This window comes from Oncorhynchus tshawytscha, linkage group LG27 (assembly GCF_018296145.1).
Source record: "Oncorhynchus tshawytscha isolate Ot180627B linkage group LG27, Otsh_v2.0, whole genome shotgun sequence".
Lineage (NCBI taxonomy): Eukaryota > Metazoa > Chordata > Actinopteri > Salmoniformes > Salmonidae > Oncorhynchus > Oncorhynchus tshawytscha.
Genome location: NC_056455.1, coordinates 16,382,213 through 16,513,421, shown reverse-complemented (window position 1 = coordinate 16,513,421; position 131,209 = coordinate 16,382,213). Strand labels below are relative to the sequence as shown.

Below are 131,209 nucleotides of genomic sequence, written 5' to 3'. Positions count from 1 at the left end.
GGGTGTGATGATTTACATTAAAGAACATATCCAATGTAAACAAATTGAGTGGGCATGTGATAATGAACTAGAATGTATTGGCCTGAACGTTACACTGTCTCCCCAAATGTCTTTTACCCTTATTGGAATGTATAGGCCACCTTCCACTAAAAGTGTGTTTTTTGATCAGTTTAATAACATGCTTAGGGAATGTGATTTTGGGAAAGGGGTCATCTTAATGGGAGATTTTAATATTAATTATGAAGACAAGTCTTGTAGGAAACCCTCAAACTGATCACTAATAACTTTGACCTTACACAGCTAGTTAAAAAGGGCCAACCAGGGTGACTTGTTTCTCTAAAACACAGATTGATTTGGTGTTCAGTAATAAACCAGAGAGTGACTAAATCATTCAATATGGTTACTGGGCTATCTGATTATAATCTGACACTTATAGCCAGAAAGCTGTCTAAGAGCAGGTTTAACCTCTCTACTGTTAGAAAGCCGGATCAACTAAGAATACCTAAGAGTGAATAAAACTATTTTGAAAATGTAATTAAGGGAATTAACTGGAATGTCACCAACACATCTATTTGTCTGGGGTTGTTTCCAAGGGTATGGAAGCCGGCCATAATAACGTCCATCTTTAAATCGGGCGACCCTGCTGACCTGAGTAACTACAGGCCCATTAGTATACTACCTGTGGTGTCAAAGGTTGTTGAAAAATGTGTAGCAGAACAACGGATTGCCCACCTCAACAACAGCCCCTTCACATTACACTCCATGCAGTTTGGCTTCAGAGCGAAACACTCCACAGGAACGGCCAACTGCTTTCTTCTGGAAAATGTGATGTCCAAGATGGATAATGGGGGCGTTGTTGGGGCTGTGTTTCTGGACCTAAGGAAGGCTTTTGATACTGTTAACCATGAGATTCTCATCACAAAATTGTCCAAGTTCAACTTTTCCCCTGATGCCTTGAGATGGATGAAATCATACCTTGGAGGCAGAACTTAGTGTGTCAGAGTGAGCAATGAGCTGTCGCCCACTCTTAGCTATGATGTGGGCATGCCCCAAGGGTCAATACTGGGGCCCCTCCTGTTCAGCCTGTACATTAATGATCTTCCTTCTGTCTGTACTGGGTCTGAAGTTCAAATGTATGCTGATGATACAATGATATATGTGCATGCAAAGAGCAAACAACAAGCTGCACAAGAACTCACTACTGTAATGGTCCAGGTTACAAAGTGGCTCAGTGACTCGTGTTTGCATCTCAATGTGAATATAACTGTGCATGTTCTTCACAAAGAGGGCAACAGATGCTACTGAGCCAGATGTCTGTGTGTCAGGGGAGAACCTCCAGGTGGTATCTGATTTTAAGTACCTTGGCATCATACTTGATTCCAACCTCTCTTTTAAAAAGCATGTGAAAAGAGTAATTCAGATAACCAAATTCAACCTAGCTAATTTCCGATTTATAGGAAATTGTTTGACTACAGAGGTAGCAAAACTGTACTTCAAATCTATGATACTCCCCCACTTAACATACTGCTTGGCTAGTTGGGCCCAAGCTTACTGTACAACATTAAAACCTATTCAGTCTGTCTACAAACAGGCTCTCAAAGTGCTTGATAGGAAGCCTAATAGCCATCATCACTGTTACATCCTCAGAAAGCATGAGCTCCTGAGTTGGGAAAATCTTGTGCAATACACCGACGCATGTCTTGTATTCAAGATCCTAAATGGCCTGGCTCCCCCGCCACTCAGTATTTTTGTTAAACAGAAAACCCATACATATGGCAGCAGATCCACCAGGTTTGCTGCCATATGTATGGGTGGGGTTATATCCATCCTGTTTGGCCCTGTCCGGGGGTGTCCTCGGGATGGGGCCACAGTGTCTCCTGACCCCTCCTGTCTCAGCCTCCAGTATTTATGCTGCAGTAGTTTGTGTCGGGGGGCTAGGGTCAGTTTGTTATATCTGGAATACCTCTCCTGTCCTATTCGGTGTCCTGTGTGAATCTAAGTGTGTGTTCTCTAATTCTCTCTTTCTCTCTCTCTCTCTCGGAGGACCTGAGCCCTAGGACCATGCCCCAGGACTACCTGACATGATGACTCCTTGCTGTCCCCAGTCCACCTGGCCGTGCTGCTGCTCCAGTTTCAACTGTTCTGCCTTATTATAATTCGACCATGCTGGTCATTTATGAACATTTGAACATCTTGGCCATGTTCTGTTATAATCTCCACCCGGCCCAGCCAGAAGAGGACTGGCCACCCCACATAGCCTGGTTCCTCTCTAGGTTTCTTCCTAGGTTTTGGCCTTTCTAGGGAGTTTTTCCTAGCCACCGTGCTTCTACACCTGCATTGCTTGCTGTTTGGGGTTTTAGGCTGGGTTTCTGTACAGCACTTTGAGATATCAGCTGATGTACGAAGGGCTATATAAATAAATTTGATTTGGTCTGCCATGAGGTGACTGTATAGTTCCCTTAAGGAAAAGCACCTTTAGTAAATCCGCTTTCTCTGAGAGCTTCCCATGTCTGGAATACATTGCCAGACGACACACATAAGTGCATCACATATCACACTTTCACAAAATGCATGAAGACATGGCTAAAGGTCAATCAGATTTGTGAACATAATCCCTAGCTGTGTATTGCCGCTTTCCATGTTGTCTGTAGCTTGTGAGGTGTGGAAACACTGTTGCTTTTATGAATTTTGTCTTGCTGCTTTTTGTTCTATGTTGCTCTGTCTGTATGCTACGTCTTGCTTGTCCTATGTTGCTCTGTCTGTATGCTATGTCTTGCTTGTCCTTTGTTGCTCTGTGTGTGCTCACTGCTCAATGATTGTCTATATTGTCATTGTTTTTAATAACCTGCCCAGGGACTGAGGTTGAAAATTAGCCGGCTGGCTAAAACTGTCACTTTTACTGAAACGTTGATTAATGTGCACTCTCCCTGTAAAAATAAAACAAACTGAAAGAACAGGGAGGTTTTCAAACACCTCCCAAAGAAGGGCACCTATTGGTAGATGGGTAGACATTTTTTTCAAAAGCAGAGATTGAATATCCCTTGAGCATGGTGAAGTTAATAATTAAAGTTTGGATTGTGTATTAATACACCCAGTCACTACAAAGATACAGGCGTCCTTTCTAACTCAATTGCCGGAGAGCAAGGAAACCGCTCAGGGATTTGCAACAAAGCACTAAAATAGAACTGCAAACCATGTGGCAAAGCAATTCACTTTTTGTCCTGAATACAAAGCGTTATGTTTGGGGCAAATCCAATACATTACTGAGTACCACTCTCCATATTTTCAAGCATAGCAGTGGCTGCATCATGTTATTGGTATGCTTGTAGTCATTAAAAACTGGGGAGTTTTTCAGGATGAAAAAATAAACAGAATGGAGCTAGGCACAAGCAAAATCCTGGAGGAAAATCTGGTTCAGTCAGCTTTCCACCAGACACTGGGAGATGAATTCACCTTTCAGCAGAACAATAACCTAAAACACAAGGCCAAGAAGACACTGGCTGAGTGGCTGAGTTACAGTTTTGACTGAAATCTACTTTAAAATCTATGGCAACACCTGAAAATGGTTGTCTAGCAATGGTCAACAACTCATTTGACAGAGCTTGAAAGATTTTGAAAATAATAAATTGGCTAATTTTGCACAATCCAGGCGTGGAAACCTCTTAGACTTACCAAGAAAGACTCACAGCTGTAATCGCTGCCAAAGGTGATTCTAAACTCAGGGGGTTGAATATGTATCTAACCAAGATATATTAGTGTTTTCTTTCTCAAAGTTTTTACCAATATTAGAATTGTTCTTCCACTGACAGAGTATTTTGTGTAGATTGTTGACAAAAAAAAATGACAAATCCATTTTAATTCCACTTTGTAACACAATAAAATGTAGAAAGTCAAGGGGTGTGAATACTTTCTGAAGGCACTGTATAGATTACGTAGTCATAATACATATATTACTGAAAAAAATGGAAATACTTCTCTCCTTATACACGCAGCATGTGTGTCTCCTGTAAGACAACTTATATGGATGATCCTCCAAGTGTTGCACCAAACATAGGTCTTGTTCCAGACCAACTACATTGCATCAACCAATGGTTGCCATTGGTCCAGTACACCACAGGCCGCAGACCTGTTGTACTTTCATTTTTCTGTGACAGACCCAAGTGTTCCTGAAGACGATGATAGGAACAGTCCACCATAGTGGAGACGCCACCTGCTTAGGAGAGTAAACCCTATCTTAGAATACAGAAGGCATGAATCACAACTGATACAAATGGTGGTACAGTGGATGGGTTATCCGTACGTGGTAGAATATGGGACTCATAAACAAGTTCCATTTTCAATAATGTGCCAAAAAAAATATTATTTTCTTAGAAGCCAAAGACAAACAAGGAGAAAGAGGAGCTGAGAGAAATCAAAAATGAGAACTCACCCACTAGAGCGAGTGAACACAGAAGCCACAGAGTGCTCATTGCTGTATGTTTACGCTCACAGGTCCAGCAGAATGGTGTCCAAGTGGGAGAGGGCTGTGTTTTATGTGTTGGAGAACATTGTGAGTGTGGCCCAATCACATGGCTAGTTGACTTTACTCAGGGCCATTGTCAGAGGTACAGAGTGTTCAAGCCAAAACCTTCTGGGTCATTCCATAAATTCAGTGCCATTTGAGAAGTTTAACTTAGTCAAATTATTTTGTTGATTTCACCTCCTTTTAGCAATCTGTCATAAAGAGCACATGTTCAACTTCATAAAACATGTTTTCTCATCTAAACAAGTTAAATAAATTACTAGAGTAAGTTCTTATTAAAGGCTAAATAAAGTAACAACGTGGACTGTAACCATACAGCCATAAATCCCCATGTGACGGGAATGGAAGTGTGTTTGGTGAAACAGGGAGTAGCAATTAAATGCAAGCTTCACAAAAATGAAATTGTAAAAAATTGTCTAGCCTGTCTATGGGTAACAGGGTTGACGTGTTATGTTCGACCCGCTCAGTTTTCCACCACAAAACACCAAAAGATGGCAACAACAACAAAACAACAAAAAAAAGAGTAGAACCAGCTCACCTGCTTTTACACTGATTTGACTATATGTTCAATGTTTCTTTTGAAAAATATTTAAAAAGGAATAGTTTAATAGTTTCACCATATTAAAAATGAGAGTTCAGTTCACACAACAGGGTTGACCTGTTATGTGAAATAAATCAGATGAAATAAATCATAATCTTCAGCAATGACTTCGTCAAAGCAACAAAATAACTAGGGCTTTAAAACGATGGTGGAAACAACAAAACAATTTGGGGATTAAAGTGGGTTAAAATCTTCCTAGAAGTAGCACAGGGTTGATGCTGAATTTTGGCACCTTAGCAAGCCTTTCTTCATATTAAATTAATTCTCCATGTGGTCTATATTAAGGGCACTTAATTTAATAGAACATGCTGTTAAAATGCAATATTGGTGCACAAGTTCTACTTAAAATATCAAAAGGATGCAAAAGGCACTTGGAAGGGTCCTTCTATTATGGATCAAATCTCCTCCTAACCTATTGACTTAGAGACAATGTGATCCTGAAGGGTGGAGATCCAATGTATTTATTGTACTGCACATCACAGAAGGACTGATGGACAGGGTTTGCTGGTAAGCTAGAGCTGAGAGGAGCAGGTTGTGGTCAGTAACCTCATCTCAATGTTTTAACACCACTGAGTTTATGGACTGATATAAGAGAGAAGAGTATGTGCTTTACATCTTCAGATTAGGCCACACAAAGGAAATGGAAAGAAAATGTTATTATACAGGCTTTACTAGTCCCATAGATTTCAGACAGAATGTCATAAAAGTAGAATAAAGGTTGTTTTCTTTATGTAATGGGCAGAAGTGTATGGTAGGCACTACTTGGGTTTGGGGGGATTGGTTTTGTTAGGAAGAACCATGAGAACAATGCAACAATAACTCAACCACAAAGACATAATGTGAAGATAAATGGTGGCCTGTATCTGTAGAGTTTACAAGCAATTTGAAACAAAAAACAAGAGAACAGGAGTCAGGTAACTTAAACATGTGAGGTTACAACAACAAAAGGTCAGTCAATAAAGCTGATTGGATCTAAAAATATGGGCAGATAGACAAAAATAAAGGGCTGAAATATACGTATGATCTACACATACCGCATCTATACCAAGTGCATACATAGTGAAGCCACTCGTGATACAGTATATGAATACCAGAAAACCAATGGTGGTGATGAGATAAAGGCAGAAGAAAACCGAGCCAATTTGGTTCAAAATTTTCAGAGGCGTTACAAAACCATGCTTGGTATAAGACATGGTGACATTGTTTGGAGACGTGACAATGTAGGTTACCTTCAATCAGATGCAGACGATCATATGCCACTAATAGAAGTCTGCAACACAGGAGGAAGGCATACTACAGCATCAAACAGTGTGAGGACTGCAGTTCATCAATTCACTAAGAGAATTACGTTTCGTTCATTTCTTTGGCATTAGTTCCAGTTGCAGAGTTTCAGATCCACCGCAGGCAGCCCTGGCATGGTGCAGTAGTTAAACCAGGGCGTGTGACTGTTTACTGTGGTCAGGCCCTCAGAAGGACACATCTGTGGGTATCTGGAAGTCCTTGAAGGAGTAGAAGGAGATGTCCCCGTGGTCCACCACTGCATAGGTGACCGGGACATCCCCACTCTGGAAAGCCAACAATTTCAGTGTCCACAAGTCAGGCACTGGACCATCGAAACTGGGAGAAGACAGCAGACATTATTCAGCGTGCAGTAGCATTTGATAATAGTGCATTTAGGATTACTTTTGATGGCAGGTGGTCTTGTGTCATCTCTTTTGAAAATTGTATTATTTTTTGATGTATTACTTTTTACTGATTATAAAGTATGCAAACACCCCCTGCCAGTTTTGGGATGTTTACCTGCACACACATGCGTGAATAGGGTTTTCCAGGAGCGCTCTTCTTGAATTCAGCGACCGTGTCGGATTGGTAAATGTTGAAACAGATTCTCCACTCCTCTGATCCTTTCAAACAGAAGACAAAGCCCAAAGTCAAACAAGGCAGGCAGCATAGAAATAGATGTAATATGTTTCTATGGCAGGCACCTCTACGTCATATTGTATATATCATCCTAGGACATAATGTTAATCATATTTAACAAACCCACAGTATAGGGTTTCACTCGTCTTATTATTTATACATTTTTACTCCATATACAAAAACTTAGATGCAAAAAATTAGTTTTACACTTAAGACATGACTCTGCCATTGAGCTGTAGAATTAGTGAATTTTGTCTCCTGTATAATAAATCCTATACATTAGTTTATAATGGATTAAGCGTACATTTTCGTTAACTGTAATTTCACTCATCTTAATAGATGGTATGATGAATGAGCAGGGAGATACAATTACCACTAACCGGGATGGAACACTCAGCTAGCATGTCCTATGTCCTAGCATGTCCTAGCATGTCCTAAATTCACTTCAGGGTTCGTGATAAGATCCTAAAGAGGAATACCTGGATGCACCCTCAAGCAGCCGTGTGGATTTGATCACACTGATTTTATCCAGCAGCTCACCTGCATCCAAGAAGGAAGAAAAGTCAAAACCATTTAGACATTTAACCATTCAAGATGCTGCTTATGAAAAATGTAATCCAACTTTGGTAAACCACATGGGATAATGAGTTCATGTAACAATGAATCACAGAGAGTGAACAGATATTGGAACTTATATGAACTTGTCATTGACAGCAATGAAGTCCAGATTAGTTTTACCAGTTGAAGTGACCTGTGCAGGGTCATGTAGGGGTGTGACCGGCCCCTCCCACAGGTGTGCTGGCCTATCTCTGCGGCTCCGTTGAATCCTTCTCTCCTGTAGCTCCTGGTACTCCGCCCAGTTCCTGCAACGTCGTACCTCTCTGTCCTGGTTGATGTCCCTCCGGTACCGGTCCCTATCCCGCTCTCTCTCCCACTCACGCCGGGACATCCTCACCTCCCGCAGGTTGAGCCTCTGCAGCCAGGGGGCCACATCGCAGGCCCCCACTGACCCCACAGCCCTGGGCAGCAGGCAGGGGTCTGGGGAGGTCAGGCTGCTGGGGAGCCAACATCTGGAGCCCAGGTCTGGGAAGGGGATGGAGCTGAAGTCCCAGCGAGGGGAGCTCTGGGGCTGACCTGGCAGCTCAGAGTCAGGGTCTGGGGAGCCTTCCTTTGACCACCAGCTCCTGCCCTGGCCACCCTCGGTTGAAGTGGTGGGGTCAACGTGTGATGCTGTCTGGATTTTGTCAATGTCTGGGGCTGAAAGAGAGTCAGAATTCTTGTCCTCTTCCTCTCTGTTGCAGTCTTTCTCCTCCTCCATTCTCTTAGAAGTGGGGCCCTCCTGTGTTCCTGTGTGCCTAGAGCGCATTAGAAGAGGCAGAAAGGCAGGGTTTCCCATTGGACAGTAATCGCTTTGAGGCGTGTGGGTTGACTGAGTGATTAAACCATGGAGGTGGAGCTGTGGCTGCGTTTCCTCTTCAGAAGTCTTCCTGATCTGTCTCGGGACTGGGGCAGGTTCAACTGTCTCTCATACTGCGATGGTACAGAACTACAGGGAACAACACCAATCCTCAGATCATAAATACAGTTGCTTGCATGCAACTAAGGAAAAGGTTCAGGTTAAAGTAAAGGAATGGCCTTAGAATCTAGACTAGTTCATGCCCATGAGGGAGACAATTACCTGGGATCAAATCTGTTCACCACATAACCAAGTCGCTTCAAATGGCCAAATACCTTTAGAGGAAATAAAATCATCACGTTAGGTCAAATCATAAGTTTAGACTTGCTGGAATTGTATTATATTGTCTTTTCTCATACCTGGTAATGCTGTATACTCATTGTCTTCGAGTATAGAAATCTCTCATAGCCCTCTTGGATGGACAGTGGCAGGTCTTGGTAGAACACTTGCAGGTTTCCCTATTCATTTTGAGGATCACAAGGGATAAAAATTCTAAGATAAAAATGACAAACTTTTTTTGTCTTATTTGGATCCACATGTATCAAACTAATGGAAATGTCTTTATTAGGTGAACAACAATCCAACCAGGGATAATTATAACCTGAATGGTGTGAGCGGTAAAAATTCCCTGATTAATATGTTTATTGGCAATGCTGAGCCCATGCACTTACAAACTCCATTAGATAGAGAGCCTCTTCTGGATGTAGACATTGCTTACCATGGGCAGAAAACCCCATAGTCTGCCAAAACTTCCCCTAAAGCAGAACAGAGAATGAATGTAATGTCAGTTTTCATGTGAAATCTTTAGACATTAGCCTATACTAAATGTTAATGAGAGGTGAGCTCTAGATGAGTTCGAATAGACATCAGCAGAGGCAGAGAGCTTGTCATGACAAGGTCCTTCGCTCTCTCTGATGGACCATTACTCACTGCTGGTGACTGCAGCTCCACTATCATGTCACTGGAAATCCACACTGCCTTCACCAGGTTCCCCCTGGGTACAAAAACATACAAGGAGTCAGTCACGCCACCAGCTGTAAAGCACAGTAATACCAATGTTTGTTTAGCTGCAAACACATATGGACTAGGTATAATCATCTAACCACACCAACAGTCTAATGTTGATGACACATACAGTATCTAATTCTACTAGTAGCCGTCACTCTAGTCGTCCTTGGTTCCTCCATCCATTACTCACAACCTCTCCACTCGCTCCTCAGATACTAGATTCCAGTGCTCGTCCAAACTCTGCTGAAGCCTATCCCTTTGCTGATCCCACCCAGTGGGAATGAAATCCTTCTGCCCGCGCACCGGGATCTTGTGGCTGCGCGTGCGGGCTTCGAACAGCTCAGATGGGCTGTCATTGAATCAGAAGCACAATAAGTTGCAAGAACTAACTCTGTCTTCTCCAATTGGTGTCAGCACTGGCTACACGTCTTTCGCACTATATATGGTAAGAAATCACCACCCAAAAATGCCGGTCTTACATTTAATTAGCTCGGTTAGAAAAACATAAAAATATTTGACCGCGCTGATAAAGACAAGACAACCACATTCAGATTGCCTAGCTAGCGTTGTCCGTAGCAGTTAACATTCGCGTCTATGAATGGGTTAGCTAGCTAGCTGCTAACACGTTTATAACAGCTCGAATTTCACAACAAAACTGTACTAAATTAGCTAACTTATTTGACAAAAACTATTATGTAAGAAACGATTAACCCGGTGCCTATTCGAAGACACGGCGTTTAAACTGTGCACTTACTTTAGTAATTCATTGCGGAATTCTACTTTAGCTGATGTTTTGTTTTGGTCAGCCATATTTGCTAGGTAGACTGCTGTCAAATCGCCCTAGGGTTTCCACAAGACAGCCACAAAGTTAAAACTGTCTGTATCGTAAAAAAAATATTTAAACTAACATTCTTTTTTGGTCTTAATTTAAGGTTAGCGTTAGGCATGGGGTTAGGTTTAAATCTGATTTTAACAAGAAAAATTGTCGAAATCGACGGGGGTTAGCCATAAAAGCCCCATATACTACCCACCATTGCGACCTGTACGCTCTCGTTGGCTGGCCCTCGCATCATACTCGTCGCCAAACCCACTGGCTCCATGTCATCTACAAGACCCTGCTAGGTAGAGTCCCCCCTTATCTCAGCTCGCTGGTCACCATAGCATCACCCACCTGTAGCACGCGCTCCAGCAGGTATATCTCTCTCTCTCACCCCCAAAACCAATTCTTTCTTTGGCCGCCTCTCCTTCCAGTTCTCTGCTGCCAATGACTGGAACGAACTACAAAAATCTCTCAAACTGGAAACACTTATCTCCCTCACTAGCTTTAAGCACCAACTGTCAGAGCAGCTCACAGATTACTGCACCTGTACATAGCCCACCTATAATTTAGCCCAAACAACTACCTCTTTCCCTACTGTATTTTATTTATTTATTTTGCTCCTTTGCACCCATTATTTTTATTTCTACTTTGCACATTCTTCCACTGCAAATCTACCATTCCCGTGTTTTACTTGCTATATTGTATTTACTTTGCCACCATGGCCTTTTTTTGCCTTTACCTCCCTTATCACACCTCATTTGCTCACATCGTATATAGACTTGTTTATACTGTATTATTGACTGTATGTTTGTTTTACTCCATGTGTAACTCTGTGTCGTTGTATGTGTCGAACTGCTTTGCTTTATCTTGGCCAGGTAGCAGTTGTAAATGAGAACTTGTTCTCAACTTGCCTACCTGGTTAAATAAAGGTGAAATAAAAATAATTCCTACTTTGTGGCTGTGTTAACTAGTGACGACCGGGTCCTGGTGCACGCAACTGTACATTTTTGAGAGACGTTCTCAAAGTACACAAGAGGGCAGCAAAGCACAACATTTTACATTTTTATTTCAGTAATGCCACAATACACTTATATCACTGATGCTAATGAAGTCTGGGAAATAAGGCTTTTTATCTGCTGTGGTGAGGCCACAGGGAAAACAGTCTCCCAGACCTGCAGCTTAGTTGATAAACAAAGCATGAGGATAAAAAAAAAACATTTGATATCACCTGGCTAAAAATGTATTGCAATTCTCTAAATAGACAAGTGTTAAACACAATCTTATTGCGCCATAGTACCACTGGAATGTTATTCATATGTGATAACCTTGTTTTTATTAATATTGATAAATGCCTTCTTTGCATTTTTATCATATCATATTTAGATTTTCTCACTTTGTAATGTAAATAGTTTACCAATGTTGTGAATGAAAGGGCTCTTGAAGGGTGCATGTATTATATGTGCAACCTCCTTACGACTTGCCCACGAGTCATCACACCTGACGTGAGAGGTGATAGTGATGCATTGACAATGAGAGAATGCCCCGCTGAGCAAACATCCATACTACCAGGAAGTAAGAGACCATGCTCCCCTCCCACCCCTCACCCCACAAGCAGGCCCCCTCCCCTTCCTTGAAAGTCAACAATAAACCACGTTTCCAGTAAGCCGGATAGCTCCCCAAGTCTAGCCCATCTCCATGGTGATCACTACCAGAGCTGACAATGCTGTGTCTTCTAGCCTAGCTAGACCACCCATGCGGAAAGACTTCTGATATAACAATATGTATCAGATTATTAAAGCTCCGTAATGCTGCTATCACATCTGTAGTCTGGAGTAAAATAAAAATCCTCAACAATGAGCTGCATGTATAGATATTTGTGGACATACTTCAAACATGTAATAAAAAGTTTCAGTCAACCGTGGCATAGCATGTTTTACACCTTGACCTATTCCCGTGCGAGACATGACGTCAACATTCCCGTCTCTGGTGTGAGTAACACAGTACCTTTGTGTGTGAGTCTCTACATGTTATTCATGGGTCCTTAACTCCTGGGTCTGGGGTTGCGCTGTGGCCTTTCAGTTGGCCTGACTCTTTAATCTGCTGTTTAACACACTGAATTGGGCCTTTGCATTCTCAATCAGCCAGAGCAGGGTATTTCTGCTTTGTGTGGATTGTTGACTTGCAAAACACGCCCTAAGGACCCCAGTAACTGTAACACTGAGGGACTGACTGCCAGAGGTCACACTAAAAGGTCATCCTTATTGCTTGCAAGGTTATAGCGCTCAGTGAAGAGAAGTAGATGTTTAGATTGAAGATTACAATTCTTTAGGATCAAAATCACTTCTATTCACCAAGTCCATTTAAACATACCCGGAATTTGACTTAGTGATGTGGTGCTGCCAGCAATAGACAAATGTAACGACAAAATACAGACAGAGGAATTTACACAAAGTCAACATCCAGTATTTACTATGGTATGGTACATTGGGCCTTTTACATTTCATTTACTTGAGTTACCAGTCCAATAAAATTGTGGAGATGTAACGAGTAAAATGTAGGAAATAATCCAGCCCCCTGCAATGAAATACTAAACCAAATGTACCAACCCCACTACCTTTGACAGGCCTGGCTACCTTTGTACCAACCCCACTACCGTCCACCAAAACATACGTTCACATTCAAACGAAAGAAAAGTTCAGGATGTCTGTTTATAGGCTACACATATCCAGCAATCAGGATGGTTTGCAAACAGATCTTGAGGGCAGTGGTAAAACTGACTGCCTAGCTCTAAACCATTAGCAAACAATGGCACACCACAGAGAGGGTCTAACACCTCACATCCTCAACATCACGCTCAGTCTCATCCAAGTGCTGTGGGTCCTCTGGCACTAATCTGTTAAATCTGTTGTCATTTGTCTTCAGTCTCAGTGTACTTGCATTGGCACCCTCTCAGTGTGACAAGGGGACGACCCATGGCCCTTCCTGCCTGCTCTACTCCCAAGCCACTTTCACAAGTTATAACATTGTGACTATAGGGATGTAGAGACAAAACAGGTGGCAATTCTCCCTCACACCTCTCACAACAGTCTACAGGGTACCTTGCAAGAGAACATACCTTCGTGGCCTTGTAAATGAAGTTGTGTCAGGTGATAACATATGAAACATGAATTCAATTATTAGATGCTTTTAACCTGAGTAACAGAAAAGAGTACAAATGCAACTTACTAAAACTATGTAAGAGCAACATGCTGTGTAATATGTTGTATTCTGTAACATATAAAAGGTCACAGTGTTCTAGGACCTACACCCCAGTGGAACTCCATTGTTCTAGAATGTTCTGGATGAATCCCTGTGTGAGGAGTTTACAAGATGGGGGCACCCCTCCTACTCCTCCATCCCATGTCTTGTCCTGTGTTCTAGCTCTCGCTTGTTTGCATTCCTCTCAGTTAATAAGTGTTTTTCTGATCCCTGACAGGAGGCTAAAGATCACTCACGCAACCACCCTGGCCCCTCCCATGGCCAAGCTGTAAAGACAGCAGCAAGAGGTGGCTGGCCAGATCTGATCTACCGCAGCCAGTCAGGTGTAGCAACGGCATTCTGACACACACGCAAACACACACAGTTTGAATGTTTGATGAACTCCTTTACACAGCTGACACATCAAGCCATCCACCGTTTGTCAACTGACTAATGACCTTAAAGCCAGCAGTTAAAAGTAAACGTAGGCCTATGTTATGCTTCATTTTGTATCCTCTGACCTGTTTTGAACAGTACACACACATTCTATAATTCTGCACAAAAAAAGAATGTGAAATCCTGACAAGCTCTGGCCGGTAAGGTAATAAAGCATTCCCATCGTCACACACAAATCAACCTAGTCCCATTAACACCCCACACTGCAAATGAGTAATAGCAGAGATGAGGAGAGAGAGAGAGAGTGAGGGTGGGAGATAGAGAGGGCGAGGGCGAGGAAGACAGGGGTGAAAGTAAGGCGGTACAGTCCAGTACTGCTTCCCAGCAAAATACATGACCCTATCACAATAATTAAAACAAAATGTAAAGAAAACTGTAAGCTATTCCACCATGATTTATCATTAGGCTACCACATGTCAGAGGCATGAAAAATGAGCGAATGGACTTCAAAACGGGTGGTATGGCCTATGCTCAAAAAAGTGATGTGGTTCAACAAGAATATTGACATTTTGCCAAGGCAGAGATGAATGGCCGACACTGAAACACGCAAGGACAGCAGTGGATGCATAAATTCTGGCCTAATGACAATCACCAAAATGTCATTACACTTTGTGGTGTTTTGTGGAACAGATGTCTCTTTCTATTCACAACTGTTTGGAGGCTGGAAATATTTTGCGAGAGAATGAACGTGCGCGGGTAGCCTAAAGGAGCCCTTTGATGCCATTTCGGTAAGAAATTACATCTACCCCTAGACAGAGAGAGGAGAACGGAGAGAGAGGAAAACGGAGAGGTAGAAAGTGAGAGACAGATGGGGGGGGTGGAGAGGGAGACCCAGACATTCACACTGGGAGCTGTAATGTGGTGTGGGAAATGACCAGGGAGGTCTCTGTTTCACTCCATCCCACGTCTCCTCCGATCAAATCATTTAGTGGATGCACCCGATGCAAACCGCCATGCTCTTTGCTGGGGGTGAGAGGCAGCACCAATGAATGGAGGGACAGGGTCGTGGAGGGGTGCTGAGAGAAAGCTCTGGCTGAGCCAAGCAGTGAGGGGGTCCTACGCTTCGACCAGGCCTGGGGGGCTTTTATGGCTTTTGTCGCCACGGCAGCTCACCTATTGAGTGGAGCCCCTAAGATATGTAAAACAGCAACGTTTCAAAGCCTCATCTCCACTGTGAAAAACAAAGAAATAAAGAAATCAAATTAAAGTCTGGAAAGGAGTGAGTAAGAGTAGAATAAGAGAAAAAGAAAGTATCCTCTGTAGTAAAAAGCAAAGGGGGGCAGTAGCCAAGCCGTTTGCTGGAATCCGATGAGTGTTGAGAAATAAATAAATAAAGGAATCAATAAAAAAGGGAGTGAGGTGGAAAGAGCTTACTATGCTCTTGTTTGCCCAGAGTGTTATTTTCTTTTCTCGTTGAGTCAGGCCAAGTCCTGCAAGCGGCTTGGTGCTTCTCCCACCCAGCATTGAGAGGCAGGTCTGGGCTTGCCCGGCCAAGGTCTGCCACGGCTGCCAGGAACGCATACGGCTCAACCTGCCCCCAGCTGCCATGGTCCTTGTTTATGTTTGTTTTTTGTTCCTCTCAGTAAATGTCCCTCCCCTCCACCCCCCAAGGGAGGGACAGTCTGAGGAGCTCTCTCTAGAGTACGGCATGATCAGGTGTCAGTTGACCTGGTCACTTCCTCCAGAGGTATGTGGCCAAGGTGTGCATCGCTGCTGTTGTATTGTCTGTCTCCACAATGGCTTCTCCGTCTCCCTGTGTCACCTGCTCAGGGCCGACAGGGTGTTTTAGTTTATCACTGCCGCAAGGCTTGCTGGGAAATCCATAGAATGCCCACACTCCAGCTTCCACTGCTACAACCAATTAATCAATTCCTCCAACATTACACTGTATATTCTTTGCCACATCGTGTCAGATGCATTTCTTCCTTGCTAAGGGGTAACAACGATGATGTGAGATGTTGAACACAGAGGTGTAAACTGAGACTGATTCTGCTTTAAGCGGCTTCAGAGGGACTAGATCTCTGGGACTATTGTTCTCTCTCTGGAGTGACTCACCTTGCTGGCTGTTACCTGGACAGCGTAACATACATGCTAATTAGGAAACACAGGAACCATGACACATAACACTTATGTCCAAGTAGGGAACACTTCTTGACAGGTGCACATTTATAAAATGATTAGTACAGCTAACCCTAATGCAGAACTTTAATTGCAATTTCATTTGTTTATTAACATTATTCATTTATACACTTTATAGTAGCCATACAGTATCTAGGAAAACCAAAGTTCTAAAGGCTGGGCCTAATATAGTGTATAAGAGGTCATACAATAAGTTTTATAGTTATTCCAATGTTGAAAATGTGGTTTGTAATGAGGAGCAACTAGGTGCTGCACTTGACACATTTATTAAATTGCTTATTCCAGATACTAATAAGCATGCACCCGTTTACTAATAAGCATGACTGTAAAAACTGTTAAATCCCTGTGGGTTGATGAGGAATTGAAACATTTGATGGTTGAGAGGGTTGAGGCAAAAGGAATGGCAAATAAGTCTGGCTGCACAGCCGATTGGCAAACGTACTGTAAATTGAGAAATTGTGTGACCTAAACTGAACCAAAGAAGAAGAAACTGTACTATGAAACAAAGATAAATTATATAAAGAATGATAGTAAAAAGCTATGGAGCACCTAAATGACATTTTGGGCAAAAAGGCAAACTCTGCTCCATCATTCCTTAAATCAAATGGCTCATTCATCACAAAACCCACTGATATTGCAAACTACCATATTGATTTGTCATTGGAAAGATTAGCAAACTTAGGCATGACATGGCAACAACAAATTCTGAACCTACACATCCATGCATTACTGACCAAATTATGAAAGACAGATGTAATTTTGAATTCCGTAAAGTAAGTGTGAAAGAGGTGAAAAAAATATTGTTGTCTATCAACAATGACAAACCACCTGGGTCTGACAACTTGGAAGGAAAATGATTGAGGATGATAGCGGACGATATTGCCACACCTATTTGCCATCTCTTCAATCTAAGCCTACAGGAAAGTGTGTGCCCTTAGGCCTGGAGGGAAGCAAAAATCATCAGCCAACCAATCAGCCTGTTACCAACCCTTAGTAAACTTTTGGGGAAAATGCTGTTTGACCAGATACAATGCTATTTCACAGTAAACAAATTAACAACAGATTTTCAGCACACTTATTGAGAAGGGCATTCAACATGTATGGAACTTACACAAATGACTTAGCTAATATACCATGTTTTGTGCTGCTACCATGTTGTGTTGCTAACATGTTGTTGTCATGTTATGTTGCTACTATGCTGTGTTGTCATGTGTTGCTGTTGTCTTAGGTCTCTCTAGTAAAGAATACATTGTGGGAGCTGTTTTGTTAGGCTTCAGTGCAGCTTTAGACATCATCAATCATAATATTCTGCTGAAAAATGTATGTGTGTCACTACTTCTGCCGAAGTCGTTGCCTCTCCTTGTTCGGGCGGTGCTCGGCGGTCGACGTCACCGGTCTTCTAGCCATCATTGATCCATTTTTCATTTTCCATTGGTTTTGTCTTGTCTTCCCACACACCTGTTTTCAATCCCATTCATTACCTGTTGAGTATTTAACCCTCTGTTTCCCCTCATGTCTTTGTCAGAGATTGTTTATTGTCCGTGTTGTGTTTATTGTATAGGTGCGCAACGGGTCCTCGTACCCATGTTTGTTTATATTCTATTCTTAATAGTGTTATGGAGCATGTTACGTGGACATTCATTAAAAGACTCCATTTTACACTCCGTTTGACTCTCCTGCGCCTGACTTCCCTGCCACCTATACACACGATTTTGACAATGTTATGGCTTTACATCCCCTACCATATTGTGGATCGAGAGTTACTTGTCTAACAGAACACAGAGGGTGTACTTTAACCTCTTGATTCTAGCCATCCCGGATCCGGGATCGTGAATACAGCCTCAAGCTCATTACCATAACGCAACGTTAACTATTCATGAAAATCGCGAATGAAATGAAATAAATATATTTGCTCTCAAGCTTAGCCTTTTGTTAACAACACTGTCATCTCAGATTTTCAAAATATGCTTTTGAACCATAGCTAAACAAGCATTTGTGTAAGAGTATTGATAGCCTAGCATAGCATTTAGCCTAGCATTCAGCATGCAACATTTTCACAAAAACAAGAAAAGCATTCAAATAAAATCATTTACCTTTGAGGAACTTCAGATGTTTTCAATGAGGAGACTCTCAGTTAGATAGCAAATGTTCAGTTTTTACAAAAAGATTATTTGTGTAGGACAAATCGCTCCGTTTTGTTCATCACGTTTGGCTACGAAAAAAACCTGTATCCAGGAGTGTAATTCTCTCCGCAAGCTCATTAGCATAACGCAACGTTAACTATTCATGAAAATAGCAAATGAAATGACCGGGCGGACACCTGGTAAATGTAGTCTCTTATGGTCAATCTTTCAATGATATGCCTACAAATACGTCACAATGCTGCAGACACCTTGGGGAAACGACAGAAAGGGCAGGCTCATTCCTGGCGCATTCACAGCCATATAAGGAGACATTGGAACACAGCGCCTTCAGAATCTGGTGCATTTCCTGTATGAAATTTCATCTTGGTTTCGCCTGTAGCATTAGTTCTGGGGCACTCACAGATAATATCTTTGCAGTTTTGGAAACGTCAGAGTTTTTTCTTTCCAAAGCTGTCAATTACATGCATAGTCGAGCATCTTTTCGTGACAAAATATCTTGTTTAAAACGGGAACGTTTTTTATCCAAAAATTAAAAGAGCGCCCCCTATCTCGAAGAAGTTAACTTCTTATGGCTGGGGGGCAGTATTGAGTAGCTTGAATAAGGTGCCCAAAGTAAATGGCCTGCTACTCAGTCTCAGTTGCTAATATATGCATAATATTAGTAGTATTGGATAGAAAACACTCTGAAGTTTCTAAAACTGTTTGAATGATGTCTGTGAGTATAACAGAACTCATATGGCAGGCAAAAACCTGAGGAGAAATCAAAACAGGAAGTGAGAAATCTGAGGCTGGTATGTACTCAACACAGTTCCCATTGAAATCCCCTTGAGATATTAATGATGTTGTACTTCCTAGGGCTTCCAATAGATGTCAACCGTCTATAGAAATTTGAATGAGGCTTCTACTGTGTTGTGGGACTGAATGACAGCAGAATGAAACAGGTGTCTGACAGTCAGCCATTTTCTGGTCACGCGCATTACACATAATAGCGACCTGCGTTCCATGGCTCCTGAAGACACAAAGGAATACTCCGGTTGGAACTTTATTGAAGATTAATGTTAAAAACATCCTAATGATTGATTCTGTACTTAGTTTGAAATGTTTCTTCGACCTGTAATATAACTTTTTGAAGTTTTTGTCCGACGTAACGCTGACCAGAACGAACGTTTGGATATGTATACCAAACGCGCTAACAAAAGTAGCTAATTGGACATAAATAACGGACATTATTGAACAAATCAAGCATTTATTGTGGACCTGGGATTCCTTGGAGTGCATTCTGATGAAGATGATCAAAGGTAAGGGAATATTTAGCATGTAATTTATGGTTTATGTTGAGTACAACATGGCGTCTATTTTGATACTTCTATACTTGATTGTTCTGAGCTACATCTCAGATTATTGCATGGTTTGCTTTTCTTTTTTTAAATCTGACACAGCGGTTGCATTAAGGACAGGTATATCTATAATTCCATGTGTATAACTTGTATTATCATCTACATTTATGATGAGTATTTCTGTTGAATCGATGTGGCTATGCAAAATCACTGGATGTTTTTGGAACTAGTGAATGTAACGCGCCAATGTAAACTCTGATTTTTTTTATATAAATATGAACTTTATCAAACAAAACATACATGTATTGTGTAACATGACGTCCTATGAGTGTCATCTGATGAAGATCATCAAAGGTTAGTGATTCATTTTATCTCTATTTGTGTTTTTGTGACTCCTCTCTTTGGCTGGGAAAATGGCTGTGTTTTTCTGTGGCTTGGTGGTGACCTAACATAATCGTTTGTGGTGCTTTCGCCGTAAATCCTATTTGAAATCGGACACTGGTGGGATTAACAACAAGAATACCTTTAAAACTGTATAAAATACATGTATGTTTGAGGAATTTTAATTATGAGATTTCTGTTGTTTTGAATTTGGCTCCCTGCACTTTCACTGGCTGTTGTCATATCATCCCGTTAATGGGATTGCAGCCCAAAATGAAAGCCTTTCCAACATAATCTAGGTAGTCAGGCATTCCCCAGGGCAGCTGCCTAGGCCCCTTTCTTTTTTCAATCTTTACTAATGACCTGCCACTGGCTCTGTGTAAAGCCTGTGTGTCTATGTATGCTGATGACTCAACACTATATACGTAGGCTACCACAGCAAGTGAAATCACTGCAACACTTAACAAAGCGCTGCAGTCAGTTTCAGAATGGGTGTCAAGAAATAAGCTAGTCCTAAATATTTCAAAAACGTAAAGCATTGTCTTTGGGACAAATCATTCACTAAACCCTAAATCTTAACTAAATATTGTAATGAATAATGTGGAAGTTGAGGAGACTAAACTGCTTGGAGTAATCCTGGATTGTAAACTGTCGTGGTCAAAACATATTGATGTAACAGTAGCTAAGATGGGTAGAGGTCTGTCCCAGTACTACATAGAGCCATGACTACATGGAACTCTATTCCACATCAATTAACTCATGCAAGCAGTAAAATCAGATTGGAAAAACTGATAAAAATACACCTTATGGAACAGAGGGGACTGTGAAGAGACACAGGCACAGACACACGCATACACACCCACATGATAACATACGCACTGTACACACGTACACATGGATTTTGTGTTGTAGATATGTGGTAGTAGAGTAGTGGCCTCAGGGCACACACTTAATATGTTGTGAAATGTAATGTTTTGGGCCACTGCCTTAATTTTTCTGGACTCCAGGAAGTGTAGCTGCTGCCATGGCACCAGCTAATGAGGATCCATAATAAATACAAATACACTTTGAGCCACCTATTGTTTCCCCCATATTCATTTTAGTACATCCGACTGGTTCCCTCTTCCTAACAGCAAAACGTGGCACCCTTAAACTGACTGGCTGGTTTTCTATCTCTAATAGTAACCTCTATGAAAGATAACTCCCTTAGGAACATCCTCTCTCAGCAGTAGGGGAAAAAGTTCAAGTTTACTGCAAAACCCCAGAAATGTCCTTGTCACTGCAATCATTTGCTGTCTCATTCTGTCTTCTTCAACACCTACAAAAGACCTTCCCCAGCCTTGTGTAATGAATGCTGGGCCCTCCCACTGTTTCCCTGGGTATTGTTTCCCTGTGGTTACACACTGCGTGTATTGCTCACTAAGCCACTGATGGATGTCAGATTACCCCTCTGCCTGTGTCTCACTGACAAAGAGACATCGACCCACACTGCTGCAGCAGAGGAAAATACAAACACACACTGTCACACCAAATATACACTCACCACCACACATCCCTCTCACAATGATCCACAGCGTTCGCCTGACCTCAACATATCAAACACATATGGCATCAGCCTAATATTGACTTTGATTCTATTTGAACTTTGACATATTCCTCTTTTACCAGTATTTTGTATCATTTCACAGCAGTGAACCTGTACTGAAACATGTGTTTCTAGAGGTTGTTTCAGAGCATAGTAAAATCAACACAAAAACACACCATAAAACTTAAGGGCTTTTCTGATGTGTTTTATGGTGTGTGGTAACCTTGTTGATTTTTCAGGCACCATAATGAAAATGTGATAAGGCACATTTTTACTTCCGCCTCCACACACCCACTGAACAGAGATGAAAAACAAGCAACAAACGGAACAAAATAAAGTGGTCTGTAGTGATCCACTTATCTTATCAGGGCTGTGTATGGCACAGTGTATCATTTCTACCCATATGATTGGCCATTCAGAGCACTATCTAGGACATTCACTTGACTGAACAACATAAGAGCCTTATTCCAATACATAGTATACCCTGGCAGGGTATAAAAGGGGGTTAACGAACAAGAGTGCAGTGTTTTAAGGCAGACCCTGTGAATCCACCCCCTCCCCACCCAGAAGGGGGGTGTGAGTAGAGGTTCACTTTAGTAAGGTAAGTGCACTTTTACAAAGATTTACACTGCCACTATAATAAATCTGAGCGGGCTGTCTACCTCCCTCTCTTTCCACGCCATCCGTCCACAACCCTAATCAACCCCTCCCTGGGCCTTGCAGGGACCAGTAACATACACTCTCCCATTCTCCCTCCAGTCTACATAACAATGGCACCAGCAGTTACCCCGGAGACCAGCCTTTCATTGGCCGTGTGATAAAAAAGATGTATTCCCCCTCTCTTCTTAACACTTTTCCCTTTTTCCCTCTTTTCTGGAGCCGATTGATAAGCTGAACTGACGAGTAGAGCTGCCCAAGCCATCAGCGGCTCGCTCCCTCCTTTGCAGTACACAGCCTGGTTGAATACCAATGGAGTTGTGGGGGCAACGGGGAGAAATTCATTGTGAAGGCATAGCCCTGGTGCCCTCGTTCTAGTGGCTGATATGTTCTTCAGTTTGTGACCTGGGTCAGGTCCTCTTGTTAAACTAGCTGGATGTTTCTTTTTTTATTTAAAAAAAAAAAAATATCTCCTCTTCCTACTTGTTTTTCACTACATTTTTGCTTATCACATAAAACAAATGGAAGCTTTGCACATGGGGCGGCAGGGTAGCCTAGTGGTTAGAGCGTTGGACTAGTAACCGGAAGGTTGCAAGTTCAAATCCCTGAGCTGACAAGGTACAAATCTGTCGTTCTGCCCCTGGGCCGTCATTGAAAATAGGAATTTGTTCTTAACTGACTTGCCTAGTAAAATAAAACTAAATCAAATAAAATCTCTACACCTCTAAGATACTTCTGACTTTGCTGTCCCTTGACAGAATAATGTATAACCGGGTATTCACATTTTCCTGTTGTTGCCTTTTTGCACTTTCAGTTTGGAGCGTTCCTGGGTTGGGACAAGCGAGCGAGTGGCAGGGAGGGTTAGCGTTTCACCAGGGAGCTCTCCTTACCTGCAGCCATCAGCAGGGTTGGGGAAGAATGGCTGCATCATGTTACCAACAGCCTCTCATCTAACCAGCCTGCCACATTATAATTATGAACCCTACACTCCACCTGGACAGACAACTGTACCATGTGATAACTGCTGTCCAGGGGGCCTCTGTGGAGCTGGGCTGGGGGAGAAGGCTAACTCAGACTGTCAGCTCTCCTTTCTCAAGCAGAGAGCACTACGGATGGAGATGGAGAACCGTACCCTTCCCGTGGAGGGTTGGGTGTCCAGTCCACCATACAGAGGTATAGGATTTCTCACCTGTGTGCTCCAACTTTTTCCTGATTACCTCATGAGGCATTCGTGTGGTAAAGACAGTCTCAGTCTTTGACACCATGACATGCTAGCTATACACTGGGCTTCATTTGAAAATGCCACAGGGAAATATTCATATAGTTCCTTGAACATGGTACTTAGCTAATCCTCGGAAGTAGAGAGAGACGGTGTGGTCCAGAACAGACAGGATAGTGATATATGGAGGCGTGGGACACTTGTTCCTGTTAGACCCCAAACTGACCCAGTGAGACGAGCACAGAGCAGAGCCCTGGGGGGGGAGTGTCTGACTGAGCACAGACAAAAGCCAGAGAAAGACCCCAATCCACTGCCTGAGCCCAGTCACCCCCGAAAAGAGATGAGCAGGAAAAGGCAAGCGTTAATCACACCAACACACACAGGAGACACACTAATGGGGTGGAATCAGGAATGTACAGAGAGAAAATAGAGACAGAGATAAAAAGACGGAAAGACAGATAGACATCTTCAAAAGCACCGCACCCAGATGTACGTAAACTCATTCAAGTTTGAAGGTTTTTTTATTGTCAAGGAAAAACAGAAAAATAAACAGAGTATGAATGCATATCTCCATAAAAAGAAATCTTGAGGTATGATGCCAATAGGGTCAACTTGGACGACCAGTGTTTTGGAAGAGCTAATACATAACTGACAAAATATTGTAGTAGTTCATTCACTTTTAAAGGAGGAGTTTCCTTCCATCAGAATGTATCCATACCGTACCACAATAAACCATGAACTGGGTCTGACGAAGTCCACTGCATTACTACCCTTCAATGTAATGTAAAATAGACCAAGTATCACTCACTGTACATTGATTGCACTTTCACACTTCATGGTGGATTTACAACACTAATAAACCAGGAGTAGTTATTCTGCAAGATAACGACTATTAGTACATTTTAATATACATGTTAAAGGTCGACTTTGGGTAAAAACACAAAAATAGCGGCTTTAAACTGTATAACTGATCAATGCACCATCATACTAGGTCATTTAATGCTTAAAAACACAACCACAATTTATGAATAAGATATTTGGTTACAGAAGGGCCATTTCTTACCGACCTCTACAGCTTCTTTCCAAACACAAATCCTGTGAAATGACGTCAACACACTGGAGGAGTTATTGGCTAGCTAAAGTGGGTATCTTAGCTAACAAACTGTCTACATCGGTTGCGGCATGCATGACAAGAATGACACTTCGACGAACCACCAAAGGTACACCCCATTTCTGTTTGAAAATTTACCGTTTTTTGTGCCATAAGTCGACCTTTAAGACTCACTCATGTCTTGAAACCGTGTGATTTGGTTTAGTAAGACCAGAGGAAAGACAGCAATTTCCTGGTAAATCTCATAACTCAACATTTGTTCATGTAATTCCTGCTTATTTATGTCATCTTTTTTGCATTGTGTCCTTCTATTGACCAATAGGCCTCCATCAGCTTTCCTTGGTGAAAACCCAGCCTCTAACACTGCTGGTCTTCTGGTCCCAAGTGTTGTTCTTTGCACATCTAACGTGAAGGTCGGGTATTCATTGACAAGCCACTGAAACCTTTGCAAAGGAGAAGCTTGCCTTGAGCTATTCTGCATTGGAATGAACTTGTCTTTATGACATCCAGATCTGTCCTCTACTGCTCTCTGTAACTGGTTAACTCACTGAAATGTGTTGAATTAATGATTATTAAATATAAATTTACACTCTGCTGATAATATGACAATCCTAAGCTTGCTAAAAACAACCTGTTTTAAATTGTTCTGCATACATTTAAAGTGAAAAGCTCATTATTCAAAGAATGCATTCAGAAAGTAGTCATTATAGAAAACCCCACACATAAAACTATTTTAAGTCTAAAAACTCTTCTAATTAGTAGTAATTTGGCAAATATCTCTTCATTGATCATCATAGTATTCCTTTCACTTCAGTTACAGATATTGTATATTGATATTAAATAGACACTATTTTCAGAATTGCATCCACAGAGCGTTAAAAGTCAGATCATTCAGCATTTCAGTAGAAAATTCAGTACAGGACCGAAATTCCTGAAGTCTGATGCATACATTCCAGAGATCTTCACAACAAATAATAGTATTCCCTGTGAGGTGGATTCATCTAAACCTTTATGAAATATTCAGCATGCTAAACCAACTATTCTTAAGCAGCTAAAACGTTGCATCACTGTCAGGTACAACACCTCAACTCATAATTTGCTCTTGCCTTGCATCTCGAAACTGTCCATAACTTTCAAAGAGTACAGTCACTGTAAAGTCTGACTTTGTAATTTCATCTAATGCAAAATAAATGTACATTTCTAAAATGTCGATTCCAATGTTCTGTTGCTCGCCTTGTGCCTGGATGACAATTCCTCTATCCATGTCAACCTGCAATCCATTCAATACCACATATATATTCAGAATGTAAACAAAGACATATTGGTGGTTTTCCTGTCCTCAGACAGGAATATTTTGTTTCTCTTTGTGAGCGAAGTCTTATTGATAATGTCTATTATCCAATGTCATGGTCCCAACAGTAGGTTTGATATAGTTTTTGTCCAGTAATCATTTAGAATACTGCAGTTCATTGTGGCATTTTTGCTCTGTAGGTATTAATGATGTCATCCATTATTGTACCAATTTCAAAAAACATAATCTAGAAATCTTAAAAACGTGTATGTGTAAAAGGTCCATTTAGTTCATGTGGTGCCTCTCTTTTTAAACAATAATCTAGTAGTGTCATCATCACAGTATAGTCAACAAGTCTTGAAGGCCAAAGAATTGGAGAACATGTCTTTAGAGAAGATACTCTATCTTACTGCTGAGGTCACCACCGAGGGAGTCTCCCAGGTCAAAGAGCTGCTCCAGGTTGACTGTGGAGCTGCACAGGAAGTTGGTAGATCCCTGCTCCTCTTCCTCTGGCCAGGGGCTCTGCAGGAATGCTGTGGCCAGGAACGTCTCCTCAAAGTCTGCTCCGCTGCTCCTCTGGGTCTCCGCCAGCACGTGGCTGCTGCCTGCTGTCCCCGTGGGGGCCTCCAGGGGGCAGATGTGGGTCCCCCGCACCATCAGGTCCTCCTCCTGGGGGATGGGGCTCAGTGGACCCCCTCCGTCCAGACTCAGCTCCCCGCTCAGCGCAGAATCCAGGAGGGCGTCCCAGTCAAAATTCCCCTTCAGGGAGCCCAGTTCCCTATACTCCTCCACAGACAGCAAAGGAGAGCTGGAGCGCCAGGGGACTTTGACCATGGCAGTCCTGGAGCCCAGTGTGTGTTTCCTCTTGTGTCCAGGGCCTCCCTTTCTCATGGGCCATGCCCCCAGCATGGTGCCTTCGGCCAGACAGGGGTCCCAGTTCTGGTCGGCTCCAGTGGCCTCTTCAAACTCTCTGAGGAGCTGCTGAGCCTCTGGATTGACACACAGCCCACTTTGGCTGCCTGTGGGATTGCAGAGGCCCCTGGGCAGGGGTTGGGGATTTGCCCTAAGCCTGTTCTGCAGGGCAGGGTTGATCTGGACAGGGGGCATCCCCCTCTTCTTGTAAGCCCCGTTGAGGAGCCGCTCTGCGTACTGGGGATCGATCTTCCAGAAGCCCCCCTTCCCTGGTTCATCCTTCTGCCGCGGAACCTTGATGAAACACTTGTTCAGAGACAGGTTGTGCCGGATGGAGTTCTGAAATAGCGCATGAGGGGGACAGGATTGACATGGCAGTACACATTCAGTCCTGGTCCATCAAATATATTAGCTTGTGTACTCTTGCATTCAGTCTTATCAGGAGCTCAACACTGCCCCCCCCCCTCCCCCCAGCAGACGAGTGACCTGCTGACCTTTGTTAAATATTATCTGCCCCATGCACTGGCTTACAATAACAGAATGCTCAGGAAATTAGTATAACTTCTAGAACCGGGGATTACGGCTAACGACTTAATTAATCATTTATCCAGAAACTTTTTCCAGAGAATTTCTTCCCTTTGATGGGGAATCTGCACTTTTGATGCCATACTGCCCCTCCCCATACTCCCCCATTGCCTCTCCTTGCTCAAGCAGAAAACCTGGGAGCTATTTCTGAAAAATAATGTAATGGGTTTAAAAACACACACACACTAAAATGTGTGTTGTGGGGGGATGAAGTCTTCTTATGCAAGATGCCCACTGCCAAGTAAGGGGACATCCAAGGCAGTATTTGCTACAATCTTTGTAAGTTACGGGAGTATTTGCTGCCATCTTTGTACCATGAGAGCCCTTAATTCTCATAAACCATAGCAGCTAATGCTTGATCAGAGTGTGGCAGACAGCCCAGAGCTCTCAATATACAGACTTTGAAAAGAACTGTGCTCTTACTCGTTCCTGTTAAAGAAAAACTGCCCAGCTGCATCTTGGCCCCACTCCAAAACACACAGAGCCCTCTGTGGCAGATGCTGAAGAGGACTCTCTCTCTCTGTCTCTCACTCTCTGGCTGCTCGAGACATAGTCAAGTTACGAACGTGACTGAGAGCCTCTCACAGGACCTAGTCTAAAGCATACCATTAGAGCCATTTTCAAGTGTGTGTGTGGGTGTGACTTTAGCAACATTTACCTGCCAGGTGGGGTCAGCATGGCGGAAGTAGCAGAAGTTGTCAGTGATCCACTTGTAGATGCAGGAGAGGGTGATCTTGGTCTTCTTGCTGGCCTGCATGGCCATACAGATGAGTGTGGCGTAGGAGTAAGGTGGTTTGATATGAGGGTTTGTCTTGTAGTCCACCTCATCAGGGCAGTGACCATGGGACACCAGGCTAGGGAGGGCTGACAGGGACTGCATCCTACAATAGGCTGCTGCTGTGGGCTTGCCTGGGGTGAGGGGCATCCCTATGGATGCAGGGTCACCAGCCAGAGGGGAAGCGGGAGCCTCGGAGCCCAGCTGCTGATGGCCGAAGAAGTGAGGCTGGTGGTGAGTGGAGAGAGGAGCCTGTTGAGGCCCATTGGCATTGACAATAGAGAACTCCTGCAGCCACTGCAGGCTGGTCAGGCTGTCATCCAGGTTGTCAGAGCCCCCAGTGCTGCTGGAGCCTGCTGAGGCTGAGCTGTCGTCCAGGTCCAGCTCCTCAGAATGAGCAGCGGCAGTCACCACTTCCTCCTCCAGCCCCACCGAGCCCTCGGGCCAGGGGTCTGCACAGCTTAGAGACAGCATGGTCCTCCCTCTGCTCCGATGGCTAAAGCTCCCCCCTATACCACCAGACAACAGCCTGACAAGGAGAAAATATACCCCCGACATGAACAAAGCTGAAAAGGACAATGATAGCCCTATTTGAAAACAGAGCCCTTTGAGGCATGTCAGGGGGTAAATTGAAATAGTTTCTCTCTGTGGTAATGGCATGTTCTATTCAGTGAATTGTAGGGAAACAAATTGTAGGAACAATAGCTGCATGTAGTTGAGATCTTTCAAATGTTGATATTTGATTAGAAACTGCTTAACAAAAGGAGTGCATGGGTTTGTAATCCCAGAATAAAGACTGTTATTAATGGCATTATGTGCGAAAGACCTGCAATGTTTATTCTTACTGGTTCCGATGTTGACTGTCTGGAGGTCATAGAACTTGTGTGAAAAGTGATTGGAGCGCAGTCTAGCCTAACTATCTACACGTAATAGCTTATAGCCATAAAACGGGACTCTCCACACAAATGCTGAGACAAAGGCACTGTTATAAACTTATATATGTCGAGTGAATTTATGATAAACGACTCAAAACGTGATCAAATAGAGTAGGCTATTGACAAATGAATGAATTGTGCCAAATCAGATATTTGAGATGATTTAATTTAAGTGTTTCAATTATTTGAAAAAATATGAAGATGCTTATAGCTAGCTAGTAATTTCACTTTACAACAAAACCTTACAACAGTTACAATTAACAACTTTGTATATTTATGGCAAGATATCAATAATAATTTGCTACAATTTAATGATAACCTACTTAATTATAATATGTTTTAATTTTTAAAATTAAAATAATGTAAAAACATGACAAACTTACCTTGATCTGATATAATGCTGAGAAAATACCTTACAATCCAAATGGCCAATTGATAAATTATTAATCTCGTTTTAGCCTTGAGGATTTGCACCTGTTGAAAATGTATGAAAAAATACCTCAAGATGTCTTTGGCGCTCTGATGCGCGCTTGTTCAATTCAACGTCTCAAAAACAAGTCTTTATAACAGTGGCAGCGGCTAAGGATCTCTCCGGGGGCAGTTTAATACCTGGTGCAGGAGGTTTGTCCGGCAACCATAGAAACGGTACACCCATTGTAAACAGCTTCCCGTACTTCTATTGGCTTGGTTGTTGCTATAGTGCTTCATTTTTAATCAGTCTCACTCAGGTTTGTTCGTCACGCAAGTAAATCCAGTCTTGTGTCCCAAAAGGGAGTTGGAAGGACATAGGATTTTTGTATTTTATTTATTTTTTAAAAATCAGATTGATCTTTATCCCATCAGATGAGTTTAAATGGAAATTGACTAAATGTGTTGAATGGAACGGTTTTGACATACAGCATAAATAGACATTATCTAAATGTTCAAGCAGATTGAGTTGGTATAATAATACAATATATATTTATATTAATTTGAGTAGGGTATTTAACCCAATACCTTGCAGACAATGCGGCTTTGCGACAACCTTTGGAAGTGAATTCTGGAAATAAAAAAAATCTGGGGGTTTTTGTCCCCAAAAATTGTACATGAATTGTTCATCCTAAACTTTGCAGAGAAAGGCAATGAGGAGCAGAGAGTAAACTCTAAGTGGCATTGAAGATAAGACATTTTGGAGTGTTTGACCCAGTTCTGAGAAAGAGTTGTCAAAAAAAATGATAAACAAAAAAGCAGACATCCAGCTCTGGAGTGGGGACAGAACTCAAGAGATGAGGAAGCCTTTTTTTTGCTTTACAGTTGCTTTTGTCAAGAGTCTCAGGAAACCACTCAGCCACACTAATAGAGCGTCCAAACAAAGGGGCCAAACTTTTTGTTTCTCTTTTTTTTCCTTTTCTGTCTTATTAACAGAAGTACATTCCTTCACAGACGCACACCCTCCTGGATGTCCAAAGGGTACATCCAAGTTCCAAGACCCTATCGCAGGGGCGCTAATTCATTCAATCATAACCAGTTACGATTTTATAATCCTCCATCGTAATAACTTGTTGTCGTCATATGGTAAAAATTACTACATGACTACTACTAAATGAATCAATCACAGATTATAAATTTTACCATACATGTAGCCTACACCAAGGGAGAAACTCTTGTGTACCTAGCACTCTCTACCAAGTTTGGCGAGGGCAGACAAGGAAAAAAACAACAGACCAATCAGCGAGATCAGTCTGACAAAGAGAGTGAGAGTGATGGAGGATAGGATCAGGGCCAGTTCTCTGAGTACTTTCTGCTTAGTATCAGTCGGCCCTTTTTGCCACTCAACCGCGAAATCCACAGCCCATTGTTGGACCCTGTAGGGCTGGTGTTCTGACCAGACCTGATTGTTCATGTCAGACTCTGAACCAGCCCCCGGCCCTCCTCCTCTGCCCACCATGAGGAGAAGTCAGAGGTCAGAAAAGCGAGCAGCCAATCACAGTAATGCTGACAGGGAGATGAGTTGAGGGCTGTCTGGGAAATAGGGAAGGGACAGAGATTAGACACCAATGACATTGGCAGGGTCACAGCTGGACAAAGCTGGGGAATACCCAACAGACCTCAGCACAACTACAGTCTTTATTGCTATCATCAATCATCAACTCAAACAAGATAAACTGTAACAAAAAGTGAATTATTGGGAAACTAAACCTGATGCATATGAGTTTAGTAAACAGCCACCTATGGACAAAGACACACAAAATAAATATGCATAGGTCACAGATTTTTTGAATTCATACAGGTTTTAGACATTTTCATTACTCAAACATGATCAACATCTGAGATATTGAATGTTTAATCCCCCTGTATAAGAATGACTTGCAGCACATCACAAAATAAACTTCTCTCGAACTTTGACTCAGGCAAAAGTTAGGGTTTGTGACAATGCGTTTCCATTGACAGGAGATGGCGCTAAATCATAGCAAATTACAGTGTATCTCTTTTCTCCAAGGAGAACAACTGCCCAATGGAGATTTTTGAACAAATATGAAATTTCACAATTATTAAATAGTTTGATGTACTTTCTTTAAATCCTCAAAATATGTATTTGTGTAGTGTAATAATTTGTGTTCTGAAAAAAAATATTCTAAACAAAATCAAAAAAACAAAATATTATACATCAAATGCAGTGCCCTTGGAAAGTATTCAGAACCCTTGACTTTCCCCCCAAACAAAAACTTGTTACAGCCGTTTTCTAAAATGGATTAAAACATTTTTTTTAAACATCAGCAATCTACACCCAATACCCCATAATGACCAAATGAAAACAGGTTTTTAGAAATGTTTGCAAATCTATTAAATCTAAAAAACAGAAATACCTTATTTACATAAGTATTCAGAACTTTTTCTATGAGAATCGTAATTGAGCTCAGGTGCATCCTGTTTCCATTGATCATCCTTGAGATGTTTCTACAACTTGATTAGAGCCCACCTTTGGTAAATTCAATTGATTGGACATGATTTGGAATGGCACACGCCTGTCTATACAAGGTCCCACAGTTGACAGTGCATGTCAGAGCAAAAACCAAGACATGAGGTCGAAGGAATTGTCCGTAGAGCTCCGAGACAGGATTGTGTCGAGGCACAGATCTGGGGAAGGGTACCAAAAAATGTCTGCAGCATTGAAGGTCCCCAAGAACACATTGGCCTCCATTATTCTTAAATGGAAGAAGTTTGGAACCACCAAGACTTTTCCTAGAGTTGGCTGCCTGGCCAAACTGAGACATCGGTGGAGAAGGGCCTTGGTCAGGGAGGTGACCAAGAACCCAAAGCTAACTCTAACAGCGCTCTATTGTTCCTTTGTGCAGATGGGAGAACCTTTTAGAAGGACAAGCATCACTGCAGCACTCCACCAATCAGGCCTTTATCGTAGAGTGGCCAGATGGAAGCCACTCCTCAGTAAAAGACAGATATCAGCCCACTTGGAGTTTGCCAAAAGGCACCTAAAGACTCTCAGACAATGAGAAACAAGATTATCTGGTCTGATGAAACCAAGATTGAACTCTTTGGCCTGAATGCCAAGCGCCATGTCTGGAGGAAACCTGGCACCATTCCTACGGTGAAGCATGGTGGTGTCAGCATCATGCTGTGGGGTTGTTTGTCAGCGACAGGGACTGGGAGACTAGTCAGGATCAAGGCAAAGATGAATGGAGCAAAGTACAGAGAGATCCTTGATGAAAACCTACTCCAGAGAGCTCAGGACCACAGACTGGGGCGAAGGTTCACCTTCCAACAGGACAACAACCCTAAGCACACAGCCAAGACAATGCAGGAGTGGCTTCAGGACAAATCTCTGAATGTCCTTGAGTGGCCCAGCCAAAGCCCGGACTTGAACCCGATCGAACATCTCTGGAGAGACCTGAAGAGAGACCTCCCGATCCAACCTGACGGAGCTTGACAGGATCTTCAGAGAAGAATGGGAGAAACTCCCCAAATACAGATGTGCCAAGCTTGTAGCATTTAACCTAAGAAGACTCGATGCTGTAATCGTTGCCAAAAGTGCTTCAACAAAGTACTGAGTAACGGGTAGAATACTTATGTAAATGTGATATTTCCATATTTAAAAATAATAATAATTGGCAAACAGTTCTGGAACCTTTTTTTGTTGATCATTTTGGGGTATTGTGTGTAGATTGATGAGGGGGGAAAAAACAATTTAATACATTTTAGAATAAGGCCATAACATAACACAATGTGGAAAAAGTAAAGGGGTCTGTTACTTTCCGAAGTCAATCTACTATAGTAGATTGACATGCTCTACCAAAAGTTTGGACACACCTACTCATTCAAGGGTTTTTCTTTATTTTTACTATTTTCTACATTGTAGAATAATAGTGGACATCAAAACTATGAAATTACACATATAGAATAATGTAGTAACCTAAAAAGTGTTAAACAAATCAAAATATATTTTATATCTGAGATTCTTCAAAGTAGCCACCCTTTGCCTTGATGACAGCTTTGCACACTCTTGGCATTTTCAACAAGCTTCATGAGGTAGTCACCTGGAATGCATTTAAATTAACAGGTGTGCCAAAGTTAATTTGTGGAATTTCTTTCCTTCTTAATGCGTTTGAGCCAATCAGTTGTGTTATGACAAGGTAGGGGTGGTATACAGAAGATAGCCCTATTTGGTAAAAGACCAAGTCCAAATTATGGCAAGAACAGCTCAAATAAGAAAAGTGAAATGACAGTTATGGCAAGAACAGCTCAAATAAGAAAGTGAAATGACAGTCCATCATTACTTTAAGACATGAAGGCCATTCAATCCAGAAAATGTCTAGAACTTTGAAAGTTTCTTCAAGTGCAGTCGCAAAAACCATCAAGCGTTATGATGAAACTGGCTAGCATGAGGACCGCCACATGAAAGGAAGATCCAGAGTTACCTCTGCTGCAGAGGATAAGTTCATTACAGTTACCAACCTCAGAAATTGCAGCCCAAATAAATGCTAGTAACAGACACATCTCAACATCAGCTGTTCAGTGGAGACTGCATGAATCAGGCCAGGTGAACAGACGATCTCCACATGTGTTGTTCCCAAGGAGTTGTGATGGTGTGGGGGTGCTTTGGTGGTGACACTGTGATTTATTTAGAATGTTAGAATTCAAGGCACACTTAACCAGCATGGCTACCACAGCATTCTGCAGCAATACGCCATCCCATCTGGTTTGCTCTTAGTGGGACTATCATTTGTTTTCAACAGGACAATGACCCAACACACCTCCAGGATGTGTAAGGACTATTTGAACAAGAAGAAGAGTGATGGAGTGCTGCATCAGATGACCTGGCCTCCACAATCACCCGACCTCATCCCAATTGAGATTGTTTAGGATGAGTTGGACCGCAGAGTGAAGGAAAAGCAGCCAATAAGTGCTCAGCATATGTGGGAACTCCTTCAAGACTGTTAGATAAGCATTCCAGGTGAAGCTGGTTGAGATAATTGGGCTCCTGAATGGCGCAGTGGTCTAAGATACTGCATCTCAGTGCAAGAGGCAGTACCTGGTTTGAATCCAGGCTGCATCTGGCCATGATTGGGAGTAGGGCGGCACACAATTGGCCCAGTTTTGTCCTGACACTGGGTAGGCCGTCATTGTATATAAGAAATGGTTCATAACTGACTTAACTAGTTAAATAAAGGTTACACATAATGTCAAGAGTGTGCAAAGCTGTCATCAGTGGCTGCTTTGAAGAATATAAAATATGAAGAATATAAAATATATGTTTTGGTTACTACATGTGTTATTTCATATTTTTGATGTCTTCCCTATTATTCTACAATGTAGAAAATAGTAGAAATAAAGAAAAACCCTTGAATGAGTAGGTGTGGCCAAACTTTTGACTGGTACTGTATATATATTTATCAAAACCCCTGCCTGTTATACACAGAGTTTATTCAGTGTTTCCAGTGGGCCCTAAAGCTATAGTGAAGGGGCTTTTCCAGGAAACCCTGGCAGTGTGCTACTTACACACTGAACCAGCATTCATAGCTCTGACAGAGACCCAAAAGGAAGATGGTGACTGACTCGTGAGTCACAGACTCAGGTTGGTGGGGGAACCAAGATGGAGGTCAACACGTGGGCAAGAAAACAAGCAAGTATCCCTGAGTATCTCTGAAAACAAAGTCCACTCTGTCAAGATCATGTTAATCATTGACCAATGAAAGTATGGCTCCACCCCCTTTACTCTGTGTTTTGGGAGAACCTACGGTCCTGGTATCTGAAAGCAGATGGTGATCTGCATGAGACAATAACAATTTAGGTTATGTCTCCCTGCAGTGTGAGTAATACAGTTATACAGAATATACAGTGCCTTGCGAAAGTATTCGGCCCTTGAACTTTGCGACCTTTTGCCACATTTCAGGCTTCAAACATAAAGATATAAAACTGTATTTTTTGTGAAGAATCAACAACAAGTGGGACACAATCATGAAGTGGAACGACATTTATTGGATATTTCAAACTTTTTAACAAATCAAAAACTGAAAAATTGGGCATGCAAAATTATTCAGCCCCTTAAGTTAATACTTTGTAGCGCCACCTTTTGCTGCGATTACAGCTGTAAGTCGCTTGGGCTATGTCTCTATCAGTTTTGCACATCGAGAGACTGACATTCATCCATCTTCCCATCAATTTTAACCATCTTCCCTGTCCCTGCTCAAGAAAAGCAGGCCCAAACCATGATGCTGCCACCACCATGTTTGACAGTGGGGATGGTGTGTTCAGGGTGATGAGCTGTAAGTTGCTTTTACGCCAAACATAACGATTTTGCATTGTTGCCAGAAAGTTCTTTTTGGTTTCATCTGACCAGAGCACCTTCTTCCACATGTTTGGTGTGTCTCCCAGGTGGCTTGTGGCAAACTTTAAATGACACTTTTTATGGATATCTTTAAGAAATGGCTTTCTTCTTGCCACTCTTCCATAAAGACCAGATTTGTGCAATATACGACTGATTGTTGTCCTATGGACAGAGTCTCCCACCTCAGCTGTAGATCTCTGCAGTTCATCCAGAGTGATCATGGGCCTCTTGGCTGCATCTCTGATCAGTCTTTCCTTGTATGAGCTGAAAGTTTAGAGGGACAGCCAGGTCTTGGTAGATTTGCAGTGGTCTGATACTCCTTCCATTTCAATATTATTTCTTGCACAGTGCTCCTTGGGATGTTTAAAGCTTGGGAAATATTTGTTGAAAGTCATCACGATAAACACCCAACAGATGCTCATAACTGACCAACAAAATCTCATAAATTATTTCCTTGAATAGTTCATTAGACCATTCTGGAAGATGAGGTCACTATTCCCAGAGCTATCTTTCCATCGGAAAGAACATGTTTCCAAAGCCTTATTCCAAATGCTATTATTTGGAATGAAAACATCTCCAATAATTAGTAAAGTGAATTTACTCATCAGTTTCAAAATAAATGGGCCAAAATGCATGTAATTTGTAATTTGCTATGCAGAAGAAAAGTCAGAAAGAATAGAGGAAAGGTGGGATTTCAGATCCTCTGGGAACCTTTTGGGGACCCCTATAAATTAACATATTGTCATAATTGACTGTTTGAAGAGTTGTGTGTGTAGTCTCCAATCCATTATTAATAGACACCATCAAATTCACATTATCCAGGTAACACCCACCTACAATACATAATAGATAGTCTTCTCTGTCACGCTTTCACCTTTAATATACTGTATACCTACACCTCAGCTGAATTATTCAGTCTTGCAGGGAGGGAGTTTGACGTCCCACTGCCTAGTGGATAGTACTCAGAGATAATCACAGAGAATAACACACGGAACGTGTTTGGGCACCAATGCAGACAGAAATGAATACACTTTTCTTCTGTATATGCTGTCTCACAACATAGTATCAGCTATTCAGAGACTCGCCGAAAGCACAGCACATTTATTATTGACGATGTATTTTCTGTTTGGGGGAAAAAAGTATGAACAGTAGGCTTTGCTCAGCGTCCATAAACTGTTATATTATCGACTACTGTTATTATGATCAAATGTACAGCATTTGAAACGTGCCTATATTGTAACCAGTACAATATGTCTCTGACTGTTTGGTGTGGCACAAAGACAACCATCATAACGTTGCTGTAAATATTTACAATAGAAATACCAATCCTGGATCTTTTCAATACGTTATCTCTAAATTGACCAATTATTGAACGACCCTCATATACCTTCTTATAGAAATAAGCCAATAGGTGTGATTTACTCATCCTCTGGTATCCAATCCATGAATATATGTACCCTGCAATTACCTTACTCCAACGGCTTACTGGCTCGTGTGATAGCCAATGGTGTACCAGCCCGTACAATCTTGCTGACTTGTTTATCCAATCAGCTGTTGTGCTTGGCTTTGTTGTTGGTGATGACATGGACATATTTGTTGTTACTGGAAGGCGAGGGTAGAGCGTGGTAAGGAGGGTCAGGTTTGAGCGATTGAATTCGAAATTTTGAAGAAAAAAGGGGCTTTGTTTTCCTAGGTTTCAACGATAAAATAACTGAGGTGGGGGGTGAAGAGCGGTTATGTCGGTGAATATGGACGAACTCAGGCATCAAGTGATGATCAACCAGTTTGTTTTGACTGCTGGTTGTGCTGCTGATCAAGCGAAGCCGCTTCTTCAAGCGGCTCACTGGCAATTCGAGGTATGCGATGTGTGTGTTTATATGTTGGTTTCATAGCGATGCAGCTAACTAGCCACTGTAGCTAGCTAACAAAGGCAAATAATGAGAAGCTCTCCGAAATTAGAGAATGGCGATTTTTTTTTATTTTACAACCATGTAAATAAACCCAGTCATACGACGGATAATCCGGAAGACCTGGTCTAACATTAGGAAATGCGGTGTTTGCCATCGAATTTCTACTTTGACTGTTCACGCTAATTAACGTTAACTAGATGGGAAATTGATGCTGCTAACGTTATTGTTTTGATATATGTATTGGTTACGTTGGTTATTTTATGGTAGGTTTTTCATTTTGACCCTATTCAATATTACATTTGCATTATCTAACTAGCCATGGTTGCAGTTGATAGTAGTGTGATCAGATTTCTTTCAATGCCATATGAACATAATCCATCTCGAATGTCTAATTTGGCTAGATACAGTAATAGTGCAACCGGCTTTTGATAACTAACTAACTGGCCATCCAGCGAGCGAAGAAAATACCAGGTTGAGGTTTTTGAATCCATAAGGTTAACTTTGTTTACATTCTTGACCTGACACCACCAAACACGCAGAGGCTCTTCCTGTCAAGACCCCATTGTTGTAGTAAGTAAAAGGTGTCTCAAACGTTGCCTTTGTTTTTGTAATATTGCCGCTGCTCTGAAAATGTGTAGGCTATTTAGTGTAATAGCATGTATGTTACACAGCTAGCACACACAGCAATTCATACCTCATTCCCAACTGGTATGATTTATGGCCAGTCAATACACACTTCCAATTTTGGAACAAGCTGCTACTAGTTATTACTTTCCATATTTGGCTGCGTAAGATTAGTGCACCAATAAACACACTCACAACACACATTTAAAGACATTGTGTTTATGATTGCTTGTTGAACAAGGTTAGGGAAAGTTGACACAGCGGACCTCCTGGATTGACCGTACTCTTGTCCAGGAGTATTCATAGGGGATATCTATCTTTAGGCAGATTACGGTGCCTTATCCTTCCAGTTGTTCATATCCAGTACTCATAGTCCTGGCTCAGAGATGCACACTGTATGAACAGGCGTTTCTTCTAAGCTGACACACAGCGTGACCCTTTTCAATCATGGTTTCAGCCAGAGCAGCAAGGTGGAATTGTAATTTGAATGAGCGTAATAGTAACATACCTTTTAGTGAATACATAATTCACTACATGATATGAAAGAAAAATCCAGGTTCATGTTGAAGCACACCCTAGAGTAATGTATAATGAAAAGTATGCAAGGCCACTGGTTTGAAATATTCAACAGGGCCCTAAGTATGGACAACAGAGAGATGCTGAGAAGATCTGAGGCTTCAGGCCTCTGCTTCCAGATGGTTTCCCAAACACACCTCCGCTCTGTCTAATGGCCAAGCTTTTGTTAGTGCTTACGCACAGGCAGAAGTGTCAGGGCCAGGTGGTTTGAAGGGGCTGAGGAGGCTGCTCAGCTCCTCCCAAGCGTCTGAGAGCAGAGTCAGCCTGTAGCTTGATTGGAGCAGATGCATTGCAGAGACAACTTAGCCTCCTCTGTGCAACCTGTCCGGCTCAAGGTCAAAGGGCTAGTTGCCGATGGCTGGGCTGAGCTCTCCCAGATGCTGTTGGCTAAGGAGTGGAGGTCAAAACATTAGGAACACCTGCTCTTTCCATGACATAGACTGACCAGGTAAAAGCTATGATCCCTTATTAATGTTACTTGTTAAATCCACTCCAATCAGTGTAGATGGAGTGGAGGATACAGGTTAAAGAATGATTTTTTAAGCCTTGAGACAATTGAGACATTGTGCAAGTGTGCCATTCAGAGGGTGAATGGGCCAGACAAAATATTTAAGTGCCTTTGAATGGGGTATGGTAGTAGGTGCCAGGCGCACCGGTTTGAGTGTGTCACAAACTGCAATGCTGCTGGGTTTTTCATCCTCAACAGTTTTCCGTGTGTATCAAGAATGGTCCACCATCCAAAGGACTTCCAGCTAACTTGACACAACTGTAGGAAGCATTGAGTCAACATGGACCAGCATCCCTGTGGAATGCTTTCGACACCTTGTAGAGTCCACGCCCCAATGAATTGAGGCTATTCTGAGGGAAAAGGGGTGCAACTCAGTATTAGGAAGATGTTCCTAATGTTTAGTGCTCTCTGTGTATATATTGTGTATACATATTGTATATAGTGTATATGTAGAGTCTCTCTATATAACATATTTATGTATAATACAATCTCAAAATATTAGCCTTTATTGGTTAATTGATTGTCTTTGTGGCTAGTCATCTTTCTATGATGTCAGTATAATGTCCCTCTCATTGGGCTGCTCCTGGCTACAGAGCAGGCTGTGTCGTCGTGTCTGCTCATGGCTCCTGGCTGCAGAGCAGGCTGTGTCATCATGTCTACTCATGGCTCCTGGCTACAGAGCAGGCTGTGTCGTCGTGTCTACTCATGGCTCCTGGCTGCAGAGCAGGCTGTGTCGTCGTGTCTACTCATGGCTCCTGGCTGCAGAGCAGGCTGTGTCGTCGTGTCTACTCATGGCTCCTGGCTGCAGAGCAGGCTGTGTCGTCGTGTTCACTCATGGCTCCTGGCTGCAGAGCAGGCTGTGTCTGCTCCTGGCTGTAGAGCAGGCTGTGTCGTCGTGTCTGCTCATGGCTCCTGGCTGCAGAGCAGGCTGTGTCGTCATGTCTACTCATGGCTCCTGGCTACAGAGCAGGCTGTGTCGTCGTGTCTGCTCATGGCTCCTGGCTGCAGAGCAGGCTGTGTCATCATGTCTACTCATGGCTCCTGGCTACAGAGCAGGCTGTGTCGTCGTGTCTGCTCATGGCTCCTGGCTACAGAGCAGGCTGTGTCGTCGTGTCTGCTCATGGCTCCTGGCTACAGAGCAGGCTGTGCCCGTCGTGTCTGCTCATGGCTCCTGGCTACAGAGCAGGCTGTGTCGTCGTGTCTGCTCATGGCTCCTGGCTACAGAGCAGGCTGTGTCGTCGTGTCTGCTCATGGCTCCTGGCTGCAGAGCAGGCTGTGTCGTCATGTCTACTCATGGCTCCTGGCTCCAGGGCAGGCTGTGTCCATGGGCATGTTCGGTACTCTGTCACTCCCTCAGGGCACAGCCCCTAACTCAGCCTCATTATCCCTGTTACTACACCATTATTAATGCACTTCTTTCTTCTGCACTCTTCCATATCACCCGAAGTATTATTTTTGTGTTCACCTATATTTATTTATCCTATTTCTATTTCAGGCTGTTTTTTTGAATTTGTTATTGTTTGCTGTGCCCTCAATTAGACGCCTGTTCAAGTCTTCTGCTTTTATATAGGCCTAGTGCTGGGCTTCATTGCAGTGTTCTGTCAGTCATGTTACATAAGAAACACTGTCATGACTCTTCTCTGCTCCATTGCTAGGTTCTCTGCTCCATTGCTAGGTTTTCTGCTCCATTGCTAGGTTCTCTGCTCCGTAAGGTAATGCATGCTCTCACTTAAAGCCCATGAGAAGTACTGAAACCTTTATGCCGATGCTCTTAGATATGGTGTTGCACTGTGTGTTTGTAACCTACATTATTTGTGTGTGAAACGGAACCGTTGTTGATGTTCTTGGATGTACACAGAAACACACTTAACATTAAAAAACATAAATAGACAAAGAACAGTGTGATCCCAGCAGCCTGGTAGACAATGGCAGTGCAGCACATTCATGTTGATATGTGTGTCACGTTGAGCAGCAGACATTCCTGCACTACTGCTGCTGTTGTCAAACAACCACAGAGCATGGTTTGTGGGGGAGGGGCCGGCTTCAGCCGTGAGGGGAAACCACACATTCATTGAAGTGTTCGCAAAGAGAGATTCTAGTGAAAGGAAATGGAGGCTAAGCAAGGGACTAAGGACTAAGGTTTAGCTAGACATGCTGTCATTTTAGTAGTAGGCTGCATGCAATTATTTTAATCCAGTCACTAAGACACGTTCATATTTGAGGCGATTTGTATACAAAGGAATGACACCGCATTTGTCAATTTTCCACCTCTTAAAAAGAACATGAATCATGAGCCAGTCAGACTACGTGAATCATAAAACCGGTATCTTGCAATAAAATCTGATAAACTACTAAAGATATGTTTTGGTATCAGTGTATTTTTTGTTTCCGGACCATGGTGTCCTTACTAGGCTGGCCTTTGTGTTCACAACAGAGTGAAACAATAGAAGTAGCCTATGGACTTCCTTGTTTGTGTTTAAGGGCAGCAACTGAAAGTAGGACTACTTGTTTACATTGTGTTTCCTCATAGCCCGTCAGAGGAAGGCTGTCACAAACTAGGTTTTATTGTGGCCTATGTGAATTGTCCCTGAGAATATAGCACATACCCTATTCACGGTGGTTTATATAAGCCTAAACTGTTTACATGTCACTGAGTTGTAACACTAGTTTTAAGTAAAGGAACAGTACTAGGCTACTAGCGATTTTCTTTTCCATGCTAATTATCATTTTAAACAAGCTTGTGTATTGTGTACATTCTCACTGAGCCATTAGTCTGTCTGCCACTGCCTCTCTCTCTGCATCATTTACAAACCCTGTTTTAGAAAGTGGAGGATAATAGTTTTAACCCCAGAGTCATGTGATCTACTCGTACCAACTGACCCATAGGCCGATGCTAGCAGAGGGGGATGGGGTCAGACTCTCCACAGTGAGCGGATTGGAAGGTGAAATGTGTTACTACTGTTTTGTGGTCCGCAAACTAAGGATGTGCATGAGTACTGGAACGGACGTCAAAACTCAATCTTTAACCAGAGATTATAATTTTTTTATACTGTAAAACTATTTGGTCCAATTTTTTTTATTGAAGACAATGTTCATTTGCTTTGACTCTAATGTTCAATTTGTACATGTGCATTTACGTAACACAAAAAAAGAAACCAAGCCAAGCATCACACAGTTCTGCTCCCTAAATTCCTTTTACCCTCCTTGTCTCACTCACTCAGTTGTGTTCTGACCGCTCCCTCTACACACGCGTGTTGAGTGCTCACACAAGCTCCCGTTAGGCCTACAGAAATAAATGCCTATAAAAACAGATCTAACTGATGGGATACACAAGCTACATTCCTTGCCAAATGTAGTGTTTTATCACAAATTCAGTTTTATCACAAATTCAAAATGGACTGGTTGGCGGAAGTAGGGAAATATGTGTTCCAACAATGTCCTGCAATTTTGTGTAATTTGCCGCTTTAATATGATACTTTGCAGTTGTCACTAGTTACCACAAAGTCAAAATTGGCTATACGGAACAATTCATGAAAACAAAACAAATAGAAGACACATTGTAAAAACAAGCAGAGTTTATTTTTATTTAATTAACAAGGGAAGTCAGTTAATAACAAATTCTTATTTACAATGATGGCCTAACCCGGACGACGCTGGGCCAATTGTGCACCGCCCTATGGGACTCCAAATCCAAATCACAGCCGGTTGTGATACAGCCTGGAATCAAACCAGGGTCTGTAGTGACGCCTCTAGCACTGAGATGCAGTGCCTTAAACCGCTGCGCCACTCGGGAGCTTGACCTTTTGGCTGTGACAACCCCACTTTGTGAACTGCTAGTGCCATTTTAGAATTGGTTAGCCTTGGCTATATATAACCCCCGTAAACATAGACGGGTTCTATTCTGAAATATGCTATAACATTAGTTTGATAAAGACAGAGCGTAGTTTCATCAGAATCATTAAGCCTAAGCCTACTCACCAAAGATGTCATGGTCATCATTCATCCCCTTGCAGTGTTCAAAGTGAAATTGGTATTCCATTTAGAAAATTACAAAGAACAGGCGGAATAAACTAGACAACTGTGTATATCCGAAAAAAATAAATACATATTTTGGTTTGTATCCCAGTTTCAAATGCTCAGATGTGCATCACTTTGCACTATTCGGTTCTATTTTATTCTGGTATGTTACATTTTTAAAAATTTTGTCATTTAGCAGATGCTCTTATCCAGAGCAATTAGGGTTAAGTGTCTTGCTCATGGGCACATCGACATATTTTTTTTCACCAAGTCAGCTCGGGATTTGAACCAGCCACCTTTCGGTTACTGGCCCAACACTCTTAACTGCTACTATAAAATAGATGTGTCTTGACTGTGGTAAGGGCTCGGGAAATAAGAGTCTTGTCTGCTAAATTAACAAAACAAGGCTATGCCATTGCACAGTTTATAGGCTTCTACAAGAAGTGCCACACTGCTTTGGTTACTATCTTTTTGAAGATTGATTTCCAATATATAATAATACAACGAGTTGATATTACAGGTTCAGTAAATGTATCTTAAATGGCACTTGTTTTTTAATTGATTGAATATACACTGAGTGTACAAAACAGTATGAACACCTACCTGCTCTGACCAGATGAATCCAGGTGACCACTATGATCCCTAATTGATATCACCTTTTAAATCCACTTCAATCAGTGTAGATGAAGGGGGGGGGGCATGTTAAATAAGTTTTTTTAAGCCCGGAGACAATTGAGGCGGTTTGTGTCAAGAACTGCTACGCTGGTGGGTTTTTACATGTTCAACAGTTTTCTGTGTATCAAGAATGTTCTACCACCCAAAGGACATCCAGCCAACTTGACACAACTGTGGGAAGCATTGGAATCAACATGGGCCAGCATCCCTGCGGAACACTTTCGACACCTAGTAGTGCCCCGATGAATTGAGGCTGTTCTGAGGGCAAAGGGGGTGGGGGGTCATTCGCATCTCAATATTAGAAAAGTGTTCTTAATGTTTTTGTACACTCAGTGTATATATGAGGTATTTTAGCAATTAGGATTCGTTATCTTTTCTGGTTATGATAAATTACGCTTTGTTGCGCACTGTTGGCATAGCTAACTGCACACATTTTTTCCATTGTGGGCCCTGTGTTCTAAAAGTATTTTTTTCCCTGAATATTCAGAAAAAAATTGTGCGAGTACTTGAACAGTCAAAGGTCAAATGCCCATCTTACCGCAAATGGCAGTTCAAGTGCCCACAATGTTCTCACACACAACTTCCTCTCTTCCCCTCGTTCTGTCTCTCTCTCTCCCTCCACAGACAGCCTTAAGCTCCTTTTTCCAGGAGGCCAACATCCCTAGTCACCACCACCAGATGGTAAGTGCATTTTGTTCCCCTTAAAAAATAAAAAAAGGGCTTAAGGCATGTATTACATTCTGTCAGTGTGTTCAGGGAGCTAATTTACGGCATGGCTGCAGCGTCAGTGACCAGGCCAGTCTGCTCCTCCTCTTCAGTCAGACAGACAGAGGGACAGATTCACCAACAGGACAGGACTAGAGCCATGGGCATAGTAGTACAGCTGTGTCTGGCAGAGTGACATCACTGGAGTTATTGCTCCTGAGTAGTAAAGTCTACATCCTGCTGTACTACTCCACGGTGCTTATTGGTTTTCAACACTGCCCAAGCCTTTTAGGGTAAGCTTACTTAAGATATACTGCCACATGGACTGGCACTATGCTTTTTAGTGCAACACACATTTCATATCATGAATTCTTAAACCTTACACAATATTTGGAAACCTTTTCCTTCAACATGTATTGCATGACAACTCCGTATGTCAGGCACAGAGAAGTAGCTGGGTCGAAATAGCTTTAACCACGATGAAAGCAATGGCACAAGGCTGGGTCCTGTCCCTGGCCCAAGCCAATTTACGCAATGCTATTCCCTAACGACTATAGTGATCATGTGGTCCGTGCATGAAACCATTTCTGCTTCAACTGACCAGTAAAAGCCCTGGAGCGGCGAGCTGGAAATGTAATGTTTACCACATGGAGGCTGTGCTGTGAGCATGCAGTGTTGACGTGCATACTGAACCCAGCCATCTCCTCTGATCATCTGTTTGTTGCTGCTCTGCTGCTACAACACTGTTTTGGTTTTCTCTCTCTTTTTCCCTTCCTCTTGGGTGGGAGGAGCATGTTCGAGCTTGAGAGAGAGGAAGTGTGTGAGTGGCGGGGGCCAGGGTTTGTTACCGCTAGGGTTTTCGTGTGCAGCATGTTACAGTGTGTTTGTGTGTGAGGCGGGGGCATGCTGGGAGGAGGAGTGATGTAAGAGAGCTATCTGCTACAGAGGAGGAGGAAGGGCTGTTAAAGGATAGAGAGAGTGTGGAGAGGCAGTCATCAGCAGCTGCAAGTCATCTCCATGTATTGCGGGTGTTAGTCCTTCGCCCTCTCTCTTTAGGCTGCCCTGCACTCTCCTTAGGGCCTGGGCGAGCCACAGGGGAAACAGTGGGTGTGGGGAAGAAAGAGCTCCGTGTAGCAACAATAATGTACACAACACTGCCCTCAATCAAACACTATTGACTATACAGGAGAACAAATAGTGTACATGTAAAGGACTCTTATAGCCTTAAACCTAAAAGAGAAGGGTCACATTTCCACAACCACTTGACATCCAGGGTTGCATTGCTTGTTGTAAACATGGGGCTGGGTTTTTATTTATTTAATTAGACCTAGTACTTGACCTGAGAAAACAAGTCATAATAAGTAAGTCCTAGAGAGAATTACATTCCTTTATCAATTTAATATGTACTCAATCTGATGAATTGAAGCCACAACCAGTTGAATGACATTGTTTCTTTTCATTACTCTGTACATAATGTAATTCATGGAAAGTGGTTAATGCACTCTAGTGGTGGTGGTGGTAGTAGTGGTGGTTGAGTGGTGGTGGTTGTCATGGTGGTGGTTGTCGTAGTGGTGGTTTGTGGTGGTGGTTGTCGTAGTAGATAGTGGTGGTAGTAGTCAAGTAGTGGTGGTGGTAGTCGTGGTGGTGGTAGTCACGGGCGGTGGTTAGTGGTAGTCACAGTCGTGGTGGTGGTGGTGGTAGTAGTACCACATGGCATTTGTCATCTCACCTGTTTCCCCTCTGGTGTGTGAGCCCATGATGAATGTAACTGTTTGTGTTGCTGTGGGACTGCACAAGCTCTACCCTGCACCTTCTGATGACAAAACAAGACCATAAATACTGTAGGAGAGGTTCTGGTTTGAGCCCATAGCCTGGCCAAATATAATGATTTACTCCTTTACTAGGACCTTCCTGTAAACTAATTAAACTGTTATCACAACTATTACCACCACTACTATTATCACACTACTACTATTACCACCACTACTATTATCACTACTACTACTATTACCACCACTACTATTATCACTACTATTACTATTACCACCACTACTATTATCACCACCACTACTATTACCACCACTACTACTACTATTACTACCACTACTATTATCACTACTACTACTATTATCCCTACTACTACTATTATCACTACTACTACTATTATCACTACCACTACTATTATCACGACCACTACTATTACCACCACTACTATTATCACTACTACTACTATTACCACCACTACTATTATCACTACTACTACTATTATACTACCACTACTATTATCACTACACTACTATTACCACCACTACTATTACCACTACTACTACTATTACCACCACTACTCTACTATTACCACCACTACTATTATCACTACCACGACTATTATCACCACCACTATTATTACCACTACTATTATTACTACTATTATCACCACCACTACTACTATTACCACTACTATTATTACTACCACTACTATTACCACCACTACTGTTATCCCTACTATTACTACTATAATCACCACCACTACTACTACTATCACCACCACTACTACTACTATTACCACTACTATTATTACTACCACTACTATTACCACCACTGCTATTATCCTCTACTACCACTACTATTATCCCCACCACTACTATTATCCCTACCACTACTATTATCACCACCACTACTATTACTACCACTACTATTATCCCTACTACTATTATCACTACCACTACTATTATCACAACAATCACTACTATTATCCCTACTACTACTATTATCCCTACTACTACTATTATCCCTACACTACTATTATCACTCCTGCTACTATTATCCCTACTACTACTATTATCACTCCTGCTACTATTATCCCTACTGCTACTATTATCCCTACTACTACTATTATCACTACTACTACTATTATCCCTACTACTACTATTATCACTACTACTACTATTATCCCTACTACTACTATTATCACTACTACTACTATTATCACTACCACTACTATTATCACCTACTACTACAATCACTACTATTATCCCTACTACTACTATTATCCCTACTACTACTATTATCCCTACTACTACTATTATCCCTACCACTACTATTATCACTACTACTACTATTATCACTACCACTACTATTATCACGACTACTACAATCACTACTATTATCCCTACTACTACTATTATCCCTACTACTACTATTATCCCTACTACTACTATTATCACTCCTGCTACTATTATCCCTACACTACTATTATCACTGCCTGCTACTATTATCCCTACTGCTACTATTATCCCTACTACTACTATTATCCTACTACTACTATTATCACTACTACTACTATTATCCCTACTACTACTATTATCACTACTACTACTATTATCACTACCACTACTATTATCACGACTACTACAATCATTACTATTATCCCTACTACTACTATTATCCCAACACTACTATTATCCCTACTACTACTACTATTATCACTACCACTACTATTATCACTACACTACAATCACTACTATTATCCCTACTACTACTATTATCCCTACTACTACTATTATCCCTACTACTACTATTATCACTACCTACTACTATTATCACTACCACTACTATTATCCCTACTACTACTATTATCACTACACTACTATTATCACTACCACTACTATTATCACTACAATCACTACTATTATCCCTACTACTACTATTATCCCTACCACTACTATTATCACTACCATTACTATTATCACTACCACTACTATTATCACCAACACTACAATTACCCTTACTACTACTACTATTATCACTACCACTACTATTATCACTACTACTACTACTACTATTATCACTACCACTACTATCATCACTACCATTACTATTATCACTACCACTACTATTATCACCAACACAACTATTACCCTTACTACTACTACTATTATCACTACCACTACTATCATCACTACCATTACTATTATCACTACCACTACTATTATCACTACTACTACTACTACTATTATCACTACCACTACTATTATCCCTACTACTACTATTATCACTACCACTACTATTACCATCACTACTATTATCACTACCACTACTATTATCCATCACTACTATTATCCCTACTACTACTACTACTATTATCACTACCACTACTATTATCACATACTACTATTATCACTATCACTACTACCACTACTATTACCATCACTACTATTATCACTACCACTACTATTATCACTATTATCTCTACTACAACTACTATTATCACTACCACTACTATTATCACTACCACTACTATTATCACTGCAATTATCCCTACTACTACTATTATCACTACCACTACTATTATCACTACCACTATTACCATCACCACTATTATCACTACCACTACTATTATCACTACTACAACTACTATTATCACTACCACTACTATTATCACTACTACTACAATCACTACTATTATCCCTACTACTACTATTATCACCTACACTACTATTATCACTCCTGCTACTATTATCCCTACTACTACTACTACAATCACTACTATTATCCTTACTACCACTACTATTATCATACCACTACTATTATCCCTCACTACTACTACTATTATCACTACCACTACTATTATCCCTACTACTACTATTATCACTACTACTACTATTATCACTACCACTACTATTATCACGACTACTACAATCACTACTATTATCCCTACTACTACTATTATCCCTACTACTACTATTATCCCTACTACTACTATTATCCTCCTGCTACTATTATCCCTACTACTACTATTATCCCTACTACTACTATTATCCCTACTACTACTATTATCACTACTACTACTATTATCACTACCACTACTATTATCACGACTACTACAATCACTACTATTATCCCTACTACTACTATTATCCCTACTACTACTATTATCCCTACTACTACTATTATCACTCCTGCTACTATTATCCCTACTACTACTATTATCACTCCTGCTACTATTATCCCTACTACTACTATTATCACTACTACTACTATTATCCCTACTACTACTATTATCCCTACTACTACTATTATCACTACTACTACTATTATCACTACCACTACTATTATCACGACTACTACAATCACTACTATTATCCCTAGTACTACTATTATCCCTACTACTACTATTATCACTCCTGCTACTATTATCACTACTGCTACTATTATCCCTACTACTACTATTATCACTACTACTACTATTATCACTACCACTACTATTATCACTACTACAATCACTACTATTATCCCTACCACTACTATTATCCCTACTACTACTATTATCACTACTACTACTATTATCACTACCACTACTATTATCACACTACTATCAATCACTACTATTATCCCTACTACTACTATTATCCCTACTAACTACTATTATCACTACTACTACTATCACTCACTACTATTATCACTCCTGCTACTATTATCCCTACTACTACTATTATCACTACTACTACTATTATCACTACCACTACTATTATCATGACTACTACAATCACTACTATTATCCCTACTACTACTATTATCACTACTACTACTATTATCACTACCACTACTATTATCCCTACTACCACTACTATTATCACTACTATTATCCTTACTACCACTACTATTATCAATACCACTACTATTATCCCTACCACTACTACTACTACTATTATCACTACTACTACTATTATCACTACCACTACTATTATCCGACTACTACAACACTACTATTATCCTACTACTACTACTATTATCCCTACTACTACTATTATCACTCCACTACTATTATCCCTACTACTACTACTACTACAATATATCCTTACTACCACTACTATTATCACTACCACTACTATTATCCCTACTACTACTACTACTATTATCACTACCACTACTATTATCCCTACTACTACTATTATCACTACCACTACTATTACCATCACTACTATTATCACTACCACTACTATTACCATCACTACTATTATCCTACTACTACTACTACTATTATCACTACCACTACTATTATCCATACTACTATTATCACTATCTACTACCACTACTATTACCATCACTACTATTATCACTACCACTACTATTATCACTACTATTATCTCTACTACTACTATTATCACTACCACTACTATTATCACTACCACTACTATTACCATCACTACAACTACTACTACAACTACTATTATCACTCCACTACTATTATCACTACCACTATTATCATCACCACTATTATCCCTACTATTACCACCACTACTATTATCCCTACTACCAACTACTATTATCACTACCACTATTACCATCACTACTATTATCCCTACTATTACTACCACTACTATTATCCCTACTACTACTATTATTATCACTACCACTACTATTATCACGACTACTACAATCACTACTATTATCACTACCACTACTATTATCCCTACTACTACTATTATCACTCCTGCTACTATTATCCCTACTACTACTACTACAATCACTACTATTATCCTTACTACCACTACTATTATCACTACCACTACTATTATCCCACTACTACTACTACTATTATCACTACCACTACTATTATCCCTACTACTACTATTATCACTACCACTACTATTACCATCACTACTATTATCACTACCACTACTATTACCATCACTACTATTATCCCTACTACTACTACTATTATCCCTACTACTACTATTATCCCTACTACTACTATTATCACTACTACTACTATTATCACTACCACTACTATTATCTACTACAATCACTACTATTATCCCTACTACTACTATTATCCCTACTACTACTATTATCACTACTACTACTATTATCACTACTACTATTATCCCTACTACTACTATTATCACTACTACTACTATTATCACTACCACTACTATTATTACTACTACAATCACTACTATTATCCCTACTACTACTATTATCCCTACTACTACTATTATCACTCCTGCTACTATTATCCCTACTACTACTACTACAATCACTACTATTATCCTTACTACCACTACTATTATCAATACCACTACTATTATCCCTACCACTACTACTACTACTATTATCACTACTACTACTATTATCACTACCACTACTATTATCACGACTACTACAATCACTACTATTATCCCTACTACTACTATTATCCCTACTACTACTATTATCACTCCTGCTACTATTATCCCTACTACTACTACTACAATCACTACTATTATCCTTACTACCACTACTATTATCAATACCACTACTATTATCCCTACCACTACTACTACTATTATCACTACCACTACTATTATCCCTACTACTACTATTATCACTACCACTACTATTACCATCACTACTATTATCACTACCACTACTATTACCATCACTACTATTATCCCTACTACTACTACTACTATTATCACTACCACTACTATTATCCATACTACTATTATCACTATCACTACTACCACTACTATTACCATCACTACTATTATCACTACCACTACTATTGCCATCACTACTATTATCTCTACTACAACTACTATTATCACTACCACTACTATTATCACTATTACCACTACTATTACCATCACTGCAATTATCCCTACTACAACTACTATTATCACTTCCACTACTATTATCACTACCACTATTACCATCACCACTATTATCCCTACTATTACCACCACTACTATTATCCCTACTACAACTACTATTATCACTACCACTATTACCATCACTACTATTATCCCTACTATTACCACCACTACTATTATCCCTACTACAACTACTATTATCACTACCACTACTATTATCACGACTACTACAATCACTACTATTATCCCTACTACTACTATTATCCCTACTACTACTATTATCACTCCTGCTACTATTATCCCTACTACTACTACTACAATCACTACTATTATCCTTACTACCACTACTATTATCAATACCACTACTATTATCCCTACCACTACTACTACTATTATCACTACCACTACTATTATCCCTACTACTACTATTATCACTACCACTACTATTACCATCACTACTATTATCACTACCACTACTATTACCATCACTACTATTATCCCTACTACTACTACTACTATTATCCCTACTACTACTATTATCCCTACTACTACTATTATCACTACTACTACTATTATCACTACCACTACTATTATCACGACTACTTATCACTACTATTATCCCTACTACTACTATTATCCCACTACTACTATTATCACTCCTACTACTATTATCACTCCACTACTATTATCCCTACTACTACTATTATCACTACTACTACTATTATCACTACCACTACTATTATCACGACTACTACAATCACTACTATTATCCCTACTACTACTATTATCCCTACTACTACTATTATCACTCCTGCTACTATTATCCCTACTACTACTACTACTACAATCACTACTATTATCCTTACTACCACTACTATTATCAATACCACTACTATTATCCCTACCACTACTACTACTACTATTATCACTACTACTACTATTATCACTACCACTACTATTATCCCTACTCCACTACTATTATCACTACTACTACTATTATCACTACCACTACTATTATCACACTACTACAATCACTACTATTATCCCTACTACTACTATTATACTACTATTATCCCTACTACTACTATTATCACCACTACTATTATCCCTACTACTACTATTATCCCTACTACTACTATTATCCCTACTACTACTATTATCACTACTACTACTATTATCACTACCACTACTATTATCACGACTACTACAATCACTACTATTATCCCTACTACTACTATTATCCCTACTACTACTATTATCCCTACTACTACTATTATCCCTACTACTACTATTATCACTCCTGCTACTATTATCCCTACTACTACTATTATCACTCCTGCTACTATTATCCCTACTACTACTATTATCCCTACTACTACTATTATCACTACTACTACTATTATCCCTACTACTACTATTATCACTACTACTACTATTATCCCTACTACTACTATTATCCCTACTACTACTATTATCACTACTACTACTATTATCACTACCACTACTATTATCGACTACTACAATCACTACTATTATCCCTACTACTACTATTATCCCTACTACTACTATTATCCCTACTACTACTATTATCACTCCTGCTACTATTATCCCTACTACTACTATTATCACTACCACTACTATTATCACTACTACTACAATCACTACTATTATCCCTACTACTACTATTATCCCTACTACTACTATTATCACTCCTGCTACTATTATCCCTACTACTACTACTACAATCACTACTATTATCCTTACTACCACTACTATTATCAATACCACTACTATTATCCCTACTACTACTACTATTATCACTACCACTACTATTATCCCTACTACTACTATTATCACTACCACTACTATTACCATCACTACTATTATCACTACCACTACTATTACCATCACTACTATTATCCCTACTACTACTACTACTATTATCACTACCACTACTATTATCCATACTACTATTATCACTATCACCACTACCACTACTATTGCCATCACTACTATTATCTCTACTACAACTACTATTATCACTACCACTACTATTATCACTATTACCACTACTATTACCATCACTGAAATTATCCCTACTACAACTACTATTATCACTTCCACTACTATTATCACTACCACTATTACCATCACCACTATTATCCCTACTATTACCACCACTACTATTATCCCTACTACAACTACTATTATCACTACCACTATTACCATCACTACTATTATCCCTACTATTACCACCACTACTATTATCCCTACTACAACTACTATTATCACTACCACTACTATTATCACGACTACTACAATCACTACTATTATCCCTACTACTACTATTATCCCTACTACTACTATTATCACTCCTGCTACTATTATCCCTACTACTACTACTACAATCACTACTATTATCCTTACTACCACTACTATTATCAATACCACTACTATTATCCCTACCACTACTACTACTACTATTATCACTACCACTACTATTATCCATACTACTATTATCACTATCACTACTACCACTACTATTACCATCACTACTATTATCACTACCACTACTATTGCCATCACTACTATTATCTCTACTACAACTACTATTATCACTACCACTACTATTATCACTATTACCACTACTATTACCATCACTAATTATCCCTACTACAACTACTATTATCACTTCCACTACTATTATCACTACCACTATTACCATCACCACTATTATCCCTACTATTACCACCACTACTATTATCCCTACTACAACTACTATTATCACTACCACTATTACCATCACTACTATTATCCCTACTATTACCACCACTACTATTATCCCTACTACAACTACTATTATCACTACCACTACTATTATCCATACTACAACTACTATTATCACTATCACTACTACCACTACTATTATCCCTACTACAACTACTATTATCACTTCCACTACTATTATCACTACCACTATTACCATCACCACTATTATCCCTACTATTACCACCACTACTATTATCCCTACTACAACTACTATTATCACTACCACCATTACCATCACTACTATTATCCCTACTATTATTACCACCACTACTATTATCCCTACTACAACTACTATTATCACTACCACTACTATTATCCCTACTACAACTACTATTATCACTATTACCACTACCATTACCATCACTACTATTATCCCTACTACAACTACTATTATCACTACCACTATTACCATCACTACTATTATCCACTACTACAACTACTATTATCACTACCACTATTACCATCACTACTATTATCCCTACTACTACTACTACTACTATTATTATCACTACCACTACTATTATCCCTACTACTAATACCACTACTATTACCATCACCACTATTATCCCGACTATTACCACCACTACTATTATCCCTACTACAACTACTATTATCACTACCACTATTACCATCACTACTATTATCACTACCACTATTACCATCACTACTATTATCACTACTACTACTACTACTACTATTATCACTACCACTACTATTATCACTATTACCATCACTACTATTATCCCTACTATTACCACCACTACTATTATCCCTACTACAACTACTATTATAACTATCACTACTACCACTACTATTACCATCCCTATTATCCCTACTACAACTACTATTATCACTACCACTATTACCACCACTACTGTTATCCCTACTACAACTACTATTACCATCACTATTATCCCTACTACAACTACTATTATCACTACTACTATTACCATCACTACTATTATCCCTACTATTACCACCACTACTATTCTCCCTACTACAACTAATATTATCACTACCACTACTATTATCCCTACTACAACTACTATTATCACTACCACTATTACCATCACTACTATTATCCCTACTACTACTACTACTACTATTATTATCACTACCACTACTATTATCCCTACTACTAATACCACTACTATTACCATCACCACTATTATCCCTACTACAACTACTATTATCACTACTAACACTACTATTATCCCTACTACAACTACTATTATCACTACTACCACTACTATTACCATCACTACTATTATCCCTACTACAACTACTATTATCACTACCACTATTACCATCACTACTATTATCCCTACTACTACTACTACTATTATCACTACCACTACTATTATCCCTACTACTACTACTATTACCATCACCACTATTATCACTACTATTACCACACCACTACTATTATCAGTACCACTACTATTATCACTATCACTACTTTTATCCCTACAACCACTATTACTATTATCACTACTATTATCACTACCCCTACTACTATTATCACTATCACTATTACTATTATCACTACTATTATCACACCCCTACTACTATTATCACTATCACTACTATTATCACTACCACTACTACTATTATCACTACTACTACTTCTATTATCACTACCCCTACTACTATTATTATCACTACCACTACTACTATTATCCCTACTACTATTATCACTACCACTACTACTATTATCACTACCCCTACTACTATTATCACTACCCCTACTACTATTATCACTACCCCTACTACTATTATCACTACCCCTACTACTATTATCACTACCACTATTACTATTACTACTACTATTATCCCTACCACTACTATTATTACCACTACTATTATCCCTACCACTACTATTATTACTACTACTATTATCCCTACCACTACTACTATTATTATCCCTACCACTACTACTATTATCATCCCTACCACTACTATTATTATCATCCCTACCACTACTATTATCCCTCTACTACTATTATCCCTACCACTACTACTATTATCCCTACCACTACTACTATTATCCCTACCACTACTACTATTATCCCTACCACTACTACTACTATTATCCCTACCACTACTACTATTATTATCCCTACCACTACTACTATTATTATCCCTACCACACTACTATTATTATCCCTACCACTACTACTATTATCATCCCTACCACTACTACTATTATCATCCCTACCACTACTACTATTATCATCCCTACCACTACTACTATTATCATCCCTACCACTACTATTATCATCCACTACCACTACTATTATCATCCCTACCACTACTATTATCATCCCTACCACTACTACTATTATCCCCTACTACTACTATTATTACTACTACTACTATTATCCCACCACTACTATTATCCCTACTACTACTATTATCCCCACTACTACTACTACTATTATCCCCACTACTACTACTATTATCCCCACTACTACTACTACTACTATTATCCCCACTACTACTGCTACTATTATCCCCACTACTACTGCTACTATTATCCCCACTACTACTGCTACTATTATCCCTACTACTACTACTATTATCCCTACTACTACTACTATTATCCCCACTACTATTATCCCTACTACTACTATCTACTACTATTATCCCTACACTACTATTATCCCTACTACTATTATCCCCACTACTATTATCCCCTACTACTATTATCCCCACTACTATTATCCCTACTACTACTATTATCCCCACTACTACTATCCCCACTACTACTACTACTACTATTATCCCCACTACTACTATTATCCCTACTACTACTACTATTATCACTACCACTATTATCCCTACCATTACTACTGTTATCACTACTAATTTAACCCTACTACTACTACTGTTATCACTACCACTATTATTATCACTACTACTATTATACCTACTACTATCCCTACTACTACTATCCCTACCACTACTACTTTACTATCCCTACCACTACTATTATTATCCCTACTACTACTATTATTATCCCTACTACTACTATTATTATCACTACTACTATTATCACTACTACTATTATCCCTAACACTAATACTATTACTAGCTGTACCACTATTGTAAACATCAAGGATGATATCGCAACAGTTGTTTGAAAGTATGTAGTGTTCAAACTCCTTGTGAATGTGTGTATGTGTTTGTGTTTTGTGCGGCAGATGGGGTCCAGTCCAGACCTGCCTTCCTCTCAGCCAAACATGCTAGACAAGGCCCCAGCCCCACCCTCTCCCAGCACAGCACTGTAGCTAAACACAGCCCAGCATATGGTTCTTATTGTTATTGTTCTGTCTACCTACTCACTGCTTCACTAGGACCAAGCCTTAGTTAGCCTTACAGCTGCATCTGGACAGTCTAAGCAGCTGTAGTGCTTCTCAGTCGACTTCATTGCTTTATAGCTAAATTTGATCACTTGACTAGATAAGTAATATTTGAATATCTCCTTTACTATTAATTTCCATAACAAACAAGATGAATAATTCACAGCTTAAAGAAAACTCTGTCAATCTCTCCCAAGAAAAACAGGAAACCCCCTGTATGGATCACCATCTTGGGTCCTGCAGGAGGGGCAGTTTCAGTGTGGTCAACCATCACAGACCCAGACAGACTGAAACCATGCTTGTCCATCTCCTAACTGGAGCAGCTGCTGCTCACTCTGACAGACCTGTCACCTCACATCAACACTAAGACTGTGCCTCACACGATACTCAATACTATACTGTATGCTGCACTACACTCTTCTCCCTCCACTTTCAAAATGTCTAGTATCTTAGCTAGCTATGACCATGCCTGTCCCAGGCTCTAATCTGGTTTGGTGACCTAATCAATTTACCTTTTCAACTTTAGACACCTTTTTCATACTATTAGATCCACATTTCGGGTGCTTGCGTGACCCTCATGTCAGCGGGGCCGTGGCTGTGTTGAAATAAAACAGCCCTGACCTCCTGCTGCATTGCTAAGAAGTCCTCCGTCCTGTAATGGCTGTAGCCTGCTACCTGATCCCTGTTGGTGGTGGGGGTGTTTCTATCCTGAGGCACCACACTCAGTCTTACAAATTATAAAGTCATTCATGGCCTCAGTGGGGACATCTGACATTTTGTGCAACTGCACAGCATGTTAAGCTGCCATGTTTACTACAGTGAATGGATGTAGGTGGCTGCAGGGTTTAGAAACCTTGTCGTCACAATGTTCAGCAGTTGTACTGCACACAATGCCCAAGTTTACAAGTGAACTGCCTCCCACAACAGTAACTAACACGTCTAGGCTATTTTGTTTTATGAACTCACCAATCATGCCTTCTATTGGTACATAGAGTTCACAGCAGGCAGCAGCAATGGGAGCACCCCATGGGGACCAAATCATTGGGACAGAATGTTAAAATGAAGTGTTAGCATTCAACTCAATGTAAGTCACTCATTTTAAACCCCACGTGTCTTCTGTTTTCCAGATGTGCACTCCAAGGAACACCCCAGCCACGCCGCCTAACTTCCCCGACACCATCACCATGTTCTCCAAGCTGAGGGCGTCAGACTGCTCGGGGAGCTCCGGAGGCGGAGTTCCCACCCAGGTGTCCATGGCCTGCTCCCCCCCCTCCTCCACAGCTGGCTTCGGATCCTTCTGGGCCTCATCACCCCCCAACCACCAGCCCGTCTGGCTGCCCCCTCCTCGCCCACAGGCCACCACATGCACCACCACCACTACCAGCACCACCACCACATGCACCAGACCCCCATGTGGCCCCCTGTGTCCCAGCCCGGCAGCGCCCAGCAGACCCCTGTTGTATCGGTCCTGCATGGCCAGAGATGAGACTCTACCCAGGTGTGGGAAGGAGGGGGCTGGGGAGGATAGGGTGGGGCTGGGCTGGGCTGGGCTGGGCTGGGCTATGTGCAGCCTAATGAATCTACTAGGGGTTTGGGTGTCAGGATTAAAGGGTCTTGTTGGCCAAGGGGAAAAGACACGCTACTGTTGTTTTCCTTCCTTTCTTTCTGTTTTTCTAAAATGACTATGAACAATGTCTTCTTTGGAGTACACGTTTCTCTCTCTCTCTCTCTCTCTTCATCATAACTCATCAAAGCCTGGGAAGAACCGGGACAGAACCACTAATAACAATATGAGGAAGTGGAATATAACAAAGGGGTGGAGTCTCTAACCCCCTCCCAAAGGACTCTGGGAAATGCTGTTTTCTTTGTCAATGCAAGTCGAGCCCTGGACCCAGCAGAGCACTTACTTAGGATAGGAGCCATGTGATCTGCTAAAGTGCTTGATCATTGGTTGTTTTTCAAAACTCTACTCTCCCTTGGGGTTCAATAACGCTCCAGTGATGTGACCAGATTTCACAATAACCAGCAGACAAAATCAAAATGGGACTGCAACACAAATGATGATGGTTTTGTGTTCTCGGCTGATCTTATGGCCCAGAAAAAAATGTTTTCAATATTGTTTGTGGTATGGATATCTGTATAGTACAGATCATGGACAAACACTGTAGCCATTTTGTCAAGTTTCATGTAGCCATGTATCCTTTTTAAAATGTCTATTTTGTAAGTACTATGTAGCTTAGTGAAACCTGACTCAGTGGCTCCACTGCATGCTGTTGTGTTTGAGAAGTGGGCTCTTCAGTATGTGTGGACTCGAAGCTTTGGTTTTAAAGTGTCTGAAAGCTGACCTTCACATCAGAAGTGTTTTAAGGAGACATGTAAAGAAATGTTAATACTGTAATTCAGTTTGTGTTGAGTCACAGAAAAGTATGCAATCATTTAATGGAAGCCTGAAGCCAGTTTAAAGGCTGATGCATTTTTATCATTGTATTTGGGAACATTTTCTACCTATGGATGTCAAAGGCACTGCATCTCAGTGCATCTCAGAGGCGTCACTACAGACCCTGTTTGATTCCAGGCTGTATCACAACCGGCCGTGATTGGGAGTCCCATAGGGTGGCGCACAATTGGCCCAGCATCGTCCGGGGGGTTTGGCCAGGGTATGCCGTCATTGTAAATAAGAATTTGTTCTTAACTGACTTGCCTAATAAACTTTCTTTTGACTGATAATGTAAACTGGTTTTCAGTGACAATTATGGAAACATCTTCTGAACTCCATTGTAAATAAAGGCTCAGCAGAAACAAAGTGCAAAAACATTGAACTCTGTAACCTGGCTGGGGACGAGATTGAGATCTCAGTTATCTGTCAACACTGAACTTAATCTGGTTTGCAAATGTTTTGACTAACATAGATGGGTGTGAGCCATCAGTAGGCTACCTCTTCAGGTTTCTATGGGGAGTAGAGGCCAACTCAGTGATTTACTACACAACCTCTAGCAGAAGATCAACTGGTCCTACCTCTGGTTAAATGGGAGAGGCTGAATGTATTCCCTGCAGAAACAGTCGGTTTCAATGGGTCAGATTAGCAGAATCTCTCCTAGTGCTCAAAACGTGTGTAATTCCCTCTGTTAGAATAGTGGCTGATTGACTGATGATGAATTGAGTGTCTTGTCAACTAGAGAATTATGAATTTAGTACGGGTTGCAAATATTTACTAAATGATTGTTCAGGCAATGTTTACATATGAGATTCAGTGTACTGATGAACAATGCTTCATAACCCAGAGTCTTACTTATAGGTGAGCTCTTCATACAACAGCCCATGTCAGAACATTTGCAAATCTATCAATGGTGACAGATGGAAAGGTAGCCATTTTCACCATCATTCTCATAATTATCACAATAAAGAGGGAATAGGGAGGTCTGAACAGGTTGCAGTTGTATACAGAGGGTACTTTATCTGAAATAATGTCACATTCACATTCATTCCCTCACTAAATGATGCTTTAATATTATGCCTGCCTGCCACGTCTTCACTCAGACAATCATATTCACACAATCCCTCTGGTTGAATACATGTCAAATCACATTTGTCAAGCTGTGACCTTTGTGAGGATGATTTTATAATGTACAATATGGACAGTCATGTAGCGTTGGACAGATGCCACCTGGCCAATGTGGACCCTTGTCAATGTCACCAGAAAGAAGGGACACTGCTCCACTGTGCTGCCATGTGGTCTGTTCTGGTTCTAAATCCATGGATCTTTTCAGATGGACATTAGAACATCAACGGTGGTTCCTCTTGGGGTGTCCATAGCACCACCTCATTCATTAACTTGTGTTCTATTAAGGGGAACGTTTGTTGTCAACTGCATGAGTTTTGGTTGGTGATTTTCCAGTTTTGTGTTTTTAACAAGGTGGGAATGGAGGGTGGTCCCATAATGAGTGTTTCCTGCTGTGTGGATTACTGGCTCCTCCTCCTCAGTATTGTTGTGGTAACTAACACACCCAGACACAGTAGTGTTGGGTGATTATGGTTCCTGTGGTGATGTGACCCGGTCTCCTGCCACAGCTTTGGAATTCAACATATTTTATCTCCTCATGAATCTCGGTCAACAGTAGACCATTTGGTCCCCCATGATATCTGTACAAACGGGGTGTTATGAAATGTTTGATCGTCATGTTCACCCATACAAGATGTGCAGAATGCCTGATGGAAATCCGAGAACAAGTCAAACAAACAAGTCAAGTAATTCAAGAACTTCTCATGGACCCTCATTTACATCTCTCTAATCTGTCTTTTTCTATAGATATTTCTCTCCTGTACTGTTTATTTCCCCTGTTGAAATGTGTATTTATATGTTTAATAAAATAAGGTATGATCTGCTAAGTGTTGGAGTTGTTCTGGGGTCTTGTTTTAGCTGAGAATAATTGTTGTGCTTTTATGAAATATGGTTGCTAAGGCACATTTGAACACATAGCAGTAACTTTGCTTTTTGAGATATTTTCTGGAAGAGAACCCCTTCAGTAATGATATGACACTGCATAATACTATAGGAATCTATATATCCCTATAAGTAGTGTCTCTGTAGTACAAAGGAACAAGTAGGCATACGAGAGACAATAAACACACAGCGTGGCAGTTAATTGAGGAAGGATGTGGGTAAAACTGTATCCAGCCCAGTTAACGTGTTAAATGTCTGAAACTGATGTGTGTCATAACAGCGTGGCTCATAAAATGTGCCTTCACAGTCAAATTATATGCATGTGATGGTGGGGTTGTGTAGAACAGTACAGATATATTTACGTACCACAAGTAAAATTAATTGCAGACAGTCAATGAGTCAACATATGTTCACATAACATGACACATACATCACATATTCCATGAAGGCCCATTTATCTTTGAAAACAAAGATACATCTACCAATGGAAATCTTACATTCAGATTAACTGCCTGTCTTAAATACTCTCCTGAAATACCTTTCAGTAGCATCATTACTCCTGAATACCTCCAAATGCTATGAAAGGGATCACTTATACTCAGTTTATTAGGTACACCACCTCGTTCACGAGTCAGGAGGCCGTGGCTTGCTATATAAAACAGGCAGACAGGAATCCAGGACTTCAGTTAATGTTCGGATGAACATTAGAAGGGGAAAAACGAGTGACCTAAGCGACTGAATGCACAACTCATTGATCCTTGTCACGGATGGGCTATTGCAGCAGCCGACCACACCAGGATCTACTCCTATCAGCTTAAAACAAGCAGCTCCAGTTATCACGCGATCACCAACACTGGACTATTGATGAGCTGAAAAACGTTGCCTGGTTCGACAAATCCCGGTTCCTGTTGCATCATGCTGATGACAGAGTCAAGATTTAGCGTAACCACATGAGTCCCATGGCCCCATCCTGTCTGCTGTCAACGGTACAGGCTGGTGGCGGTGGTATAATGGTGTGGGGAATGTGTTCCTGGCAAAGTTAGATCCCTTGATACCAATTGAGCAATGTTTCCATGCCCTGAAGAATTCAGGCTGTTCTAGAGGCAAAGGGAGGTCCGACCCGGTACTAGATGGGTGTACCTAATAAACTGGCCACTGAGTGTGTGGTTAAAAATTATACACTATGCCGCACCGAACCCCCTTGTTTAAAACACACAGACAAGGCATGGATAGAGATAGATATACATCATATTTCTCATTGACACAAAATGTGTGTAAGCAAAGCCCCTCCTTCTGATGGAAACTGTCTCAGAGAATTGGGTCTGTGAGAGGGAAGACATTTCAAGCCCTTAATGATACCGCTCTATAAGACCCTATATGTCAAATGAATTGCTCCATGGTGGTATTGTTCTGCACAGTCTGGTATTTGAGGTCACCTGCCTGAAAGCTTCTCTATGAAGGTCATTGAAAATCAGGCATCATAAACCAAAATCGTAATGTAGCCACCCGTAAGGTATCTGACCTGTAAAGCTACACTTTGAAAATGTGACTCAGCTATTTTGTTGCATGGAAACAGTGTTCATAGGTCCCAGAATTGTGTTCTTCCATTACAATCCATAAATAACCTAACTGACTAATATCAGAATTGATTTTCACAACGTCTGTATGCATCCGTTACAAAATGGAGACCAGGATACCCTCCTGGTGCTGCTGTAAATGGTTTATTAAAATAAGGTGTGTGGGGCTCTCCATTGCCCCCTACAGGATGATGACGGGCTCTTCCTCCGACTGGCTCAGGTCCACGTGAAGCTCCAGATCTTGCTGCAGCAGCTCGCTGGTGGTGTCAGCATGGGACGAGCTCTGGGGAAGGGTAGCCTGGGACAGGCAGCCTAAAGAAGACATGGGCCGGTCCCGCACAGAGCTGCCTGAGGCTGGGGGAGATAAAGGGAGGAAGGGGAAAGGTCAGGGTTTAGGGTTCAGGTGTCTGCTACAACCAACCTTAACAGCTGCACAGCAGCAATCGCAAAGAAGAATGCTGTTTCCATATGAGTGTTATTTCAGTACCATTCCATAGTAATCACTATTCCAGTTAGTGAAATTGGTTTATATGTTGCAAATGGGTAATGACACTGGTGTTTACCTACCTGAGCGGCTGCGCTGGGTCTTGGCACTCTGGGGTCGCACAGGGGTCACACAGCCCGGCTCTGGGCAGCCAGGCTTCTGGAACTGGGAGCACATGATCTTGTCTTTGCTCTTGCACATGCCTGCTGTCATTAAAACAGCAATGTCACATCGCGACCTTGACATGGCTATGGGTGTGGTGGGGTCCTGTCATTCCCATATTGTACCTACACACCCATACCAGACATACACCTTCTTCCAAGTCTTGAGAAAAATACTATTTCAATACTATTTTAACTCATTCAATGGCCTCATAAATTACTGGGAATCACAACACCAAATCCCAGGCATAAAACAGGACAGCAAATCTCCCTCTTTCTTCCTTCAGGGCTTGATTTGTATGAACAGATGAAAAGGATATTAAGATAGAAATGATGGAATGCAAGCAGTGTTACCCCAGGTTATATTTAGTCTGTTACAGACACCAGGCCTGATCTTCTATAACATAGTAACATTGGGTTCTTTCCAGTGTGGAACACTATACCAACCAGAGCCCCTCCCCCAACCCCAGTGCAGCCCATTCTTATTGCTAACTCACTTCCTTAAACCCTCCTAAAATACTCCCTCCCATAAACTAAGCTCCTCTCTCCTTCCCTAAATCTCCTCACCCTCGTCCTTCTCCAGACTCTCGTTCCTAATCCTTCTCCAGACCCTCGTCCCATTCTCATTCCCAAACAGCCCACTTTCTTTCTCAACCCACCCCAACTTTTCAGTCTCCTCCCCATTCTCTCCTGACCCTTCACCTCCCACTTCCCCATGATGTCCCCCTCACTCTTCCTCCCCACTTTACTCTTTACCTCTGCATCCCTGCACTGCGAGCCCAACTCTGGACACATGGTCCAGGGAGCGAGAGAGAGGAAACAGGCTAAGGGCAGTTGGGGCCTGGACAGACGGCACGGTGTGATCATCATCTTAAGACACGATGTGTAACTGGACCCAGGGGTGACAGTGAATCCTCGGAAGTGTGCTTCACTGTCAATGAGGAGTCCATATGGGCTGTCAGAACTGGAGTCTGGACATCACCTCTCTCCCAGGCCCGGACCATGACAGCTGCCCACAGCATGCAGACATGTCACACTTAACATTAGGTGACTTTTTTGGAGCGATGGCATAAAAATACAAAATGGACCAGTGGGAATAGTTTTACTGCACTGCAGTTGCTTGAATTGAGTAACATGAATTAAGTAGTCTAGCTTTTGTTCACAATTGTCCAGATTCCATTTTCTTTTCAATACATGTAATTCTACTCTAAAAATAAAGGACAAGGTCAAATACCGTCTTTTGGCATGGCATCCACAACATCTGGTTTTCACTGTCAAGGATCCACACCTAGACACAAGGACAAGGTCAAAATATACTAACAACTGTCAAATACTCAACATGATAACTTGTATAAATGGCTCAATAAATGTGATTGACCAGGTGTATTCCTATGGGCTGGCAGTGGTCTAGTTGTCTGTCAGTACAGTAACCCACAGTAGGTGAGGTTGGTCTCACTCACCTGAATGCGCAGTGGGGAGCTGGAGATGGGCGGTGTCTCCTCCTCAGCCTGGATGAAGTGGCTGAAGTGCTGCAGGCGGGTGTAGCGGCAGTTGGGGTAGGTCACGGTGTGGCTGCCTCCACAGCTCTGGGACATGGCCAGGTAACTGTAGTCCGCCATCTCAGGGATGCGCTCGCTAGGATGGACACAGGAGCGGAGGTTGAAGGTCGGAAGATGAACACTTCTAGAGGTTTTAAACAGACCTGACAGTACAATATTTATAGTTAAATTTGGTCACCCTGCCTCCCTGACACTTCTCTAAACCATAACAAAGCAATATGGACAACTTTTTGGTCCTTCCCATTTCAATACATGTGCTCCCGGCTTCCCTGCCTGACCCTGGCCTGACTGACTGACTCACTGCTTGGGCAGACTCTGGCTGGTCCTCTGCAGTGGGCTCAGGATGTGTGGATAGCGGGAGCTCCCGATCTCCCTCAGAGCGCCCCTGGCTGTAGGTGCGCTCTGGGCCAGATAGGTGCAGAGCCACCTATCTGCCTACACATCATGGTGTGGATCGCTGCACCTGCATCATGGCCCTTTCGGAGCTGGCCATCTCAAAGTGTCCGTGGTTGGTCCCTGGCCTCAGGCTGAGATGGAGGGAGAGCTGGCCATCTCAAAGTGGCCGTGGTTGGTCCCTGGCCTCAGGCTGAGATGGAGAGAGAGCTGGCCATCTCAAAGTGGCTGTGGTTGGTCCCTGGCCTCAGGCTGAGATGGAGGGGAGCTGGCCATCTCAAAGTGGCCGTGGTTGGTCCCTGGCCTCAGGCTGAGATGGAGGGAGAGCTGGCTATGTCAGACACTTGTAACTATGCAACACTTCTGACTGATCTAGTGTGGGTGTTAGGTCTTTGGGAGTAAGATAAAGTTGACTACACTGTATATTGGGACACTGGCACCCCCTGCTGGTTAAAATGGGGCCAAGTAAGAGTTTCAGTTGTGATGTTTGACTGTCTGCTCTCACCTTCTGCAGTGCTGGCGAACCTGCTCAAGCTCATAGATGGTGTACGGTCGGTTGGACTTGTGGGAGGGTAGGCCAGGAGTGGAGGGCAGGGTGACCAAGTGTCTGTTGTTCAGTGGAGAGAGAAAGAAGAAAGAGAGGTAGGTGAATAAGCAGCACCACAATTCCTATTATTTCAATTTCCACAATGTCTGTGTGTACTGTATAAAAATAGGACATTATTATAATTTACTTACGGTCCTGGGGTAAGCATATCGACTGGGCGGTCGCAGGAGATGCAGTGGAACCTTGCCACTAGTTGTCTATGAAAGGGACGTAACAAAGACAAATCAAAACCAAAGTTTATTGGTTGCATACACAGATTTGCAGGTGTTATAACAGGTGCAGCAAAATGCTTTTGTTTCTAGCTCCAACAGCGCAGTAGAATGTCTAGCAAATACAATACAAATACACAAATAATCAAGAAACAAACAAAAATGACAGAACAAGTCCAATTAACAATCCAAGTAGATATATATCAGTGATATATATGTCAGAATCCAGAATATAAATACGTGGTGTGTATAGACAGTATATCATTTGGAAGGAAAATAGTGTGTACAGTAGTAGGTATATTAGGAACAGAATACAGTATATACTGTACATACACAGTGAGTAAACAACAGCATACAAACAGAACATAGACATATAGACAGAATATAGACAGAGATAAAATGAACGCTAAACACAGGAAGACAATGAACGCATGATTATGTAGAACTCCATAGAGGAACCTGGACTTATCCAGCCATCATCCCTCCTGGGCCTGGCTGTGACCAGTGACATGTGACTTACTTCCTGATGCCTGCAGCGTCGTCCTCCTTCGGGGCAGGCTGGGCCTGCAGCTGCTTACGGATGCTCTTCCAGCGGTCCTCCAGCTGCTTCTTCACAGGATCCAGCTCAATCCGGTCCAGATACACAGATAGACAACAAATGTACTACAGGGATGCCAAAGATATAAACTACCACCAGACACACCAGACAGACATTCCATGAGATTTTTACAAACAATGCTATCTGTCACTATAAACACATTCATAAAATAGACACTTAAAAACGTGTGACATACAGACTTGTAAGATATATGTATTGGTGATAGCATAGTAATAACATGTGTGGGCATATCAATGGACATGTAGGCCTATTATATAAACATCCATTTAGCAGGGTAACTTCCTGCTCAGTCCCACCTTGCACTCCATCTCGGTGGAGATTTTGTCAATGATTTTGTGCCAGTCCTGCTCCTGGCCGGTGATCTTGCTGAGCAGCTCCTGGAACATGGTGTTGAGCTCCTCTGTCATGGAGTCAAACTGCATGCGGCTCACCTTGGTCTCCAGGGCACGCTTGTCTGCTTTCTACAGGAAGAGAGGAGATGCCATCAGGGCAATGGCAGTACTAGTGTGGGCTTGTAAGGATTAGGTGAAACCTGTATTAACTTATGGGTTAGGTGAAACCTGTATTAACTTATAAGGGTTAGGTGAAACCTGTATGGACTTGTAAGGATTAGGTGAAACCTGTATTAACTTATAAGGATTAGGTGAAACCTGTATTAACTTGTAGGGGTTAGTTGAAACCTGTATTAACTTGTAAGGATTAGGTGAAACCTGTATTAACTTGTAAGGATTAGGTGAAACCTGTATTAACTTGTAAGGATTAGTGAAACCTGTATTAACTTGTAAGGTTAGGTGAAACCTGTATTAACTTGTAAGGATTAGGTGAAACCTGTATTAACTTGTAAGGATTAGGTGAAACCTGTATTAACTTGTAAGGGTTAGGTGAAACCTGTATTAACTTGTATGGGTTAGGTGAAACCTGTATTAACTTGTAAGGATTAGGTGAAACCTGTATTAACTTGTAAGGATTAGGTGAAACCTGTATGAACTTGTAAGGATTAGGTGAAACCTGTATGAACTTGTAAGGATTAGGTGAAACCTGTATTAACTTGTAAGGATTAGGTGAAACCTGTATGGATTTGTAAGGATTAGGTGAAACCTGTATGGATTTATAAGGATTAGGTGAAACCTGTATTAACTTGTAAGGGTTAGGTGAAACCTGTATGTATTTATAAGGATTAGGTGAAACCTGTATGTATTTATAAGGATTAGGTGAAACCTGTATGGATTTATAAGGATTAGGTGAAACCTGTATGGACTTATAAGGATTAGGTGAAACCTGTATGTATTTATAAGGATTAGGTGAAACCTGTATGGATTTATAAGGATTAGGTGAAACCTGTATGGACTTATAAGGATTAGTTGAAACCTGTATGGACTTGTAAGGATTAGTTGAAACCTGTATGGACTTGTAAGGGTTAGTTGAAACCTGTATTAACTTGTAAGGATTAGGTGAAACCTGTATTAACTTGTAAGGATTAGGTGAAACCTGTATTAACTTGTAAGGGTTAGGTGAAACCTGTATGGACTTGTAAGGGTTAGGTGAAACCTGTATTAACTTGTAAGGATTAGGTGAAACCTGTATTAATTTATAAGGATTAGGTGAAACCTGTATGGATTTATAAGGATTAGGTGAAACCTGTATGGATTTATAAGGATTAGGTGAGACCTGTATGGATTTATAGGGATTAGGTGAGACCTGTATGGTTTATAACTTGTTATGGACCTGTATGGGCTTGATTGGTGACCTGTATGATTTATGGCCTTGGTGAGAGGGATTTTAGCATTAGGTGAAACCTGTATGGTATAAGGTTACTTGAGACATGTGGGATTTGATTAGGTGAGACCTGTATGGTTTATATGGACTTAGGGAACCTGTATGGATTTATAAGATTAGGTGAAACCTGTATGGATTTATAAGGATTAGGTGAGTTCACCTGAGTTGATTAGGTGACACACTGAGGATTTAAAGATAAGACTATGCCATTTTGATTGGTGAGACCTGTGGATTTATAAATTAGGTGAAACCTGTATTCCATGGACTTGTAAGGATTAGGTGAAAGACCTGTATGGATTTAGAACAGAAGTACAGCAGGCATTAGGTGAAACCTGTATGGACCTTATGGATTACGTGAAACCTGTATCATTTGTAAGGATTAGGTGAAACCTGTATGGATTTGTAAGGATTAGGTGAAACCTGTATGGATTTATAAGGATTAGGCTGAAACCTGTATGTATTTATAAGGATTAGGTGAAACCTGTATTAACTTGGCAGATTAGGTGAAACCTGATGATTTATAAGGGTTAGTCTGAAACCTGTATGGACCACTGCCAGGGTTAGGTGAAACCTGTATTAACTTCAACACATTGCTGAAACCTGATAACTTGTAAGGATTAGGTGAAACCTGTATTAATTTGTAAGGATTAGGTGAAACCTGTATTAACTTAAAAGGATTAGGTGAAGCCTGTATTTATTAGGTGAAACCTGTATTAACCTGTCCAGGATTAGGTGAAGCCTGTATTAACTTGTAAGGATTAGTTGAAACCTGTGTGAGCTTGTAGGGATAAATACATATGTGTATGAACTTGTGTATGGACACGTATGGGCTTGTGGTGAATTGTATGGCCTTGGTAGGGTTTAGCATGGGCTGGTACAGGTGAACTTGAGCATGTTGGGATTTGTAGGTACCCCTATGGTCTTGAATGGACTTGGGAAGCTCGTCTAGACTAACATCAACATGTGAGAACTTATGAGAGTTCACCTGAGTTGAGTATAACACACTGCGGGAAAGGGCAACTATGCCATGTTGTGGTGAGAGACCACGATTTCAATCTCCATCTCCACAAGCTCTTTGTCAGCTTTCTTCTCGTCCAGTTCTTCCATGGACTTGTACAGATGCTGTGACAGAAAGACATTATTCTGTGGTTTAGAACAGAAGTACAGCATGGAGCATCTCCTATTCCCCTATGGCCCTCCCTCCCAGACTCACGTCGATGTGGACCTGTTTCTGGACGTGCTCCTCAATCAGGTGGTTGGCTGTGCCGTGGAGCTTCTCACACTCAGCCTGCAGCTGCATGATGGCTCCCTGAACGTCATTCATCAGCTCTGAGCTCTGGCAGAAACAACACAGAGAGACAGGGTTCTATGTCTGTAATACACAGCCATGGCCCCACTGCCATGGAGAGCCTGGCACTGAAACACTCCTTTCCCTCAACACACTGCTGCCCTGATAGAGCTTCCCTTACATATCATCTCTAAACGTATCCCTCCCTCAGGGTTCAACATAACAGACCCATTATTTAATTAAAACCCTTTGCTACTCTGTTTCAACCTCTATCCTGCCCTGCCTATAGTACCTCTGCTCCAGGTCTGCCTCCTCCCTGCTGATTCATGAATCTGCTAACCAGGCCCTGCAGATTCTCATAGCGCTGGAACAGCTGGCTGACCTTCCTGCTCACGTCTACAGAGCAGGAGGGGCACGTGGAGCCTTGCTGCCCGCCTGCCTGACCACTGCCCTGGCCCTGCTCTGACCCCTGGGGCTCCTGCTGGAGGCTCTGGGAGAGCAGCGAGGAGGAGGACGCCATCATGTCCTCCAGCATGCCTCGCAGGTTATCCATCTGCGGTGAGAGGGCAGTATGAGGGCCATGTTGGGGCCACTTGCTGCTACATTATGGATGATGCTGTCTCAGCTATATTCTACAGTTGAAGGTCTGTCTGTCTGTCTGTCTGTCTGTCTGTCTGTCTGTCTGTCTGTCTGTCAGTACTGTCTGTCTGTCTGTCTGTCCACCTGTCTGTCTGTCTGTCTGTCTGTCTGCCTGTCCTGTCTGTCTGTCTGTCTGTCTGTCTGTCTGTCTGTCTGTCTGTCTGTCTGTCTGTCTGTCTGTCTGTCTGTCTGTCTAACCTGATCCTGTAGCTGTCTGTCTTTCCTGGTCTTCTGCTCAGCCTTGGCTGATGTGTTCTCAGTCTTCAGCAGTAGCACCTCTTCCTCCACTTTCTGCACTGCGTTCCTGAACACAGAGTGGTGGAACAGGTGCACCAGGCCATGAGGAGCAGGCCACCACCTCTCTTCCAATGGAAAACTACCACATCTCAACTGGCCATAAAACTGCTGAGGGAAGAACGGCTCGTAATAATGGCGGGAACAGAGCAAATGGAATGGCATCATACACCTGGAAACCATGTGTTTGATGTATTTCATACCATTCCACTACCGCTCCAGTAGTTACCAGGAGCCCGTTCTTCCCAATGAAGGTACCGCCAACCTCCTGTGTTACAAATTACTTAGACTACCAAATGATGTCAAATGTAGTTTCCATAATAAACGATCTATAATTTCTATTTAGCCTTCCTGTGTGCTCCTGTGTCATTGTTTACCTGAGGTATAATATCTGCAGTCTGAGCTGTCCTTGCTTAGGAGAGTCAGAGGAGTCCTCACCGTCTGACCCTTTGGCTGTTTCTGAGCCTCCTCTGAGCCCTGAACTGTTCCTATGTTCAGAATCAGCTGCTCCAGTTCTCCCAGCTATGACAGGGACATGGGGCCATCAACAATGTGTTGTGTGATCTGTGCATGCGTGCGTACATCTTCCTAGCTCACCTTGGCTCTGTCACCCATCAGGCTGTCGACCAGAACTCTCAGATGAGTCAGTTGATCCAACAGATTGTCAGGCACATCCCTGTCCCCTACACATTCAGGACAAAAATGGTCAGCCCACACAAAATACATAATTCAGTAAAAGAAAACATAGAATAGCCATACACTATCCAATCTCCACATTGTTATCTTACCCATGTCAGGGAGTGAGCTGGGAGCTTGCCCTTCCAGCAGCTCTGCTGGTCTCCAGGTGGGCCTGCCCACGTCCTCAGGGCCTCCACTGCCTCTGCCTGCTTCCAGCAGCTCTACTCTGAGGGACTGCTGGGGCAGTGCCCCCATGCTGGCTGGCAGGTGCCAGGAGTGGAGTCTCTGGGGCAGCCCCCCCATGCTGGCCTGACCCAGGCAGGAGCTCCATCAGAGGGACTGCTGGGGGCGCCCCCATGCTGGCTGGCAGTGACAGTGCCAGGGTGAAGGCAGCAGCTCCATCAGAGAAGGACTGCTGGGGCAGCCCCGCTGGCCACACGAGTGAAGGCAGCAGGGACTGCTGGGGCAGCGCCCCCATGCTGGCTGGCAGTGACAGTGCCAGGAGTGAAGGCAGCAGCTCCATCAGAGACTGCTGGGGCAGGCTCCCCCCATGCTGGCTGGCAGTGGTGCAGTGAAGGCAGCAGCTCCATCAGAGAGGGACTGCTGGGGCAGCCCCCATGCTGGCTGGCAGTGACAGTGCCAGGAGTGAAGGCAGCAGCTGCCAGAGAGGGAGTATGCTGGCTGGCATTGAGGCAGCAGCTCCGCTGAAAGGAGTCATGGTGGTCATGACAACTGATGTGGGGACAGGGACTGAGTGCTTGATTTCCTATTGGAGAAATAGCTACCATCAACACAAAGCTAATGTCTATTCCTATGTCTTGTATATGATTGATTGATAAAGGAATCTCGCTCTTTCAAGCAAGACATAAAAGACATGCCTTTTGCAGATTCTGTTGCTCGCTAACCAAGGTGGTCTGCATGATGTCCCAGGTCACACACTGGATGAGCTCGTCTGGGTCTGGGTAACGCCCAACTCTGTCCTGCAGCTCTTTCTGTGATAGAGAGAAGACAAGAAAGAGGAAGTCATGATTAACCTCTTTTTACTAGAGTTAGCTACTACAGTACTATACTATTGTTTGTCTCCTCTTAACAATGTAGTATATAATTTCTGAGCTTGGAAAGTAGTCTCCTCAGTTCCAACTCACGGTGGCAGAGTCCAGGTTGTCCAGTCGGTGGCAGTACTGTTCCACTTCGTTGATTCTGTCAACCAGCTCACTCATATTCAGCTGGAACCCAAAAATACCCAGAGCAACGTCATGCTACCAGATGGAAACAGACATGTAGGATGATCCCTATTATCCTCACTCTATTGTTGGGGTGAGTGACAGGCCAGGTTGCCAGAGATAAGCTGTGGCTCTTTGATGCTGTTGCCCTCTGTATGACTCCATGTCCCCTACAAAGAGGGATGGAGGGAGGGGACCAGGGCCAGGGTGGATCGGGCTCTACATGACTCTATATTTCACCACTGTGTGGGGTGGTGAGATGGAGAAGGATCCCCTAGGGATGAGCACTGGGTATATCCCCTACTGTAGATTAATGAGGGAGATGCCAAATGTTATCTATCTGCAATCCCTCCTCACTATGAGGGTTTGCCAGTATGGATGTGTGTCTGACCTGGTTGAGTTGGTTCTGGAGGCTCTTGACCTCTTTCTTCAGGTCGTCTCTGGACTCCTTCAGGTCCTGGATCTCCTTCAGCAGATCCTGGATCAGCGACATAGACTGGAAACACAACAGAGTGTGTTCGAAGGACTCAAAGCTCAAAGAACCTCACATCACTGGTCAGATCACTTAACACAATCATTACCTTTTGACAGTTTCTGTTATGATGACTGAATGGTAGGCTATAGAAATATAGAGGGTCGCACACGCGATATATAAGCTCCCAGTAATGTATTGGGTAAACCTCCAACATTTCTAAATCACTGTGCCATATTCAGGATGAATCAACACACATGGTGATCTCTTAGCATTAGGTCTAAAGCTTTTTCACAGCCTCTTCATGCCCAAAACACTTGAAACTGACTTAGCCCAGTTCTCTAATCTCCCAAAGTAAGAGTCTGTGAAACTTTGAAGCGGTCAGGGGACTCAGTAAGGTAGAAATCCCCCGGACCAAAGCCATATCTGTGACTATTCCCCTGGCTTCTTCCTTTGAAGATCAGTAGGAAGATCCTAAACCCCTTCATTTAGGAGGGATCCCAAAACCCCTCTCCATGGCTCCATCCAGTTGACATTTCACCCCAAGGGAGGTTACTAGGACACCACCATCCATATGCAGTAGATGAGATACACAAGCTGTTACAAAGCAGCGGTAGGACCTGTCTGTCTCCAGATAATCCATGTTTTTCAGAGTACATAACCCCTGCCCATATGGAACCACTCCACTCTCTAACACAGCTGAGGCCTTGTTGACAGAGTAAACCCACACATGTGCTCTGGGTGTTGCAAATTAGAAATAGGTTGTGTTAACTAAGCAAAGTTGAAACAGGTGGCTCTGAATGTATTGATCAGAGTTCCAGTGGGTTTGTCTAATGCACCCAGACATGAAACGACGCATAGCGACTCCACTGAGCTGCACAGGCCGTCAAAAAAATCATCTGAATAACTAATAGGTTGTTCAGTGAGCTGTAAACGTGGAAGGGATATATGACCTGCGTGTATGGAATTTCTGGAGGAGACCACCTTTTCATTGATCGCCTCAAGCATCTCAGAGACATGAGATTAGGCAAAACATTATCAAATCTTGTAAACAGGAATAGAATATTCTAACCTGGCAACCAACCCAACCCCTAATGACAAACAAAGAGACAATCAACTGTATTTTGGTAACGGACATGACAACCTAAATACAAGCCCCTTCTGACAACAAGCAAAACTCTAGTAAAAGGGGTAGGAAATGAGTAACTAACATAATGTAAGTACACTGACTTTTACTGTCCCAACGATAAGGAAGTTATTTGCGATTGGGAAGAAAGCCATCCACTCTACCTCCCGGTTACTCTTTAGTCAGCCATTAACTGGCTCTGACTAAGATGGCCGGTGGCCTGGAATCCTTCCACGCCACTGTGAACACAGAGCGCCACTCAGGCAGACTTTTCGCAACCCTCTCAGATCCAGGACATGTACCCTGTGGGGTCACAGCAGGAGCGACACCTTTATCAACCACAACAATCCCCTGATAACCTCTGCCATGGGGTAAGAAGAAAGAGACCCTGGCTAAGGGCCTGTATGCTATGAGTTGGGAAATACAATATGCTGCTATGAGTTGGGCCCAGAAAAGGCCAGAGGCAGAAACTGATGGACATTGTGTCCAGTGGGGGTCTTAAGGATATAGCAGACAGGGCCAGAGAAGGCCAGACGGGGCCAGAGAATGCCAGACAGGGGGCCAGACAGGGCCAGACGGGGCCAGAAAGCCAGACGGGGCCAGGGAGGGCCAGAGGGCCAGGGAGGGCCATTGCCAGACAGGGCCAGAGAATGCCAGACAGGGCCAGAATGCCAGACAGGGCCAGAGAGAGAAGGCCAGACAGGGCCAGAGAAGGCCAGACAGGGCCAGCGAGGGCCAGAGGTCCAGACAGGGCCAGTGGATACTGGTATTGACCCACAGTAGTATACCCACAGGATACATTAATGATTCAGAGGATTTTCAGAGGCACCTTCGCCTGTACCCACTGGATGTCCCTCCCTCATATCACCTGAGTGTTAACTGGGCAGGTCTGGGCAACATCAGTGAAGATAGCGAAGTCCTGTGCAATCTTTCATCTTCCTACTTGCTTTATTTACACAGACTGTCATGTCTCTATCAGTGTCCATATTTCAAACTCAGACATTTCAGATACCAGCAGAGATACAGTTCAGAGTGTGGTATGAAGTACTGGACCGATACTGATTCTAAATCATGTACACCCCAGGAGTTTGGTGGCACCTTAATTGGGGAGGACGGGCTTATGGTAATGGCTGGAGCTGAATAGGTGGAATGGTTTCAAACACATCAAACATATGGAAACCACGTTTGACTCCGTTCCATTAATTCCGTTCCAGCCATTACAATGAGCCGTCCCCTCTCAGCAGCCTCCCCTAGTGATCTGTACTACTCAGCTATTCAATTTTGTTCCACAGCATACACAGGGAACACAGGAGTGGTGCCTATCTTTGGGGAGTGGCCTTTCCTTTGGAAACTGGAACAGAGACACAGCGAGGTCATTTGAGAAGACAGTGTGGTGCCCATCACCTATTGTGCTGTGCTCTGTCATCAATATCCTTATCCAGTGTTGAGAGTTCTGAAATGCTCACCATTCACCACACAGACAGGCCCCCAGCTGCGGGACAGGGCTTTGATGAGCAAGCACTCAAGGACTTAATACAGATAAGAGGGCTGAATCACTTGCCAGCAGCATATCCCCCTGCATTCCACTGCTGGCTTGCCTCAGAAACTAGGTAGTTGGTCCTGGTCGGTACCTGGATGGGAGACAGAACGCTGCTGGAAGGCCAATAGGTGGTACTCTTCCCTCTGGTCTAAGGAGATTCAGTGTCCCAGGGCTGTCTTTCAGTGTCCTGACTCTGTGGTCACTAAAGATCCCATGGCACTTATCATATGAGTAGGGGTGTTAACCCGGTGTTGTGACTAAATTCCCAATCTGGCCCTCATGCCATCTAATCATCCATAGCTTCCAATTGGCTCATTCATCCCCTCTCCTCCCAACTTTAACTCTTCCCCTTGTCATTGCTGTAAATAAACCTCAGACTCTAACATCTGTCACAAGATGGATGTCTAGTCTAGAATACCCAGTGGAACTGTAATATAATCCTATTTCTTGACCATTGTGGCCATTTTTCTTTTATCACAAAATTGTTTGACAGATTCCTAAAAACTGATTTGGCCCCTATTTTATGACAAGCAAAATTGTGCACCACGGACAAATCAGTTTCAACACAGTTTTGACTGTTGATCAGGGGAGGCAGCACTGCCACAGCAGCAATGTTCAACTTTCACCTGTCCTCGCATGACATTATTTAAATTTAGAATAAAATTATGACTCAGCGATGACAGTGTGATATTAATAATTACATTTTGAGGAAGAGCCTGTCTCACCTTGGACACGCCGTCCTCACTCGCCTGAGCCTTGCGGCGGAGCTGCATCAGCTGCCACAAGTCGTTGACCGGTGTTGTGGTTGAGGCAGTGCGGCTCAGAAGATCGGTACCGCTAGGAAGCTTCTCCAGCGCGGCCATCTGTCTCTCGATCTGCCGAAGTTTGTCTTCCATGTGATGGTACGGGCTAGAGGACTTGGTCAGATGCGGGCCATGGGGCTCTTGTGGCGGGGCATCCTGCTCTCTCCAGCCGGTGGTCACATTTGGATTTTCAGGTGTCCCAGGATAGCGTGGAGGAGGGTATGCAACGCATTGAAGTTGACAGCTCCAACTTCAGGTGTCCCGATCGACAGGTTCACCAAATCGAACAAACTAATGTCAGCTGACATTTTGTCTCACACTACTTCGGAGTTAGTTATTAAACAGTATTTACGAGGGATATGAAAGATATATCTTCTTCCAATATTGCCATCTTATTTTGTAAAAATTCAACGCCAGAATGATTCAATTAAATAACTTTTTTTTTTTATCGACAGGATCGAACGCAAAAAAAAAATGAAATGTAAAATTATAGAAAAAAAATACTTTGATTCTTCTGTACTAAATAAAAAAGTGTCTGTAAATTAGAATTAAATATTCCCCAAACAGTTACTTTTCAACACTTGTTCGTTGCTACTCAATCTCGGTTGTTTCTTATTCCAATGCCATTTCTAACCTTGTTTTAGAAATGGTTTCAATTTGGTTCTAATCTCTCACGCCTACCATAGAACCGTATTGGACGTAACAATGAGAGTGAGTACAGTTCTCTTTTGTGATTGGATGTAGCCTCCTTCCATTACACAATAATTGCATCCCACATTGTGACTCACAGCGTCCCTGGTTGCTGAGCAACAAGGCAGCGACGGGCATCAAATCCTCATCAGGTAGGACAAGGGTTGTGTTGTTGAGAAAGTATGCAAAGCATCACCTGTTCTCACCCCAGGTATGCAAAAAGGACCATACAGGCACGAAAAAGGCTCAAAATAACAATTTTATAATAAAAAAAAGTTTAAAAAACAAGCATGCATCTCCTGGAGCCTTTCTAAGTAACTACATTCAAGTATAAAAAAAATCTAGTTCATAATCCAAAACACATAGTTTATTCCCTCAAAATCCTATTTATTGCCTCACATCCAATAGCTCTGGCTCTGAACAATCTTCAAACTCAGTTTTCATGTGCCACAGAACTGAACTCTACATTAAGCAATCCACACAGTGAATGAAATGATTAATGAATTAGACTTCACATTTTTGGCAAGGAGGAGCACAAACACTGTAAACAGTTTGTGACCTCAATCGAAATTGCATGATGAAAATATAGAACAAAAAATAAATGCTTGATGTTTACAGAGTGCAGAGGCCATTGGTTCAATGTGAGTTCTAAATAAAACCATAGCCTTATAAACTCATAAGCTCAAGAGTTATTCAATGTGACATTTAACAGAGCAATATAACCTAGAGGAGTTTAGACATAAAAAATTCTAGTCTACATTTTGTAATTCACCATTCATCCATGCCATCATCCTCAATACACTATCTATGGCCTTTTGGATCCCACTTTTGACAAAACCTATGGAATACTACAGATACTCTGAAAGTGTGATGCAAATATTGACAAAGAAATAACATTTAGAGCATTGTTCAACAATTTCGTACAGATATATCACTATAACAAAAATAATTTAAATTGCAATAAGCTAGTATATATGCGTCTTGATAATTTCTCCCTTTATGACAAATGCCATCTTACAAGACATCTAGATGCAGTGGAGTCCTGATAAATGCAATGGCTTGGGAGTATTCTAAATGTGTATTCTAAATCTGAGCATGCAGAAGTGAAAAGTGTATTTGCACTGATAAACTGTACTGCATGTAAACAGAGTTTGTACATATCCAATGTGCGCTTATCAAGAATCGACTGTACTACGTTTTCTTCTTCTATCACATTTAAGTAGTATAATAAGATTCATGTTGAGACTGGAAACCTTGGTATGAATAGCAGTCTAGCCGAACCTTAGTCAATGACTAGTGCACATTGAAACCAACCAGCTGAACATCTACATGAAGACAGAAGCACAGTGAATGACATTGAACATGAAAATAAAGGCTCCTCTGTGCACAACTGATTCACTCCAAGTAAATATACACTATTTAAGTGTATCTTCCCTTGAAAGGCAAAAATCAAAAGAGCTGTGAATGACTGTGCTAAAACAGTGTTACTAGTCTCTGCTTATTTGAATCAATAGAGCTGTGAATGACTGTGCTAAAACAGCATTACTACAGTCTCTGCTTATTGGGAGCTGAGGTGGGCCAGTCAAACTGTCAGTTGAAGGATTCCAAAGGATAGCTAGGTTGATGGGAAGAGTCGGTGTAACACCTTCCTCGGATGGCCCATCCAGCTGTGAATAGATCCTCACCGTGACCCCCCTCCTCCCTAGGTTGTCATATGCTGTCATAGTCAGTGTCCCGTCGGCTAGAGACCACCACCCACTCAGCCACGAGGAACGATAGCGTGCCCAGGAAGCCCACCACAACCATGATGAGCAGCTGCCAGTGCAGCAGGAGATAGTTACTGTAGAAGAAGGCCAGGGCAGCAGTGATGGACTGCAGAGGACAAGAGCACCAAGTTACACCACTGTAATACAGCAACTGTGGTTAGCAAGTATGGGGAATCATCAAGGGATATACCAAGCAAATAGCTCAATGTGATATTTCTTCAAATCATTCAGAGTAATACATTATCGCCATAGATAGCAAACCATATTGTGTGTGTAGGCCTAACAGATATCAATGTACCTGGACAAACTTGAAAAAACGGCAAAGGCAGGAGCGCTGTCCTCCCGGAACATGAATCCCACAATGCTCAGCTTGGTGGGTGTTGAAGCAGCTGTCCCCCAGGCCCAGCAGGAAGCTGCACAGCAGAGCCAACTCAACACTGAACAAACAACACAACAGGTTAAGCAATTAAGGCAACGCCACACCACCTCAACATCCCAGGTTAATACAGACATGGAAACTTTACACAATCTGCAGTAACCTGATAGCAGTAGTGCATATTGCATTTGAACTCTACACTTAACATAATGCTCATGTCCTGACCTGCTGTATTCTTATGCAAAGTACATAGAATTGTTGTAATAGTAATCCATGGTCATTGTTTTATGGGCCAACTGAGTAAGCCTTGCTGTGGCCTGGGGGTGATGTATGCCTGCAGGTGTGCCCTCTTCTGGGGCAATAGGGGCATCACTGGCAATGTTCAAGAAGATCAGGTAAAAGGCCACGAAGTGAGTGATCAACCCCAGCAGCACCACCGGGTTCCTCCCAAACCGGTTGCACTTGTTCAGCATCCCAAACACGCCCCCCCCTGGACAAACAGAGGCACAGCAGAAACAGAATCATTGACTTCCTCGAATCATCAGTCCCTTCCTGTCAACCACTTTATCTGCTTTCCAAACCTCACGTATCATGTGATCTGAAACAGCACTAAAGATAAAAAATGACTGACTCACCCAGGATCTCTCCCAGGCCAATGAAAATACCAGAGAGCCCGATCAGACTCTTAGCATCCTCCCCCAAATTGAGTCATGGCTCCTATACATGTCCCGTATACCCCACTGTAAAATGTCAACTCTAGGCCTGAAGGTGGAGAAGGAGCAAGAGTTACACACATAGAACCTATGGTTACGCATTCAAACATAGTCAATGTCAATTGAATATGCATCCGTTTATATTTCTATACTAGCATCCACTGAAAGAAGTTCCTCATATTGGAAATAGTCCAAACCATTTTTCCTGAATTAATTGGAATGAATTTGCCCACCTGTGTATGCTATGGAGATACTCAGCAGTAGCATCTCTTTAGTGACAGACAACTGCAACGCTTTCTCTGTAAGAAGAGGGCACATATCAGTCAGCTGAGCTCTGGGCCTTTGTTGCTGACATGACAGATTGAAGTAAGAAGCAACCAATGAACTCTGACTCACTGAAAGCATCCAGAGCCTGGGAACCGAGACCTGGAGTCGCTCTGCAAGGAAGAGAAATCCATAAATAAACCTAAGTACAGCCTTTCCAGACATAAAGGAATACAGGATTATCCAGATTCAACCCAGGCCTATGGAGAATACAAAGTACCTTACATACAACAGCAGGTGCAGAATGCACAAACACTATTTGTATGGCATATCTATTAGTATATCAATATTTTAGATGTGTATGTATGCATGACAACATGCGTGATTCTGGTCAATAAAAGGGTAGATAAGGACATTTTTCTCATGCTAGTTTACTCTAACGTTAGACCTAGACCATGTTTTCCATCCCAGCCTGTCTGCAGACTGCACTCACACGACGATAGAGGCACTCTCCGTGGACTCAGTCTGCAGCAGTGACTCAGACACCTCGGAGGGTGTGGCCTCAGGATCCGGCTTCTGGATCAGGAAGAACAGAAAGCTGCCCACCAGGCTGATGACCGTGAGTGAGATGAAAACTGTCTGGCGATCCTCATCTAGACACACACACAGCACGTGTCAGCAACTTATGGCCAAAAAGAGATTTCCTCATTGTGTCAAGGGAACTTAGGGAATGCTAGATACTATACAAAGGGAAAGGGAAGGGACTCATGAATCTAAGTAGAATACATTCAAAAGATATCTACATTGTTATAGTAAAAAGTTAACCAAAACTGATGACATACCTGATATGTGAACATGGCCATGCCAGGCAAAATAAATATACATGTTTCCAAAGAATAAGCTGCAAAATGGGATAGATACATGTTAGGCAGTCCAACACCATGGATTCAGTACCAGAGTAAAAAATCTGTGGTAAACAGTGATGCAATCAATACAGTTATGCTGATAAGAAGAAGTACCTGAACTGTAGCAAGGCCCAGAAAATGCCACTGTTCCTGCCGATGGTGGCATCTGTAGAGTTGATGGTGAGTAGGTTCCCCTGAGCTGTCCACAATACTAGGCCACAGATGGAAAGATATTGAAAGAGAAAAGAAAGAGGGTTACGTGGTGATAGGAAATACAAGTCGTTAATTCTCAAGTAAGAATACCACAGTCTTCTTACTTGCAGCTGCTATTCCAACAACTACAGACTGCTGTGTAGAAGCTCCAGGTGTAGGGGTGGATGAACATGGCAATGTATCCACTGATGGAAATAAAACATTGGACAGTATTAAGATCACGAATAAGCTAATGAAAACAAGTACTTTATGCACACTCAGAGAGAATAGATAAATAAACAGTTCTGTAAACAGGTATTGGCTACAGTGGGTTGATTTAAAGACAGGTCAAAATAGTGTACTCACCTGTATACTAGTCCACTAAAGAACATGGACAACTGGGGTCCTATAACAGCCACTACTGAGGGAGCAATCAGGTTGGATGCAGAGAAGACTCCATAGATGATGGCCATGCTACATGTAAAGACACGTGTAAAAACTAATAGATGATATTGCGCCAATGTAATACCACTATTCAGAAAAATGTTAGCAACATGGCTAAAATTGCAGGAATTGTATTCAATAAGGATGTGTTTGAACAACAAACAGCCTGGTGTTTGCCTGCCACGGGTGGTGTCATTAAGATGTCCATAAAGGCCAACAGCAGCAATTAAATCACAGACGAGGCCCACAGTCATATGCATGTTATTTACAAAATACTTCAGGAAACTGGGATATTGTAGAGAACTGAAAGTCAACTTTGTTGCCAAAACTGGGCAGGTTCAATTACTTACCTTACCTCTCTTTGAGAGAGAGAGACAGGATTACAATTTTCCAACAGTTCTAATCTATATCATAGGAGCCACATAGGTCAAAGTCACTGTATTTCAGCATCACAATGAATTACCTTGTGTATCCACTCCCATGGAATTCAGTACTGTTGAAACTCTTGATCACAGTTTGCTGAAATGAGACAAACAATTGACACCATCAATATCAACGCCCCCTGTAGGTACCCTACAGTTGTGTGGCTTGAATTTGTATGTATAATTTGTCAGTTCAACCATACCTCTATATTGCCGCATGTTTGGAAAGCAGTAAACATGAACATAAATCCAAAACCCAGGATTATGATGTTCAAGAGTGTCTTTCCCTCTGGACCCATGATTGCTGCAGGGTGTCACTGTAATATTACTTGACGAAATGGGTTAGTTAAAAAAAAATCCTGAAGGGGTCCACAGCTCATCTGAAAAAGAACAGAATCAAAACATCCCTTGTGGCATATCTGTAGAGAAAGGATGCTAATGCTATGAATATTAATATTGTCAAGACAATACATATGTCTAGGTAGATATGCTACCAAATAATCACTATAGTAAGTATTTCCTTTTGCTTTTGTCTGTTTAGCCACTTGAGATGAAAACAATTTTACCAGGTCGGGTGCTGCACTGTATAGTCCTTGTTTGTGCAAGCTAGGGCTTGTGGAGATACCATACGGACTCCAAATCCTAGAACGATCTACGATACTACAATTCTAGTATACGATACTTTTCTCCCGTCTAGTATAAAAATGGTCTTTTGAATATTTTTCACAGTGAGTGACCAAAACTGTTCGTCATGTGAGATAGTCAGCTGACATTTCAAGGCGTACAGCCCAAACATTAGGAAAATGAGTTTATTTGCTGTAGTCTGACGGCAATCTCGTTTCAGGTCAAAAATACAAAAACATTATTAAATTGAAAGTATTTTCCATTTGTGTCCCCTCGAGTTATGTGTATATAATATAATATATTTTGGTGCATTGAATTATGATTTTTAAAATTTTAATTTGAAGATGTGTTACTTTTCCCTCCAAATAAATACGCAGCAGCGTTACACTTCAACCTCATTCAACGAGGAGGGCAAGGGATAACATCTCGCTCTAACAAATGGTCGGTGCTAAGAAATCGTTATAAATTTGGAAAGCTATATTGCATTTTTAAAGAAAAACTCGACATATTGCGAGCAGGTTGATTAAGTACAACAATTGTAATCAAAAACTTTAAGCGGGTGTTGACCTTTCACCCACATTTTCTGGTAGTACTGTTGCGTGTTTGTTAGCTAGGCTAACTAAGGCCCTATCTGCAACATGAGCTATGGTAGGCCCCCGCCCGATGTTGAGGGCATGACTTCTCTTAAAGTGGATAATCTGACGTACCGAACCTCACCTGAGACCCTTCGCCGTGTCTTTGAAAAGTATGGTAGGGTAGGAGATGTTTACATCCCCCGAGATCGTTATACGAAAGAGAGCAGAGGGTTCTCCTTTGTGCGATTCCATGACAAGCGGGACGCAGAGGATGCGATGGACGCAATGGATGGTGCCGTGCTGGACGGACGCGAGCTAAGAGTCCAGATGGCCCGTTACGGACGTCCCCCAGATTCTCATCATGGAGGCGGTGGTGACCGTGGAGATCGTGGTGACCGTCGGCGTGGAGGTGCACCCCGGAGGTACGGGGGGTGATGGCCGACGAAGTAGGAGGTAAGAGCTGAGCACATGGTTAAGTAGTTGCTCTAGCTCTCCTTCGATTGGGTCGTTTTTCATTGTTAGCTATGTGGTGATTTTTTAAAAACAAATTTACGTTAGCTATAATGTCTAGTGTTTGTTTAGGAACTTGAATGTTGCAACGGTACCTTATGGCCCTTGTTTCGATTATGTAGCGTCAATCAGCCACCATTACAAGTGTGGTTCATGGTTCATTGACCTGGTAACTTGGCAGCGTTTTGAGGGTGTTGTGGCCTTACGTTTACAGTTTTTAGATGGGCGATAACTCGACATAACGAACTTACTCTCGTTTCTCCTCACCAGTCCAAGGCGTCGGAGACGCAGCAGATCCCGGAGCAGAAGCCGATCTCGTTCCCGCAGCCGCTCCCGCAACAGCCGATCAAGGTCTCGTTCCTACTCTCGCTCCAAGTCTCGCTCCCCTAAGAGAGACAAGGCCAAGTCCCCGTCCAGGTCCCGCTCCAGATCCAAGTCTCCCAAGTCAAAGTCCCGTTCCAGGAGCCACCTGGAAGAGCCTCAAGATCAAGATCCCAGAGCCAGCCCAAGTCACCTGGGGAGAATGGAGCTGAAACCCCATAGATGACTGACAAAATGGTAAGGTGTTGGGCAAGAGATGGGACCTTAACACTACGTCTTTGAGGCAGAAGTCTGGCAACCACACTAGTTTGTATGAATAGCATAGGGAGGAGGGTGATGTGGGGATATTATGTGTGGGATGGTTGCTGTCTCCCTTTTCCATGGTTATCTGTGGTTGAATAGAAGGGGTTGGTTGTGGGATGTTTTGACAATGTGAACTGCTTTAAGTCTTTCCACCTCAGTGGTCATGCATATTACTGTAACACTGGGCATAGCAAGAGAATGGAAACTCCCATGTGGTGGTTGCCTTAAACTACATTTGATGGATTTGAGGACTATTCCTTGGTCACACTTTTTCTGTCCTGCCCAATGTTCCAGTTCATTATCAGTGTAGAGGAAATTTAGGTCCATTCTTGCATTGTACATATGTGGCATTTGAGAATACATTTTTACCGTAAAAATAAAATGTTCATAAAAAAATCTGGAATTCTCTCCTCAAACACAAGGAATCCTGTTTGCAAAGGAGTTTGAGGCAGTATGAGCAGTTAGTGAGCTGGGTGTGTGAGCTGTCCGGGCACCTGCTGCTGTGGGGGGTTGCTATGGAGCAGGCCGGTTGCAGTCAGTGTTGATGTTGGGGTGGTGTTGAGGTACGTCTGCAGGACAATGGACAGAAGCCTTGCATTGTCCTCCAGGTCATGCTCTGCTTTTTGGGGCAAAGACTTGTGCTCAGGAGGGAACCAAGGTTTTGTCTGACTGGTTTCTCATGACAAGATTTTCATGTTTTGTGAAGCCCGGGCGTCTCTTGACGTTTGGTTCCTTCCTTGAACCAAAAAAATTCAACCATCAGAAATGGGTTTGCAATAGCTTTTGATTTGGCTCTTTCAAATGTAGACTAGTTTCCTACTAATATGGAAATGTGCTATGCACATGAAGTTGGCATTACATTGCCAGCTGATTACCCCATACATATGGCCTGGAGGTGTCTCCATGTCTATCTGAAGGGAGGGGTGGTAAAATTAACAAGTCATCGCTACTTTTTTTACTAGAGGTTGAAAACAAAATTGAGGTTTTTTCCAACACCTGTTTCTTACATCCTTGTCTTTCAAACATTTTTCAGATGAGATGCCAATGAGGACATCACACTTCAGACTGAGGACCCTGTCCATACAATGATTTCTGTGTAAAGGTTATTGTTGTATCTTGATCTGAAGGCTTTGTGTATTTTTTTTTTTTCGTTTGCTCAGACTGCTTGTCTTTCATTGTGCAATGTTTAAAAAAAAGAACTATGCTTACTGTGCTTTTGAGGTAAATGGGCTAAAACTGCTGGGATTTCAATTTGTTGGACTGCATGGCTATTTTAGTTATCTAAAACTGTCAGTGAAGATTTGATGGCCTAGCTTTTACAACTGTTATTTTGGGTTTCATGAAGAAGGTTATAGGGTTGGTATAAGGCTATTAGAAGTTCAAATGGATAGGGCTTTTAGAATAAGTATGCAAAGAACCAGGCACGGATTTACTTGCAGGTCAACTTGCTATGTAGCTTTGTTTCATTTCATTGTGACTCTAATCTTCTCTCCTGTATTTTTGTGCACTAGGCGCAGTTGTGTAGCAGTTGAGTATTGCTGGTTAGCTGTTAAGGTGGCGTGTTGCAGTGCTTGGCTGTTTCCAGTGTTCTCCGGAATGCCCCTGTGGCTACAATGCTGTGATGGTGGCCAACTTAAATGATTGCTACAAATTCACCATCGGTAGAATGCCTGTCTTTCAACAAGTTTAAATGTTCTCTTATTCAGAGCACTAATTATGGTGTGCTAATTTTGTTTAATGCATTCTGTCTTGCCCTTTGTGCATTCCTTTTCCCCCTTGCAAGAGTCTGTATAGGTGTCCAATGTGAAAGCTAATAAAATTTGTCTTCAAAAACATTTGGGTTATCATTTTATTTTAAAACTTTAACAGAACACTACAACTTAAACTATTTTATAATTCATTGAGTTTTGAACCATTGATCTTGTATTGCGTCTTGACTATTTGACTTTGACTGTGCCTTGCTGGTAGTAACTGAAGGATAAATTGACAAGTCTTTCATTCAGCTTTCCTTGTCCTCAGTTATAATCATTTGTACGGTATGGCTTCCAGGAAGTGTTGACCCAGCTAGTTGATCTTTGTTGGCATGGAATTTCTCCAGTGGAATGTTGAGACACTTCAAGTTCCATTTGTGCAGCAATGCCTCTATGGACCAGTCGGCACTGAACATGCATGAAGACAAAATAGAAAAATGAGTAATGTTTACTTGACATTACCTGACAGCCATGGACTGGTCCTGAAAGGCATACCTTCTCTCTTGGTAAGTTGTCCAAAATTGGGCCTCAGGGTTTTTCTCAAGAGGAAGGAGATGGTCACCAGGACATTTTCAAAATCTGAAAGTTGTAAATTCACAGTTGAGTTACAGATCTTGAATGATCTGTTCAAAATGTTCTATACTAACCGGTCAGTCTGAACTCACCTTGAGGCTCATAGAAAATGTCTGATCCCAAGATGATGTCTAATGGAGAGGAGCAGAATGTCTGGGGAGACTTCTCCCCAGGTAATACCCACCACAAGCACATTGGGCAGTTCATTCACTTCACAGGTGCGCCTACAGTTCTCAGACACAGTGGAAGTTCTGCACTGTCTGACAAGATCACTTGTGCCCCACACTTTGCTGCCACCACACCAGGTAAGCTCACGCCAGCCCCAAGCTGTGAACAAACAGCAGTGCATTCTGATTCGATTTGTTTTAGAAACAAGTTACACATTTACATGGTAAATCCGTGAATTGGAGTAGACTATGAATTCGTTTGGTTCAGTAAGTTACCTCTAGCACTGTTTTGTGCATCAGCTCTTCCCTGTGTGTCCACACATATTGTGCTAATACCACTGCACAGGGCCATACATGCATCCCATATTGTGGGTCAAGGACCTAGTACAGAGGGGAGAAAACATGATTACAGTTCACATGATGAATGTCAACTTCCATTGATTCAGAAAAGTCGGCCTGGTAGGATATATTATGTACATCTCTCCAAGGAACTCGGCAGGCTTCAGGGCCAATTACCACAATGCAGTTGTAGGCGAACAATATTATTTACAGAACATCGCTGGTTCCAAATGGCAAAAGTGTGGAAAGTGCGCAAAAACCTCAGGGATGGAAACATTCAGTGATTGCTTCGGGTCTTCGTATTCTTCGAATGTGAACGATTTCTGCACGATGTTGGACATCTCAGTTGCTCTGTTTTCCATTTACCATCGCAATTGTGAAAGTGAGAGTTAGTAAATCAATTCAGTGGTAAAACGTTACGTTTACTATCATAAAACCCTTCTCTTCTAAAAAACAGACAAGCTTGCGACTGTCTGCTGGAGGAGGGAAACGTAGAACGTATACAGCCAATGACATGTGCTAATCACTGGTGGGAAGGCGTATTTGACATTTTATCCAATCGGTTTTCTCGGTTTTATGGCTCGCTCTTATATGTGACCAACGAGCTTCCTACGGCTCACTGGGTGGGCGGGCTTCAAATTGTAGGGACCCGGGTTTGGTTGCAGGAGCGTTGTTGTAGTTAGCCCCTTAGCTAATTTCATCCGGGCAGCTTCATCCTCGCTATTGAAAGTGCGCTTAGAGCAACATTTTATTTTAAGGCCAACGTGTCGTGTTTCAGTAACACCAACACAGTACTCGTATGGAGTTGCTTACCGTTTAACGTTAACTAAAGACTAGCCACTCAACTAACGTTCGCTTCAATATAGTTACTAGCAAGTTAAGCTAGCAAATGTGTTTGTCTATGCACCCCAGTCTAGTTAGCTAGCTCAAGTGCCTAAATTCGCAGGAATGAACCATAAAAGTAAGAAAAGGATCAAAGAGGCGAAGCGGAGCGCCAGACCTGAGCTGAAGGACTCTTCAGACTGGACGAAACATGACTATTGCGAGACTTTCGATGTGTCACACCGCTCAGTGAAGGTAAACTGTCGGTAGCAAGCTATCCATGCTAGGCTAGCCAGCCAGCCATGTTAGCTCTTTCAACACGTTTCACCTTACAAAACCAGTGCGGTTGGTCACGTAGGCTGCTGCTGCACTTTCAGCGCGCAGCGGTCTTCATTGGCGCAACTGTCAAATCGGTCAGGCTGGACTCGAACGCTGTGCCACATCCCATTCCGTTAATTATTGACACATTAGTTTGACGGTGTATAGTTATTTGTTTGTGAAATAGTGAAATTGTTACATTTGTATTTCATTGAGGCTTACATGTGAATATTATATTAGCCTGTCACCACTAACAGGTAGCCAGCCTACTGACCCATATTCTCAGACCCAATAGACAGCTGAAGGTATTTTGTCCACCTCGATCCATTGTTTTATTTTATAAGACGACTGTAATTGTATTATGCCTGTAGGAATTATTGCCCTTGTCCTCAGAGATAAACAACTACCATGGTTAGGAAAGCCCATAACTTTTCCATAGTGCGTCCTGATAAAACACTGTTATATTGACAAAATCACTACAACAATGTATGATTGATAATGCATTGATCTTACAACCAACTTCATTGTTAACTGTATGTATGAAATAAGCCCAATTGAGGGCATTTTCTTTGCTCCATGTGGGACACTGGGTTATTGCCAAGTGGTTCAGCAGGAGATTTGTTTTCATCACAAGAGTTAAGAAGGGCTGCTCTGGGTTGCTAAGAATACCCATGACACTCAAAGCTTAGGTAGTTTCAAGAGTTGTCCTATATGTTAACAACTCATCTCAGCATTTCATTCCTTCTCTTTTGGGGTTGAGTTTCTGAACTCAACCTGGGGCCCTGAGTAGCCTAGTGGTTAGAGCATTGGACTATTAACCGAAAGGTTGCAAGATCGAATCCCTGAGTTGACAAGGTAAAAATTTCATTCTGCCCCTGAACCAGGCAGTTAACCCACTGTCATTGAAAATAAGAATTGACTTCCCTAGTTAAATAAAAGTTAAATAAATAAAGTTGACTTTCAGACCCCGTCATTTCATGTAAAAGCAGAACAAAAATGCCCATGACCCTTTGTATTCCCTTTGCCCCAGATCAAATGGTCTTCCTCCGAGTCTACTCCTTAATGTTCCAGTTGGTTGCATTACATTAAAAAACAATTGATCTTTATTGTGATGCAGTTTTGTAAAACACTCAACCTCAATCCGTTAGACCAATACTAAGCTAAATGACTGGGAAGCCTTAAATCAGAAATGACTAGTGTTCCCTTGAATTCAGTACAAAGTAATTTATATTGGTAGAAAGGTTATTGATTAAAGTAGTCGTACATTCATGAAATATAGCCATCAACCCTCTCTCTTTCACCCACACACAACTGACATGACATATGCGTCTCACAGGACAATGTTGAGCGTGTGGACACCCTGCGTCTCAGCGCAGAGGAGTTCATCCAGCGCTTCGAGAGGCCCTACAAACCTGTGGTGCTGCTCAACTGTCAGGACACCTGGCCCGCCCGTGAGAAGTGGACCATGGAGCGCCTCAAACGTAAGTACCGCAACCAGAAGTTCAAGTGTGGTGAGGACAACGATGGTTACTCTGTGAAGATGAAGATGAAGTACTACGTGGAGTACCTGGAGTCCACACAGGACGACAGCCCACTCTATATTTTCGACAGCAGCTACGGCGAGCACGCCAAGCGCCGTAAGCTGCTGGAGGACTACCAGGTGCCAGTTTACTTTAGGGACGACCTCTTCCAGTTCGCTGGGGAGAAGCGCCGGCCTCCTTACAGGTAAGAGCTATTCTCAGTAACATTAACTAAAATAGCTGCAATGTTATTGTATGTTCTGTGAAGTTGAACTAACTCTAGTAACACCTGTCCCTTTATTTTTCTGTCTTTTTTTCTCAGATGGTTTGTAATGGGTCCTGCCCGCTCTGGCACTGGCATCCACATTGACCCGCTGGGTACGAGTGCCTGGAATGCCCTGGTGCAGGGGCACAAGCGCTGGTGCTTGTTCCCCACCCACACGCCCGGGAGCTGATCAAGGTGACCCGGGATGAGGGGGCAACCAGCAGGACGAGGCCATCACCTGGTTTAACGTGGTGTACCCACGCACCCAGCAGCCAACCTGGCCTGCTGAGTTCAGACCCCTGGAGATTCTGCAGGGACCAGGGAGACCGTGTTTGTTCCTGGTCAGTGGGCTACTGCTGCCATTTCATAGACATGTTTGGTCTTTTTTCTTTTGAATACTGTTTGACTGGAGAGAGAAGTAGTTTTAATCTTCAGCAATTTTGAACCATTTGTCAAGATCTGAAAAGGCCAGGGTTCAGTTAGTTAGGAATATATATAAAAGTAGGGCAGAATATACAGTGAGTATGAAAGGTCTTTGATGAGAAGTGATATACCAATATTATGTGCTGTGAATACATGTATATGTTTATATGTACGTATATATATACAGTAACAGTCAAAAGTTTGGACACACCTCATTCAAGTTTTTCTTTATTTTAACTATTCTCTACATTGTAGAATAATAGTGAAGACATCAAAACTATGACATAACACATATGGAATCATGTAGTAACCAAAAAAGTGTTAAACAAATCAAAATATATTTTATATTAGCCACCATTTGCCCTGAGGACAGCTTTGCACACTCTTGGCATTCTCTCAACCATCTTCATGAGGTAGTCACCTGAATGTATTTCAATTAACAGGTGTGTCTTGTTAATCATTAACTGGAATTTCTTTCCTTAATGTGTTTGAGCCAATCCTTTGTGTTGTGACAAGGTAGGGATGGTATACTGAAGATAGCCTAAAATAGTACAAATAAATAAAAACCCTTGAATGAGTAGATATATCCAAACTTTTGACTGGTACTGTATATATGTGTGTGTGTGTATATGTGTGCCATACACTCACCAGCCAGTTTATTAGATAATCTAGTACCGGGTTGGACCCCCTTTGCCTCCAGAACAGCCTGAATTCTTTGGAGCATGGATTTCAAAAGGCGGAAACACAAAATGATATCAGGGACCCTAAGCGTGGCAGGAAAACATTCTTAGCCTGTACCAGGCAGGATTTTCATGCTGTTTACACCAAATACTCTGCCATCAGCATGGAACCCTCTAGGACCAGGCAATGATTTTCCACTTTCCAATTGTCCAGTGTTGTTGACTGCAGTCTTGTTTTTAGCTGATAGAAGTGGAACCCTCTATGGTCGTCTGCTGCAATAGCCCATCTGTGACAAGGACCGAAGAGTTGTGTGTTCTGAGATGCCGTTCACACCACTGTTGTACTGCGCCGTTATTTGTCTGTTTGTGGCAAGCCTGTTAACTTACATGATTCTTCACATTCTCCCATGACCTCTCATCCATGGGAGAGGTCACAGGACTGCTGCTGACTGGATATTTTTGTTTGTCGCACCATTCTCTGTAAACCTTAGACATTGTCGTGCGTGAAAAGCCCAGGAGGGTGGCAGTTTCTGAGATACTGGAACTGATGTGCCTGGTACCAACGATCATACCAAACTCAGTCGCTTAGGTCACTCATTTTACTCATTCTAATGTTTAATCGAGCAGTAACTTGATGCCTCTCTGCCTGCTTTTATTGTAAGCCACAGCCACATGACTCACTCTGTAGGAGCGATCCATTTTGTATGTAATAAACTGTCCGGTGATATGTAATGTATGTATTCACAGCTTTTCACTTTCACTATGTAGCTGGGCTATCCTAGCTATCCCGTTTCTGCTAGCTCTCTCCATGAATATCAACAAGAAGTGTAGCCGCCACCTTGTTTACAACCACACTTACTGTGGGGCTCAGTGATCGACATGGTTGCAGAGGTTAATCCAGTGTTACTGACCTACCCTAATACCCTGCACCCTCCTGCGTTAACTGACTGATAAAACAGGATTAAACTCTGTTTCCTTTGGATCTGGTCCAGATCTTGAACTTTTCCTGTTTACTCAAGTTGGAGACCAGAATATTAGGTCCTGATGGCTGAGAGAGTGTATGTAAGGGAGTGTGTTTGTTTCAAGAGCAGAACCCTGTTGGACAGGCTGTTCTGTCTCCTCTGAAGATGTCCATCCATACTTTACTATTTCTGTCTATCCACCCACCTCTTCCTCCACTCCATAAAGGTCTTAAACTAATGACTAAGATTTTCATCAAAATGTCCTCGGACAGAGTATGTTTTCTGCCATGTGAGAAGGTCAGATGGTGTATTATTGTACTTGGCCATTCTATGGTTTGGTGAGCCGAAAACTAATCCTGATCATCTCTGTTGCTTGTTCTCTAGGAGGCTGGTGGCATGTGGTTCTCAACATTGACACCACCATCGCTATCACTCAGAACTTTGCCAGCACCACCAACTTCCCCATCGTGTGGCATAAAACTGTGCGGGGCCGGCCCAAACTATCGAGGAAGTGGTATCGGTAAGCACTCTAACAGAACCCCCACAGCTGTAGGAACACCTCGTGAAAGAAGAAACTTTAAAATATTTTGACTGTCGGGAGGCTGTGTAATATGAGGAACAATTCTGCACACACTGGGTTTTGCGTCACTGTTTATTTGGACCAATTACGATTTAGGAGGGTGAACTTTCACCTGGCATCTTTAGAATTTTCGGATGGGAAGGGGTTAGTTTGGTCCATAGATGGCGAGATGATTATAGAGGAGGGGATGTGAACCTCTAGGGCCTCCAAACTCATTTTTTCATTGTTTCCCTCTAGTCAGGGACTGATTTAGACCTGGGACACCAGGTGGGTGCAATTAATTATCAGGTAGAACAGAAAACCAGCAGGCTCCGGACCTCACAGGGTAAGAGTTGAATGCATCTGGTCTATAGGATCTGCCCTGGTTCTGTCAATCGCACAGGCCAAACATTTCACGACCACCCGCTCCCATCACATCCAGTAGCTGGTCAGAGGGCAGCATTCATGTAAGATTTGGTTCTGGGCTTCCAAACTTATGGGAACCAATAAAAAGTGTGTTGGCAGGTTCTGTAAAGAATGGGTCCTGCCTGCTCTGGCACTGACATCCACATTGAACCTCTGGGTCCGAGTGCCTGGGATGTGTTGGTGCAAAGGCACAAGTTCTGATGCTTCTTCCCCACCCACGAGACCTGGGAGCAACGAGGACCAAAAGCCCCAGTCCATACATTGGGCAACATTTTCGTGGTCCAAAGGGGCACTGATTTGTGCAAAAACTACTGCAAACTCATTTATAATCTGGCAGCGTAATTTAATTTGTAACTTCAACAATGTGCGTTATATTGTGTGATTATTTAACTAGAGTTTGATAACCAAGCAATACATAAATAGTCGCCTCCTTATAATGGATCTTGCTGAAGAGATTAAATCATACTGCCAGATTTTTGCAAAAATGTCACCCATAGCTGCCTTTGTAGGTACCTCAATGGGAAAATACATTGTAGAAGAATGGCCTCTGATATTCCTTTTATAGTATTTAATGATAATGTTCTAATATATTTGCACCCAGATCCACTAACTTTCACAAGGAGGGTATTTATTTTCATGCATAAAATCTCTCTTAGTATCCTGAAGCAGGAAAGGCCAGACATGGCTACCCTGGCAGACAAAGTGGACCTCCAGGAATCAACTGGCATCGCCTCGGACAGCTCCAGTGACTCTTCCTCCTCCTCTTCCTCCAGCTCCTCTGACTCAGACTCAGAGGTACATCCTGTTCCCTCAAAACACACACACACAGTGTGACATTCACACATGGATATACAGTAGCCCCCTACTCTAGGGACCCCTGAGCTGGGTGTACGATAGAGGGCAGCAGGCACCTGTTCACACGCGGGCAGATGTCACGGGGTCTGCCACACATGTGCATGTGAAACGGCCACACATACTGTAAGCCCACACGTCCCCTCACTCTGAAATGCTTTAATGCAAATGTCCTGTCTCTCACTACTGCATGCAGGCAACAACATGCCTTGATGTTACATTTAGAAGGCAGTCGGAGATGATAGAAGAAATTACAATGACTTACAATGAGATGGAAGCTCCTTCCTATATAATGCCTTTCATGTTAAGTTACTATTGTTCCCTCTAAGTGGTCCTGCTGGGTCACAGAAACGTGGCCACAGGTCTTTGGTTTCTGGAACTGGGGGAACTGGTGTTGAATAGCTTGGTGGACAGCATGCCCCTCCAGTTACATATACATCCATATCGGGTTGAGCTGTTGGGTGGAGGTTTGTGTAATGGTTGGTAGGCCCTGCCTTCCCCCTGGAGAGAATATTCTGTTCTACTGGTTGAACAAGAACACTACTGTCATCAGATGATTGTCTGTATATAGCATGTTCAATTGGTAATGGGTGTTTGTGAGTAGACAGTGTGTATGAGGGACAGTGACACCTAGTTATTACCCCCTATTATGTAAATGGAAGAATAGACATGTAGTATGTTCTATGTAGAGAGATGTATCCAAGACCTTCCCCACCTCTCTGGTTTGCCCCTCTCCCTACAGGCTGAGTCGGGCTCGGAGGGGGACGCCATGTCTCACAGGCGGAAGAAGAGGAAGACGTGCAGTATGATATCCAACGGAGACAGCAGCACCAAGGACGACTGTGTCAGCAAAGAGCGCAGCTCCTCCCGGTGACCCCTCGCTCCGCCCAGCCTCGCCAAAAGGCTACACCCAGGGGGACTTTTGCATGAAGAGCAGCCAATTTGTTTGTTTTCATTGTGTGTCTCCAAAGGAGAGTCTGGTGGCCCTCTGTCAGTCTGTTGGATAGATAAGAGAGTCAGCCTACCCTAGGCTGTGATAAAGGAGATTCCCCTGAGGCGCGGACCTCTGGAGATTTATCTGCCACCGCTCAGCTTCTAGTCAAATGTTAATCTATATTGCTGTTGCTTGTGGGGTGTGGGAAGAGCAGTATTTCAGTGCGAGGGAGGGGTGTTGACCTTTGGAGAGAGGTGGGCTGTTGCCTTGTTGTACACCAGGTACTGGGTCTGAGGCAGGGAGCCTATCAGGCTGGCCTGTCTCCTCTACAGTGCCATGGTCTTATGTTGCTCAGTGGGGAAAAGTTTTCTATTCACAGTGAGATGATGGCTGGATGGATAGATAGGTGTGCTTTGGATTGACTTCACTTTGCAGTACATGGGATGCCAGTTGAGTTTTATCATGGCAGAGTTGACCATCTTTAGATATTAAAGTGTACTGTGAGTTTTGTAAGTTGATAATGAATGACAGGGTAAGGGTGGAGGGAAATCCTGCTGCCTTAGTCTGCAAAAAAGCCACTGATTTATATTTTTAATTAACATTTATGCTTTCATCCTCTGGGCTTCTTTTGCTAGTAACAGTTGAACTGATATGCATATGTATTGCAATCAAAATAGTTCATTCAGAATCAGTTAATTCAATTAAATGGTTAGCAAATTAACAGTCCACAATCCAGGCAAGACCATTTAACAGATTTAAGAAGCAATGAAAAGATTGCATAGTGGCATTTCTCTTTCATATCAGATTTATCTGCTGTTGACATCTGTAGTGCAGACTAATGCACACATGTCTAGTGAAACAACAGCTTTTTCAAGACTTAGCCCAAGTCATCCAGCAACAACTGTAAAGGCCAGGGATCCCCACCTGACTTAGATTTAGCCGGTTCAGCTTGACATTCAAAAGCTTGACCTTTTAGGAAGAAATTGCCTATACTACACTCCCTTAGCTCCAGGTTGGGTAAGATGAATCACACTCAGGTGCCACAATTTAATGTTGGACTATCAACAACAAAATTCCACCCAAGAACCAATATTTTTATTTAGCTAGGCAAGTCAGTTAAAAACAAATGATTATTTACAATGACGGCCTACCCTGGCCAAACCGGACGATGCTGGGCCAATTGTTCGCCGCCCTATGGGACTCCCAATCATGGCCAGATGTGATACAGCCTGGATACGAATCAGGGACTGTAGTGATGCCTCTTGCACTGAGATGCAGTGCCTTAGACCGCTGCACCACTTGGGATTAATTTAATTACATATGGGTTACTCACACAATTTTCAAATTTGTATGATAACAATTGTTATTGTCTCTCGTAAAAGTGAGCCCTTTGCTGCTATATTAATCAACATTTTAAGATGAATGAAATCAAACTATTCAAATAATTTGACATTACACGGCTATACTGTAGATCAGGGGTGTCCAATTGAAAAAAAATTATTCCGATCTCAATGACATGCCTAAAACCAAATCGAAACTGCGTAGAAATTATAGTGGACATAATTTATAGTCTCTAAACTCTGTCCAGCTTGTTGACAGTCATCGAAATTAAAACTAAACTGTCGGGGCACATAGAAAATGTGATGGATAGAGAACTATTTTTTGCCAATTTTGCCAGCAAGTAATATAACCAATACAAGTGGACCTCAGTGAAGACAGAATGTGGCCCTTTGGGGCAAAATGAGTATAACACCCCTGTTGTAGATGCTGGTTTCCCAGACCCAAATCATGCCTATTCCTGGTCCAAAAAGCACTTTCAGAGAAGTCTATCACGGATGCGTTTTAGTCCAAGATTAGAATTAACCTCTTTCCAGGAAAGGAGCCCTAAGTGTTTGATCTTGTGTTCTCATTCTGAGACCCCATTTTATATTCTCCATCACATACAGAAGGGGGCACCAATGCCAGAGTTCTCACACTAGCTTGGCACTAGTGTGTGGGGGTTACAGTCCAGAAGATACAGTTGTGTTAAAAGTAGAAATGAGGGCTGGCACAGGGAAAAGTTTAAACATATTGTAGGCCTTGTAGTTGCACATCTTGATCTTATTTCTCTGTGTAGTACAGCTAAGGGGGTTTGTGAAATGTTGCAAATACATTTTATGTGAGGGGATAGGTAGATATTTTGGACAGGCTAAATTCATGGTTCTTTCCAAGTGGCTTCTATAGGTTATGTGGCATATGCTGCTCTACAATGATTCAACTGCTTTGTATTTCATTAGTGTAAATTCAAACAAAAGCATCTAGCTAATACATTACTGTTATTCAGCAAATACAAGTTAATGGTTTGAATGCAGATTCTGCATGTATAACTTTGTTCTGTGGGGTTAACATGGAGTCAAGTGAATACTGTTTTTTTTGTGCTTTAAAATGTGGCTTTGTCATCTAAAATGATTGAAAGTACTTTGAAATATGTGAATTGCTGTATGTCTGTGCAGTAGGTGTTTTCCACTGTCTTTAGACAAAAGTGCCTATAAGCACCAATTGATACTGTCATTGGCCTGCAGATGAGAGGTTGTGTTGCTACTTGTGGTCAATGCGTCTGGTGTTTGCTCTGTTTTTAACCCATTAGGTGCTCATGTCAAGCATTTAGCACTATTACGGTCCCTGGGGTCGGTCACATAGTGCCTTGGATCCGATGGGGGAATGGTGAGAACCAGGAGCCTATGTGGGTACAACTCAGTTGTCTAATGTGGCTTCCTTTGGTCAACCTCTTCCCTTCAGCCGCACTGATCCAAATCTACAGGACTGGAAAAGGGAAGCCCTCTATTAGGGTTCTGTCAAATTGCTTTCACCTATCCTGTCTGTCCAGATCAGGGCTTTCACCTATCCTGTCTGTCCAGATCAGGGCTTTCACCTATCCTGTCTGGCCAGATCAGGGCTTTCACCTATCCCGTCTGTCCAGATCAGGGAACCATCCCGTCTGTCCAGATCAGGGACCTATCCCGTCTGTCCAGATCAGGGCTTTCACCTATCCCCGGTCCAGATCAGGGCTTTCACATTCCCGTCTGTCCAGATCAGGGCTTTCACCTATTCTGTCCAGATCAGGGCTTTCACCTATCCCGTCTGTCCAGATCAGGGCTTTCACCTATCCCGTCTGTCCAGATCAGGGCTTTCAACGTCGGTCCAGATCAGGGCTTTCACCTATCCCGTCGGTCCAGATCAGGGCAGATAAAGGAGAATGATGAGAAGAAGCCATTTTAAGATATTTAGATGTACACCCAGACATACCTTGACGCTAACCAGATCAAAGTTAATAAATTATTGATGGGTTAATAAATTATTTTTTCATGCAGCAACGTATTAATGTTTCATTCTACATATCCATAGTTTCATCCTAATTTATCAGAATCCCTTTACAGATTATTTATAGATTTCAACTAAATCAATAAATTGTTCAACTAACTATCCAAAACCATTGGCCTGCCCTTACCTTAACCCCATATCAGTAGTGTTGCAGTTGTTAGTTTAATAGTTTTAGTATCTAAGATTACTAAACTGGTACCTGTGATGGTAGTTGCCAAAGCAAACCCTAGTGAATCATAAATACTGAGGAAGCAGTACGTCACTAGTATGGCTGGCTGGAATTTTCCTGTGATAGTGTCAAATTGGGCAGGGCATTTGGCAATGGGATATTCAGTGATCTGAGTACACAAACAGTTTGTTTTCATGGACATTGGGAACAACATAAGGGTAATACAGTGCCTTCAGAAAGTATTCACACCCCTTGACTTTTTCCACATTTTGTTGTGTTACAGCCTGAATTTAAAATGGATTACATTTACATGTGTTTGTGACTGGCCTACACACACATACCCTGTAATGTCAAAGTGGAATTATGTTTTCAAAATCTTTACAAATTAATTTAAAAATGGAAAACTGAAATGTCTTGTCATTAAATATTCAGACCCTTTTATTATGGCAATCTTAATAAGTTCAGGAGGAAAAATTATCAGGAGACTCTGAAAACAGTGACTACCTAATTTCTGTAACCTACACAGATTCAAGACCAGGGAGGTTTTCCAATGCATTGCAAAAAGGACACCTATTGGTAGGTTGGGTCATTTTTTTCATACAAAAAAAAAAAGACATTGAAAATCGCTTTGAGCATGGTGAAGTTATTAATTACACTTTGGATGATGTATTAATAAACCCAGTCAATACAAATATACTGTACAGGCGTCCTTCCTAATTGAGTTGCCGGAGAAGAAGGAAACTGCTCAGGTATTTCGCCATGAGGCCAATGGTGACTTTAAACCCCCTAGAGTCTATTGACACACGTGTCAATCTAAGTAACATAATACAAAAAAACCTTATCAAAATCTGTCAGGTTAAGCTAAAGATATGTTTTTTTTTGCATGGGCTGCATCTCAGTCCACTGCATCCGCCTATGTGGCCCTTCCACATTTGCGGTTGAAAGTGTCAGAGCTACAGCGCAGTTTATCAGACCAGAAAACGTCTGTAGCATCTGAATGATTTGGCCTACAAACAATGATCCCTCTAATTGTTTTCAGCACTGAGCAAATTTCAGGTCTGCTGAGTACAAACCTGAACATTGTGAAAGTTCTGTGTAAACTTCCGGTGCGCGTTTACTGTGAACACTGAGGCTTTAAGTTAGTTTTGTAATCAAGTAGGCTACTGTAGCTATTTGATCATAATGCTGGTCTACCAGAGTGGCCAATCATCAAAAATAATGGAGAAAATGCATCCTGTAACATTTAAACATGGAAATAGCTATCATTCAGCCTACAGTAGCAGCCAATGTGTGGTGTTCATTGTAGGCCTATGTTCCATGTGACTTGAAAAAAACATGCAGGGCTTGACATGAATTTGTTTAATGTCCTTCAGACAAGGATGTGACTGAAAATGTTGTGCTGTTTGATGCAAGGAACCACTTTACAAAATAAAATGCATCATTATTTACTGTTATTACAGAGAACCAGACAAATTATGCTACCCTCTGCCTTTTGGCTACTTAGTTTATTCAACCGTGTCTGAAAATACAACACTGCCCCTTTAAGACAAGAAAAAAGCTATTTACTTGACTCACTTTTCAAAGATGATTAGAAATGCACACGTGTTATTGTAGGAAGCAATCACTCCCCCATTGAAAATCATCTATAACTGGGCTAATAACTCACTATCAAAGGGTATGAACAAATGTGCACACGTGGCTACATGTAGCTCTCGATTAAATCTCAAAACAAGCACATCTACTCATGACCACTCATGTGAATTATTTCTGCCACCCACATACAGGAAAACGGATCCAAATTAACATTATTACGTACTCCATCACTCATGTTATCTACTTGATTAAATGTCCATGTGGGTTGTGTTATGTAGGTAAAACCTCTCGTTCTCTCAAACAGAATCAGTGAACATAAGTTCAATCATTAGAAATGACATGGACGAGACAGCCTACAGGGAGGAGGTGACGGCTCTCGGAATGATGTCAGGAGAATAACCTCAGACTCAACATCAACAAAACAAAGGAGATGATCATGGACTTCAGGAAACAGTAGAGGGAGCACCCCCCTATCCACATCGATGGGACAGCAGTGGACAAGGTGGAAAGTTTTAAGTTCCTCGGCGTACATATCACTGACAAACTGAAATGGTCCACCCACACAGACAATGTGGTGAAGAAGGCGCAACAGCGCCTCTTCAACCTCAGGAGGCTGAAGAAATTGGGCTTGTCACCTAAAACCCTCACAAACTTTTACAGATGCACAATTGAGAGCATCCTGTTGGGCTGTATCACCGCCTGGTTCAGCAACTGCAATGCCCATAACTGCAGGGCTCTCCAGAGGGTGGTGCGGTCTGCACAACCCATCACTGGGGGAGGTGGATATGAATAATACTCTGAGCAAAAGAGAATGTTTTGGGATTTTCACCCTCCAGAAATTATTCCTGAAAGGTCTTAATGGTGAAATGACCATGCATGTTATGTTGTAAATGTGAACATGAATTATTGCCATCACTTCAGATTACTCTGACATTTTTTCTTGCATTGTACCAAATGATTTATGAAAACTTACTTGTCCTCATGGTGGTTTTATAGGCTTGTATAATGTTTTATGTACAGACTTTATTAGAATAGTTATGAAATGCACATTGTTATATTTTGTAACACTTGCTTATTTTCCCTAGACTCCATCCCCATTTTATGCATTGGACCGATGTGGATGGAGCAATGTCTACATAAGGGTACAAATTGTAAACACTCACAAAAGCTCTGATGAAGGCCTTGAGGCCGATGCGTAAAGCTTAATTAATAAAGAGCAGTGATACTAGCAAGAGCGGTGTGCAGGTTTCTTCTTTTTTTCTCACCTATCAGCTGGTTCATTCCGACAATGTGGTGACTTTTGGACCTCATAACTTTTGAAATAAAAATTAAATGCAAGTATTCTATCAGAAAAGGGAAAACTTTTCAAAAAAAAACATTTGAGCTCAGGCACCTAATTTTTTTGATGTATTTTTCAACCTGTAAAATGCATAATCCTAACAGGGTGGGAATTTGGAGCCGAAATTAGCCATAGCTCTTTGAGTGAGAAAGATTGAGCTAGCATAATGGTGACCACTTGAACAGGATTTTAACTTCTCTATCAAACATTTTTTAACATTTGAAATTCTGCTAAATGTCTCTATAATTTAGCCCAACAGGGTGAAAATGTATGAGTGGGACATACAGACTAACATGAAATGTGGAAAAATATATAAAACTGAGTGTTTATATTTAAGCTTTGCACCATTGTTTTCCCACCAAAGACATGATGACATTTCCTGAATGTGGTGTCATTGTAGGAAGTTTTTTTTTCTTAAATGGAGAATTACAACAAATTAACAGGTTGGAAGGTAATATCAGGGACACAGAGAAAATATAAAATAATAATAAATACAATAATCATGAAGAAAACTATTGATAAGAGAGAATATAACTAGGACTATAAAATAATGGAAGAAAGATTTTAAATATGTTATGGCTTATACTGTATTTTTCGTGGAACTTGATGAATAACACCTGGGGTCATGGCAAAAACGCTTACCTCCACTGAAACAAAGTGTTCAAAATGCATAAAATTCCCTTTCAATATCCATATTTTTGTGTTTTTAAGGTAAAGGACACCTGACCTTATATTTAAAGCCTTATGGAATCCACATTTTAAACTAAATAACAAGTGATATTTCCTAGGGACAGAAAAGGAAGGCACTGCAATGTAGGAATGACCCAGCTAATACAATCATATGAAAATTGCTGTTCAAAACAACTGGAAACTCGGAACTCTTCGACTTCATTGAGTTCAAGACAATAGGGAAAAAACGAGAGCCGTTTGAGAAAAATTGTTTCCCAGGTTCCAAGTTCTCTTGAAACCACCATTATAGCAAGCTGCTGCACGACAGCACAGTCTATGACGTTGCACGCAACCATTGGTTGATGAATGCAACGTCTGAACAGGGGAACGCGACCGAAATTACGCTCAGCTTTATAGCCTGCGTTTGCACCAACAGGTTTATACGATTGTGTTTAGTGGAAGCGCGGTGAGATGATCTACAGTGCGCGCGGGACTACACTGACCTACACACCAGCTGGCATCTGCAACAAGAAGGATAATTTTGCATGTACACATAAAAATACTATTTATTACATCTGCAGAAAACATAGCAATTGTCAAGTGAACCTTAAATAATTCTACCATCATGGAACTTGACGCGTCTATCATTCTCCCTGCGCTCTTCTTTACCATTCTTGCTGTTGTCTTGGCAGCCAAATTCATCCCCAAAAAACAACCAGAGGAGAAGAAGAAGAGGGTTAAAGTAGGCAACGGAGACGACATTCCACCTTCCAGAGGATTGGCACCAGCAGTAGCAATACTGGAAGTACCAAAAATGGAGATAGTACCAAAAGTGGAGGTACCCCCACAAGTGGTAGAAGCTGAAGTTATACCCAAGCCAGTAACAGTTGCCCCAGTAGTTGAAGAGATCAATGTTGTAGAAGAAGAGACAGTTAAAGAGCCTGAAATGATCCCTGAGGTTCGGGTAAGATATTCTGTTTAGCTTCATTGACCTGTTATGAATAGAACATCTGGGCATAGGTCATTATTTGACTAATTGGTTTGAAGGTGATGAAGTGACTCTTTGGCAACTCTCCAGAACTTCATGAACTGACCACAGCCTTTGTTGCATAGTACCTGGCCAGAAAACACTGCAATTACTCTACTTTTAAATTTAAAGTATTCTAAATCAATATCGTTTTAAATCCAATTTTGTGTAAAGTTGTGCCATTCACGCACTGCTTAAGCATGTCATTTGCAACATCAATGTATTTCTCTTGCAGGCTATTTCACGAATTCCAACAAAAGCTGTTGTCTCTTTTGATAATCTAACATGAAATGTGTTTATTCAGTTAATACATCCTTACATTTCATGCTGGATTTAAAATGAGCCCAGCTTGTATTGTCACAGAAGGGAAAATGACAAGGAAAAAACATCCGTGTCTCCAAGGCCGTTAGAACAGTACTTGATTTATAATGCCCATTTAGTTAATGACTGTGTTATGTGCGTTCCAGAGCCAATGCTCTAAAGCGCATAATAAGCAGAACTGAATGTACCCTGTCTCCCAAGGGCACTCAGCATTTTGACCCCCATACCTGCCCCCCATGTATACTATAGTGCAATTGACCTTTTCCATCACAGGCCTATATGAGCTTTAACCTGACACACACGTCACAGAGAATACATTGAGACACCCTCTATGTTTGGTCCCCAACATACAGTATTTTCTATATTTAATGACCGTGAGGTCAAGAGTATTTGGACAGTGACACATGTTTTGCTGTTTAGGCTCTGTACTCCAGCACTTTGGATTTACAGTGATACAATGTCAATGAGGTTAAAGTGCAGACTGTCATCTTTCATTTGAGGGTATTTTAATCCATATGGGTTAAACCGTTTAAAAATTACTGCCCGTTTTGTACATAGTCTCCCCATTGTAGGGAACCAAAAGTATCTGGACATTGAAGTCATCAAAAGTGTAGTATTTGGTTCCATATTTCTAGCAAAACAATAACTACATCAAGCTCGTGACTCTACAAACTTGTTGGATGCATTTTCAGTTTGTTTTGTTTGTGTTTCAGATTATTTTGTGCCCAATAGAAATTAATGGTGAATTAATACTGAATGAATAATAATGATTGTTACTTTCTCAGAGGCACAAAAATAATGCCCCAAGACATGCTAGCCTCTCACCATTACCAATAACAAGGCAGGTTAGCATTTTTTTTGGAGGGGGGTATGATATTTATACCTCTGTAACTTTCTCACTCATTATTATTCATGATTAGTTCATGATTATCCGCAATCATGGGAGCATCCACATTAATGTAGAAGTGTTCAGAAACATATTATATTCTTATTTACAATAAATATGACTCCAAAATGACACAATACATTATTTACCATTAGTTTCTATTTTACAGCTTCTTCTGTAGTATTTATGTTTATGCTCCTCTTTGTTAGACTGACTTTATCACTATGTTAGTGGCACCATGCCATCTAAATTGGGGTGGTTTGTGTGTACATTACCACCTGCCGTGCATTTTGCCGCGCTCACATGCTCCACATGCTAGTCGGAACTCAGACATTTCGGACTTCCTAACTGGTTGAACCGGCACGTGGATAACTACAACCAGTTAGCAACTCAGACATTTCGGACTTCCTAACTGGTTGAACCGGCACGTGGATAACTACAACCAGTTAGCAACTCAGACATTTCGGACTTCCTAACTGGTTGAACCGGCACGTGGATAACTACAACCAGTTAGCAAGTCGGACATTTCTGAGTTTCCTAGTTAGGGCTAGCACATGAACACAGCATTACTGTCTGAGCTTTACTATTATCTTTAGTTTTTACAGTTGCATTTAAAGTGCACATTTAAGAGTGCTCTCTCCTCCCTCAAGGTGAAACAATCAATCAATCCAATTTATTTATAAAGCCCTTTTTATATCAGCAGATGTCACAAAGTGCTTATACAGAAACCCAGCCCATACAGCCTCCTCTGTTATGAGAAACATAACTTCTCTCCGTTGCCTGCTATATGGGACCCAGCCAAGTTGTGCTGCGGCAGCCCTGGGGCTGGGGGAGCTCACTGGCGAGTCTACATACAGTACGAATGGCATGGCACCTCGTGTGGCTGGCTTTCTGAGGGGCGAGATTAGAATAACATGTCTGTTTTATCAGCATCAGCATTCACATCAATGATCTGGGGCTGGGCTCTCATTTAGCACATCAGAAAACCACCATGTACTGCTCCGCTCTGCACAAGTTTGAAGTCTAATATTATCTACAATAACGTGTGTGCATGTTTTACCGGTTTCACATCATTCATCTGGCCTCTCATCTACCAGGTTGGTAGCTAACCTGCACTACTCTACTCTGCACAAATGTAATACAAACTGCATATTTACATTTTAACTGGAGGTATAGAGTTCTACAATCACTAAACCTTTGCTCTGCGACCAAGGCTACATCTTGGAGCTGTGGAATTTGGGGCGCCTTCCTGTGCTGCTTGCTTTGCTAAAAGTGTTCCCTTATCATTACCCCAACCCCCTCTCCACTCCTTCATTCCCTCTGTCTGCTCATGTTTCTCCTGTATGTCTGTGTGTGCTTAGCAGCAGAGGCATGCTCTGTGTCATGTCCATAGTTCCTTCTGTTTGAACTTCACATTTCTGTTCCTTAATCTTCTCTCACTATCACTCACCTGTGTTGTTTTGGGTGTGGGGGTCAGTGTAAGATGCTCAGAAATGTGTGTTACTGTCCCCCTTCTCAAACCCTATAGACTAGTATAGACCCTATAGAGCAGCCACTATAGAGCAGCCACTGACAAATGTAAAGAGAAACATTAAGATCAGAAGCCAACCCACAGTCATTCTTCCATATCCTCACTATACTCCATCAACAGTATTGAACAGTACTTTCTCCATCAAATGTTCAATTACACATTGCCAAGACAGAGTACTGAATATTCAGCAGTCTTTTTTTGCTTGTTATGGGTTGGGTCTGCAAACCTTTTGAATTGTACCCTACACCTATAGTAGTCTGTGAATATGCCACATGTTATCGTGGCCCCGTCAAAACCAGAAAGGAAACAATCTCCACTAAAGCCCATTATTCCATACTCAAGCTGTAGCAGTGTTGGAACATTGTGTGTGTGCGCACACTTGTCATGGAGGAGCACACAGTATAACATACATACATGTACACAGACATGTCAGCCTATAGTGACCAATCAGGGGCCATGACTTATTAACTCCCAGTATCCAGGCCCTTTCAAGTCAATGTCTGCATTGTGTTCTGAGATTAAGACTTCCCCCTTCTCTCCTCAATGCTCCCCACTTAACTATCTGGTGATATATGCACTCTACAGATGTGTATATGTGTCTGGGTTGGCCTTAAGGTAGCAGAGATACTGTAGTATCCTTCTGGCTGAGATTGATGAGCAGTAAAACAGCATTCTTGTTTTACATGTTCCAATGGCTGCTACACTCTACACCCTGCCCCCATACCCATCCTTTCTTGTTGTACAGTCAGAAAGAGTTAAGATAGCGTTCTCTGCCTCAGGCTTGAATGTAATCATGTTAATCAAGTGTTGTATTTGCTCGCCTCTTTTAGCGATACATCTTCCATGAATTACTGTATCAGGGAGGAACAACACAAATGTTGATTGTGTCTTTTCACAAGTGTGACTTTTTTTGCTTTATTTATATGAACATGTAAAACACTCAAGAAGTTGTTTACAAACCCAAAATTAGTTGCAGATGTTCTTCTCTCTCTGCACCTTCCATTCTAACCTCTCCCATCGTGCTGAAACACACTATAAATGGGAATGTGTCTGGGCCTGCTAGTTAACTCACTGCTCACGCTGGAGAAGGCAGAGATACACAGGCAACAGCTGGAGCCAGCTGTTCTTTAGTCAGATGCAACATGGAGGACACTGTTATCCGGAAGTAGTTTGCTGTCGAAGGCTGTTAACGTATTTTGTTGCAGGCAAAACATTTTTAGTATATAAGGGCCAATGTATGGTACCCTTTGAGTGCTCATTGGGTAAATCCAATGTTTGTCAGTTGTCCCATGAGGGCAGTTCATAAGTAAATCTTAGTTATGTGTATAGTACACAGACTAGAAGAGGAGACTAGGGAGTGTTTCTCAGAACATTCCTCCGCTCTCTGCTCTCTTGTGTGTTTGTCAGACTCCTAACAGTAGCCTGTGATGGAATCTGCAGGGCTGCTTACTCATTGGTCAAGCTCTCCACTGACCTACCTCTCTTGGTATTTCCCCTCGTTTCTCTGCCTACCTACCTCTGCATGCACGCTGGAGCTACAGTCTGCTCTGGGCCCTGTTGTCCTTCCCTTTCCCAGCTGGACTTCACAACCAGATCCAGACAGGCACCCATCCCCATGAGAAGACAATGCCATGGCTTCAAATCACATTACAACTGCTAATTCCCCTCTGTAACACGGGCATTGGCCCATGACAAGAAGTTGGCAGTTGGCACTGACGCTGTAGTGGGCACTGACTCCCTCTCTCCCCAGCTTGACTCACCATAGAGCTGAAACCCTGGTGTCTTTTCTGGCCATGTTGGGCCCTGCGCTGTGCACTAGACAAGTCAACACAGAGGAATGGAGGAGGTCTGCCCAGTGCCGGAGTGAGAGGGGGAGAGAGGAAGCATGAGGGAGTCATTTCCATTCTTAAAAGGTTAGCCAATCCCCCAGTGAAAAGCTAAGAAACAGCAGCTCTTTGTAAATTCATTGGCCAGGCCTGCACAGGCCTCTTGGCAGGTAGTTCCTCTTAAAAGCTACCGTCAACTGCAGTGCTGTATACTGTATGTCTAAACAGTACAGTACATGCTTTCTATACAGTGTTGGTCTGTATGGAGGAAGTCATGGTGGGTTGAGCTGTTTCCTATAGAAGTGTTGCTGCTCTGTATTGTTCTGCCAAAACAACAGATAAACTGTATCATGTGATTCACTCTTTTGATTGCCGTCATGTGGCCTCAATCATTGAGGATGTTCTTACTTAATAAAAGTCAGCTGTTTTGGATAACAGAACAAGGGCTAAACTATTGTATAATTTTAGTAATAATAAAACATATTCCAAGTCAATCATTATTCGTGAGAATCAACATTTGGACTCAATTCAGAGCCATGACATGCTGAAATGAAACCTCACCCATGGTCTCCAGTCCAGTGGTGATGTCATCGATGGCACAATGGAGTAGGATCTCATTCCTGCAGGCCGCCACAGCACACTGTGACCATTGACTGCCAGGACACAAAGCTGTGTGTGTTTGCCTGTTAACAACACCTCTACTAGCAACACCCTATGGCTAGCTCTGCACTTGAGAGTTCTGAACACTAATTGGCTTCATGCTACCCCACTGGATGTTCCTCGCTGTATAGCTCCACACACTGTCGAGGTATGTCTGTCGTTGTTTCATTCATTGGTAATATCAGCCACCGATAAGGCAGTGGCTTTGGGGGAACAATGTGTCTGTGTGTATGCAGAGACACAGAGCAGGGGTGGGAGGTTGCTGAGACAACAGGACACTATTCCACCCCAGATGCCTTGGACCATTGCCCTGAGCCTCTTTTCAGGGGATTGTCTGATGGACAGCAACAACATGACACAGACAGCCTGGTACCCCCTGGTCATCTCAATGGAGGAAGAGAAGAGAACTGGCATGGACAATGTAAAGGAGAGGGTACAATACACCCAAGGGGCTTCAGCTGAATTCTCAGCTGATGCAGTCTTAATGTGGACAGTAAATACACAAAGTTCATCCCGCTACATCAGAGGTGTGGTATCAACACCACCCTTGCCCACCACCCACTCAAGTGGCACGGTAGCACTATAAGTTCCCTGGGGGCAGCTAGAATTTCACTTGGCGGGCCAAGGGCCCTTCCCCAACAACTCTTAAGAGGTTCTCCAGTGAGACCAATGCAGTTTATCACCCTTCTGTTTATTGTTGCTATAAAGGTAGCCACGTTATTCAGTATCCACTTGCAGAGAGGTATCATTCTCTTCTGCCTCCTTCTATGCATGGACCACTGTCAATGTTGCAGATGGCAGGTATCAGGTGTACACAGCTATGCAGCTGTCTATTTACCACCACAAACCGATGCTGGCAGTAAGACCACACTCAACGAGCTGTATAGGGCCATAAACAAACAAGAAAATGCACATCCAGAGGTCGGCTTTCTCGTGGCCGGTGATTTTAATGTAGGGAAACTGAAATCCATTCAATAAAATAAAAATTGCATGTCACCTGTACAACTAAAGGTGGCAAAACTCTTGATCAGAAACGCATACAAGGACCTCCCTCACCTTCCCTTTGGCAAATCAGATCATGACTCTATCCTCCTGCTTCCTGCATTGAAACAAAAACTAAAATAGCAAGTACTATTGACGTGCTCAATACGAGGCAGCTGGTCCGATGAAGTGCGGATGCCATGGATCACAGGCAACATCCGCACTGAGCTAAAGGTAGAGCTGTGGCTTTCAAGGAGCGGAACACTAATCTGGACACATAGGAAATCCTGCTACGACCTCCGATGAGCCATCAAACAGGCAAAGCATCAATACAGGACTAAGATCGAATACTACTACGCCGACTCTGACGCTCAATGCATGTGGCAGGGCTTGCCAATTATTACGGATTACAAAGGGAAACTCAGCTGTGAGCTGCCCAACAACGCAAGCCTACCAGACAAGCTTAAATGCCTTCTATTCTCGCTTCGAAGAAAGCAACACTGAAACATGCATGAGAGCATCAGTTGTACCAGACAACTGTGTGATCTCGCTCTCCGTAGACGATGAAAGACCATTAAACAGGATAACATTTACAAGGCCGATGGGCCAGACGGAATACCAGAACGAGTACTCAGAGCATGCGCCTCAGGAGGCTAAAAAGATTTGGCATGGACCCTCAGATCCTCAAAAGGTTCTACAACTGCACCCTTGAGAGCATCTTGACTGGCTGCATCACCACTTGCTATGAAAACTGTATGGCCCAGTACATCACTGGGGCCAAGCTCCCCGCCATCCAGGACCTCTATACCAGGTGTTGTCAGAGGAAGGCCTGTAAAATTGTCAAGGACTCCAGTCACCCAAGCCATAGACTGTTCTGTCTGCTATCACACAGCAAGCGGAACCAGTTCACCAAGTCTGGAAGAAAAGGGACCCTGAAGAGCTTATAAGCCATAAGACTGTTAAACAAGACGGCTGAATAGCCAAATGCACAGGCTCTATGCACACACTGGACTCTACCCACACACCCACACACACATACTTACACTGACACCCCACACACACATACACACTACATACGCCCACCCAAACATAGCACGTGCACACATGCATACTGAGGCCACACTCACACACACACACCCATACACACACTTTCACACTTACCATACACTGCTGCTACTGTCCATCTACCCTGTTGCCTAGTCACTTTACCTCTATCTATATGAACATAGCTGCCTCAATTACCTCATACCTCTGCACATGGACTCGGTACTGGTACTCCCTGTATATAGCCATGTTATTACCTCATACCTCTGCACATGGACTCAGTACTGGTACTCCCTGTATATAGCCATGTTATTACCTCATACCTCTGCACATGGACTCAGTACTGGTACTCCCTGTATATAGCCATGTTATTACCTCATACCTCTGCACATGGACTCAGTACTGGTACTCCCTGTATATAGCCATGTTATTACCTCATAACTCTGCACAATGACTCGGTACTGGTACTCCCTGTATATAGCCATGTTATCACCTCATACCACTGCACAATGACTCGGTACTGGTACTCCCTGTATATAGCCATGTTATTACCTCATACCTCTGCACATGGACTTGGTACTGGTACTCCTGTATATAGCCATGTTATTACCTCATACCTCTGCACATGGACTTGGTACTGGTACTCCCTGTATATAGCCATGTTATCACCTCATACCTCTGCACATGGACTCGGTACTGGTACTCCCTGTATACCAGTTATCACCTCATACCTCTGCCATGGACTTATGGTACCTGTATATAGCCATGTTATTACCTCTCTGCACATGGACTCGGTACTGGTACTCCCTGTATATAGCCATGTTATTACCTCATACCTCTGCACATGGACTCGGTACTGGTACTCCCTGTATATAGCCATGTTATTACCTCATAACTCTGCACAATGACTCGGTACTGGTACTCCCTGTATATAGCCATGTTATCACCTCATACCACTGCACAATGACTCGGTACTGGTACTCCCTGTATATAGCCATGTTATTACCTCATACCTCTGCACATGGACTTGGTACTGGTACTCCCTGTATATAGCCATGTTATTACCTCATACCTCTGCACATGGACTTGGTACTGGTACTCCCTGTATATAGCTATGTTATTACCTCATACCTCTGCACATGGACTCGGTACTGGTACTCCCTGTATATAGCCATGTTATCACCTCATACCTCTGCACATGGACTTGGTACTGGTACTCCCTGTATATAGCCATGTTATTACCTCATACCTCTGCACATGGACTTGGTACTGGTACTCCCTGTATATAGCCATGTTATTACCTCATATCTCTGCACATGGACTCGGTTCTGGTACTCCCTGTATATAACCATGTTATTGTTACTCATTATTGTTATCAACTGTGTATTTATTCCTTGTGTCACTATTTATTCCTTGTGTCACTATTTCTAAGTAAGCATTTCACTGTTAGTCTACACCTGTTGTTTGCGAAGCATGTGACAAATACAATTTGCTTTGATGTGCTCATGCTGTGAGGTCATGGCCCATACACGCTAAGAAAAAAAGGTTCTACCTGGAACCAAAAAGAGTTCTCCTATGGGGACAGCCGAAGAACCCTTTTGGAACCCTTTTTTCTAAGAGTGTACTGACCCAAAATGACTGAGTGCATGTTAGTGGATGCCACATTTACAGAGGTCAATGTCACTGTATGAGCTGAGTGAGGGGTTAATTGGACAGGCAGTTGTTAACAGGGCCCTAAATCCTCTGCAAGCCATCCTACAGCTCTTGGACTACTTTTGGTGTCTGGGTGGTACAGACACTTGAGGAGCCTAAGAAATGAATGACTGATGCAGAATGGAATCATGACCTCATACACTTCTACTAGAGAGAGCTCTCTGACCAAATTAGGAGATGTAAAAATTGAGTATTGGTGATGATGTTGAATCTTAGACTTACAAAATGTGAGCAATGCATCATCTCATTCTAAAGCAGTGGTATTCAAGGTCAGGGGAACTGCAGTGGGGGTTTTGAGATCAAAATGCAGAGATCAAAATGCAATGAATGGAAGTTTATTTGTTAATATAAAATCTACATTTAACGATTTTAAGATTGTGTCATTAGATTTGTGCTAGGGTGGGGTCGAGAGAAATTCTGGCCCAAAAAATGTTCAACTGTTCTGCCTTATTATTATTCGACCATGCTGGTCATTTATGAACATTTGAACATCTTGGCCATGTTCTGTTATAATCTCCACCCCGCACAGCCAGAAGAGGACTGGCCACCCCAATAGCCTGGTTCCTTTAGGTTTCTTCCAAGGTTTTGGCCTTTCTAGGGAGTTTTTCCTAGCCACCGTGCTTCTACACCTGCATTGCTTGCTGTTTGGGGTTTTAGGCTGGGTTTCTTTAACAGCATTTTTGAGATATCAGCTGATGTGGGGAAGGGCTATATAAATAAATTTGATTTGATTTGATTTGGTCCCCGCTGAAAAGGTTTGAATACCATTGCTCTAAAGGGATTCTATAGACCTACATTCAGCCCTATTATGACCCTGAATAAGATTGCTTTTGTGAATGTGTGAGTTGGGTCCTATGCATGGAGTATTTTGGTGTTTAATAGCTGAGGAATTCAGTGGCAGAGGGGAAGAGGCTGTTGGTGGGTAGGTCTGCTAAATGGATTCCATTCCATTGGTTGGGTGTGAGTAGTCTAAAGAGAGCCTAACCCCTGAGCAGCCATGAGACACAGTTGGGCCTGGTAGTATCCATGCCCCTGGCCTGCTCTGTCTACTACCATTTGCTACTGTGGTGGGTTAGTCAACATGTCCATCGTCATAAAGTCTGCTCCAAGAGGAGGGGTAGGGTTGTGACACAGGTGGCCATGAGCTTCCTCTGCTAAATTTAATATACACTTTTTAAAGTCATGTGGCCAATTTATATAGACACAAATATGAACAGCCACAGGCAGAAATGTCAACAAATCATTTAATATTTTGATTAAATCACCTTCAGCTTCTTTCCTTCACTTTGTCACTTTGGTCTTCTACATTTGGAGAATTTAAAACTACTTTAGAGCTGGACTTTACTGTAAATGAGCACCCTACTTATACTCTTATACTCTTATACTCTTAGGCTTTAGCCATTGTTACTCTGATCAGAGATGACAGGAGGCCTCTGGCAGCACGTCAAGCCCTGAGCCCACTGTGTCCCCATATGTGACCTCACTGTCTCTCTGTGTCCTCACTGTGAGATTAGTTCTCCCATGTATCAGACACCATTGCATGAAAATATTTTGGTGAGTTGTGTGCGTGTGTGCATGTGTATGTGTGAGTTCCTGCGAATCCAGTTCTGTCAGGGCTAGGGAAAGTTCTGGAGCGGGAGGGGTGGAGATGGATTGAAGGGGGTTTATTTATGCCTGTGTCATTGGCAGGCGGCATACAGAGAGGACAAAGCCACTAAACAAGAACCTGAGAGAGAGAGCTGCAAATGACAGTTGCCACTCATAGAAGAACCATTACAATGGGTCAAGAGGTTATCACGTCCACAGGGCTCAGCAGTTGAGTCAGCAATTTGTTGAGGTTTGCACAAAATATGCAGGGTTTGACATTTCAGCATGTGAAGGATGATATTCTGGGTTATGTCCCTCCAGCACCAATTTAAGAGCAGAAAAAGCCTTTTCTACTTTTTATAGAATGTGGGATGCGATACTGTTTAAGTATATGGCTATATTTCCCCACCATAGACCTACTCCTTATAGACTGGGGCAATTTGGATACTATGGGGGTGTCCTATTGCTGTCTTTAGTGACAATTTGACAGACACTCACTCTGTATTTTTGCATGAGTTCTGTTCAGTGGTTCTATTCTTGGCAGTTTCCCAAAGTCAGTACTGATTGAGCTGATGAGTTCTCATATACAATCACTGGCCTCAGTCATCTCTGTCTTATATTCCCCAGGAGGCTATACATGACAAACAACACTCATCCGTTCTTATTGTTATTAACGTGAGCAGTTGGTTCCACTAATGTAATTGTCTCAGGTACTATAGAAACAAGTTTAGCCTAAAGCTCAGCTATATTTAGAACCTAGGACTGCTAGGTTGGGAATACAACACAATTCCCTATTAGCCCATTAGCCACTGACACTGACCATTGAAGGCCATTGGAAAACAAAGTACTGTTCGTGGTCAGATTTTTTGCTCAATATTAATCACAATTCCATTGTTTTAAACAGCATTTCAGGTGTACAGTAGATTATATCTGTTATACACTTTGTCCTGCAGGCTGTGCCAGAGCCCATGCCAGAGCCCGTGGTTGAGCCAGAACCTGTGCCTGAGCCCATCCCTGAGCCAGAGCCCATCCCAGTCGTTGTTGAGGAGCCCATCCTTGAGCTCATCGCGAACTTGAACCTGTATCTGTGGTGAAGGAGGTCCCCGTCAGAGAGCCCACCCCTGAGCCAGCAAGGGAACCCAACCCCAAGCCAGCGAGGGAACCCACCCCTGAGCCCATCTTCATGCCAGAGCCAGAGGACCTTGAGAGCAACGGTAGTATGTTTTAATAGTTTTTGGTGTCAGCTGTCAGCTGTGGGTACAGTCAGTCGTCCGAAAGCAGATCAAGTTTGACTCCCTGAATGGATTGACATTAGCAATGACCAACTGCATCAAACCAACCTCAAAGGGCCCTAATGCATTAGCCAGCATTAACTGGATGCACATCACTGCATACCCAGCAAATCCTCATTTAAACTGGATCTGGGGTGGCTAGCAGATACACTGGCTTGTATATACACCGTGGGGTACATCCTCCACTGACACATCCCCTTACAGTCTTGAGACTTGCCCTCCTTTCACTGGAACTGAGTCGTGCATTCAAACCAGCCACCATTTTGTCTTTCAGTCAGGTATTTTCTGATCCCTCGAGGCCCCAGGTCTCCATTGAGGCAGGTCTCATTGTGCCATGATTACAGTAAGTGTTTCCAGGTGAGAGGTCAGGCCTCCCAGGAATACTGTACAATACAACAACACAGAGCCACACAAACACAAGAGCTTTGTGCCTACATGGTCTTTCATACTGTCACGTATATATCTGACTAGGTTTCAGTTGGACGCCTCCTTTTGTTACAAATTATTTGTAGACTGTATATTGACCGCAAAAATCCCAAACAAATACTATATCATATTTGACAAAAACATAATAACATAGTATATGATCACATAACTGTATATCTCTCTATTATGCGTGGCAATACTTTGGAACAGATTTTCAAAATTAAAATAACTTGGAACTGATTTGCTGTTGTTTTGTAAGTCCAACAATAAAAAATTAAATATGCATTGATTTATTTATTTTTGCTAAAAAAACTTGGGTGGCCAAATAAAATCACCTGTGGGCCAAATTCGGCCAGAGGGCCACCAGTTGGGGAACCCTGCCTTACAGTATATCCTCACTGAATAGCATACTGACCACTGTTGCTGCTAGCGAGCAATCATCACTGCATGTGTGTGCAGGGAGATAACACCATTCCAGGACAAAACGTATAGTAAAAGCTCCCCGTTTTGCATGTTGAGATGGTAAAGGGGAAAAATGTGGACTTTGAGGCCAAATTTGATCTCATGTCTCCACCTCACCAGCAGTTAACTGTTGATTGACAGTGAAACATGAGTTTCATTAAGTGACATGGATGGATGATTGCTGTAGGGGAGTTTGGTTTTTAGGAACAAACTGGATTAGCAAGGAAAGTACATTGATTATACCAAACATGGGAACACTTTCAAAGAAAATATTGAGTTGCACCCCAGCCCTTGCTTTCAGAACAGCCTCAATCCCCCTGTCAGGGCATTGACTCTACAAGGTGCTGAAAGTGTTCCACAGGAATGCTGGCCCATGTTGATCCAATGCTTGGGACAGTCTGATGAGACCAGTTGGCTGGATGTCCTTTGGGTGGAGAACCATTCTTGATACACACAGGAAACTGTTGAGCATGAAAAACCCAGCAGTGTTGCAGTTCTTGACAAACCGGTGCGCCTGGCACCAACTACCATACCCAGTTCAAAGGCACTTACATATTTTGTCTTGCCCATTCACCTCTGAATGGCACACATACAAAATCTATGTCTCAATTGTCTCAAGGCTTAAAAATCCTTCTTTAACCTGTCTCCTCCCCTTCATCTACACTGATTGAAGTGATTTAAGAAGGGACCTTAAGTAAGGGATCCCATTTGGATTCACCTGGTCAGTCTATGTCATGGAAAGAGCAGACCTTTTTAATGTTTTGTACACTCAGTGTATTTATTGCTTTTTTTTTAAAAGTTGACAGTTACCTAAGGACAGAAAATGAACACTAGTTCACCGTATGATGCAGTTTATGATCATCCTATGATCATGTTTAACATCTCTATGTAGCTTGTATCTTTCAGGTGTTACATGAAACACCACATTACATCTAATTATTGAGCTCAGTGTCTCTTTCACTATCAGACCTGTCTTTAGAATGGACTCCTGGGAAAACTGATCAGTGTCTCTTTCACTATCAGACCTGTCTATGGGATATGGCCTGGTTTGTACCTCTGTCTGTATCAGTAAAGTGTATTCCTCTAAAGGAGAGACAAACTGGCTCACTAAGACACGGGACTGCTGGGGTCTGGTTCCACCGATAGCACAGGGTTGTAATGTCACTCTGTGTACTGTAAATTGAATCAGTGACGTTGGCACACATAAAAGTGAATCAGCCACCTGACTCTGAATTTAATTACAGCCACACGGTCACTCTTGGCTCTGTTTTGACTGTACTCTACTACTGTGTGTCCTTCCTGTAATCCTGATATACTGCTGCAAAAACAGGACTGTAACTAACAGCCACAGTGGTCCCAGAGGACTTAGAAATCCAAACATTTATCTGTTTGTGTATGTGTGTGTTTGTGTGAACATGCATGTGTGTGTACTGTATGTATGAATGATGTGTAAGTGTGTGTTGACCATGGTCCCTCATGTTTTCTCTGACGTGGCATCAGCTGAGGAGGTGCACTTTACCCCAGGAATGAAGATTAGCAAGTTGGAGAAGATGATGACCAAGGAGGAGATGGAGGAGGAGCAGAGGTGAGTGCCCCCTCTCTCTCCCTACTGCCCCCTTCTCCTGGCACTGTAGCATGACTCTAGTTAACCTATCCTCCTACTGCACGCCAATGCAACCACCTTCTTCCTCCTCCCTCCCCTATCCTGTCCTTGTGTGTTGACCTGGCATTTAGGTGCTATGACAACATCTATGACAACATTTACCCTGCAGATCAGAGGGGGGTTGGTCACAGAGTGGAAGATAAACCAATAACCCACCAAAGCAGTGAGGGACTTCCAGACCTTGTTCCTGTAGCTACTAACTCCCTCAAAAGAAATGTAAACTTGAGACATCCCACTGGGCACAGACGTCAATTCAACGTCTATTCCACATTGGTTCAACGTAATTTCATTGAAATGGCGTGGAAACGACGTTGATTCAACCAGTGTGTGCAGTGGGATGTTCTGTATCTTTATAGGTCACCAGATTGTAAAATAAGATTAGTAAACTTCACTGAAGAAAATTGAGGGGCTCTTAAGGAAGGAGACAAAAACAACAACCAAGACTGCTTGTTTTGAAGCCTAAAGGTTACTGTTAGTTTGTAATGCTAAACATCATCCTACAGACTGTGGTGAGCTTGTGGTGGGAGGCTGGCATAGGGAGCGAACAGCCTTTCTCTCTTCTCTCTCTCTCTCACATCCTAGGGCTTGAACTTGCAAAAGCAGAGGGAGGGAGGCCTTATGTGATGTAACCCCTCAAGATGCCTCCTATCTTTTGGTTTAGCCAGTCCTGTTCTCTGTTAGTGGAGTGGTGCAGTGAGCCTGGGGCCCAATGCTTGCTGGGGGTTGGAATGACTTAGTAGTGAGCGTGCAGGGGGCGGATGTGGACTCTGTTTAGGGGTGTGACAACAAGGCAATAACATGGATTAATAGCAGCACTTACCGTTTTTGGGGGGTTCCCCAGTTTCTATAGCGAGGGGAGTGGATGTCTTAAACGCCATGTGATTGGTGGCTTGTGCCTTCTAACACAGGAATTTAATCAAGGTCTTAAAATATCTGCCAAGCTTGGCTCTGTTGGTTTGTTATGTTCCCATGGAGTTGTGAGCTGCGGAAGAAGGAGGAGGAAGGGAGGAAAGGCATGTGGGCCCTGAGTTTCAGGAATGTTTTTCTTTGTCTTTTTTGGGGAGTATGCTTCCACTCTTGTTTGAAGCCTGAGCAGTGACTCATGGTTTTAAATGACCAACGATATATTAATACATCTTTATACGATTAACTATAGTCCCATTCCAGCCCCAAACCCAGCTATATGTTACTAAATCCCTGTGCCTTGTACCCTCTGCTGTTCACTTATGTGTTTACACACAAGAGCACAGCATGTACTTGCTCACCACACCAACCGTTGGGCCTGAATTAACCTCAACCACAACTTTGGCCTAAACTTGACTTCATAAAGCTCAGTGCAATGCTTTCCTTTTGGCACTAGGTTTTATGTGGAAAAGATGTAAGCATGTGAAACCTATTTGCATTGCCATAAGTGCCAAAGTTGGGGACAAAGCTGTGGTTAAGTTGTCTGTTTCTAAGATGTGGAATTGTGTAGAGTTCTGTGCAGCTGTACATAACAGCTTTCACCCTGCCTTTATCTTTTCAGGATAGAGCTCACACCTGACTTTACCTCTCTATAAGCAACATCGACAAGCACACTGTGAGTTAGGAAGGATTATGGGTAAGGTATCATTCAAATTTACCCCCAGAGCCTCTTATCCTCTCCCAAGTTTCAAAAATACCACCTCACCTCCCTCCTTTCTCCTCTCACCCACTACCCAGGGTGTGACACATCACTGGTGAAGGGCAGAGCCATATACAGTACATATGTACAGTGCCTTTGGAAAGTATTCAGACCCCTTTACTTTTTCCACATTTTATTACGTTACAGCCTTATTCTAAAATACATTTAAAAATAAAATACAATCTACACACAATATCCCATAATGACAAAGCGAAAACAGTTTTTAAATTGTGTTGCCAATATATAAAAAAAACTGAAATACCTTATTTACATAAGTATTCAGACCCTTTGCTATGAGACTCGAAATTGAGCTCTGGTGCATCCTGTTTCCATTGATCATCCTTGATGTTTCTACAACTTGATGGGAGTCCACCTCTGGTAAATTCAATTGATTGGACAGGATTTGCAAAGGCACACACCTGTCTATATAAGGTCCCAAAGGTGATAGTGCATGTCAGAGCAAAAACCAAGCCATGAGGTCGAAGGAATTGTCCGTAGAGCACTGAGACAGGATTGTGTCAAGACACAGATCTGGGGAAGGGTACCAAAAAATGTCTACAGCATTGAAGGTCCCCAAGAACACAGAGGCCTCCGTCATTCTTAAATGGAAGAAGTTTGGAACCACCAAGACTCTTCCTAGAGCTGGCAGGCCAGCCAAACTGAGCAATCGGGGGAGAAGGGCCTTGGTCAGGGAGGTGACCAAGAACTTGATGGTCACTCTGAAAGAGCTCTAGAGTTCCTCTGTGGAAATGGGAGAAACTTCCAGAAGGACAACCATCTCTGCAGCACTTCACCAGGTGGCCAGACTAGAGTGGCCAGACGGAAGCCACTCCTCAGTAAAAGGCACATGACAGCCCACTTGGAGTTTGCCTAAAGACTCTCTGGTCTGATGAAACCAAGATTAAACTCTTTAGCCTGAATGCCAAGCGTCACTTCCGGAGGAAACCTGGCTCCATCTCCACAGTGAAACATGGTGGTGGCAGCATCATGCTTTCGGGATGTTTTTCAGCGGCAGGGACTAGGAGACTAGTCAGGATCGAGGCAAAGATGAACAGAGCAAAGTACAGAGAGATCCTTGATGAAAATCTGCTCCAGAGCGCTCAGGACCTCAGACTGGGGCGAAGGTTCACCTTCCAACAGGACAACAACCCTAAGCACACAGCCAAGACAACGAAGGAGTGGCTTCGGGACAAATCTCTGAATGTCCTTGAGTGGCCCAGTCAGAGCCCGGACTTGAACATGATCGAACATCTCTGGAGAGACCTGAAAATAGCTGTGTAGCGATGCTGCCCATCTAACCTGACGGTGCTTGAGAGGATCTGCAGAGAAGAATGGGAGAAACTCCCCAAATACTGGTGTGCCAAGCTTGTAGCGTCATACCCAAGAACACTCTATGCTGTAATCGCTGCCAAAGGTGCTTCAACAAAGTACTGAGTAAAGGGTCTGAATACTTATGTAAATGTCATATTTAAATTAGCAAATTTTTTTTTAAAAAACTGTTTTTGCATTGTCGTTATGGGGTATTGTGTCTAGAGTGATGAGGGGAATAAAACAATTTAAAACATTTTATTTAGAATAAGGCTGTAACGTAACAAAATTTGGAAAAAGTCATGGGGTCTCAATATTTTCCTAAGGCACTGCATATATATGACTCTGGTGAAAGCAGTGTGTATCGATGCATTCACCCATTTACTGATTACACTAGTATGACATCACCAACAGTGTACCTTGACACCAGGCGATTGGGCTGTAGGTTATTGTTTTTTTGTCTTTGAAGGGACCTGTTAGCCACTGATAGGCTTCCACTGATGTGGTAGAGCACATATCGGGGCACATTCTGGCAGAGCTTGCTTTATCCTTTCTATTTTACACTTTCTGTTTGATCCCCGCCAACGGCCACCAGAACTACAGTGCATTCAGAAAGTATTCAGACCACTTCCCCTTTTCCACATTTTGTACATTACAGCCATTCTAAAATGTATTAAATATTTTATTTTCCTCATCAGTCTACACACAGTACCCCATAATGACAAATCGAAAACAGGTTTTTAGACATTTTAGCTCATTTATTAAAAAAATAAAAACAGAAATACCTCATTTACAATTTAATCCATTTTAGAATAAGGCTGTAACGTAACAAAATGTGGAAAAAAGTCAACGGGTCTGAATACTTTCTGAATGCACCGTACATCACTTCCCAAACATCCCTTCCCATCCCCCATCTACATTCCCCTGTGTCTTCAGACAGTCTAATATCCTGGAGCTTCAGGTTCTATAAGGATACAGTTAATAGTTATCATATGCTGGTGTCTCACGGCCATTGAAAACAAAGGGCCCTGCGATCATGGGAAATACTGCACTGGGGCACCAATGTTGGTCATCATCAGTGCTGCAGGGAGACTCCCCTCCCACCTTCTATTAATGCTGGTGCCAGAGGGGAATCCATTTGAATTGGTTGGTGGTGCGTGGCACCTGCTAAACAAATGCATGAGAGAAAATCAGTTACTCACTTACTGCACACCCAAAATGGCTGCCATGATAGTATTAAAGAGTTTCATAATTTAATGGTTGGGTGGGACTTTTATCAGGACCACTCTGATTTTAGGAGCCACCTGCAAAATTTGAACTAATCTTGTGCCAACAGCTGTGCTTGTACACACTCAGGGGTCCTTGCAGAGAGCAGTTTTGAAGTTGAATTATAGCTGAGCCCTGAACCTTAGACCTTTGCTGCTATACCATTGGGCCCTCTGCAGGCAATATCGAGGTAGTGAGACACTTAAATTGGGGATTTTTTTTACTGTGTCTGTGTGAGCAGAAATGCTTTCACTATAATTGCATTTTTATTCCAGATATTGACAGCATTTGATCAGTGTAGCCTGAAAAGGCAAATCAGGCCACTATTTGAAAGCCATGTTTATTGTCTCTACTTGACAAATAAAGATCAACATTATTATTGCAATAAGGCTGACTCACTGGAATATAGGTATCTTCCCAACAAATGTTTTGCTCATAAACTGTTTATGTTCAGCCTATCAGTGTCTGTAGGTCTATATAGAATGTGTATTACTGTATGCCTGTCCTATTTCCAATTACAACATTGTTCTCTAGGGACAAATAGACAGGGGTCACAACATTGTTATTATTGCAATAAAGGCTGACTCACTCTAATAGTATGATATAGTGTCCCATTTAATTTTAGATGTCCACAATCCATTTTGTATGATATGTTAAGGAATTTTAATTCGTCTGATACAGTATGTTACGAAATTGCTAAACCTATGATATGTTCCAATTGCAATTTATTTGTGGTTAACGTTAGCTAGGTGGCTAACGTTAGCTAGACAAAAGGTTAAGGTTAGGTTTAGGAATTAGGTTAAAGGGTTAAGGTTAGTGTTAGGAGAAGGGTTAGCTAACATGCTAAGTAGTTGCAAAGTAACAAAAATTTGTGTTATACTTCCACCCTACTTTAGTTTTTGCCTTCACTAACCTTTTACTGCAGTGGGCTAAATCAGGGTCACACAGACTGTTTATTGGTAGTCTTAAACAAAACTAAAACCAAAGTATTTTTTAAATGATTTAACCTTTATTTAACAAGGCAAGTCAGTTAAGAACAAATTCTTATTTACAACGATGGCCTACCGGGAACAGTGGGTTAACTGCCTTGTTCAGGGGTAGAACGACAGATTTTTACCTTGTCAGCAGGATTCAATCCAGCAACCTTGTTCAAAACTGGCACAATGCTTTCAGTTAACAATTCCACCACTACGCTACCTGCCGCCCCAAATATACACCTCACACACATTGTTATGGGCTTAAAAATAAGACGCCTGTACCATGTCAGATATAGAGTTGAAATGTATAAAGTTTTGAGTTTGCATCCCAATATTGCACTTTAAATAAATCAAATCCAATCAAATTTTATTTGTCACGTACACATGGTTAGCAAATGTTAATGTGAGTGTAGCGAAATGCTTGTGCTTCTAGTTCCGACAATGCAGTAATAACCAACGAGTAATCTAACCTAACAATTTCACAACAACTACCTTATACACACAGTGTAATGGGATGAAGAATATGTACATAAAGATATATGAATGAGTGATGGTACAGAACAGCATAGGCAAGATGCAGTAGATGGTATCGAGTACAGTATATACATATGAGATGAGTAATGTAGGGTATGTAAACATTATATTAAGTGCCATTGTTTAAAGTGGCTAGTGATAAAAAAAATTACGGTTTAAAGTGGTAATGGGATAGTGATAAAAAAATTACGTCAATTTTTCCATTATTAAAGTGGCTGGAGTTGAGTCAGTATGTTGGCAGCAGCCAGTCAATGTTAGTGGTGGCAGTTTAACAGTCTGATGGCCTTGAGATAGAAGCTGTTTTTCAGTCTCTCGGTCCCTGCTTTGATGCACCTGTACTGACCTCGCCTTCTGGATGATAGCGGGGTGAACAGGCAGTGGCTCGGGTGGTTGTTGTCCTTGATAGTCTTTATGGCCTTCCTGTGACATCGGGTGGTGTAGGTGTCCTGGGGGCGCAGATAGTTTGCCCCGGTGATGCGTTGTGCAGACCTCACTACCCTCTGGAGAGCCTTACGGTCGTGAGCGGAGCAGTTGCCATACCAGGCGGTGATACAGCCAGACAGGATGCTCTCGACATTGTGCATCTGTAAAAGTTTGAGTGCTTTTGGTGACAAGCCGAATTTCCTGAGATTGAAGAGGCGCTGCTGCACCTTCTTCACCACGCTGTCTGTGTGGGTGGACCAATTCAGTTTGTCCGTGATGTGTACGCCGAGGAAATTAAAACTTACTACCCTCTCCACTACTGTCCCGTCGATGTGGATAGGGGTGCTCCCTCTGCTGTTTCCTGAAGTCCACAATCATCTCCTTTGTTTTGTTGACGTTGAGTGTGAGGTTATTTTCCTGACACCACACTCCGAGGGCCCTCACCTCCTCCCTGTAGGCCATCTCGTCGTTGTTGGTAATCAAGCCTACCACTGTAGTGTCATCAGCAAACTTGATGATTGAGTTGGAGGCGTGCATGGCCACGCAGTCGTGGGTGAACAGGGAGTACAGGAAAGTGCTCAGAACGCACCCTTGTGGGGCCCCAGTGTTGAGGATCAGCAGGGTGGAGATGTTGTTTCCTACCCTCACCACCTGGGGCTGCCCGTCAGGAAGTTCAGCACCCAGTTGCACAGGACGGGGTCAAGGCCCAGGGTCTTGAGCTTGATGACGAAGTTCGGGAGGGTACTATGGTGTTAAATGCTGAGCTGTAGTCGATGAACAGCATTCTCATTCCTCTTGTCCAGATGGGTTAGGCAGTAGGTATTCCTCTTGTCCAGATGGGTTAGGGCAGTGTGCAGTGTGGTTGCGATTGCGTCGTCTGTGGACCTATTGGGGCAGTAAGAAAATTGGAGTGGGTCTAGGGGTGTCAGGTAGGGTGTAGGTGATATGGTCCTTGACTAGTCTCTCAAAGCACTTCATGATGAAGGAAGTGAGTGCTACGGGGCGGTAGTCGTTTAGCTCAGTTACCTTAGCTTTCTTGGGAACAGGAACAATAGTGGCCCTCTTGAAGCATGTGGGAACAGCAGACTGGGATAAGGGTTGATTGAATATGTCCGTAAACACACCAGCCAGCTGGTCTGCGCATGCTCTGAGGACGCGGCTGGGGATGCCGTCAGCCCAGACGGCTATATCACAGAAGACTGTAATATATCAAAACTGTTTGACATAGAAATACCAGATTTTCAGTTTATTAATGATGAAATTCTGAAAAATATTAATAACATTCCAACTATGAGGCCACTATTTATTTGGAAGGAAATGGCTTCAGCATTTGCAGACTGTATGTCAGATTGAGTTTTCAACGATTATCACGTTACACTGTGCGACGTTACCAAATTAAAATCTTGATATCAACCTGGCCAGATTGTACGATTTGCTTCAGTTCTGTCGTCACGTTCTGCAATTTGCCTGCATTTGATCTGAGCATGTGCCAGCACCAGCAGCACAACCCTCACTCAATGCTTATGCGTGAGTGAAGTGAGTTCTGAATAAATTCAAGTAGGCATCTTAGAAATAGTTTTCACATACTAACTTTATATGTCCGTTTAATTTGATTGGCGATTTTGTGCATTTATCGAAATCCCACCAGGTAGCAACAAACAAGACTATTTACAGGGAAATCGTTCTTCTTGCACAGCATGTAGGTTCAATGTTTAATTCAAACTATTATGTTAATCTGACTATTCACAATAATTATATTGTTGTGTGCATATACTCAGTGGCGGCCGTCTTCTTATTGGTCAGTCACCGGGATCAGCTCATAACACCAGCCACACTACGCGATAAAGGACACCGCTTTGTCAGAGCCTACGATTGCACGTAGCGGTACTTAATCAGTACTTAATCGGCAGACCTAGACCCTGTCACACTGAACGAGCCAAGGCGTCCGACAATAGTTTCTGACCTAAGAATTTGTCCGCCACGCGGAAACTTTGTCTGGGACGGCAAAGTTGTGGCATAAAACGGCTAAAATTGTACAGTCTGCAAAGGCCGTACAAAACGTAACATATAAGTGGAGTGTCCCAGATATACATTTACTATGTTACGTCTAGTCTATGAGACCAGGCTGCCAGGGGAAGAATGCTTGTTTCAATAGTTAATTATTCAGCTGTCACATTCACATGTCTGCTGCAGCTATTAGAAAGCATATGATAATCTGGTCTCTTTGTTACATTGCACTAATTAGGACATACTAACCTTTGAAATGGCATGCATCTCACACATTGCCATCTAACCTGCCTGGGAACTCTGTGGTGCTCTGGGGTGAAGTTTCTCCCAAGTGCAGATCTAGGATCAGCTTCCCCTCTCACAACCCTAATTAGTAAGGAACATGCAAAACTGACCCAAAATCAGCATCTAGGGGCAACTTCACCGTACACCAGTGGGGGGGGGGGATCTGTGGTGGTGGTGGTGGGTATTCTATGGTGGTATACTATTTTCCGTGTGTGTTTTGATCAACCTTTGGTCAGAGCACTGTCTGCTTTAGGTCTCTTGAAACTACTAAACCCTGATGCATGCTGAAGTAACAATCCTGACAATGGTGAGTGATCTCACTCTTTTCCAAGTCACGAGTTTGATATCAGTCAAATTCCAATACTACTTAACATTTCTGACTCTTAAGCTAATAACAATAACTGGCTAATAATATCAATGAAATAGCTATATTTGTCAATAGATAACTGTTTGTTTTGTACTGACATATTAGTACTCTCTTTTTCCAGTGCAGCTGAGTAGGCGATGAAGAAACGGAATGACTCAACACCCACACCTTTCTATTCTTTACTTTGTTTTGTGAAAAGTGATCACTGAAGAAGAACCTTTGAAACCTCTGCTGAGAAGAGTGATCTCTTCTGTTGATTGTCCGGCAACTTTGCTGTTGATATGGAAAATATATGTTGCTTTTTGTCCTCTCCCCTTTTCTTTCCTTCTTTCTTACTTTGAAGGATGTGAATTAAAGGCTATTGCTCAACTCTGCCTGTGAATAGCATGCTGCATTACACCAAACACACAAGTGCCTATGTGAATCTTTAGTCCCCGCCCCTTCGCTTTCTATCTGCTCTCTTACTGGTGGCGTCTATCCTTTTGATTAGAGCAGGAATGATTCATTCTGGATTCTGAGACTCTGATAGTCGCAAAGGAACATTTGAAGATAATACATCCATGCTTATTACAGAGTATGACGTGTGGGGTGTGCAAAAAAAGTTCCCGAAAAAAGTAAGGTCGGGAACCACTGGTTTAGAAGAAATGGATGACCATTGCAATACCAATACAGTAAGGAAGTGTTTAAATAGCTATTATGGGTGAAGGGGTAGGGAAGGGTTGTGTTGTTTTTCATTGTTTTAAAATATGAAACTGTGATTTAAAGACATGACAAGTGATTTGCATGCAAAGGCCCCTCTACCCAAGTCTTTGTCTGTGTGGCCACTGTCCATTGTGAGCCAGTCCCAGACACTTTAAGTAATGTAACAAATGCCAATCAGTAACATCCAAATAGCCTACTGATGGCATTCTGAATGCTGAGAAAACCATATATCTCACTTCTGTCCTGACTCTGACGATCACTGGGGCTTTTGTCACTTTATAAGTATGTAACCAATGCACACTGACAATGAATGGGCTTCCTTTCATATGGGACTGGAGCTCGGTAGATAGAATGGCTAAAGTGGAATATGTGTATGACAACCCGTAGTGATTTTTGTAGAGGGATTGAAATGTTTTGTTTAAACATTATGTTTTTGGGCTTTTGTAAACTCTTGACTATTAAAAGCCAGTTTGTCTAAAACCAATGCTTGTTTAAGCCTCATACTCATTTCCACCCAGTAATCCACCCATTTTTCCATATCAGCACATCTAATTAAAATTAAATTCATCTCATCATTGAGTTTTGCTCACCTACTTTGTAGCACATTTTGTAGTACATTTACATACACAATGCTAATCAGTATTGTCATGTGTTGCATCTTTCTATGTAAGCCAGAAGGTCATACATGGATTAATGATGATGATATCATAACTTCAAATCTCTCTATGTACATACGCAATAATAGCCGTTCTCATTGCACCACTCAGCATATGATTTCTGGTAACTAGTAGGGCTTTGTATGTTTAAGACGTGCCTTAGTTGATGTGCCTTTGTCAGGTAGGTGTTAACTTCAGTTGGACTTGAGATTGAAGCCCTCTGGAAGAAGGTATTTTGAGGTGTTTTTATTGGGCAGCCAGTATGTGAATGATGACAATAATAAACTGTGAAGCACCTGTCTACCCCAGGATATGTTTTATAGCTGTGTTTATTAGAACATTAGAAGACACACAGTGCCTTGCAAAATTATTCATCCCCCTTGGCGTTTTTCCTATTTTGTTGCATTACAACCTGTAATTGAAATGGATTTGTATTTGTATTTCATGTAATGGACATACACAAAATAGTACAAATTGGTGAAGTGAAATTTTTAAAAATAAAATAAAAAAACTGAAAAGTGGTGTGTGCATATGTATTCACCCCCTTTGCTATGAAGCCCCTAGATAAGATCTGGTGCAACCAATTACCTTCAGAAGTCACATAATTAGTTAAATAAAGTCCACCAGTGTACAATCTAAGTGTCACATGATCTGTCACATGATCACAGTATATATACACCTGTTCTGAAAGGCCCCAGAGTCTGCAACACCACAAAGCAAGCGGCACCATGAAGACCAAGGAGCTCTCCAAACAGGTCAGGGACAAAGTTGTGGAGAAGTACAGATCAGGGTTGGGTTATAAAAATATCAGAAACTTTGAACATCCCACGGAGCACCATTAAATCCATTATTAAAAAATTGAAAGAATATGGCATACAACAAACCTGCTAAGAGAGGGCCGCCCACCAAAACTCACGGACCAGGCAAGGAGGCCATTAATCAGAGAGGCAAAAAAGAGACCAAAGATAACCCTGAAGGAGCTGCAAAGCTCCACAGCGGAGATTGGAGTATCTGTCCATAGGACCACTTGAAGCCGTACACTCCACAGAGCTGGGCTTTACGGAAGAGTGGAAGAGTGGCCAGAAAAAAAGCCATTGCTTAAAGAAAAAAATAAGCAAACACGTTCGGTGTTC

General features: G+C 42.3%; 6 protein-coding genes, 1 long non-coding RNA gene and 3 pseudogenes across 11 annotated transcripts; 4 read left to right on the top strand and 6 right to left on the bottom strand.

The window, feature by feature from the left end:
* Positions 1-5,958: 5,958 nt before the first annotated feature.
* LOC112235035 (tRNA-splicing endonuclease subunit Sen54-like) lies at positions 5,959-10,532 on the bottom strand. The gene is given in 12 exon segments (XM_042307106.1): positions 5,959-6,740; positions 6,928-7,027; positions 7,212-7,225; positions 7,523-7,583; positions 7,782-8,478; positions 8,481-8,589; positions 8,722-8,774; positions 8,859-8,957; positions 9,171-9,254; positions 9,430-9,493; positions 9,698-9,856; positions 10,262-10,532. Coding segments are annotated over 12 exon segments (1,647 nt in total). The 5' UTR covers positions 10,318-10,532; the 3' UTR covers positions 5,959-6,589.
* Positions 10,533-23,984: 13,452 nt separating this feature from the next.
* On the bottom strand, positions 23,985-29,629 carry LOC112234953 (forkhead box protein J1-A-like). Its single transcript, XM_024403279.2, has 3 exons — positions 29,475-29,629; positions 28,040-28,685; positions 23,985-27,135 (listed from the first exon to the last, which is right to left on the bottom strand). Exons 2-3 carry the CDS (start codon positions 28,628-28,630, stop codon positions 26,272-26,274), a joined length of 1,455 nt encoding a protein of 484 aa, XP_024259047.1. The 5' UTR covers positions 28,631-28,685; positions 29,475-29,629; the 3' UTR covers positions 23,985-26,271.
* An 8,010-nt stretch (positions 29,630-37,639) lies between these two features.
* On the top strand, positions 37,640-60,313 carry LOC112234955 (annotated as a pseudogene).
* A 6,504-nt stretch (positions 60,314-66,817) lies between these two features.
* Positions 66,818-72,859, bottom strand: LOC121841125 (glutamine-rich protein 2-like). The gene is made up of 9 exons (XM_042307521.1): positions 72,706-72,859; positions 72,161-72,421; positions 71,794-71,916; positions 71,628-71,702; positions 69,101-69,265; positions 68,706-68,848; positions 68,108-68,173; positions 67,875-67,976; positions 66,818-67,052 (listed from the first exon to the last, which is right to left on the bottom strand). The coding sequence occupies exons 2-9, from the start codon at positions 72,419-72,421 to the stop codon at positions 66,836-66,838; spliced, it is 1,152 nt and encodes a 383-aa protein (XP_042163455.1). The 5' UTR covers positions 72,706-72,859; the 3' UTR covers positions 66,818-66,835.
* A 1,021-nt stretch (positions 72,860-73,880) lies between these two features.
* LOC121841065 (uncharacterized protein C16orf96-like) lies at positions 73,881-78,806 on the bottom strand. Its single transcript, XM_042307105.1, has 5 exons — positions 78,566-78,806; positions 75,094-75,198; positions 74,625-74,705; positions 74,358-74,471; positions 73,881-74,183 (listed from the first exon to the last, which is right to left on the bottom strand). The coding sequence occupies exons 1-5, from the start codon at positions 78,734-78,736 to the stop codon at positions 73,881-73,883; spliced, it is 774 nt and encodes a 257-aa protein (XP_042163039.1). The 5' UTR covers positions 78,737-78,806.
* Positions 78,807-81,711: 2,905 nt separating this feature from the next.
* LOC121841064 lies at positions 81,712-84,764 on the bottom strand (annotated as a pseudogene).
* Positions 84,765-85,510: 746 nt separating this feature from the next.
* LOC112234959 (serine/arginine-rich splicing factor 2) lies at positions 85,511-87,845 on the top strand. Its single transcript, XM_042307498.1, is given in 5 exon segments — positions 85,511-86,039; positions 86,041-86,067; positions 86,395-86,585; positions 86,588-86,682; positions 87,782-87,845. Coding segments are annotated over 4 exon segments (660 nt in total). The 5' UTR covers positions 85,511-85,677; the 3' UTR covers positions 86,668-86,682; positions 87,782-87,845.
* A 733-nt stretch (positions 87,846-88,578) lies between these two features.
* LOC112234958 (methyltransferase-like protein 23) lies at positions 88,579-90,055 on the bottom strand. The gene is given in 8 exon segments (XM_024403285.2): positions 88,579-88,907; positions 88,995-89,040; positions 89,043-89,078; positions 89,165-89,211; positions 89,213-89,303; positions 89,306-89,399; positions 89,516-89,620; positions 89,839-90,055. Coding segments are annotated over 8 exon segments (681 nt in total). The 5' UTR covers positions 89,941-90,055; the 3' UTR covers positions 88,579-88,747.
* Positions 90,056-90,311: 256 nt separating this feature from the next.
* LOC121841074 lies at positions 90,312-97,279 on the top strand (annotated as a pseudogene).
* Positions 97,280-104,877: 7,598 nt separating this feature from the next.
* LOC121841073 lies at positions 104,878-129,900 on the top strand. 5 transcript variants are annotated; one of them, XR_006080106.1, is made up of 6 exons: positions 104,878-105,433; positions 116,999-117,259; positions 119,726-119,810; positions 121,414-121,488; positions 128,605-128,658; positions 128,840-129,900. It is a non-coding gene; the product is annotated as an uncharacterized LOC121841073 (long non-coding RNA). The 5 variants fall into 5 exon arrangements; XR_006080104.1 differs by lacking the exon at positions 128,605-128,658 and having other exon boundaries at positions 104,879-105,433; positions 128,845-129,900; XR_006080103.1 differs by lacking the exon at positions 128,605-128,658 and having other exon boundaries at positions 104,879-105,433.
* Positions 129,901-131,209: the final 1,309 nt, after the last annotated feature.

Excerpts from the sequence above, each read along its gene's own strand:
- LOC112234953 (XM_024403279.2), bottom strand. The coding sequence starts at position 28,630 with ATGCTGTCTCTAAGCTGTGCAGACCCCTGGCCCGAGGGCTCGGTGGGG. Across the intron at positions 27,136-28,039 it reads ATGCTGACCCCACCTGGCAG|AACTCCATCCGGCACAACCT; the intron begins GTAAATGTTGCT and ends GCGCTATTTCAG.
- LOC121841065 (XM_042307105.1), bottom strand. The coding sequence starts at position 78,736 with ATGGAAGACAAACTTCGGCAGATCGAGAGACAGATGGCCGCGCTGGAG. Across the intron at positions 74,706-75,093 it reads TCCAGAACCAACTCAACCAG|CTGAATATGAGTGAGCTGGT; the intron begins GTCAGACACACA and ends TTTGGGTTCCAG. Across the intron at positions 74,472-74,624 it reads ACAACCTGGACTCTGCCACC|AAAGAGCTGCAGGACAGAGT; the intron begins GTGAGTTGGAAC and ends TCTCTATCACAG.
- LOC121841125 (XM_042307521.1), bottom strand. The coding sequence starts at position 72,421 with ATGGATAACCTGCGAGGCATGCTGGAGGACATGATGGCGTCCTCCTCC. Across the intron at positions 71,703-71,793 it reads AGAAACAGGTCCACATCGAC|CATCTGTACAAGTCCATGGA; the intron begins GTGAGTCTGGGA and ends TTTCTGTCACAG. Across the intron at positions 68,174-68,705 it reads GACGCTGCAGGCATCAGGAA|ACAACTAGTGGCAAGGTTCC; the intron begins GTAAGTCACATG and ends TCCCTTTCATAG.